Source organism: Bos indicus x Bos taurus, chromosome 13, assembly GCF_003369695.1.
Source record: "Bos indicus x Bos taurus breed Angus x Brahman F1 hybrid chromosome 13, Bos_hybrid_MaternalHap_v2.0, whole genome shotgun sequence".
NCBI lineage: Eukaryota > Metazoa > Chordata > Mammalia > Artiodactyla > Bovidae > Bos > Bos indicus x Bos taurus.
This window is the reverse complement of record NC_040088.1, coordinates 40,491,192-40,604,268: the sequence shown is the minus strand read 5'-3', so window position 1 is coordinate 40,604,268 and position 113,077 is coordinate 40,491,192. Positions and strand designations below refer to the sequence as shown.

Here is a 113,077-nt window from a genome sequence, read left to right as displayed (position 1 = left end):
AGCTGAGCAGACTATGCAAGTCATTCACTGTCTTTGTGATAATAAAGCAGGCTCTTGCTTTTTCAAAAATAGCCACACAATGCACATCCCAGCACGTCGTGGGTGATGCACACAGGTAAGAGGTTCCCACCCACGTGTCCTGCCCCACTGGTCCCACGCTCACCTTCCCGCGCTCACTCAGAATAGCCACCCCATCTGCATGACAAGACCCCACGGCATCCAGCTTGCACTCCTGCACACATGCGTGAACAAGCCTGACACTGCAGACCCAACGGCAGCACCATGCGAATGTGCTTCGTTTTAGGGTGCTTCTCAGAAGCGTATTTTAATAAGGAGTTTAAGAGATAAATTGCTGCTTAAATTGAATGGTGGTGGAGAGGCTTGGATTGACAGAAATTAGAAAAAAAAAATGAATCTTTCTCCCTAACATGAAATGTACCCTCTGAATACTCAGAATCATTCCACTTACTTCTCCTTCATCCTCACAGGGTTAAACATCGAGAAAATAGGAAATATGCCTTGAGCTCTGTGGTCTTAGGTGGCTCACTGAGGGGTTGCCCTCTAGGGTCGGGTTCTGAGAGGCTGTTGTGTGGAGTTGGGAATCTATCTTCTCCACCCTCCTGAAGAGCCGGGACAAGTCTTGAGAGAGAGAAATGGACTGTTTGAAGGGGCAGCCTTGCCAATCCAGAGAACTGCTTGAGTGACAAGCACCCGTGAAGATCAGGGCCCTGTTGGGAGCCAAGTCCTTTAAGAAGCTACACTCTCCAGAAGATAGTTCTGAGAACCCCTAGAAGAGCTCTGGGAAGGACTTCACTCAAAATGCTTCCTAGGGCTTGCCTACTGCTCTTTCCCCACCTCACGTAGGAATGGGTTCCCCAGCCAAGACAGTCTTGAGCTGTTCTTTTCCTAATTGAGGTTCAGTTGATGTATAACTGGATTAGCTTCCCTCTACAACATAATGTATATGTTGTGGGATGATCACAGTAAGTCTAGTTAACATACATAGCATACATAAGTCTAGTTAACATAACAGTCACCATACACAGTTACAGAATACTTTTTCTTGTGATACCTACCCTCTTCAGTTCAGTTCAGTCGCTCAGTCGTGTCTGACTCTGTGACCCCAGCCTCCCTGTCCATCACCAACTCCCGGAGTTCACCCAGACTCACGTCCATCGAGTCAATGATGCCATCCAGCCATCTCATCCTCTGTCGTCCCCTTCTCCTCCTGCCCCCAATCCCTCCCAGCATCAGGGTCTTTTCCAATGAGTCAACTCTTTGCATGAGGTGCCCAAAGTACTGGGGTTTCAGCCTCAGCATCAGTCCTTCCAATGAACACCCAGGACTGGTCTCCTTTAGGATGTACTGGTTGGATCAGGAGACGAAACTGCAAGGATGCAGTCCAAGGAGCTCTCAAGAGTCTTCTCCAACACCAAGTTTCAAAAGGATCAATTCTTCAGCACTCAGCTTTCTTCTTAGCTTTCAAACAAGCAATGTGGTATTGTTAACTATGGTCACCGTTCTGTATACTACATCCCCAGGGCTTTTATAACTGGAAATCTACCTTCTGATCTATTTCATGCTCCCCACTACTCCTGACCTCTGGAAACCAGCAGTCTGATGTCTGTTTTGATGACTTCTGTTTTTTAGATTCCACGTGTGTGATACCTCAGTTGTAAAGAATCTGCCTGTAATGCAGGAGACCCTGGTTCGATTCCTGGGTCAGGAAGATCCCCTGGAGAAGGGATAGGCTACCCACTCCAGTATTCTTGGGCTTCCTTTGGGGCTCAGCTGGTAAAGAATTGGCCTGTAATGTGGGAGACCTGGATTCGATCCCTGCGTTGGGAAGATCTCCTGGAGAAGGGAAAGGCTACCCACTCCAGTATTCTGGCCTGAAGAATTCCAGGGACTGTGTAGTCCATGGGGTCACACATGGAGTCAGACACAGCTGAGCGACCTTCATTTTGTGTGATTTTACAGTACTTGTCTTTCTCTGTCTGACTTATTTCACTTAGCATGATGTTCTTTAGGTTCATCCATGTTGAAAATGGCAAGATTTAATTCTTTCTTATGGCTGAGTCATATTCCATTACATAAACCACATCTTTATCCATTCATCTGTTGATGGACATCTAGGTTGCTTTCATATCTTGACTATTGTAAATAATGCTGCTATGAATGTCAGGGTGCATGTATCTTTTCTAATTAATGATTTCATTTCCTTTGGATATAGTCCCCAAAGTGGAATTTCTGCATCATATGGTAGTTCTATTTTCCTTAAAAGGAAACTTCATATTATTTTCCATGGTGAATGCACCAATTTATATTCCCACCAACAGGGCCCAAAAGTTCCCCTTCTCCACATCCTCGCCAGTACTTAACTCTTGGCTTTTGATGATAGCCTTTCTGACAAGTGTGAGATGATATCTCATTGTAGTTTTGATTTGCATTTTCCTGATGGTGAGTGATATTGAGCATCTTTTTCTGTGTCGGTTGGGTGTCTGTATCTCTTTGGCAAAATGTCTATTCAGATCCTCTGCCCATTTTTAATCAGATTGCTTGTTTTTTTGCTATTGAGCTGTATGAATTCTTTATAAAATTTGGATATTAGCCCCTTATCAGATATATGATTTTTAAATACTTCCTTCCCTTCAGTAGGCTGCCGTTTTGTTTTGTGGATGGTTTGCTTTCCTCTGCAGGGCAAGAACGTTTTAAATTGTGACTATTCTGCCAAATTTCCCTACAACTCCACTGGCAGTCAGGTGCCAGCTTCCTGAGCTCTCACCAACACAGCGCTGGCTAGGCTGTTTGCTCTGCCATTCTAACAGGTAAAAATGATAACTGATGATTTCACTAGGCACCGATCTCATTCATCTTGTATGTGCATGTCTAGGAGTATTTCCTTTTCTGTGAAACATCTGTTCATGTCCCTTGACAATTTGTCTATCAGATTATGGTCATTTTCTTGCTGATTTTTAGGAAACTTTTATATATCAAGGAAATTAGCTATTGTGACGGAATATGTGGCAAATTTCCCCCATTTTATCAATATTACTACATTTTTACTTTACAGTACTTTTTCAATACACAATTTTACTATTTTAATGTATTCAGATAAATCCAATTTCTCTCTCTCTCTTTTTGTGGCTATACTGCATGGCTTATGGGGTCTTAGTTCCTTGACCAGGGATTGAACCTGGCAGTGAAAGCACCAAGTCTTAACCACTGGACCGCCAGGGAATTCCCTAAATTTGTCTAATTTATGACAGTTTTTGTACAATTTATCTTGCTTGTTGAATTCTGGGTTTTGTGTCATCATTAGAAAGGGTCCCCCACTGAGAGAGTTTTAAAAGTTAACAAAACAGGTTTTTTTTAAGATATAGTTTTCATTTTTATATTACTTTCAGTATCCCTGCACATGCTTTTGAATACTCTCAAGGAAAACAAATCATTGTTTCGGGGTGGATTTGATTTTTAGAACAATTTCATAATCATTGGAAAGCAAATGGATAATATCATTTTGGGGATAAAATCAAGGGTGGCAATAAAGTCATGAGGTGATTCCCTAAAGGAATTTTCAGAAAGTGTCCAGAATCATCACAGGTCAGTAATATAAATACCACATCTCCCAAGGTAAGCACTGTGAGAAGCCACACTTGGGTGTGCAATTTCTGGTAAAGCTGTTTTTAAATGTCTTGTTTGGAGACCATGAACTGTGAAGAGGGTTCTTCCTCATAGAGGAAACTCTGTTTTCTACCCCTCCACTCCCCTCGATCTGCTGTCAGCGCCTCACGCTGAAACCAGACGGGTGGGCCTTTTCCCACCAGACAGTTCTCTGAGCCCAGCTGGGTGTCCTGCAATTCAACTCCATCTGACACCATCCACCCAGAGATGGAGACAGCGCCAGACCTCGCAGCTAAGGGTTCAGTCCTACACGATCGCCCGCCCTCCAGAGGCCCTTCTCAAGTCCAGGTACTTGGGATCGGACCTGTGCTTCCAATCGACCAGCTCTAAGTCAGAGGTCCCCGCAACGCCCCCCTCAGATTCTGTAGTTCACTAGAGAGGCTCACAGAATTCAGGAGAACAGTTTACTCCTTATTGCCAGTTCATCACACAGGATACAAACCAACAGGCAGATGGAAGGGACAGGAAGGGAGAGCATAGGGGAGGGTGTGGAGCACCCACACTCCCCGGGCATACCACCCTCCTGGCACCTTATCACCCTGGGAGCTCTCCGAACCCCGTACTCTGCAGATTTTTATGGAGGCCTCATTATATAGGTTTGGTTGACTAAGTCACTGATTTCCAGCCCCCATCGCCACCCCAGAGGTTGGGCCTAAAAGAGGCAGACTCCCTGAGCACTCTAATCACTTGGTTGGTTGCCCCAGCAACCAGCCACCACCCCAGTGGTTACCTGGAGGCTTGCCAAAAATCACCTCATTAACCCAAGTTCAAGTATGATTGAAGGGGCTAACAGGACTGAGGATAAGAGACCAAATACAACAAAAGATGCTCCCGCTGCTCTTATGTTTACAAACTCCCCAGAGTTTGGGCACCTATGAGCCAGGAACAGGACAAAGACCAGACATATATTTTGTTCTATAAATCATGACATCACAGTCCTGGAAAGAAGCTTTAGATGGGCAGGGGTCCAACAGCCCTGTCTTCAATACTGTAAGGGTTGGGACTCCATGCTTTCATTGCCCAGGGTGCAAGTTCAATCCCTGGGTAGGGAACTAGGAGCCGGCAAGCCAAATGGCACAGTCTAAAAAAAGTAAATAAAACAACTTGAAAGGTTTATCAGAGCCTGGCCCTGCCGGCGTGGCTCCAGAGGCCAGAATTCAGACTCACAGAGAAGCTGGTAATGGGGAAAGATGTCCTGAAAGAAGATGGCTCTTGATTCAAGGGCCAGCATTCAAGGGTACCCGAAAAGGCCTCCCTGCTGGGGGGTGAGAGGTCAGCATTGGTTGCCTTCCTGGCTGCTTCATACTTCCCACTTCCTTGGATTCACCTTGAAAATTATGTTGAGTGTGTGGCCAGATAAGCAAACCACATGCTGCGTCCCTCAGTTCTGAGCTATAATAACAACCATGGCCTGTGTTGATGGAGGGCTTACTGGGTGTCAGGCATGACGTCAGCAGTCCATCATGTAGCTCAGAGGCCGGGATGTCTGAGCTGAAGGTCAGTGACAGGAGATGAAGGGGGTCCCTTGCACCCAGGTCCACAGGCTTCCAAACCCCAAACTGGTGTGCCTCCCAAGTTAAGAGTGTCTCCAGATGAATTTTTCATCACATCAGGCCTTGAATGTAGCTATTTATCAAAAGTGGGTTTCCTTGCTGGAGAATCAGTCATTACAATACTCATGAGCATGGACTATTTAGAAAAATAATCAAAAGAAATTTTTAAAAATTAGCTCCAGGACTTCCTTCGTGGTCCAATGGTTAAGAATCCACTTGCCAATGCAGGGGACTCGGGTTCAATCCCTGGTCTGGGAAGATTCCACATGCAGTGGAGCAAATAAGCATGTGAGCCACAACTGCTGAGCCCTTGCTCTGCAACTACCGAGTCTGCACCACAACGAGAGGGGCCACGACAATAAGAGGCCCATACACCACAAGTGGAGATGGCCCCCATTCCACAGTTAGAGAAAGCCTGCACACAGCAGTGACGACCCAGCTCTGCCAAATAAAAAATATTTCTAAAGAATCACATTTTTAAAAAAAAGAAAAAAACCAGCTCCAGGCTTGACTGCCTCTGTCACTTTGATAGTCCAGATGTCTTGCTTTGCCGCATTATTGACTAGTGGATACAAGCTTCTCTTTAAGAGCCTGAGTGCAGCCTGTAAACCTCAGTGTCTGCCCCGGGTGGATGTGGCTAAGAAACAGACATCTCCAGTTCGGCACCCTCTCCGGAAGCCTCTTTGAAGGTCAGGAGGGCGCCAGAGTGGTGCGTTTGTGGCACAGAACACAGGCAGTGGGATGGCTCCAAACATACCTTCCAGGACATGAGGTGATCAGCATATGTAGCTGATGGTTCTCCAGACCCACTGGAAAGCAGCTCCAGATTGAATGGGTTTGCACAGGAAAATGCTGGAGTTCAGGGCCTGCAGATACTTGTTCTACAGCAACAAGGGGAGAGGGGAATGTAAACCAGGGTTTTCAGCTTTCTCTTCCCTTTAGAGAAGAGATTTCAAGTAATTATTTTAAGTGACTCTTCATGCATTTGGAATATTATTTGGCAGTAAAAATGGCATAATCTATAACATGGATGAAGCTTGAAAACATGAGGCCAAGTGAAAGAAGCTAGACACAAGAGATCACATATTGCATGATTCTGTTTACACAAAACGTCCAGAATAAGCAAATCCACAGAGATGGCAAGCAGACTGGGGGTTGCCTAGGGCTCTGGGTGGGGGTGGGGAGAACTGGGAGTAGCTCCTAACTGGGGGGTACAGGGTTTTTCGGGGTTGATGAGAAGGTTCTAAATTTAGATTATGGTGATGGTTGCATGACTCTAAAATATTAAACGCTGTTAAACACTACTGAATCAGGCTCTTTAAGGGGGTAACTTATGGAATATAATTATAAAATGGTATAATATACCATATATAAAATCTCAATAGTTCAGCGTGCTGAGTGCCCAGTTGCTCAGTCATGTACAACTCTTTGTGACCCCATGGACTATAGCCCACCAGGCTCCTCTGTCCATGGAATTTTCCAGGCAAGAATACTGGAGTGAGTTGCCATTTCCTTCTCCAGGGGACCTTCCCGACCCAGGGATAGAATTTTAGTCTCTCACGTCTCCTGCATTGGCAGGATGGTTCTTTACCACTGCGCCAAAATAAAGCAGTTTGAAAAATGAAGACTGGAACTCTGGGAAGGCAGCTACCTAGAACAGCACATTTCCCCTAGAAAGTTCCCTTTGTGCTTAACCACATCTTATCATTTTGTTCCAGTCTGAAAGCACAAGGTCCTTTCTTCCTTTTTCAGCTCCTGCTGCTGCTGCTGCTGCTAACTCGCTTCCGTCGTGTCCGACTCTGTGCGACCCCATAGACGGCAGCCCACCAGGCTCCCCCATCCCTGGGATTCTTCAAGCAAGAACACTGGAGAGGGTTGCCATTTCCTTCTCCAATGCGTGAAAGTGAAGTCGTGTCTGACTGTTAGCGACCCCATGGATTGCAGCCCACCAGGCTCCTCTATCCATGGAATTTTACTGGCAAGAGTACTGGAGTGGGGTGCCATTGCCTTCTCCATATATAGTCACTGCTGCTGCTGCTGCTGCTGCTGCTAAGTCGCTTCAGTCGTATCCGACTCTGTGCCACCCCAGAGACGGCAGTCCACCAGGCTCCCCCATCCCTGGGATTCTCCAGGCAAGAACACTGGAGTGGGTTGCCATTTCCTTCTCCTTTCAGCTCCTAGGCATTAAAAAAAAAAATTGATTTCTCTAAGTTTACTTACTTTTAATTTAATAGACATATAACACTGTATTAGTTCAGTGTGTACAACATGGGCTTCCCCAGTGGCTCAGATAGTAAAGAATCTGCCCACAATGCAGGAGACCTGGGTTTGATCCCTGAGTCAGGAAGACCCCCTGGAGAAGGAAATGGCAATCACTCCAGTATTCTTGCCTGGAGAATCCCATGGACAGAGGAATCTGACGGACTACAGATCACATAGAGTAGGACACGACTAAGAGACTAAACAGCTGTAGAATGGCAGTACAAGGAATGATTCAATACTTGAATATATTGCAAAATGATCAGCACATCTCTAGTTACCATCCACCACCTCACATAGTTACAAGATTTTACCCTGGGGTTTCCCTGGTGGTCCAGTGGTTAAGAATCTGCCTTGCAATTCAGGGGACACGGGTTCAGTCCCTGGTCCAGGAAGATCCCACATGCCCCAGAGCAACTAAGCTGGTGAGCTGCAGCTACTAAAGCCTGCAAGCTTAGCGCCTGTGTTCAGCAACAAGAGAAGCCACCACACGGAGAAGCCCCCACATGATGACAAAAGAGTAGGCGTGCTCTCTGCAGCTAGAGAAAGCCCTCCACAAAGACAAAGACCCACCACAACCAAAAGATAAATTAATAACTCTTTTTAAAAACTTATCCTTTTTTTCTTGTGATGACAACTTTAAGATCTACTCTCTTGCGTGGGTGCATGCTCAGTTACTCAGTCGTGTCCAACTCTTTGCAACCCTGTGGACAGTAGCCCACCAGGCTTCTCTGTCCGTGGGATTCTCCAGGCAAGAATACTGGAGTGGGTTGCCATGCCCTCCTCCAGGGGCTCTTTCTGACAGGGATGGAACCTGAATCTTTGTGTCTCCTGTACTGGCAGGCAGATTCTTTACCACTGAGCTACTTGGGGGAGAAGGGAATGGCAACCCACTCCAGTATTCTTGCCTGGAGAATCCTAAGGACAGAGGAACCTGGTGGGCCACAGTCCATGGGGTCACAGAGAGTTGGACACAACTATAGTGACTTTGCACACATGCATGAACCTGGGAAGAGCCAAGATCTACTCTCTTAGCCACTTTCAAATACGCAATGCAATATTAGTACCTATAGTCCTACTGTGTGTTACATTCTCAGGACTTTTTTTTTTCTTTATTTATGGCTGTATCAGGTCTTCATTGCAGCCTGCAGGCTTCTCTCTAGTTTAGACTCGTGGGTTTGGTTGCCTTGCAGCATGTGGGAGCTTGTGCAGCCCGCAGCATTGGAAGGTGGTCTCTTAACCACCGGGGAAGTCCAGAAGTTTGCACCTCTTCACCCATCTCACCCACCCTCAGTCCCCTACCTCTGGAAGCCACCACATCTGTATCTATGAGATTGGGGTTTTTTGTTAGTTTGCTTTGTTGTTTAGATTTCACGTTAGTGAATTCATGCAGTACTTATCGTTCTCTGAGTTATTTCACTTAGCATAACATCCTCTAGGTCCATCCGTGTGGTCGCAAGTGGCAAGAAGATATCTTCTTTTTTCTTGCTGAGTAGTATTCCATTGTATACATATAAACATCTTTATCCATTCATCCATCAGTGGACACTTAGGCTGTTTCCATATCTAGGCTATTGTGAATAATGCTGCAATAAACATAGAGGTGCATATATCTTTGAATTAGTGTTTTTGTTTTTCTAGATGAATACTCAGGAGTGGAATTGCTGGCTCAAACAGTAGCTCTATTTTTATTTTTTAAGGAAATTCCATACTGTTTCCTATAGTGGCTGCACATTCCCAGCAACAGTACTCAGGTTTTCCCTTTCTTCACATCCTCACCAACACTTTTCTTTTCACGCACTTGGCCATCTGCATGTCTTCCTTGGGAATCGTTTATTCAGATTCTCTGCCCATTTTTTAATCAAGTTGTTTGTTTCATTTTTGTTTCTGTTTTTGCTTTGCTATTGAGTTGTATGAGTTATTTATATATTTTTAATATTACCAGATATGCAAGTGATTTGCAAGTATTTTCTTCCATTCAGTAGGTTGCATTTTGTTGTTGATGGTTTCCTTTGCTGTGTGGAAGCTTTTCAAAATCTTGTACACTGGAAATTGTAAGACATTGATGAAAGAAATTGAAGAAGACACAAGTAAATGGAAAGGTATTTCATGTTTATGGATTGGAAGAATTAATATTGTTAAAATGTTCATACTACCCAAAGCAATCTAAAGATTCACTGCAATCCCTATCAAAATTCCAATGGTATTTTTCACAGAAATAGAAGAGTCCTAAACTTTGTATGGAGACACAAAAGACTCTGAATAGCCAAAGCTATCTTGAGAAAAAAGAACAAAGCTGGAGGTATCCTGAGCTATAATAACAATAACATAATGATCAAAATGTTATGGGATGGGCATAAAAACAGATACATAGATCAAGGGACCAGAATAACAAGTCCAAAAATAAACACATGCATATGTGGCCAATTAATTTTCAACTAAAGAGTCAAGAATATACAATGGAAAATGGACAGTCCTTTCAATAAATGGTGCTGGAAAAACTGGAGAGCCAAAAAAAAAAAAGAATAAAACTGAACCACAAACTTACACTACACACAAAAATTAACTCAAACTGGATTAAAGACTTGAACTTGAGACCTGAAACCGTAAAACTCCTAGAAGAAAACAGGTAGAAACTCACTGATGTCAGTCTTGGCAATGATTTTTTTTTTTATCTGACTCCAAAAGCAAAGGTCATAAAAGCAAAAATAAACACTAAACAGGAAAAAGCTTCTACGCAGCAAAGGGAACTAGCAATTATCTGAAAAGGCAACCCCTAGACTTTTTTCAGTCTCCTCATGGTCTCCCCTCAGGCTGAGAGGATCCCCTCCCACTTGAGGTGAGAGGTCAGGTCAGCTCCTTCCTGGTGAAGCCCTGGGTCATGCAGGGGCTAGACTCATGGGGAAGGGCACTCAGCTGCCCTCCTGAGTCATAAAAGATTGCCTAAAAGAAAGCAAGAGAATTGAAAATCCAGAGAAGAGAGACACTGACTTTACCTCCCCTCCTCCCAGATTTCCTTGTGGAACCAAGGATTCTCTTGTTTCCCAGTAAGACTGCCTGGTAGGACTCCACCCAAAGCAAACAGCAGGGCTAAAGGGTTAGCAAAGCAAATAAGGTTTCACCAAGAAACCTTCCTTCGCTTCCCTGTTGGGTGGACTCTTCTCACTCAGAAACTCAGCTGGAATTTCTCTTCACTGAATGGATCTCAGTAGAAACTCAGTATCGTTTCCTAGAGGCCTGGATTTTCAAAAGCTGCCTGTTTGACATAGCCTGTTTTTGGTACTTAAGCTTTCTAGCTTTTACTGCTGACCTAGGGAATTTTTTTTTTTTTTTTTTTTTGAAGAATATCTTTATTGAGGTATTCTCCTGTAGTAAAATGTACCGGTCTTAAGTATAGAGTTCAAACAATTTTGACAAATACAACCTGTAGCCTACCTTAGTCTGTCACCCCAGAAAGTCCCCAGACAATCCCCCTACACTTGGCCCCTGGGGGACTGTTCTGAATTACATCCCAACACATTCCTTTTGCCAATTCTGGAACTTTGTGTAAATGAAATGGTGCAGTTTGTGCTCTTTTATGTCTGGGCTTCTGTTTGGCATCATGTTTGTAAGACTCACTGGTGTCTATTCATTCCTTTTTATGGTTGAGTTAATATTCCACTATTTCAATATCCTACACATTGTCTCTTCACTTTCCTATTGATAGTCACATAGGCTATTTCCACTTTGGGGTAGTAGTGATAAGGCTCCTGTGAACCTCCTTGCATTTTTTATAGACATACATTTTTTATTTCTCTTGGATGAATACCTAAAAGTGGAATGGTCGGGTCACATGCTAAGTGTCTATCTGACGATTTTATAAGAACCTGCCGGCACCCCACTCCAGTACTCTTGCCTGGAAAATCCCATGGATGGAGGAGCCTGGTAGGCTGCAGTCCATGGGGTTGCGAAGAGTCAGACACGACTGAGCGACTTCACTTTCACTTTCACTTTCATGCATTGGAGAAGGAAATGGCAAACCACTCCAGTGTTCTTGCCTGGAGAATCCCAGGGGAGCCTCGTGAGCTGCCATCTATGGGGTCGCACAGAGTTGGACACGACTGAAGTGACTTAGCAGCAGCAGCCACGCCGTTTCCAGTGTGGCTCTAAAGGTTACTCTCCCTTGAGCCGCATGCTTCCATCTCTCCATGCTGTTGGTAATTTTCATGTTGAGCATTGTAACAGGTGAGTCCTGGGGCCTCCTGGGGTTTTTATGTGTGTCTCCCTGATGTGACCTAATCAATTTTAAAGAGGCTTCAAGAATCCTGCCCAGGCCAGCCACCTCTCCCACTCAGTGCACCCTTGCCTGCATGCGGCAGATAGAACCACAGGGATGTGCTCTATTTGGAGTATAATCATGGAGCCTAGCATGGGAGGCCATGCTGGGGACATGGGGCGCTCTCGGAGGAGCACATGTTCTAGGCCAGGGGCAGCACCCTCTATAAAGGGCAGATTCAGGGCCCACAGCTGACATCAGTCACGATGCTCAGCTCTGTCGTGGACATGTGAAAGCAGGCTAGACGAAATGCAGAGGAATTTGTAGACAGTGAAGTTTGGATTTCATCTAATTTTCATGTCATGAAAATTATCCTTCTTTTGATTCGTTTCAATCATTTACAAATGTAGAAAGTGTTCCTAACTTGAGGGCCAGGCCAAAACAGGTGGTGGGCCAGCCCGGGCCGAGGGCAAGCAGAGGCAGCGCCCTGAGATGCAGCTTGAAGCCAGGCCGGCAGCCTTCACAGCAAATCTGCCCCGCCAGAAAGAGGCTCCCCAAGGGCGAGGGCTGTGGAGGGCGAGAACCAGACCAGGGAGCCTGCGGATGTCGGCTGTGTGTCCTTCACCGCCTCTCACAGCCCCACAGGCAGCCCCCAAGCTTCACCATTCCAGCACTGCTTCTCTCTCTCCACCCCCAGCTCTCTCACTGACCCTGGCTCTGACCGCTTCCTCTTCGGCCTGGTCACCTTAGAATGCCTGCCCATTAGCTACAGGGGGGGCCTGCCCTCACCTGTCACCTCAACTCCCCCAGGTCAGCCTGGACCTGCTAGGGAGGGACTGAGACTGGTTTAGCAAGCTCACCTGGCCAGGGTCCTGGTTTGCAGAAGCTGTGCTGAGCTCAACCTTCTGTTGAGGGACTGGCCAGTCTGCCTTGTCGGGGGGATAGTTCTGGGGACTATCTGGGAGACAGGGGAGCCCATGAGGAAACTACCATGGGAATCCTGGCATGAGGACCCAAAGGAGTAGCTGAGGATGGATAGATCAGATCAGATCAGATCAGTCGCTCAGTCGTGTCCAACTCTTTGTGACCCCATGAATCGCAGCACGCCAGGCCTCCCTGTCCATCACCAACTCCCGGAGTTCACCCAGACTCACGTCCATTGAGTCAGTGATGCCATCCAGCCATCTCATCCTCTGTCGTCCCCTTCTCCTCCTGCCCCAAATCCCTCCCAGCATCAGAGTCTTTTCCAATGAGTCAACTCTTTGCATGAGGTGGCCAAAGTACTGGAATTTCAGCTTTAGCATCATTCCTTTCAAAGAAATCCCAGGGCTGATCTCCTTCAGAATGGACTGGTTGGATCTCCTTGCAGTCCCAGGGACTCTCAAGAGTCTTCTCCAACACCACAGTTCAAAAGCATCAATTCTTCGGCGCTCAGCCTTCTTCACAGTCCAACTCTCACATCCATACATGACCACAGGAAAAACCATAGCCTTGATTAGATGAACCTTTGTTGGCAAAGTAATGTCTCTGCTTTTCAATATGCTATCTAGGTTGGTCATAACTTTCCTTCCAAGGAGTAAGCGTCTTAATTTCATGGCTGCAGTCACCATCTGCAGTGATTTTGGAGCCCAAAAAAATAAAGTCTGACACTGTTTCCACTGTTTCCCCATCTATTTCCCATGAAGTGGTGGGACTGGATGCCATGATCTTCATTTTCTGAATGTTGAGCTTTTTAAGCCAACTTTTTCACTCTCCACTTTCACTTTCATCAAGAGGCTTTTTAGTTCCTTTTCACTTTCTGCCATAAGGGTGGTGTCATCTGCATATCTGAGGTTATTGATATTTCTCCTGGCAATCTTGATTCCAGCTTGTGTTTCTTCCAGTCCAGCGTTTCTCATGATGTACTCTGCATAGAAGTTAAATAAACAGGGTGACAATATACAGCCTTGACGAACTCCTTTTCCTATTTGGAACCAGTCTGTTGTTCCATGTCCAGTTCTAACTGTTGCTTCCTGACCTGCATACAAATTTCTCAAGAGGCAGATCAGGTGGTCTGGTATTCCCATCTCTTTCAGAATTTTCCACAGTTTATTGTGATCCACACAATCAAAGGCTTCGGCATAGTCAATAAAGCAGAAATTGATGTTTTTCTGGAACTCTCTTGCTTTTTCCATGATCCAGCGGATGTTGGCAATTTGATCTCTGGTTCCTCTGCCTTTTCTAAAACCAGCTTGAACATCAGGAAGTTCATGGTTTACGTATTGCTGAAGCCTGGCTTGGAGAATTTTGAGCATTACTTTACTAGCGTGTGAGATGAGTGCAATTGTGCGGTAGTTTGAGCATTCTTTGGCATTGCCTTTCTTTGGGATTGGAATGAAAACTGACTTTTCCAGTCCTGTGGCCACTGCTGAGTTTTCCAAATTTGCTGGCATATTGAGTGCAGCACTTTCACAGCATCATCTTTCAGGATTTGGAATAGCTAAACTGGAATCCCATCACCTCCACTAGCTTTGTTCATAGTGATGCTTTCTAAGGCCAACTTGGCTTCACATTCCAGGATGTCTGGCTCTAGGTCAGTGATCACACCATCGTGATTATCTGGGTCGTGAAGATCTTTTTTGTACAGTTCTTCTGTGTATTCTTGCCATCTCTTCTTAATATCTTCTGCTTCCGTTAGGTCTATACCATTTCTGTCCTTTATCGAGCCCATCTTTGCATGAAATGTTCCTTTGGTATCTTTGATTTTCTTGAAGAGATATCTAGTCTTTCCCATTCTGTTGTTTTCCTCTATTTCTTTGCATTGATCGCTGAAGAAGGCTTTCTTATCTCCTCTTGCTATTCTTTGGAACTCTGAATTCAGATGTTTATATCTTTCCTTTTCTCCTTTGCTTTTCACTTCTCTTCTTTTCACAGCTATTTGTAAGGCCTCCCCAGACAGCCATTTTGCTTTTTTGCATTTCTTTTCCACAGGGATGGTCTTGATCCCCGTTTCCTGTACAATGTCACGAACCTCATTCCATACTTCATCAGGCACTCTATCTATCAGATCTAGGCCCTTAAATCTATTTCTCACTTCCACTGTACAATCATAAGAGATTTGGTTTAGGTCATACCTGAATGGTCCAGTGGTTTTCCCTACTTTCTTCAATTTAAGTCTGAATTTGGCAATAAGGAGTTCATGGTCTGAGTCACAGTCAGCTCCTGCTCTTGTTTTTGCTGACTGTATAGAGCTTCTCCATCTTTGGCTGCAAAGAATATATAATCAATCTGATTTCGGTGTTGACCATCTGGTGATGTCCATGTATAGAGTCTTCTCTTGTGTTGTTGGAAGAGGGTGTTTGTTATGACCAGTGCATTTTCTTGGCAAAACTCTATCAGTCTTTGCCCTGCTTCACTCCGTATTCCAAGGCCAAATTTGCATGTTACTCCAGGTGTTTCTTGACTTCCTACTTTTGCATTCCAGTCCCCTATAATGAAAAGGACATCTTTTTTGGGTGTTAGTTCTAACAGGTCTTGTAGGTCTTCATAGAACCGTTCAACTTCAGCTTCTTCAGCGTTACTGGTTGGGGCATAGACTTGGATTACTGCGATATTGAATGGTTTGCCTTGGAAACGAACAGAGATCATTCTGTCGTTTTTGAGATTGCATCCAAGTACTGCATTTTGGACTCTTTTGTTGACCATGATGGCCACTCCATTTCTTCTGAGGGATTCCTGCCCACAGTAGTAGATATAATGGTCATCTGAGTTAAATTCACCCATTCCGGTCCGTTTCAGTTCGCTGATTCCTAGAATGTCGACATTCACTCTTGCCATCTCTTGTTTGACCACTTCCAATTTGCCTTGATTCATGGACCTGACATTCCAGGTTCCTATGCAATATTGTTCTTTACAGCATTGGACCTTGCTTCTATCACCAGTTACATCCACAGTTGGGTATTGTTTTTGCTTTGGCTCCATCCCTTCATTCTTTCTGGAATTATTTCTCCACTGATCTCCAGTAGCATATTGGGCACCTACTGACCTGGGGAGTTTCTCTTTCAGTATAAAGAGACTAGAAACACTGGGAACAAATGGCTAGAGGTACCAGACTTCCTTTTGGAGGACCAGCTCTAGAGAGAGAGAGTCCTCGAGAGCTCGGGAGAGAAGGTGCGTCCACCAGGCCTGATGTATCGGCACCTGATTTGGGAACAGGCAGGAAGGAAGGCACTGGCCTAGAGAAGGATCTGGAGCCCTGTTGGGTGTGCAGGGAGGGCGAGGAAACAGGATGAGGTGAAGAGAAAGATGGTGGAAGGCCCTGGGCTGCATACATGACCCCCGCCCTGGCCCTGCCCCAGGACTACACCACTACACCCACACCGGGTGACTCCTATGTGTGCCGTAACGAGATCGCACACCAGGTGCGATCAAGAGCTTTCCAGAGGCCATGGAGACACCCCTCACCCAGCTGTGTCCACCCCTAAGGCTCAGCACCAGCCTTAGATCTGCAGGCCTAGAGACTGGCCAGTCCTACACCCTCATGTGAGTGGAGTCCTGAAGTGCTGCCTTCTCTCACGCAGCATTGTTCCTCTATGCTGTTGGATGTGGGCCATCGTTTTCATGGCTCTGGGCTATGCAACCGTGGGAATATGCCACAGTTTATTTAGCAGCCCAGCACTGGTGGGCATTTGCGTAGTTTCCAGTTTGGGACTGTTTCGAATATTTTAATGTTACGGGCATTTCTGTACATGCCTTTTGGTCAGCTTAAGCATTCATTTCTGTTGGGTATTTTCTTTGGAGTAGTATTGCTGGGTCAGAGGTAGGTGTTTGTTTAGCTTTAGTGAATGCTACCAGTTTTTTCACGTTCCACCTACCTGTCAGGACCCCCGTTGATGCAGAAATCACAGAGGCTAAGATAGGATCGAGGAGGAGCTGCGGGAGCAAGACTGAAGCCAGGGACCGGAAGATGGCCCTGGGGCACAGCAGCAGAGAGTGAGTGAGGGGGTCCCAGCCCAGGACCTTCAAGTAGGAACTAGCTGAGAAGCTTTGGAGAGGGTAAGGAGCAGGAGGAGACGCCGTCTCGGGGGCGTGGACAGGAGAGAGATGCTGGGAGGAATGGGCCGCAAGCCCAGGACCTCACCCTCAGCTTTGCGCGTGGAAAAACTCAACAGTACTCCCTCACTCAGGCGTAGGTACTCCGCCCCTTCTGCGGCCCCGCCCTCCATCAGGACCCGCCCCTCCGGCGGCCCGGCCCCTCCAGCAGGCCCCGCCCTGCCCGCGGCCCTGGCGCGGCGCGCAGTCGCGCCCGCGGCACCTCCTCTCCTTGCCGCCGCGGCGCACTGCGCAGGCGCGGCCTGGCAGCTAGTGAAGCCGCAGCATCCCTAGCGCGGGTGTGTCCCAGCGGCTCGCCTCGTCCTCCTCCTGCTCGTCGTCCTCCTCGTCCTCGTCCTCCGGGCGGCCGGCGCGATGGCAAAGCCGCTGACCGACGGCGAGAGGCGGAAGCAGATCAGCGTGCGCGGGCTGGCGGGGCTGGGCGACGTGGCAGAGGTGCGGAAGAGCTTCAACCGGCACCTGCACTTCACGCTCGTCAAGGACCGCAATGTCGCCACGCGCCGCGACTACTACCTGGCGCTGGCGCACACCGTGCGGGACCACCTGGTGGGCCGCTGGATTCGCACGCAGCAGCGCTACTACGAGCGGGACCCCAAGGTGAGGCGCGCCGGGGAAGAGGGCGCCCGGGGGAAGACGGCTGCCCGGTGGCTCGGACAGGGAAGCGTCCGCCTGCAATGCGGGAGATGCGGGCTCGGTCACCGGGTGGGGAAGACCTTCTGGAGGAGGGCACGGCAGCCCAGTCCAGTGTTCCTGCCTGGAGAATCCCATGGACACACGAGCCTGGCGGGCTGGGGTACGCGGGGTCGCAGAGAGTCGGGCATGACTGAGCGAATCTCTGTCTTTATGTCTGTCCCGGGTGGAGAGAGACCTCGGTGGGGAGGGACCTCCGGGGTGGGGAGAGACCCCCAGGTGAGGAGGGAACCCCCCCTGAGATGGGGAGAAACCCCGCACCCCCAGGTGAGGAGAGACCCCTGGGTAAGGAGAGATCCCTGGGATGGTGAGAGACTCAGGGTGGAGAAGGACCTCTGGGGAGAAGAGACCGCTCCCACCCCGGGTGAGGAGAGACCCCAGTGAGGAGGGATGGACCACCCTTGAGATGGGGGGAGACCGCCCCCACCCCTTGCCCTGGGTAAGAGGGGACCCCTGGGTGAGGAGAGATCTCTGGTGAGAAGACCGGGGGGTGAAGACACACACACACACACACGCACAGGTGAGGCGGCCCTGCACACACACGCACACCCGGGTGAGGCGGCCCTGCACACACACGTACACCCGGGTGAGGCGGCCCTGCACACACACACACACCCAGGTGAGGCAGTCCTGCACACACACACACACACACACACACCCATGGGTGAGGTGGCCCTGCACACACACATACACGGGTGAGGTGGCCCTGCACACAGGCGCGCGCGTGCACACACACACACACACACACACACACACACCCATGGGTGAGGTGGCCCTGCACACACACATACACGGGTGAGGTGGCCCTGCACACAGGCGCGCGCGTGCGCACACACACACACACACACACACACACACACACACACCCGGGTGAGGCGGCCCTGCACACAGCTTCATCTACACCTGCACACCACACGCTGAGTGCCTGAAGCCGAGCGGGGGGCCTGCTGTCCGGTGGTGGAGCTGGGTCACCGGGAAGCCTCTGAGACTGAGGCCCTCAGGGATGGGCCCTGCCTTCTAGGAGCGCACACCTGCTCTGGAGAACTTCTCTTAGCTGAAGGTTGGCAGACAGTAAGGAACTGTTGATTCTTTTTACATTTTATACAAGCATAGGTTTATGGTAGATGAGTACAAGGTGCACAAGAGAGAACTTGTTCATCACGTCCATTACTAACTGTGTTAAGAATCCAGGTGTATGTCTTTCTGCATCCTCTCCTGTTCTTGAATATACATGCACACCTTTCAAAGCATGTTGAGTGTACAGTTTTGTGGCTCTTCTGTTTCATTCATCAACATTTGTAACACTTGTAGTTTTTCAACAACTTTCCGAGTAAATATGATTCTTCAGTATCATTGATAGTTTTCAGTCTGATGCATATGTCATAGGCTTGGCCAGGCCCCTGCTGCCAGTTTTGTTTGTTTTTTTGGTTTTGTTTCTTGCTTCTCAACCGTGGAGCATTGTCCCCTTTGTTTTATACTAATGTAGAGTGAAAACTCATGAGGGAAAGACACAGCTGTAGACCTGACACCAGTTTGCAAAGTTTGATTTGCAGTAGACACCTGGGCACTGGGCAGCTGCTTTGTTGATAGTGTTTTTGTAGGGTGTTAAGAAATGTTTATAATTGCTAAGTCTGAGATCGGTTGCTTTTCCAAGCTTTTTCTGGGGCACTCCTTTTTCTAAAAGAGTAGTGGTATAAAAGACAGATTTGTTAGAATACTAACCAGCCTCTTGGTGTTTAGTATGCAAGACAGTGAAGTCACACCAAATGGCTAAAACAGGTTATTTCAACAAGGGCTTGGGTCGACTTTGCCAAGGAAGCTGGCCAAGAGGCAGGGCTCCCCCAGAATTCCCTGCTGGTGGCAGAGCTCCACTTTGAAATATCATTGTTATTCATACAGCAGGTGACAAGCTACATTTCTGCCTGCACACTCAAGGGCATTTCCCTGCAGCTGAACCAGAATGTACCACAGCACCCAAGGGACCCCTTAGAGTCTTTATTCTATGTTTAGATCTGAAAAAGACTGATGATGGGCTCAGGGATTGCGGAAATAACCTTTCCTGAACAGGATTAAATTCCTCTAACAAAACAGGTTTGCTGATCCTCACTGATGGCTAGGGTGGCCATAGGCATAAACATTCCTCTTTTAAGGAAACCACACAGCCTGTAAATGGAAGGTTGTTTGCCTCTCCTGGATAGGAAGGTCCTTTGAAAGTGGAAACTTTGAATTTAACTGCTTCGGTCTGTCTGATCCATGTTGAAAATAGGCTCATCATTTCCTTTTCCTGCAAAAGTTACATGTTTGCTTGTAAAGCAGGGGTCACCAACCTTTTAGGGACCAGGGTCTGGTTTCTTGGAAGACAGTTTCTCCACGGCCCCTGGTGGGGTGGGAGGGGATGGTTTCTGGATGATTCAAGCACATTACATTTGTGCACTTTGTTTCTATTATTATTACATTAGCTCCACCTCAGACCCTCAGGCATTAGACCTCGGAGGTTAGGGAGCCCTGTTGGAGAGGACAAGAAACCCTGTTGGAAAGGACAAGAAACCCTGTTTTGTTAGAGGAATTTAATCGTGTTCAGGAAAGGTTATTTCTGCAATCCCTGAGCCCATCACCAGTCTTTTACGGATCTAAACATAGAATAAAGACTCTTAACGGGTCCCTACGGTGCTGTGGTACTTTCTGGTTCAGCTGCAGGGAAATGCCCTTGAGTGTGCAGGCAGAGATGTAGCTTGTCACTGCTACACCTCTGATGCTGGGAGGATCAGAGCATGAGGGAAGGTGTGAGGGCTCCCAGAAATAATCCTGCAGAGCCACACCCCCACCCTAAGCACGGCCTCAAGGATCTGTACCATTACTTCAGACTTTGGCAGCCTGACGATCTAAACAATAATCAGACTGCTTTTATTTAATATTTTTATTTACTTAAAAACAGTTATCCAGGTCCTTGTGGTTATTGGAGACAAAAATTTGAAAACACAGATAAGCCAAAAGGATACATTAACTGTAATCTCGCCACCTAGTGATAACAATGTAAATGCTACAGACGTCTTGTGTTCCGCATCTCTTTTTCTGGGCAGGTAGAGACACTTGTTTTTATTACACAAAATAGTGCAGTGCCATGCTGCACCTATTGTTTCATAACTCTTTCAAGCATTCTATTTTTGGTAATAGTAGAAACAATTGAAGCTCAGTGCTCAGAGGAAGAGTTTTCAAGTAAGCTGCCTGGCAAGGCAGCAAGTCAAAATATCTGGCTAAAATTAAGAGGTCTGCACTTGGCAGGACTCAGCGCTTAATTCTAAAGCGGCTCCAGGAGACTGAGGAGATGGGGAGGTCAGGACTCCACTCCAGACTCGAGAACGGAGAGGAGCTGGGTGGTAAGGGATGGATCACACAGATCCAAGCCCCTCAAGACCTGGCTTTACCACTCAGATTGTTCCACCTTGGGCTGGGGTAGATTTCTTTCTTAGTTTTTTTCATCTTTAAAATGAGGAAGGTCAAGCTAGGTAATCCATTTCTGAGTCCCTTTCCTTTCTAAAACATCATAGTTTTGTGTTTGCTGGTAAAATGTTTCCATTTTACATCGACATTCAGTCCAAAAAGAATTTGCGAATGCTTGAGGAAGACATGACATGGGCTTCCCTGGCAGTCCAGTGGTTAAGAATTTGCCTGCCAGTGCAAGGGACACAGATTTGATCCCTGGTCTAGGAAGATTTCACATGCCTCTGAGCAGCTAAGCCCATGTACCACAGCTGCTGAGCTCGTGTGCAGCAACTGCTGAAGCCCAAGGCCCCTAAAGCCTGTGCTCTACAAGAGAAGCAGTGAGAACCTCTGCAATGCGCAGAGCAATGTGCTCTGCAGTGAGAAGCCTGAGCACCACAACAAAAAAGACCCAGCACAGCCAAGAATAACAAGTAAATAATTTTTTTTTAAAAAGATACAATCAATACAAAAGGCTCAACTTCATAGAAAACCTCAAAGAGAAAGTTGGGGCAAAAGACAGTAAGGGTAGGAAAGTGGGTTAAGTTTAGGTGTAAAGTCAGGACACAAAATGCCAACCTAAGTTCTGGCAACAGAGCACATGGCAGGTCATGTGCAGTTATGGGAGTCCTCAGTCTCTACTAGAGATTCTAGAATGGCAGGTGAGAGATTGCTTCCGTGGATCTCTAGAGCAGACGTTGTACAAGGTGGACAGCTGGCCCGATGGCACCCCTGCAGTGGATGGACTGGTCAGTTTACCATGGCTCTTCTCCATGAGCTCTTGGCAGAACCATCATGGTAGACTAAGAAAAGAAGCTCTACCACTGGGCCCAAGCTCCTATCTTAAATATTTCTAGTAAGATAATCATAAATAATACAGTCAGTCTTATGGTTTTACTGGATTTGGTATTGAAGGAAGATAATTTGGAGCAGTGTTTTATACCCTTGGCTGCCCACAACCCCCACTTCTGAACTTCTGTTCTAATAAGGCAGGAGTGGGACCAGCACCGGGATCTTTTTGACCCAGGCAGCGGTTCTGACGTGTTTGCTGTGTTTGCACTCTGTGGTTCTGGTTGTGGCTGTGGTGTTCTGATGTGTTTGCACTCATCTGTGTGAACTTGATCTTGTATCCCGTGGACAAGCCTCCCTGATAGCAGAGAGCTCAGAATTACTTTCTGTGGCCAGAAGCTGGGGAGGGGCAGCTGGTTCGTGTTGCTGATTACCCTGACAGCTTGCCGAGTGGAAGGTTGGGTGAAGCCACTGTCTATGAGATGGGGAAACTCTGCGTGTGTGCCAGTTTCTCATAGAAGACAGCCTAACCTCTGCTCCTTTAGGCTGTGATGGTTCATTTTCTGTGTCAGCTTGGCTGGGCTATGGAGCCCAGATATTTGGTCCGATATTAATGTGGATGTTTGTTTGAAGGTGTTTTCTGACTAAACATGAGAGTAATGTTTAGTCAGTGGATTTTGAGGAAAGTAGTGTCTTCTGTAACGTAGGTGGGCCTCTATTCAGTTGAAGGCCTGAACAGAGCAAAGACGGACACCCCATTTGGAGTCCAGATGCCACTCCTCCATGCCTCACCTCTCCAGATTTTGGTCTTGAACCTCTGTGATTACGTGACCCAGCTCCTTAAATAAATCTGTGTGTATGTCCTGGAGATTCTCTTTCTCTGAGGAGCCCTGACTTATCCAAGCTGCTGTAGATGGCAGGCCCTTTGTATCTTTATGAAATTTTGTAACCCATCTCACTTCTGTATCCCAGCCCTTTGTAGATGATTTTTTAAATTTTATTTTTTGTCTGCATCACATGACATATGGGATGTTAGTCCCCCCCCACCAGGGATCAAACATTTGTGCCCTACATTGGGAAGGCAGAGTCTTCATCACTGGACAGCCAGAGAAATCCTTGATGATTTTTTAAATGTTTATTTTGCATGATTCCAGACTTTCAAAAGTTGCAAGAATGATGTAAGAATTCCCATATGTTCTTTATCCGAATTCCCCATTTTTAACTTGTTTGTTATATCCTTCTCTCTTTATAAATACAATTTTTTTTTCTGTGAACCAGTTGAAAGTAAGTTTTAGACTTGATAACCAACACTTTCCCTCTACAAACTCAAATATGTGATTGGAAAAAAACCAGGGAGACTCCCTTATACTAGCAGAGCACTTAGAAAAAACTTGGGGTGTTCACACCATCACAGTGTTGTCACCTGAAGATCTTACTTGGCTTTGTTGGTTGTCCCACTGATAAGAAATACAAGTAAGAAGACTGAGAGGACTTTATACATCTTTTCAGATGTACCTCCTTCCCCACCCTACCCCCACCCCCTCATTAAGCAGAGCAGGCTCTAGCCCATATGGAATCCCATACATTTTAAGACACGAAGCAGGTAAATAGCAGGCAATAGATGGTTAGCTTTTTCTACCTTGTAGAGAAGGGGGTTCTTAGAATATGGCGAAAGGGCAGGAGAAATGAATACAGAAATTTAGAAAGGTGATTGGATGACAGAAAGGTTTCGCTAGATCTTCTGGAATGGGAATTACATATAATTTCAGTTTTAGCTGAGTGTCTTTTCTCAGCCTTGAAACATCACTTCAAGGTGAAAGTAGCTCTGTTTACCGGGCTTCCCAGGTGTCGCTAGTGGTAAAGAACCTGCCTGCTAGTGCAGGAGACATAAGAGACATGGGTTTGATTCCTGGGTCAGGAAGATTCCCTGGAGGAGGGCATTTCAACCCACTCCAGTATTCATGCCTGGAGAATCCTATGGACAGAGGAGCCATAGGGTCGCAAAGAGTCGGACACGACTGAAGCGACTTAGCAGGCACGCACAGCTCTGTGCACAGCACTGAGTCATAACACTGAGTCACAGGTGGAGCTTGACATGGTCCAGATCACTTAATATAAATTGATCAGGCTCTGGCTATCAGTCAGTGACAAGGAGGCCTCCATGACTGTCTGGCTCTGGGATGGGTCAAGAGGACACTTCATAGGTAGGGCTTAGCAGCATGTGAGGTAGACGGCCCAGGACTATAAAATTGACGTCATGGAGCGCAAAGTGAATCTGTTCCCTGCAAAACTAAATGATCTCTAAGATCCCTGCAGGTTCTCAAATCCTGTAATTTTATCCTATTTTACATTTCGCAGATTTACTTTGAACAAACATACCTGCGTTCTAATCCTAGGTAATAGTACCTAAAGTAAAAAAAAAAAAAAGAAGTTTGTGCTCTTCATTGAGATACAGCCTGCCAATTAGGGGAAACCAAGATTCCTTGGGATTTGACTCCAAAGGAACATGCTGAGTGTGACTTTGTAGGTTAGGCCCTAAGACGTGTGGTAGATACCACCCTTCCTCTTCATGTGAGCAGAGTTGTGGTTTTATATAGAAAGCCATTTTCTCCAAAAAGCCCCTTGGACGCAGTGGCATGGACGTGGAGACGTGCTTAGGACAGGAGTGAGCCTCAGCTCTCTGGCCAGTGGGGGCCATCCCCCCTCCGTAGCAGCTCTCGTCTTGCAGTGGGATAACAGACACGAAGGGGCCTCCGTGGCTTTGGAGAGGCTGGGGGGGGCCCACCAGAGCTGACCTCTGTATTGGGTCAGTGATCAGTGTCCCTGTGTCATGTCAGGGCCAGTTCTGTCTGGCAGGAGCCTCTCTGTGCTGGGAGGGCAGCTGGTGAGTTAAGATGACAGGAGACTGTGCGGCTGCATGTTCCTGGCACAGATAGAATCTGGTTCTTGGTGGCGGGGAAGTGGATTGCCCCAGTCTGCACTCAGCTTCATTGCCCTGAGTGTTGAGAAAGTTCTTTGTTTCCTCTTCCTGCAGAGCGTTCAGACCTTGCTGTTAAACAAGGGCTCTAAACACACTTTTAGGAGAGGGAGAGTAAATGGAGATCTCAGAAAGCCCAGTTCTATTATTATTAATCTCAGTTCTATAGAGAGATTGACAAATGAGGCTGTATCTATTTATATTAAACTCCATGTTCATAGAGTTCATTAACTCCTGAGACTCTTTGTGAAGTCGCTCTGTCGTGTCTGACTCTTTGCAACCCCATGGACTGTAGCCTACCAGGCTACTCCATCCATGGGATTCTCCAGGCGAGAGTACTGGAGTGGATTGCCATTTCCTTCTCCAGGGGCTCTTCCCAACCCAGGGATCGAACCTAGGTTTCCCGCATTGCAGGCAGATACTTTACCATCTGAGCCACCAGGGAAGCCCTCTAAGACTCTTTAGGAGATTAATATGCTGTATAATATTTTCATTGATCATGTTTTCATCTGTTTTTGTCAAAGAGCTTTGTTGATGGTTTTCTGTGATGTTATCTGTTGGGGTGGGCTCTGCATGTAATAAATAAACTCAATTGAGAAAAAAAAATCAAGGCTGCCTCTAGGCCATATAACACTTGTTACAGCCATATTGCAAAGAAGGAACCCAGCCAAAAGGTTCAGTGACCTGGTTCAGCCCTGGAGATGGCCCCCTAGAGGTGTGTGGCAAGGTTAAGGGGGCCCTGCTGTTCTCAGGCTCCAGGAGATGAGTATCTGGTCCTCAGTCAGAACCCCTGAGCTGGGAGGCCCTGTCCAGAGTTACAAAGATGGTGCCGGGACACTGGGCTGGGCCTGGCGGGCTGTGGGCCCACAGCAGCAGAGTTTGGGGCCAGCAAGTATTGGCCCTTTGCAGGTGAGCCCCCAGGCTTTTTCTTGGACCATGCCTGTGCCCTCAGCTGTTTTTGTTTGTATTTTCCAGAATTACCACCCTGTTCTACAGGTTCCACACCCCTCCCCAAAAATCTGGCCTGGTGAGGGGCCCAGCATTGCTGAGTCCAGGGTGGACACGGTGCTCTCAGGGACATAAAGGGACCAGGTCACCCCATCTGCCGGGAAGGAGCCAGGATGGGACCCAGTCTGTATCATTCAAATGTCATCGGCCAGCTTCTCAAGAACTTTCAGTTTTGATGGCTTCACACCAAACTCTCTTAAGGAAACTGGGGAAAGCAAAATCAACATGTGTGGTGAAGTTATAAAAGTACTCCCCACACAGGCAAAAACAGCAGCAGAAAACAAGGCACAGACCCTGAGACCAGAGCTCTGGCCAGGCGGGGCCTACAGAGGTGCCTGGCACAGGGCTGACCCTGCTCCGTCCCTTCTGAGTGGGGACAGTGCTTGGGGGTCCCCAGTGCCATGGCTGTCCCTGCTGTCGTCTTGTGCAGGGAGCCATAGGAGACTCTCCCGGGCCTCTGTGCAGAACTAAGTACACTGCTGAACCCTGGACACCCGTGTTCAACTTGGGAGGAAAGTGAAAGAGAGTCAAAGATTTTAAGGCTGATTACAACATTTTATGCCTCAGCACCCATCTCTTAGGAAAAGAGAGAATCAAGCTATTTTCCTGGTGCTAGTTAAAAGTTGGAAAGATCAAACTACAACTTTTAAAATACATATTTGTATGAATAGTTGCAGGCAAAAAGAAAACATCTCAACCATATCCCTGACCTGCCAACTTATAAAACCTCTCGGGAGAACCCCAGAAGGAGGCCGGTGGGGGAAAATGCCCCTTGTGTGTGCCTGGGAGAAGGGAATGTTCACTCGCTCAGACAGCTAGGCACTGTCATCTCGGTGTGTTTGCCCGTTGGTTACCAAGCCCCATGGGAACCCCATAAACTAATAAATCAGCTCAAGTGTAGGGTAAATACCATCCAGGACGATGAAAGGTCAGGAAGAGGCAATGGGCCGTGAGCAGCAGTGACAGCCGTGGTGGGTGGAGAGAAGCTTGTAACACTGTGATGAGTCTGTGACTTAAACGACACTGAAACAGGGATGGGAATTTTGAAGCCAGGCATTCATATGATAAAAAAAATGTGGAAGAAAGGCTATCTGAGACTGAAATCTGTACTTTTTTTGGTATGCATACATGTTCTTTCGATTTGTAGATTTGATATGTATGGAAAGTTTTCTTAAATTATATTTTTAAAAAATACATTTCTTTATTTGGCTCCACTGGGTCTTAGTGGTGGCATTCAGGATCTTTAGTTGTGGCCTGTCAGGTCTGGTTCCCACCAGGGATCAAACCCAGGCCCCCTGCATTGGGAGCGTGGAGCCTTAACCACTGGACCACCAGGGAAGTCCCCCCAAGGCCTTACTCTGGATGGCTGGAAGCAGCATGGAGGTCCCGTGTAGGAGCAGGACTCTGTGGGCCGGATCTCGACTCTGCCGCTGCCTTCCATGGCCCATTGGGTGGTTGCAGGGGGCAGACAGCCCCAGGCGTGGGAAGCGTTGGAATTCTGCATGATCCCTAGCGAGTGTTGGTGGTCGTCTCTTCTTTTATACAGAAGTTTATCCCCAAAGCCAGCAAATAGGCAGCAGATGGAAATAGGCAGACGTGTCCATCCGTCTGTCCCATTGTGTTGACCATGCCGTTGGCACTGAGTGCCCAGTGCAGGTGTCAGGAGCTGTTTACCCTGCAGGGCTGGCTCACCCCTGCCAAGTGCCGACAGGGCTCCTTCTGGCCTGGGGGTCGATTCCCCACCACCGCCCTGCCCCACCTCCCTGCCCTCGGCGGGGGGGTTCCTTTTTGTCCCTTGGGGACTCCAGAAGGGCAGTGCACAGAGTCTGCTTTTGAAGGACCCTCCCTGGGGGGCAGCCCCTGGAAATGTGAGGTTGGCCAAGGCTGAAGGGAGGGAGCCCATTTTAGGGGTACGGGTAAGCGCAGTGTTGGCTGAGTGTAGCCTCTCAGAAGGTCCGCTCTGCACTGGGATCTGAACGTACATGGGGCGGAACCAGCTGTTTCAGATGCCTCCTTTTGCTCCCTCAGCGCATCTACTATCTGTCCCTGGAATTCTACATGGGCCGCACCCTACAGAACACGATGGTGAACCTGGGCCTCCAGAATGCCTGCGATGAAGCCATTTATCAGGTGTGGTCCTTGGGCCGGGCTGCTGGGGTGGTCTCCTGTGGGCACCGAGCCTTAATTCAGCCCTGCGGAGGCGAGTGCTGCCATCTGGGACTGACCGCTCGGGCGTGGGGGGGATGGGTGGTGGGTGACGCGCCTTCTCAAGGAGAGAAAGTGAGGACTGGATGGGAGCTAATGCCCGGATGGCAGGGATGGGGGCAGGTTGTGATGCCGAAACTCGAAGCTTCTCGACCATTGCGTGTCACATGCCCACCCCACGTGGCAGAAATCCTGATATAGTTCCATTTCTCTTTACTTTATTAAGCTGATGGCCCACCTCCAGCTCCCCTCTCCCACCCTAAAGACACTTGTCCTGCACCTGCTTGTAAAATTGCCCTTCTCTCCTACTCGGAATTGTTGTCATTCAGTCGCTGAGTTATTGACTCTTTGCGACTCCATGGGCGGCAGCACGCCAGGCTTCCGTGTCCATTACCAACTCCCGGAGCTCACTCAAACTCACGTTCATTGAGTCGGTGAAGGCATCCAATCATCTCATCCTCTGTCGTCCCCTTTTCCTCCTGCCCTCAATCTTTCCCAGCATCAGGGTCTTTTCCAATGAGTTGACTCTTTGCATCAGGTGGCCAAAGTATTAGAGCTTCTGTGGACAGAGGGGCCTGGTGGGCTATAGTCTATGGAGTTGCAAAGAATGGGACGTGACTGAACGACTAATACAAGCAATAGCAAATACAGAGAGGCATGTGTCTTTTTAAACATTGTACATTTTTTCCCCCTAAAATGCTATTTCACTTGCTGTTTAGCTTTTAGTTAAGCTTGTGTTGGGAAGGTTTCCATGATGACGGAACTTGAGAATCTCAGGCACATGTTAGCAGTGCCTGCCTTTCAGGCAGGACGTGGGTACCAGAGGCTGTGAGCTGGACTGTCGATGGTGCAGGGCTGGACGGCCTCCTCCCCAGGCTCCGCAGTTAAAGTGCAGTGTGAAAATAAAACATGCGAGACTTCCGTGGTGGTCCACAGGTTAACACTTGACCTTCCAAAACAGGAGGTACCGGGAGCTAAGAGCCCACATGCCTCACGGCCAAAAAACCATAACACAGAAGCAATATTGTAACATGTTCAATAAAGACTTTTAAAAAAATGTTTAAAAAAAGAAAAAAACATCCCACTGCTGCCTCACCCCAGGCTCCAGTTCCAGAGCGGGTTCCGCTAAAAACTAGAAATTCATAAGAAGCCACTCTCTCCTGAGTGTGCCATCAAGGACACACTTAAAATTACAGGGAAGTTAAAACATACATGGAAATTATCTGCTGTGATGAATGTCTTCACACACCATCATCACCTGGCCTCCTTAGTCTTCAAGCCCAAGTCATGGCTGGTCTTATTTCCTGTATAGCCCCACCACTCCCAAGTTATTTAAGAGCCAATATCAAATGTCTTAATAGTTCACGTGTAAATATTTCACTAGATATCTCTTTCCTTTTTCTTTGGCCAAGCTGCACAGCTTGCCAGACTCCTCTATCCTTCACTGTCTCCCAGAGTTTGCACAAACTCATGTCCATTGAGTTGGTGATGCCATCCAACCATCTCATCCTCTGTCGTCCCCTTTCTCCTCCTGCCTTCAGGCTTTCCCAGCATCAGGGTCTTTTCCAGTGAGTCAGCTCTTTGCATCAAGTGGCCAGAGTTCCTATTTTATAAATAAGTTTATTTGCACTGTTTTTTGGTTTCCACATACAAGTAATATCACATAGTAATTATCTTTGTCTGGCTTATTTTGTTTGCTATGATAATCTCTAGTTGCATCCGTGTTGCTGCAAATGGCACTATTTCGTTCTTTTTTATGGGTGAGTAATATTCCACACCTTTATCATTTATCTTTCCATGGACATTTAGGTTGTTGTTTCCACGTCTTGGCTGTTGTGAAGGTGCTGCAACAAACATCGGGGTGCACATGTCTTTTCCAGTTAGAGTTTTCTTCTGACTGATATATGCCTAGGAGTAGGATTGCAAGATCATATGGTAGTTCTCTTTTTAATTTTTTGAGAAACCTCCATACTACTCTCCCAGTGGCTGTACCAATTTATATTCCCACCAGCAGGATAGGAGCATTCCCTTCTCCCCACATCATAACACCAAATTTTAATGTTGGGTTCTCAAGTCTAAAAGAAAGCAGCCTCTAACCTCTGATTGCTACAAGCTCACAGGATTTAAATATCTTTCCACCAATTACTTGAGGGAAAATATGAAGTACTATTAAAATGTTACCTCTGTTTCTGTTCACAGTTGGGGCTGGACTTGGAAGAACTGGAGGAAATAGAAGAGGACGCTGGCCTGGGGAACGGAGGCTTGGGGAGGCTGGCAGGTAACCCCGGCCCCCGTCCAGGACAGGCCTTTCCTGACATGGCACTTGGTCAGTGTGCTCACTTGCACATGGAGAGGCCAAGGTCAGCTGTGCTCCCAGCGCTGGCCTGTCAGGGCAGATTTGTCTCTCAGAGTGGATGGGACAGTGTATCCTCCAGGTCGAAATCTTTGCCACCAGTAGGAAGAAAAAAATCAACTTATACTATTCTCTTTCATACAAGGGGCGCTTCATAATTATGGAGACCAGATTTGCCAGTCCTGGGACCTGGTGCAGAGAGAGGTTTCCGACATACCTACCACCTTCCTGATTGGGAGGAGAACAGGGATAGAATCACACACACATTTACGAACATAGCCCAACTTAAAGCACCTGCTCCTGCCTTACTGCAGTGAGCTGACTGCCCCGAAGAGGCAGAGCTCTTCCTCTCGGAGCTGTCGCTCCTTTCTCACCCAATTGGAGAGCAGCCTCAGTTTGGTGTTTTTTAGTTTGGGGTATTTTTTCCCCCGCCTGTTTTAATTATTTTTGCAGGCCTTTATGGGGCGAAGGAGCTGGGTTAAGAACTCAGAAGCGGAAGCAGCAGCCCCAGTGAAACTGGATCACGCTGTGTCCTGCTGGGCTCTTGGGCCCGGAGCTTCTGGAGCAGAGAGGATCGATTCTGTGCCTCCCTGGAGTGTGTGGGGCCTCAGAGTTTATAGTACCATGCGATGGCCCCGCCTGCCCCTTCTGAGAGGCGTCCTCCTGTGAAGGGAGCAAATGCCCTAACATTGCTGTGTGCGTGTGTGTGTGTTTATGCTTTCAGAATTCAAGTTAAATTAAATTAAATTAAATTAAATTCAAGTTAAATTCTGCAGACGTTATAAGTGCAGCATGTTTCTGGCAGATGAAACATCCCACAGATCTTCACCCTGGGCTGGGTCTGCCCCGCATCCGGGGAAAGGCCCTGTGCACCCCACTTGAGGGCGGGGACGGTGTGTGGAGATGGGCCGAGTTTGGCCGTGTCCTTTGTGTTCGTCCCCCTTCCCACGCCCCCAAGTAGTCCCCATTTGATGCTGTCTTGGCCATAGGCTCTTAGGCAAAAGAGCCTCAGCGGTGGCTCAGCAGCCTTAGCCTTTCCTTTTCATGAGACCTGAGGCCAACAGGTCCCCACGGAGCTACTGCCTGCCACCCTGGGGGCTTCCCCCCAACACGGGGTGTCTGCTTGCCTCGGTGTCCAGGCCTGGGCTCAGAGGCCTCGGATCTGCTGACTGTCCCTGTGTTTGGACTTCCAGCCTGCTTCCTTGACTCGATGGCCACCCTGGGCCTGGCGGCGTACGGCTATGGGATCCGCTATGAGTTTGGGATTTTCAACCAGAAGATTGTCAATGGCTGGCAGGTGGGTGTGGTTTTCTTCCTTTGCCTACTTGCGGCCCTCGGGCACACAAGAAAGTCACCAGACATTGTCAGGTCTGCTTCTGGACTTTCTGCTCCTCCAGGGAGGCTGCGTTCCAGCCCTTGGCAGAGCGGAGGGGACGGGGGTGGGCGGTGCTGAGGGCCCCGGGTGCTCCGTGATCTGCATGCCATCCCCTCAGCCAGCAGGGCCTGTCGCCCATGTGTTCTCATTGCACATGGCTTCTGTGTGGCGACAGGACGTCTGGCGGGCTCAGGCCAGAGCCCAGCTGGGCCTCTTGTATTTGGGAAGATGCTGCTTCTGCAGACAGCCCGTGGTCCTGCTCCGCAGAGGGGACCAGGCTCTGACGTTGGAATCTCACTGACATACAGGGAAGGAACACCTTCCTGCCACCAGGAAGTCAAAGGCAGGACCAGTTCTGTGATGAGTGTCTGCCTGCCCCAGGCAGAAGGGGCTCGTCTTCTGTAGAGTCCTGAGAGAGGGACTCAGGAAGCAGTAACCTCAGCCACACACTGTCCCCAAACCACAGCCCAAATGCTCCTTCTTGGGACTTGCCTCCTTTCTGTCTCTGTGACTTGGTTGTCCTGGACGTGTGGTGTAGCCAGAGCCGTCTTTCTTTCGTGCCCTGATTGTCCGGTCACGTCATGTAGATGGAGTGGTGTGTGGACTCCGAGTGACATCTCGAGGTTCATCAGTGCGCCTCAGGACTTCTCCCTTTTACTGCTGAATTCAAAGCATTCTTAATGTCTTTTTATTTTGATCTGTTTTTCCGCATTTTATATGAATTTTTTTAATAGTCCAAAAGTGAAAGTGAACATTGCTTAGTCATGTCCGACTCTTTGCAACCCCATGGACTATACAGTCCATAGAATTCTCCAGGCCGGAATAGTGGAGTGGGTAGCCTTTCTCTTCTCCAGGGGATCTTCCCAACCCAGGGATCAAACCCAGGTTCCCGCATTGCGGGCAGATTCTTTACCAGCTAAGCCACAAGGGAAGCCCAAAAATACTGGAGTGGGTAGCCTATCTCTTCTCCAATGGATCTTCCCGACCCAGGGATTGAACCAGGGTCTCCTGCATTGCAGGCTGATTCTTTACCAGCTGAGCTACCAGGGAAGCCCTAATAGTTCAAAGCGTTCACTTTTAAATCGAGAGCCTTGACCAGAATTGGGAATCTTTACCTTGTAAATCAACTGCAGTTGTGTTTCCATGCTGGGGCTCATCATCTGGTGGCGTGGTGGTGTGGGTGGGGGGCGGGGCCCATTGATGCCCAGGACCACCCCTCTCACCTGCCGCCCCCCCCACCGCCCCCACCCTCAACCTGCCGCCCCCCCACCCTCACCTGCCACCCCCCTGCCCTCACCTGCTGCCCCCCCCTCACCTGCCGCCCCCCCACCCTCACCTGCCATGCCCCCCCTCACCTGCTGTCCCCCTCACCTGCCATCCCCCCTCACCTTCCGCCCTCCCTTCACCTGCTGCCCCCCTCACTACCCCCACCCTCACCTGCCACCCCCCTGCCCTCACCTGCTGCCCCCCCACCCTCACCTGCCCTCACCTGCCATGTCCCCCCTCACCTGCTGCCCCCCTCACCTCTGCCCTCCCTTTACCTGCCGCCCCCCCACCTGCCACCCCCCTCACCTGCCCCCCTCACCTGCCATCCCCCTCACCTGCTGCCCCCCTCACCTGCTGCCTCCCACCCTCACTTGCCTCCCCCCTCACCTGCCGCCCCCCTCACCTGCCGCCCCCTCACCTGCCGCCCCCCCTCACCTGCCCCCCTCAGCTGCCGCCCCCCTCACCTACTGCCCCCCTCACCTGCTCCCCTCACCTGCTGCCCCCCCTCACCCCTCCTCACCTGCCGCCCCCTCATCTGCCGCCCCCCCTGCCGCCACCTCACCTGCCCCCCTCATCTGCCGCCCCCCCACCTGCCCCCCTCAGCTGCCGCCCCCCTCACCTGCCTCCCTCAGCTACCGCCCCCCCAGCTGCCGCCCCCCCTCACCTGCCCCCCTCAGCTGCCGCCCCCCACACCTGCCGCCCCCTCACCTGCCCCCCTCATCTGCTGCCCCCCTCACCTGCCCCCCTCACCTGCTGCCCCCTCACCTGCCCCCCTCATCTGCCGCCCCCCTCACCTGCCGCCCCCCTTCACATGCTGCGCCCCCCTCACCTGCCGCCCCTTCAGGTGGAGGAGGCCGACGACTGGCTGCGCTATGGGAACCCCTGGGAGAAGGCGCGGCCGGAGTACATGCTGCCCGTGCACTTCTATGGGCGCGTGGAGCACAGCCCCGAAGGCGTGCGCTGGCTGGACACGCAGGTACCACAGGCGCTTCCTGGGGAGGGGTGCTGAGCACAGGGACCCTCAACTTGCCTCATGTCAGGGGCTTCCGTTGGGGCTTCCCTGTGGGAGCTGACTCCCCACACACTTGGTCGGGACGGTTCAGACCCCAACCATGAAGCTACATCTGTAGTTAAACAGGAGCTGTGTCTCAGGGTGTTTTGGGGTGAGCAGGTTGGTGCCTGGAGGGACAGGGTACTGGGGGGGTGGGTGGTGAGAACAGCTCTGCATCCCAGGGTCCAGCGCTCACTCACTGTGTAGCCCTGGCTCTCAGTAGGGTCTCCCGGTGCGGCTCACTGATTATTTGGAGCCATCAGTACCCTGGGCAGGGAGCCCTGGGCAGATGTCGCAGAATGGAGCATCCCCACCCAGCTGAGCCCTGGTAGGGGGACCAGAGCAGGAACACCAGGTGCTGGAGGAGCACGGTGCTGGCCCCGACGGGCACACACGCAGAGTCCCCCCAGCTCAGAGATGGCGGGAGGGTCAGAGGAAGGCTTTGTAGGGGACGGCGGTGGGGGGATAGTTTGCAGTGAGTAAGAAAGAGTCTGCTGTCCAGTGATCTGGGCAGATGAGGAAAAATAGGGCAACCCGTGAGCCACAGCTGTTCTTGTGGGCTGTCCAGATTCAAGTCTGAACTGGGACTCAGGCCAGGCAGGCCGGCAGCCCAAGATGCCAGAATAAGTTGTATTTAATTTTAAAAAGTGGGGAAGGGGTCTGGTCTTCTAGGTGTGTGCGAGTGAACAAAGGCCTGGAGACCCCAGTGGGATGTGATGAGGGCCTTCCCATGGGGCCGGGCCGTGGAGAGGGCCGGAGCGGTTTGCAGATGCTTCGCAGGGCTGGTTGAGGCCAGGGTCAGGGACAGGGTTGTGGGGAGATGGAAGGGAAGGATGAGACTGGGGTATAGCCCCCCACCCAGTCCTTTGTGGCTCTGGGAGCTGCCTTCACACCCTGAAGCCACCCTCGGAAGTGGACCTGAGTGTGAGCAGCCCCACAGGAGGGCCCGAGGGCAGCGAGGACCCGAGGTGGGGGCGCCTCTGTTGGCTAGAGCACTCTGATGCTTCCCGGTACACGGGGATGGGGAGCAGGGAGCACACAGGCTGCTTTGGTTTGCTGAAGTTCGAGGTCAAGGCCATAGAAGGAGCCTCCACAGACATGGAGCATGGTCAGAAATAGCGGCTGTGTGCGGGGCGAGGCTAAGCGAGTCTCGAAATCAAAGTTGCCCACGCAGAGTTGAGGGACGAGAGGGCAGGTGTGGAGGGCGGAGGCCAAGGATGCGGGAGGAGGGGCTGCCCAGGGCCAGGTGACCATGGACACTGGTGTGGAAGGTAGGAGCTTAAGGAGGCCTGGAGAGCGGTTGGTGTTGTTCGAGGCGGGAGGAGAGAAGCCAGAGGAGGGTGGGTGGCAGCCACCAGCGGGAGGCTGCTTCTGTGAGGGAGCCACCCCAGCCTCGGGGGGCACGGCCCAGGTTGGGGACCACGCTTTCCCTTGGCAGGTGGTGCTGGCCATGCCGTACGACACCCCGGTGCCAGGCTACAAGAATGACACCGTCAACACCATGAGGCTGTGGTCCGCCAAGGCACCCAACGACTTCAAGCTCCACGACTGTGCGTCCCCTCCTGTCCCCACCTGGGGCCTGATCCCAGACTGACCCCAGCTGCACTCACAGCTCACAGGGCTCCCCAGCGCGGGAGGGCTGAGGGCAGGTTTCCCGTGAGCCTTAGGCTTCCCTGGGATCCCACGTCCTCCAGAAAGAGCCAGGGCCTGGGGCTGGGAGGGGCTGGGCAGCAGAGCAACCGTGGGGCGCCTTCTGCTCGGGAGTGCTTGTCCTCAGACCCATCAGGGCGCTTGCGAGCCTGACAGGCTTGAGGGTCCTGACCCTGCTCTCTGCCCTCAGTCAACGTGGGCGGCTACATTGAGGCGGTCCTGGACCGGAACCTGGCCGAGAACATCTCCAGGGTCCTGTATCCCAACGACAATGTGAGCAGCTGCTGCCGTACCAGGGGGAAAGGGGACTCTCATCTGTGCTGCCTCTCAGTGCAGGAAGCTGGGCTCCATCAGGGCCCCCCTGCACCTCACACTGGTCTCAGCTGACCTCCTGAGAGTGAGGACAGACACGGCATCCCCGACGGGGCCCAGGAGCCCCCGGCCTCACACCTCCAGTCCTCCCCGTAAAGATGGCCACAGAGCCCTCACCTCACCTGCCGCTGGAGTCTGCTCTTCGGCACCTGGTGTGGCTCCCTGAGAATCGGGGGGTGCACTTGTCGGGTGGGCCCGGCAGTGCCTATCCTGTAGTGACGCCTTGAGACCCACACGATTGTGGTTTGAAAAGCTTTGTAGGCATTTCCCTACATGTGAGATGGGGGTCTCAGCCACGTGCTCCACAGCCCCCAGATTCTTAGCAGACGAGCCCTCAGGGCCAGCTCGGTGGGTGTGGTTTCTATTTTACCAGCGAAATATGTGCACACCGCAGCACAAGACTCTGGGCTGAAGGGCTCACAGGAAAATGCCCCCCATTCCCCATCCTACCCCACAAGATTGCAAGCAGAGTCTCCCGCTTCAGGCGTGAGGCCTCCGGATGCCTGCACCCCAGAGGTTGTGTTCCTGGCCTTGGCCCGTCGTAGGGCGCTGTGACCCCCTCCTGGCTGCACTCCTTCCCTGTCTGAGGGTCACCTGACCTTGGCCCCAGATCTGGGCTGGACCCCAGCCTGGCCCCTCCCTGGGTTGGGGGCCCCTCCCTGGGTTGGGGGCCCCAGGGCCCAAGGCCAAGGCTGAGCCCAGACTTGTCCTCTGGGCGTGTCTGCAGTTCTTCGAGGGGAAGGAGCTGCGGCTGAAGCAGGAGTACTTCGTGGTGGCCGCCACCCTGCAGGACATCATACGGCGCTTCAAGTCGTCCAAGTTCGGCTGCCGCGACCCCGTCAGGACCTCCTTCGAGACGTTCCCAGACAAGGTGTGCTTGCAGAGGGGCTGAGCTGGGAGGCGAAGCCGGCCGTTTCCGGGCGGGGCCTCCTCCTTCCGGCCACAGCGGGCTGGGCCGGGCTTGGTGGGCAGCGGCTCCGCAGCCTGGGTCTCCATGTCCTCCGAGGACCGGGCCTGCGATGCTGTGAAGGGCCCTGTTGGGCAGAGCAGCCAGGTTGCAGGCTCAGTGGAGAGGCCAGCCACCCGCGTCTGCCAGGCGGGAGCAGCGTTCCGAGGTGACCTGCTCCCTGCTCCTCGGCCCGTGCTCCACACTGGGACCCAGAGCCCGTGCCGCGCCGTCCACTGCCCACGGCCGGCCCCGTGACCAGGCTCCGTGGGCAGGCAGCTGAGGACCCCAGTTCTGCACGACCGGTCGAGAGGACTGAAGGGGTCACCCTGTGTCAACGCAGGTGGCCATCCAGCTGAACGACACCCACCCAGCGCTCGCCATCCCCGAGCTCATGCGGATCCTGGTGGACGTGGAGAAGGTGGACTGGGACAAGGTGAGCTCTGTGCCCCGCCCTGCTGCAGGCCCGAGGACTGGGCTGGTCCTGGGACACGGAGCGGGGCCTTCCTGAGGGCCTCGGGAAGAGAGGGACGCTGTCCCTGGGAAGACAGGGCCGGGGGAAGGAGGATGTACAGGAGCAGCTCTGGGGTTTCTCCCAAGGGCAGAGTGCTGAGTACAGGCAGCAGGGCAAAGGCCAGAGAAGAGCGGTTTTCTGGACAAGAAAAGGATTCTGACACTTGTCGGAGCTTCTCATGTATGCTTTGTCGTCTTGGAACTGTGGCCAAAGACCCAGAGGTGTTCAGCTTACAGAAATACATCGCTTGTTTATAGGCTTGTTCTCCTCACCTCACTTATTTTTGTCCTAGACTCTTTAGAGGGGTTTTCTTGATATCACTAAATTAAATCAACATATAAAGCCATTTTACCCCCTTTTTTAGTGCCAGAGCCCCTTTCTGGTTTGGGGTGCACCTGTGGGTGGGGCTGAGCCGGTGCAGTTCACCTCTGGCCAGCAGAGGGCGGGGCCGCGCTCTTCACCAGCTGTCCGTGGACCACGGGTGTGAAGTCAGTTTGGTGGAAATAAAGCTGCTTGGAGCTCTGTCGGGTTTGCAGAGGAAACGGGGGCGATTCCCAGGTAGCAAAGAGGTGCTTGGTTCCGTGTATGTCCTGGGTCACGACAGGAGAGTGAATTGGTTTGGTGTATGTGCTGGGTCACATCAGGAGAGTAAGGGGCAAAGCACTCACCACGAGTCTGGGAAGCTCCAGGCCCCAGAGCAGAGACATGCAGCTGGCAGGGCCCTTCCTGGTGGCATCTGAGCACCTGCCTCTGACCCTACACGTGGCCCTCAGCTTGGCGTCTGGCAGCTGGTCTTCTCTATTCACTGTGGGGTTTCTGGAGTGTTGCGAGCTGGTCTTCTCTGAGCACTGTGGGGTGTCCTGGAACGTTGTGAGCTAGTCTTCTCTGAGCTTTGTGGGGTGTTCTGGAGTGTTGTGAGCTGGTCTCTGAACACTGTGGGGTTTCTGGAGTGTTGTGAGCTGGTCTTCTCTGTTCATTGTGGGGTGTTCTGGAGTGTTGGGAGCTGGTCTTCTCTGTTCATTGTGGGGTGTTCTGGAGTGTTGCTAGCTGGTCTCTGTTCATTGTGGGGTGTTCTGGAGTGTTGCGAGCTGGTCTCTGAACGCTGTGGGGTTTCTGGAGTGTTGTGAGCTGGTCTTCTCTGTTCATTGTGGGGTTTCTGGAGTGTTGTGAACTGGTCTTCTCTGTTCATTGTGGGCTGTCTGGAGTGTTGCGAGCTGGTCTTCCTCTGAACACTGTAGGGTTTCTGGAGTGTTGTGAGCTGGTCTTCTCTGTTCATTGTGGGGTGTTCTGGAGTGTTGCGAACCGGTCTTCTCTGAACACTGTGTGGTTTATGGATTTTCACAGGCCTGGGAAATCACAAAGAAGACTTGTGCATACACCAACCACACAGTGCTGCCTGAGGCCTTGGAGCGCTGGCCAGTGTCCATGTTTGAGAAATTGCTGCCGCGGCACCTGGACATCATCTACGCCATCAATCAGAGGCACCTGGACGTGAGCATGGCGGGGCAGCGGGGGTGCACCTGCAGGGCCCGCCCATCCTGTTGTGATGGGGGGAGGAGGGCCGCGCCTGCTCCCCTGAGCCCTCTTCTCCACTCCATATCGGACTGTCAGGCCTGAAACAGGTGCTTCTTGAACAGAATAGACTCTGCTCACAGAGGACTTGGGGCCTGGGGGCTGGCCCTTGGCAGAGATGGTGGCTGGTCCCCACATTGGGAGCCCTGCTTTCGGGGTTAGGGGGAGCCCTTTTTCCCATATCTGAGGAGGTTCAGCTGTAAGTGTCTGTTCCTGGCACGCCAGAGGCCTTTGTCCCGAGCCATCACTGCAGCGTTTGGGTGATGGGGAAAAGTCACCTGTGTCTTTTCTCTGTCACGCATAGAGAGGATGCTGGTACAGGAACGGGGGGACTTAGGGTTCAGGTGTGATGATTTTCCTCCTTTTGATCTTTTGGTGAAAGAGTGGCTGTTCTCACTGCTAGACTGTGGTTACATCCTGCCTGGGCCACCGGGCGCAGCATCTTCATCTCTTCCTGTGGGTCACACGGCACCTGCTCAGCTCCGCCAAGTCCACGGGCTGAGCCCACGGCTCCCTGGGCCCAGGCAGCCCTGTGCTCAGGGCTAGCCAGCCTGGGTTCTAGCCTGCCTGGGGGAGCAGCCCCCGCCCTCCCACTCACTGCTCTGTCCTTGTAGCATGTGGCCACCCTGTTCCCTGGGGACGTGGACCGCCTGAGGAGGATGTCAGTGATCGAGGAAGGGGACTGCAAGCGGATCAACATGGCGCACCTGTGTGTCATTGGGTCCCACGCCGTGAACGGCGTGGCAAGGATCCACTCGGAGATCGTGAGGCAGTCAGTGTGAGTGGGGGGCGCCCTTCAGCTCCCACCCCATCCCTGCCACCTGCAGCACAGTGGCTGAGGCTGGTAACCACCCAGAGCTCAGTGGTGGGAGGGTGAGCCTCTGGCTCGATGGACGATGCTGGGGGTGAGCCCTCTTGTCACTAGGAGCCCCTCCGGCTGTCAGTGTTCTCCGTCTCTCCAGGCGGAAGATCTGCTCCTGGAGCACCTGCCTGGGGATGAGGGGCCCCGGGCCAGATGTGGGGAGGTCAGGGCTGAGGTCAGGGCTGGGGCTCATCCCTGAGAGGAACGAGGGATTCCGAGGGCAGGATCCCTGCTCCAGCCCCTCTCCATGGGACGGGATCTCAGAATTCCGTCTTTCAGTCCTCATCCCAGTCCTCGAGTGGGACACCTGCCGTGAGCGCCCAGTGGCCTTCATCCTCAGGGCTGGCCTGAGGCTTTGTGTGATGTACCGTTTTATCCCCACTGTCTGTCCGCGGCCTGCTGTCAGGACCAGTGGGAGGAGGCCAGGCTCCAGCCACCTGCCAGGGTGGTTGGGCTCCTGGGGAGACAGACAGCAAGGCTGGGTCCGGGGCCCTCCAGAGGGCCCTGTGCCCTTTGCCCACCTTGTTCCAACCAGCGTTTGCCGAGTCGCCTGTGGTCTGTGTGTTTAGCTTTAAGGACTTTTACGAGCTGGAGCCGGAGAAGTTCCAGAATAAGACGAACGGCATCACGCCCCGCCGCTGGCTGCTCCTGTGTAACCCAGGGCTGGCAGAAACCATCGTGGAGGTGAGGCCAGTGCCCCTGGGCCCACCTGGGGCTGTGTGGGTGCGACCCACCCCCTTGTGTATGGAGAGTGGGGGCTCCTAGATCAGTGGAGGGTGGGCACTGCCGCCCACAGGTGTGACCAGCCTGGCGGTTGTTCGGCAGCCCTGGCAGTCCGTGCAGGAGTTCAGAGGGGGTCCTGGGCTTCAGGTCCAGCTTGTGAGTCCTGACGAGATGTGTGAGCTGGGAATGGGGTCATTGTTGAGCTGTTCCCGTGTTCTTGAGCGGCCCCGGTGTACAAGATCTCCTGGGAGGGGTGTGGTGGAGATGAGCGGCCAAAGGGGACACAGAGCGCAGAAGCTGTGTATCCCTCACGGTTCTGCAGAGAATCGGGGAGGGTTTCCTGACAGACCTGAGCCAACTGAAGAAGCTGCTGCCACTGGTCGGGGACGAGGCACTCATCAGGGACGTGGCCCAGGTCAAGCAGGTAGGCCTGGCATGGGGCCAGGAGCCCAGCCCCCACTCGGCCCTGTGGTGGGGCCCTGGGTCCTCTGGGAGAGCTTGTCTGCGGGGGAAGCACGTGGGAATAGACGCAGGCCCCGCATCTCCACTCGAGGTACTGTCTGCGCCCCCAGGCCCCCCACAGCCGCCTCACGGCCAGGCAGGCCGGCTCTCTGGGCGGCCTCTGAAGACCGAGACTGACCCTCTGCTACGCCACTGGCCTGGCCCTGGGGGCCCAGAAATAGTGTTCACTTCAGGGTCTCCGCCCATCTTCTCGTCTCCTCTTTCTGCTTTTCTCACCCTCGCTTCTCTCCCAGGGTTTGCTTGTTGGTCTGGTTTCTCGCTTAGCTCTGAGCTCTCGTGCGGATCCACTCTCAGGGTCATGCTTCCCCGCTTCTGCCCACGTGGACCGTGTCCTCCCTGGGGCGGCCCCTCCCTACCGTGTCTCTGACGGGCTCACAGGCTCAGCCCTGTGGACACCCCACTGTCCTTACCTCTGTTCTCCCAGGAAAATAAGGTCAAGTTCTCCGCCTTCCTGGAGAAGCAGTACGGGGTCAAGGTCAACCCCTCGTCCATGTTCGACGTGCACGTGAAGAGGATCCATGAGTACAAGCGGCAGCTGCTCAACTGCCTGCACGTGGTCACCTTGTACAACCGTGAGTGTCCTGCCCGCACCCCCCGCCATGGACCAGGCCTTTTTCTCACGCGCTTGATCTGACGTGACACGTTCGCTTTAAGCAGCGACTTCTGGTTTCCTGTGTTCACAGCAGAGCAGCTATAAGGAGTGAGATGTGAGCTCAGAGGTTGGGGAGCTTGAGGCCCAGGGGACGCCCTGCCTCTGGGGTGGGGCCTTGGGGTCCCTGGAGGCTGTGTCGTAGGTTCTCTGTGTAGCCTTTCTTTCACATTTAGTTATTATTAGACTTGTTTACAGTTACCTGGAGACACTTTACTCAGCAAGGGAGGCATTTAAAGTGCACTCTTGGAAGATGGAATAGTATGTTAAGTCTGTACGCCTTAAACTAGTAACGTTTAAGTGGCATTTAATTTTGAAGCAAATGTGAATCAAAGAGCTCCCTAACCACAAAGTCACTATGAACATTTTCTAGTTCTATAAATGAGGTAATAAAGCCTCAAGGAAACCCACAAGGTTTTTTAAATTTTGTAACATAGTAACATAGCAGCAGCAGTAGTAACATAGTAATATTAATAGTAAAATAGTAAAGTGAATCCTAATTTTGAAAACAAAGGAACAGCAAATACAGCTCTTCTAGAGAATGTCAGCTCCCCAGTTCCCACGAGGGAGACTTGGTCCCCAGGGCCCCACCCGGTCACTCATGAGACAGTTCAGATGCTGGTTTCGGTTCAGCGGCTCTGACCCAGTGCTCAGAAGAGGCCCAGGGGAGCGCCCTCCCGTGCGTGTGACCCAGGCGTCTCCTGGGTCGGAGACGGCAGTTCCCGGAGAGGAGACTGTGTTTTGTGCCGGGGTTTCCTTTCACAGTTGCGATTTCCTGCATTTCCTTTGTCGTTGCCCCAGCGGTGCCCCCGAGTCCTCTGCTCCTGAGCAGCGGGTCGGGTCTCCTGGAGGCCTGCCCTCCCTCCCCGCCCCCTCTGGTGGCCCGGGCCACCTACTGCCCCCCGCACTGCCCCTGCTCGGGGCCTTGGCAGCGTTCTGACGGGACTGACAGGGCGTGCGCCCCCCACCCACTCATCCACCGGTGTGTGTGTGCACGGGGGTGTGCTCGTGGTCTCCCCACGGGCAGCCCCCCTCACCGTGCCCTGACTTGGGTCCCAGTCTGCTGTGAGGGCCATCCAGTCACCCCTCTGCTTGGTTCCTGCGACCCGGGGTCTTCTGTGTCCGCGGCGTTGGTGGCCTTTCCCAGGAAGGGTGACTGGGCTGAGGTGATGTCCTCGGCCTCGCTCTTTCCTGGGGTAACGCGGTCAGGAGGGTGGTCCTCGGGGGCAGCTCTCTTGGCTGGTTCGTCCGGCTCAGCTGTCGCTGGCCATCCGGTCAGTTCTCTCCATGCTCGAGGCCCTCTGAGCGTGTTGGCTGGTGTCTTCTCTCCCGTCTAAGGAGTGCTTTGAAATACGTGGAAACCTGGATCCGGTTTTCTCCTCCTGGGGCTCTGGTGCGGTGTGGGGTTGGGGTTTTCTCCCACCGTCGTTCGGCCCGTGGCGGGCTCGCTCCCCTCTTTTCTGCCCCGTGCTGTCTGCTGCTCCTGTCTCCGTGCTGTTCTCTGCCTGTTTCTCCTCCCTGTGCTTTCTGTGATCGGGTCGCACCTCATGGGGCCGTTCTGCCTTGTGGCCTGTGTTTTCCCCCACCTTGGTGTTGCGTTTTGGGCTGTGGTCTCCCGTCTGCGTTGACCATCCTCATAGGCTGGAGACTTACGGGGGGTGGCTTCCACTTCCCTTGTCTGTGGCGAAGCTATGTGTTGGGGTCGGAGGAGCTGCATCAAGGCCCTGGCCGGAGCCTCGTGAGCTCAGGGCACTGTAGGCCTCCCAGCTCCAGATGCCTCTCTGAGGCCATGTCCCTCTCTGTGGCCATGAACCTCTCTGTGACTGTGTCCCCTCTCTGAGGCCATGTCCCCTCTCTGAGGCTGTGTCCCTCTCTGAGGTTGTAAACCTCTCCGAGGCTGTGTTCCCTCTCCGAGGCCGTGTCCTCTCTCCAAGGCCGTGTCCTCTCTCCGAGGCCGTGTCCTCTCTCTGTGGCAGTGTCCCTCTCTGAGGCTGTGTCCCCTCTCTGAGGCCGTGTCCCCTCTCCGAGGCCATGTCCCCTCTCCGTGGCCATGTCCCTCTCTGAGGTCGTGAACCTCTCTGAGGTCGTGTCCCTCTCCGAGGCCGTGTTCCCTCTCTGAGGCCGTGTCCCCTCTCTGTGACCGTGTCCCTCTCCGAGGTCATGTCCCCTCTCCGAGGCCATGTCCTCTGTCTGTGGCAGTGTCCCTCTCCAAGGCTGTGTCCCCTCTCCGAGGCCATGTCCCCTGTCTGAGGCCGTGTCCCCTCTTTGTGACCGTGTCCCTCTCCGAGGCAGTGTCCCCTCTCCGAGGCCATGTCCTCTGTCTGTGGCAGCGTCCCTCTCTGAGGCCGTGTCCCCTCTCCGAGGTCATGTCCCCTCTCCGAGGCCATGTCCTCTGTCTGTGGCAGTGTCCCTCTCCAAGGCTGTGTCCCCTCTCCGAGGCCATGTCCCCTGTCTGAGGCCGTGTCCCCTCTTTGTGACTGTGTCCCTCTCCGAGGCCGTGTCCCCTCTCCGAGGCCATGTCCTCTGTCTGTGGCAGCGTCCCTCTCTGAGGCCGTGTCCCCTCTCCGAGGCCATGTCCCCTCTCTGAGGCCGTGTCCCTCTCTGAGGCTGTGAACCTCTCTGAGGCCGTGTCCCCTCTCTGTGACTGTGTCCCCTCTCTGAGGCCGTGTCCCCTCTCTGTGACTGTGTCCCCTCTCTGAGGCCGTGTCCCCTCTCTGTGACTGTGTCCCCTCTCCGAGGCCATGTCCCCTCTCTGAGGCCGTGTCCCTCTCTGAGGCTGTGAACCTCTCTGAGGCCGTGTCCCCTCTCTGTGACTGTGTCCCCTCTCTGAGGCCGTGTCCCCTCTCTGTGACTGTGTCCCCTCTCTGAGGCTGTGTCCCCTCTCTGTGGCCGTGTCCCCCCCTCTGTGGCTCCAATTCCAGGCTGGCTCAGGAGGCATCATGGCCTGTGGGCCTCTGCCCACCAGGTTGTCCAGGTCCCTTTCCGAGGTTTCCCTGTGGGAAAGGGGCTGACATAGTCCACCCGCCCAGCCCTCAGGGGCTCTTTGCCTGCCTCGTCCCCTCCCTCCCCACGAGGCCGGGATTCCTGAGACCCTGCGCTCACAGCCCCATCTCCCACCCATCTCGTGACCCGGCAGGACTTGCTCAGTGATCTGGAGTTTGCGTATTTTTCTTCTTTACAATGTAGCTTGTGGATTTGGGGCTTTTTTTTTTTTTTCCTTGTTCTCTAGGTCACTTTGTCCACTATCTGGAAGCAGGAAGGTTCAAAACTCAGGGACTACAGGAACCTGAGGTCAGACGTTAAAGATCAGCCACGCCCCTTAGCAGTTCCTGTAAATCTCCTGGGCGATTCCCAACCCTGGTGAATACTGTTCAGGGCAGCCCCGCACCTCTGTAGACACCACCACCCCGATGAAATCTGAAAACCCAGTGGCCTGGCAAGGACACCTCATTCTGCTGGGGCTGGAGGCGAGCTGTCTGTTCCTGTGCAGGAAAGCTCTGGGGGGGGCTTCTCACCTTCTGTCCCAGTAGGGAGGGGGCTCGGGGGTCTCACTGACACCCTGTGCAGGTTAATCACCACTGTCCCAAGGTCAACCCATTTTCGAGTGCCCATCACACGCAAGGGCCTTCAGTCCTGGTCACCAGACCCAAAGGAGCTCCTGTCTAGGCTGTTCTGGACACAAAGGCGCAGCTTTTCCAGTGAACCTTCTGGAAGAATCTGCTTCTGGTTAGCCTTTGGCACCAACCTGGACACAGTGCAGAGTTCTGTAAACAGAAGCTCCTGCGGTGCACCGCTTGCATTGGGCTGGTCTCTGAGGATGCTCGTCTCTGTGGCAAGCACAAGGCTCAGGCGTATCTGGCTCCAGTTGTCTCACTTGGCTGTCTTCTGTTTGTCTTGCAGGAATAAAGAAGGACCCGACCCAGGCCTTTGTGCCCAGGACTGTCATGATCGGGGGCAAGGTGAGGTGACGGCCTCTATGCTCTTGCTTGGCGTTGGGTGGGAACATACAGACCACCATGCTTTTCTGCAGTGTCCCTGTATCTGGGCTGGATGCTGCGGGTGGCTGGGCGCCGACCTGCACACAAAGCCCGGAGGTCCCGGCCCCAGCTGTGCCTCTGGGCCAGGACGTTCAGGTGTCTCGTCAGCTTGACCACAGGAAGGGAGCTGGATGGGGCCCCTGCCTGCCCAGGGCAGTAGGGTCCCCAGGGCCAGCATCCAGTGGGGAAGCACCGTTCCTCGGTGTGACTGCCAGCGTTCCACACGTCCCCTGCATCTTTGTGCTGAGTGGACACCAGTCACTGACTGCTTCATCAGCGAGATGTGGGCCTGCTCTCAGCCTGGCCTCACGCGTTTTATTTACCGTGGCACGTGCTTTAGGACACGTGATCATGGAGTCCCAGTGTGTTGCCAGGGGGTGTCGGCGGGTCCCACCACAGGTCTCTGGACTCTAGGCCCCGTGTCCCCACCCTCTGCCACCTTTCCCAGGAGCCTGGGCACGGCTGCTTCATGGGGGCCGCAAGCGGGCACAGGCTTGTTCTCTCTTCCGACTTGAGCAGCTGCACAGGTGGAGGCACCCTGTGGGCTCCCCCAGCTCAGGCAGCAGCTCACACCCGCCGTGTTCTGTCTCAGCCACGCCCCCACCCCCGACTCCTGCTGTTCCTGAAACAGATTCTGCACAGCATCTGTTTCATTTGTCAGTATTTCCATATGCATTTCTCAGAGATGGGGACTGTCAAAAAGTTTTAAAATGTGTTTTAGAAACGAAAATCCAGAGGAAAAAAGAATCAAAGAACGTCCACAAACCTGTTGCCTGATTTCTGCTGAAGTTTCTCAAAGTAGATTACAAACAGTAACATTTCACCCCTAAGAGCTTCATTAGTTGTCTTCCCAGTGACGTTTTCCTGCAAAACCACACAACGCCACCATCACATCCACAACACTTGACAAGATTCCTCCACGTCATTAAATACCCAGCCAGGGCCACGTGCCTGGCTGTCTTATTAGAAATCTTGTTTGTTTGAATCAGGACCCGGTATGGCGCCAGGCAGCTGTGTCTCGTCCACAGGTTTCCGTCCACATCCCCTTTTTTCCCTGCAGTTTTTTACAGAAATCAGGTTGTGTGTCTCCCCCAGACCATGTCCCTCTGGTATCTCCCAGAACCTTCGTGGGTTCCCCGTGTTTCCTGGAGGTTGGTAGTCAGTCCTCAGGGATCCTTGTTCCCTCTCTCCATTTCTGAAAAACAAACTAGAATCAGGAACCCCAGTTTGAGGCTGACAGATCTGTGCGTGTGGGTAAGGGGCTGTCACGAGAGGTGCTTGGTCGGCACCAAGGGAGCGGCTGGGGTGCCGCGCCTCGTGGGCCTGTCGGGTTGAAGGACACACAGATGCCATGACCTCAGCCCCCGTGGGGCCCCCTCCCAGCAGCCAAGCCACTCAGCTGGGCGCGTCGAAACCAGGCCGCAGTGACCCTGCCCTGAGCACAGGGTGTGTGCTGTGTGCTCCTTTCCCCGTTGCAGGCAGCGCCCGGCTACCACATGGCTAAGAAGATCATCAAGCTGGTCACGTCCATTGGCAACATCGTCAACCATGACCCGATTGTGGGCGACAGGCTCAAAGTGATCTTCCTGGAAAACTACCGGGTGTCTTTGGCTGAGAAAGGTGAGCCTGCCCTGCCCGATGCCACAGGCGGCCCTTGCTGGTCAGGGTCTGTCTTGCCTCCAGGCAGATTAATGGCTCTGACACCACGTTCCCCAGCCAGAGGCGCCCCGTCTGGTAGCCAAGGCCCTGGTCTCTGTACTTCCTGCCCTCCCCTCCTCGCGCCTCTGCCCCTCAGCTTGGTCTTCCTGCCCCTGGGCTCGCTCTTGGTGGCCCGTGCCCCCTGCTCTCCCCGTGCCCCCCGCTCTCCCCCTGCCCCAAGGATGCTTATGTTTGTCCCCACCTGTTCATTCTGGCCTGCATCTGCTCTGGGGGTGTCTAGCTGGGGCCCCTCCACCGTAGGAGTCCTGGGTATGTGTTGCCACCCAGAGAAGGGCCTGTGGCCACATGTGCCTCAGAGCAGGGCTCTCCTGAGCTGGACTGGCCTTTCTAAGGCAGCCACTTCTGGAGACCTGGCAGGAAGTGCCAGGAAACCTGAGCCTGGAATCATGGCCCGAGTCGCAGCACCTCTGGTCCAGGGACTGTACGCTGCCCTCCAGGCGTCCAGTGGAGGGCAGGCTCTCACACTCCCTCCCTCTCCAGTGCGGCCAGGTCATCAGCACCATACCTGGGATCCCGCCACTGCCCTGCACCATCTGTGGCTCCGGGGTTGGGTTGTGGTTTGTGCTTCACTGAGCTTCTCACACGTCTCACACGTCTCACACTTTGCCGCCTGGAACTCCCAAGCTAGCTCTTGCACTTCCTAGAACTGACCTCGGGGACAGGCCCCATGCTCCCCAGCTCTTGGACTTGCTGTGGTCATGTGTCCACCATCCCGTCTGCTCATGTCCTTCTGCCCGAGGGGCCAGGGGTGCCTGTGTCTCCATCCTGGCACCTGGGCCTGACCGTGAAGACAAGGCCGGACTCTGGACTTGGTTGACTCTGAGTGCCCGTTGGTTGGGTTGGGGAAGCAGCATCCATCAGCCCTGAGGACCAGCTGAGGTTGCAGGAGTAGGGACGCCGAGGCAGGCAGGATGGAAGCCGCGCTCCTGCCGCCATGGCAAGACCCTCACAGGAACCCGAGTGTGGGAGAAGCCACCCAGCTGCTGGGGGGTTGTGACTCAGCTGCCACGCCCAGTCTGTACAGAGGGGCTCCTGGGCATGAGGCCACGGGAAGACTGTCCCCAGTCCTCTGCTTCTGTGAGAGTCAATTCCTTTCGAAGTCATTTAAGGAGCCTACAGGCTGATAGACTAAGACAGCAGTGATGTCAGGATACAAGGGAAAGAATACCCCACCTGGTTTTGGTACGGCCCTGGTTTGCAGGTTCTAGAACAGAGGGCCTCTGCCACTGCAGGGCTTCTCGGCATCTCCACGTGGACCCGCTGCCTCGGGCTGCAGGTCGGGAAGGGGAGCTGTGTGGGGTGGGGGCGCAGCGCACGGTGTCCCCTTGCCGTTGCTGTTGCTCGTGTGCCTCCTGACTGACGGGTCTTGCCCGTGCCCTGCTCCCCGCAGTCATTCCCGCCGCCGACCTGTCGCAGCAGATCTCCACCGCGGGCACCGAGGCCTCGGGCACGGGCAACATGAAGTTCATGCTCAACGGGGCCCTCACCATCGGCACCATGGACGGGGCCAATGTGGAGATGGCCGAGGAGGCCGGGGCCGAGAACCTCTTCATCTTTGGTCTGCGGGTGGAGGATGTGGAGGCCCTAGACCGGAAAGGGTGGGTCCCTCTCGAGGCCTCCATCTCCTCTAAGTGTCCCACACCCATGGATACCTTGAGGGGGTCCCAGCTTGGCCTTGTTGCCTGAAATCCCTCAGGGGACCCAGGGAGGCCACAGGCACCAGGGGCTGAACCCAAATGGTGGGAACCTTGTCAGCCCGCTTTGGGCCCTGTCCCGTGTCTGCTGCACGCCTCCCTCTCCCAAGATTCCCTGATGGTTCTCAAGTCCCACTTAACGTGTTATTTTCTTCTGCCAAGTCCTGGCACAGACTGGGGGTGGGGGCTCTGTGGGAACCTTTGAGCAGCTCCTCCTGGAGGACCATCTCAGCCACCACGTGTCTGTACCAGGAGGAGTTGGGGGTGATGTGCCCTCGGCGGCCAGCCCGACCTGGCTGGCCCCGGCCCCACCTGCTCACGAGTCCGCTGTCTCCTGCAGGTACAACGCCCATGAGTACTACGACCGCTTGCCCGAGCTGCGGCAGGCTGTGGACCAGATCAACGGCGGCTTCTTCTCCCCCCGAGAGCCCGACTGCTTTAAGGACGTTGTCAACATGCTGCTGAACCATGACAGGTGGGATAGGACCCACGTCCCTCCCCACCACTGGGTCAGACAGAGGGTGCCCAAGAGCACACATCATTTGGGGCAAAGCCTGGGCTTCGGTGAGGCTCACCTCCACCTCAGCCCATGGCCAGAGGCTCGGCCACATCCAGGCACTCAGGCTTGTGGGACCTCTGACCGTGCTTGGCAAGCCTTGGAGCCTGGTGATGGGATTGCACGACAAGCAGGAGGTGATGTCACCTCTGTGGGTGGATGGAGGTGATGTCACCTCTGTGGGTGGATGGAGGTGACGTGCCTGGGGTACAGGGAGCCTGGGTGTTAACTACTGCTGGGAGTCCAGGAGTGGTTCAGGTAGAATGAACTTGTGAGGCTATAAGTCTCTACGTGGTTGGTGTTTTATGACAAGCACTGACACGGGGTGATGCTTCTCTGGGCACAGCCTTGCTCACTTGTCACAGGTCGACAGTTCCATCTACCTTGACCAGAGGCCTCTGCTCCACCCTGGTAAAATGCGGGTCTGCTGAAGGCCGAGAATCGACCTTTATTCATTCCAGTTTCAGTTCCCGTGGGTTAGTCTTGTCATATTCCAATGAATATCATCTGCTGGCTTCTGTCAGACCCGATCATAACTCCGCGCATGCCTGGAGCTGGGCGCTCAGTCCTGCTGATTCTGGGATCCAGGAGGGACTTTACAGGGTTCTATGAATTGTGATCCCGATTCAGTTGTAAACAAAACACGTTTATGTGTCATAAATCCTGCATCACCAGTTGTCAACTCGTGAGACCTGAGAACAGGTGGTGGTGGAGCCTGCGTCCCCTGGGCCCCCCTGGAGGTGGAGGGGGACCTTAATCTGTGTTCCTGGAATCCACGGGCACAGTTTCTTTCAACAGCATGGGGCTATAATAAGGTTTTTCTAGAGTAGTGTCTGCAGGACAGCAGTGTTGCTCAGAGCGCAGCCACTGTGGCCACCCCTTCCTGTGGAGCACAAAGACGCAGCCAGCCAAACCTGGGGGCCCTTTTCCTGACCTCCCCTTCACCACCCGCCCAGCCCAGCTTCCTGTCTCCCATTTCAGGTTCAAGGTGTTTGCGGATTATGAAGCGTACGTGGCGTGCCAGGCCCGGGTGGACCAGCTGTACCGGGTGAGGTTCTTGGGCCCTGGCAGGGAAGTTGCAGGGTGGGACCATGTCCTGCTGTCTCGGGCCACTCTCGGGAGCTTGCAGCTGACCTAGTGGCCCAGAGCAGGTTGGGCTTCTTCCTCTCTTGCTCAGGGACTGCCTCAGCTGGGCATCTGCCTGGGCTACCTAGGACCCTTGGGCCCAGGCTGCTGTCCACACCAGCACGCATGCCCCTGCAGCCTGGGCGCTGCCACAGAGCCGGTGGACGGGGCAGAGGTGATGCCTCCCAGAGGTGCTGCCACGCCCTGGCCCACGGTCTGATCGCCTACGTGCAGTGAGGAAGGCAGGGATGACGCAGGGCATGAGGCCCAAGGCAGGAGACGGGGCTTGTGGGCAGTGAAGACCTTTGTGCTTAAAGGGAGGTGAATGGTTTCTAGGGCAGTGGACACGTTGCCAGTGAGCAGAGTGAGGGCCTGCAGCTCTAGAGCGGGCATGCTGGAGCTGGCTCTCCACTCCTGGCCCCAGGTCCCACCTCTGTGTGACCTGCAGAAAGCGGGCACAGCCAGGGGGGCCTCCCGGGAAGACTCAGCTCCTGAGCTCGGGGAGGTGATGGGGTGTCATAGTCCGTGCACCTGGCCAGGGATGGCCGCAGGAGGGGACACTGGCGATGGGGGTGTGGCTGGGTAGTCACTGCCCAGATCTGTTAAAGCAGGTTCTTGGACACGGCCCGAGGGGCTTGTATCTAACCATCACCCTCAACTCAGGAAACAGCTCCTGAAGTCTCCTCCTGAGACAGGACAGGAGGGAGCCTGGGAGGCCAGGTGACCCCGGGCTCAAGGAAGTACCCTGGCTTCCCTTCCAGGAGCACCCTCCTGGCGCTGGATGCAGTCTGGGGGTGAATCCCCTCCTGGCAGGGTGTCTGTGCATCGTGTGCACTGTGCCCTGGCAGGACCCCTCGGGCTCCAGACCCTGTCTGCTCACCTGGAAGCTTCCTGGTGGGTTGGCCCCCTTCCCAGTGAGCTCTGAGCTTTGAGGGCCTGCCTTCTGTCAGGCTGCCCAGGGCTAAGCACATCTGGGAACAGACCAAGGTCACTAAGCGTCTGCCTCCCTCTGCAGAACCCCAAGGAGTGGACCAAGAAGGTCATCAGGAACATCGCCTGCTCGGGCAAGTTCTCCAGTGACCGGACCATCACGGAGTACGCCCACGACATCTGGGGTGCGGAGCCCCCTGCCCTGCAGACCCCACCGCCCAGCCTCCCCAGGGACTAGGCCCCGGTCTCGGGACCAGCTTTCATCCCCTTGCTGACTCTGCCCGTTGTTTCCAAGCATTTTCCTAGTTCCCTGCTTCTTTCAGTGCCGCTTCCAGGAGGGCTGGGGGAATCGTGGTGGTGGCTTTGAGGGGCTGGGGTGTGGAGATGCCCCCTCATTGCCTGCCGGAGAGCAGGTCCCAAGCACTGACAGGGCTCGCCCCCCCACACCCCCCCGCCCCCCAAGATGCCCACTCAGCTTCCCCACGGCCTCGTACAAACCTGTGTGAGCTCGTATTCAGTTTTGACCCTCTGCATTCTGGGGTCCAATCAGGTAGCCGTGACAAAGCTTGGGCAAGTGTGTTTCTGCAGCATGCAGGCTGGCCATCCAGTCTCTCCCAGCCCAGCTCTGCCTCCTGGCCATGCTGGCAGGGTCCAGTGTGCCGAGCCGAGTCCTCATAACTGCCATGTGGGCACCCGACCTGGGGTTTCCAGATTGAGAAGATAGCAGGGCCCCAGGGGAACCGAGGGTGATACTGGGGAGGACGCCTGTGTCCAGCACCAAGGGCTTCGGTTAGGACAGGCTGGCTGGTGCAGAATTGGTTTGATTTTGCTTTTTTGAAGATTTTTCACAAGAAAATGAAACTAGCTGAGGTCTTTCCTTGTTTTAGCAACGGAAAGTAGTACTTCTGAAGTTTATGCCAGGGGAGGCAATGCTGGGGTTTCACTTGGGGTCCCCACCTAGCTGGGTGAGGCTGCATGCCCAGCCCTCTGCGAGGCCTGCACCCTCCCTGTGCCTGTCAGGCAAGAGGCAGCAGGAAAACCTGGTCTGGAAAAGGACTGGTGGGCCCAGAGGGGAGCCCACCCTCCATTCTACCCAGACGGCAGGCTGGCACCAGGGATGGTGGCTGAGTGGTGGGAAGGACGAAGCCAGGGAGCAGGTGGGAGCTCGGGGTGGAAGCTTCCGGAGGCTCTACAGCCTCACATGCCGGACCTGGGTGGCTCGGGGCTCTGCTCTCACCCCACCAGAGCTGGGGGGTCTGCGGTCACGCCCCAAGCACCCGTTGCTGCCCGCCTTTTAGGCCAAGCGTGACCGTCACCGTGCCCTTCGCTGTCACTGCCTCGTGTAAGAAAGCGATTAAATCTGCTTGTGCTCAGATGCTCTGGCCTCTGTGTGTCTCTGTACCCAGGGCGCTGCATGTCCCAGCCGGGATACACTATGGCCCACCACTCTGGGACTGGGGACAGGACGTTCTCTCACCCAGCTGCTGTGGGACTCAGAGCCCTGGGAGCCTGAGTCATCAAACCCAGCACTGGGAAAACACCAGCTGGGTGTTGGCGTTTTGGGTGTGAATTGTACTCTTCTTGTGTACCTGTCTTTTGCCACCCACTCCTGGTCCTGGGAAGTGGAACTCCTGGGCACCAAATCATTCCCCTCCCCAAACTGTATGGCTGCAAGTTAAATCAAAAACCCAGCGAGATGTGAACTCAGGGCTCAGTGTTACCCAGAGAACCCAAGTGTTGGGGGAGGGGCACCTGGTCTCAGGTCTGGGGCACCTCCCAGGACACTCGCTTCCATAGGCTGTGACCACAGATCAACGGTGGGCATCTCGAGCTGTTCCTGACCAGACTGACTCTGTGACTCAACAAAAGGTCAGTCCCACTCCACAGTTTCAGCTGAGCTTCTTGGACTGAGGTAATAAGCGGAGACACCCCTAAGCAGAGACATGTAGACCTAATTACCTGAAAGGTGTCAAGGGCAGGAGCTACTTGCTCAGCAACCTTGTTATGCTTTATCTTCAGGCTGTCAGACACCTGTAAAAAATACTAACAGCTTGTATTTTTACTTTATATCCTACTTTATCCTCCCCACCTACCCCCCACCATAAAATCTGAGGCAACTTACACAGACAAAAGATAAAGAAAAACAGGTCTGAAGACTTGAGCCCAGGCAGGGCAGGTGAAGTGTAGATGGTCTCAAATGGCCTCGCTGGTCAGGACGAGCAGGGGACGTGGCTCTGGGCTGCGGGGCTGCCAGGAGCCCCAGTGACAAAGCCCAAGAGGCCCCAGGGGGCTGGCCACACAGGCTTTGTGCTTTAGTTACATGAAGGCAGTTGTCAGGTCAGGATGGGCGTCCCAGAAAGCCAAGGGGATGTGAAGCTGAGGCCCAGGTGGCTGAGAATTGCAATGGGCAGCTCTAAGGTGTTTCGAAGAGGGTGTAATCTCCTGTTTCTGGGCCTCCAGCCAGTTCACAGCTGCTCACAGGCCAAGGGCAGTGAGTAAGAGAAGGCAAATAAGCTCCTCCCCACCCCGGGGAATTTCTGCACTGACTCCAAAGTGTCAGAGCCTAAGGATCTAGAGGAGGAAGTCCTGCCTTTAGGAGAGGGTGAAAGTTACTCAGTCGTGTCTGACTCTTTGCAACCCCATGGACTATACAGTCCATGGAATTCTTCAGGCCAGAATACTGGAGTGGGTAGCCTTTCCCTCCTCCAGGGGATCTTCCCAACCAGGATCGAACCCAGGTCTCCCGCATTGCAGGCGGATTCTCTACCAGCTAAGCCACAAGGGAAGCCCAAGAATACTGGAGTGGGTAGCCTATCCCTTCTCCAGTGGATCTTCCCAACTCAGGAATTGAACCAGGGTCTCCTGCATTTCAGACAGATTGTTTACCAACTGAGCTACCAGGGAAGCCCAAGGAGAGAGTTGGGTAAACCAAGTCCTCCGCCTGAGACCAGCCCTGTACTGTACGGCATGCAGCCCCCTTAGAAAGCCACACACCATCTCTCTCTGGGGGTGTGAGAGGGGGGCGGTGAGTGGGCACTGGCGTTGTGTGTGGGAGGTGGGCTTGGCCGAATGCCACGACCAGTGAGTGAACGAGCTGACACTCCCAGGGCAGAATGGGAGTCCCTGGACTCCAGCAGCCTGAGTCCTTCCACGAGTGACCAGGGGCTCGTCCCAGGTCTCTGAGTGAAACCCCACCACCCATCTATCAACACAGCAACATTCAATGAGCTTGTTAACCGTAAGGTTGAAAGGCTCACCCACAAAGACCTGGTTTTAGGAAAATGCCATCTGCCCCACCAGAGTAGACAACCTCCCCATGAACACGCCTCCTCCGACACAACACCCCTCCCCGCGGGACCTCGGTGTCTGTAGGAGCAGGAAGAAAGCCCACAATCCTTGGCCTTATAGAGCCACCTCCTCCTCACATACGGTCGGGTTCTGAGAGTGGCCTGGGGCTGTAGGCACAGCCTGGACACCACTGGAGGCAGCACTGAGAAAACAGACAGACCACCACCACGATTTTATTCTTAAATAAATGCTCAGTCTAAGGTCTGGTTAGGCAGACAAGTGGGTGGACATCAGAGGAAGGCAGATCGCTGGCCCCTCCCCGGTGGGGAGCAGCGGGGCAGCCCAGGGAGGCAGGGACACCGAGGAAGGCAAGCAGGGCGGGCAGGGCAGGAGGGGCTGGTGGAGCCATGAGCGTCCATCTGGGGGGAACAGAAAGAACCCATGTTCGCCCACATTCTCAAGGGTGGTGCCAGAAAGCTCAGCGTGGTCCCAAGACCCCTCACCTCCTGTCCCAGGCTCCCCGTGCCTGGCTCAGGAGGTATGGGATTGACTAGCCGATGGCCAGAAAGTTCTGTCACTGTCTTCCCAACAAGCCCTCGGGTTGAGGGGCAGCACGAGGTGGAGAGGGCCACATGCCGCCTCCGCGTGGTCCACAGAGACCCCCTGCTCCCCGCCACCCAGGGCGGTGCCTCAGGTCTGCCAGGGCCTCCCCTGGAATCTGTGTTCCCTCTCCGGGCGCATCTCCGGGGGGCCGGGCTGGCAGGAGGAAAGGGGGACGAGGGCAGAGGCCTTCATGCTCCCGGGTGGCGAGCAACTCAGTGCTGGCGTCCCGGTTCCGACTTCCCCAGGAACTCCCTGGAGCAGAGGAGGACACCTGTCAGCCAAACCCCTCCAGGCCAGATCGGAGACCCCACCTCCCACGGTCCTCCCACAGCCCACCCGGGAGGCTGTAATGGAGCCCCGAGGACCACACTCTGCCTCGAACACCCTGCGAGGCAAATGGGCAGGGCGCCAAGGGCAGCGCCAAGTCCCGACACGGAGTGAGGGCAGGCCACTGCACCCTGGCACTGGAGGGTTCTCAGATCACATGTTTTGTGATGTGTGCCTTTTACAAGGAAAACCACGGTCCCAGAGCAATGCCATGCTCCTACCATCCCCTCAGCAACACACATTCCATGCGCCAAGAAACGTCAAAAACACAGAGCTCTGCCTCTGGGACTTTGAGGGCCTCACATACCAAGTGGAGTTCCCCAGCACACATTTCTCCGAGGGCTGATTCCAGCAGCCGGGGCTCAGCAGAGGCCCTGCAGTTGGGACGTGGCGGAGGCCTGCACCTCCGAGTGGGAGGCAGGGAGTGTCTGGTCCATCCAAACCCTTCCCTCTGCCACCCGGGCACCCTCGTTCCCAGGCTTGTAACAGGTGGCCGGGCTGCAGCCCACGTGCCGGCCCAGGAGTCTGGCCAGCGCAGTGCAGCCAGGGGCACGGCCTCCCTCCCTGAGGCAGCTGGGGACCAACAGGCTTTGGGGGAGCTGGCCCAGACCTGCATCACCCCTACCATATACACCCCGTGCAGGGGCAGAGACCTGACGGGCCTGTGGGAGGGGACGGGGGCCTGAGGACAGTAGCCGTGGCGTCCTCACTGCTCGACCACACACGGGGCCACAGCCCGGCAGGCCACATGTGCTGACACCGGACCCCCCTGACCAGCCTGACACGGCTATCCCAGCTGCGGCCGCAGGGGCTCGCCCAGCTCCCGCATGCCATCCTGCATGGTGGGTGACGGTAGTGCCTCACCTCAGGATCCGCGGGAGCTCGGGGCTCTTGTAGATGTACTTGTGCCTGTAGCCAAGGTCTGAGTGGAAGGGGATGAACTGAACCTTAAAGTCCCGGAAGCTGCGTGACGGTGCGGCGATGTTGTAGAGCTGGGGGAGGGAGAGGAGGCTTGGTGCCCGGGCCCTGGGGTGACCTGCCTCAGCCACAGGACCCTCGGGCCACCCCTCGAGACCCTCTCTGTCCTCACCCTGTCTCGAGACCAGCCTTCCTCAGGGGCCCTCAGCACCCTCAGGCCACCTGCCCTGGGATGCCACATGGCCTGAGTGCCCAGGGCAGCCTGTTGGCTCTGTCCCAGGGCTGGGTGGGCCGTATGCCTAGGTCAAGGTCCATCTACAAGCTGGCTTGGGGTCTGTGGCACCGCAGCCCCCTCCTTCCAGCCCAGGATGGCCAGGTCCTAGGCCCAGACGTGTTCGGAGGTGGCCTGGGCCCCCTGCCCTTTAGCCTGCCCCTGCCCCTCACCACCGCCACAGTCAGAGGGTGCTCCCTCCCACCCTACTCCCACCTACAGATCTGAGAGCAAAGGCAGATGCGGCAAAAGCAGATGCAGAGGCCCCACAGTGAGAGGATGTGCTCAGACGTCAGCCCAGAGGCAAGAGAACGCGTGAGAGCTGTGAACCGCCAACCTCCACTGCCTTCTCCCTCACAAGGGGCCCGGCCCGCAGCGGGACCCTCTTCCACACCTGCCTGGCCTGAACACGAGTCTGCCCGACGCCCACCTTTCTGCCGAGCTGGAAGGGCACGACCGGGTCGTCCTCGGCGTGCAGGATGAGCAGGGAGCAGGAGATGTGCTTCACACTGCAGGAGGCGGAGGGAGAAAGGCACTGGATGGCCAGGACAGGCTGGGCCTCCCGGGCTCCCGGGCTGCCAGCAGCAGGGGCCAGTGAGGGAGCCCTGCACTGCAGCGTGGAGCGCCTCAAACTGCCAGGCGCTTTTAATACAAAGCCAGCAGCTGATTTCTTAGATGTTTCCATCAGTATCTGTTTTAGGTGACAAGTTTCAATCAAATCTAGAGCTCACTTCATTCACCAAATCGGGTCCCTGAATATTACCTGGAAATTTAAAAACAAAACAAAAAAACTTTGCCAGTACACTATTCTTAAAAAGTTACAAAACGATATTTACAAACTGAGTAATAGGTGGGCCAGGAAACTTACTGCAAATGAACATTACTGGACATCAGCTGGCAAAAGAGCCACCCTCTAATTTCTCTTCTGTGTATATGACATTTAATTCCTGAATGTTTCAAATAAATGAACATTCTCAAGATGGTCACTGAATCCAAACCCCTCAGCAAACCGCCAACGGAAGGACAGGCTGCAGGACTGATGGGCCCTGGACGCTCCTAGCTGCCCCTCACTGAGGCCGCACGGGGAGCTGGTGGACGCAGCACACGCCGGCTTCTGGCGACCTCATGCTGAACTGAGGCTTCGCGTAGGCAGCCCCAGGGCAAGCCTGGCACCTGGCAGGACTAGGCCTGGGTGTGCGCCCAGCCATCTGGCAGGCTGCACTGCTGCTAGTGGCACACAGATCACCCACTCACCACATTCTACTCCCAGGGTGAAGTGCTTGCTGGTGTACAGGACAGTTTGACATTCGACATCTTTTCATAACTTCCACCCACCAAGCTGGTCCTTCACTTCTCCAACTCTCGAGGCCTAGCTCACATGCTGGCACCTTGGCAAGTATTTGGGAACAGACCTTCCCACCATGCAGGGGCTCCTGACTTCCAGGGGGTGAGGGACGGCCAGTCCCCCAACACTCACACTGGCTCAGCTGGGGGGCAGCCACAGGGTGACTTTCTCACTATCGTCATTTTTAGAGAAAATCCAGTTTATTCAGGTAATTCTTCTTTTAAAAATGTAGATTTTTAAATGCTAACTGAATATTCAGATAAAAAAATTTTTTAGAATAAATTAAAGTCCATGAAATAAAGATATCACAAAGATAATGTTAATTGAACTTGAACGTTGTTCAAAGAAAGAGTCCTTAAATAGAATATGTAACTTCTGGTTCACCTAATATAAATATTTTTAGTATTAACCTTCAGAACATCTTTCCATAACCAAACACAAATCAAATGGCTAAGGCAAAGTCATTTTTTGAACAACAGTTACTATTGCTGCTTTAACACCTGTTCAAGAGTTCTGGTTTTGACAAATAATTTTCAAGTAAAACAGTTCTATGGACCAAAAGATATGGTGTTTCCCTATTTCTTTAACTCTACAGTCTTTCCACCTTCCTTCTTCCCTTCCTCTACCTTTATAGAGATATGTTGCTTAGAAAAGACCCTTACATGTCCAGAATCCCACCCTCCTTGGTTAACATGACTCAAGACGCTTATTCTGAGGGTTCTTTGGGTTCTTCTAAATTCTCTCCCACAGTACTCACTTTTCATCATTTGCAAACTGAATTCCACTGCTTGTGATGGGATCAAGGAAGAACCAGTCAAACCCAGGGAAATATCGATAGATCTGGAGGTTAACATGTAGACAACAAGGAGAGAATCAATCACTACACCCCCATGGGGGGGTCACCCCTGCTTCCAATCAGGTGGCCCCAGAGCCGGGGGGGGATGGGTAGTAATATACCCCCATAGGGGCCGGGGTCACCTCTGCTTCCAATCAGGCTGACTGGTGGCCCCAGAGCTGGGGGGATGGGCAGAACTATACCCCTGTGGGGCCAGGGTCAGGCCTGCTTCCAATCAGGCTGACTGGTGGCCCCAGAGCTGGGGAGGGATGGGCAGAACTATACCCCTGTGGGGCCAGGGTCAGGCCTGCTTCCAATCAGGCTGACTGGTGGCCCCAGAGCTGGGGAGGGATGGGCAGTAATATACCCCCATAGGGGCCAGGGTCAGCCCTGCTTCCAATCAGGCTGACTGGTGGGCCCAGAGCTGGTGGGCGGGGTGGGGCGGGCGGTGGGCAGCAGTCCTGCTATCCCTCCCACCACCCTCAGACTCCCTTTTCAAGAGGCCCCAGACTGGCTGCGGGGGATTGCCCACAAACAGGACTCCCACACCCAAGACTCAGAGACCAGGCTTCCCACACAGAACAGGCCACAACCCCCAAGAAAACAGAGGACCATGTGATTCGGGAGAAGAGCAATATCAAAGAACACCCAACAAAGGATTCTTCTGTCTGTACCAGGCAGCATGAGGTCAGGCAGGCCGACACAGCACCACTGGACACACAGAAGCAGTGGGAGGAGGAGGAGGAAGCAACAGGACACAGAGGGGCCCCCTCTGGGCCCAGCCTGTAAACGGAGGGTCTCAGGCCTTGAGGCCAGCCAGTGAGGACCCAACAGCACGGGGTTCCCACCAAGGGTTCCCTGGGGTGCCCACCAGCTCCACTCCCAGCCCGCACCGGGCGCCAGGGGCAGCAATGCCAGATGGGCAACCTGTGCCATGAGGCAAGGCCTCCTATGGGTCTAGCCGCCCTCAGACAACCTGACTGTAACCATACCCTTCTACCTGGCACGAAGCTATAAATATCCTGAGTGGCTCTGCAGTCAGGCCAGTGCCCAGAATTAAATGAGAATTAACTTTCATAACATCTGTATTTATTAGAATACTTAAATAATTTTTATGACATTTTAATTTACTTATATGCATATTACTCATAGTCATTTTCATATGTTATAGCTATTATTTCCATTATATACATAAGTCTGTCTTTAATAAGCTCTGTACTTGCCACTGAGAACGGATGGCTCTTGGCTTCTTCACGGATATTAGTGAATGGAGATTCCAAGATGAGGGCATCTGGAGGAGTCTCTAGATAAATAAGACCAACAGGGAGCTGGGAGGTGAGCAATAAGCCCCAGTGGGACACTCCTCACGCCACCACCCCCTTGACAGGACCATGGACCCCAGGTGCCCACCTGGCTGGCCCTGCCCCTCAGGTCCTCCCCTGGGGTCATGTGAGGGAAGTAGTCTCAAGGGGACCCTGAGAACCATGTCTGCCGAGGCTGCCTGTTTGGAGCCCAGCCCCTGTCAAGGCACCGCCAGTTGCCAGAGAATCTGGGGAACAGGGTTGGGCCCTCGGGGGTTTGCTCAGGCCCCCATTTCAACGCCCAGCTCTTGTCTCACCACCCCGCTCATCCACCACCACCCACTTCACAAGAAACTGGCAGGGCCTGGAGCACAGCCGGTGCCTGAAGAGCCCTCCTGCATGGGAGCCGGGCCATACCTGTGGCGTAGGACCCCACGCAAATGCCTACCTCGCTCACAGAGGCGCCGCACCAGGTTTGTGGCCACTCTGGAAAGAGGGAAAAGTTCAGTTGGATCATGACAAAAACTGTTGCAGACGAGACTGTTCCTGGGGAAGCTAGGACTATCGCGGTGACGGGTGGGGTTTTGGGTGGGGTTGCACAGGGGCCCAGCAGCCAGCCCCTCCAACAGGGACTCTGTGATGGGACCTCCACGATCCCAAGGCACATGCTGCGCCTCACCTGGAAGGGCCCTTGTGGGCTGCAGAGCAACGCCCCAGCTCACACCCGGTCCTACAGACACAGATGGGAGGGGCCCCTGAAGGGGGCAGCACCTGGACTCTGCCCGGCCTAGGCCTCCTGCCTTGCTAGGACCAAGCTGGGCAGGTCCAGGCAGACACCCAGGGTGGGAAGGCCTGCTCCCCTCTGGCCAGGGCTCACTCTCACCCAGGAGGGCCAGTCCCAGACACTGCCCAGCCTGCAGGCAATGTGTCCAAAGGAAAAGCAGCAGGAAAATGGAGGTGCTGAAGATCTGGGGCGCCTTTACACCGGCCACATGGAACATCAGAGCGCTTCCTCTTTCAGCAGATGGAACAAGGGAACCCCAACTGCTGCCTCCCCAAGTTTTTAAGTAATGACACCACGTGTGAGGCAAAAGGCCCGTGCTCCTGGATGCGCTGCATAGCACAGCCACGCTCAGCGAGGCCTGGGGAGCCCAAGTGCCCTGCACTGTGGGGCTCCATCCCCGGCCCCCACCAGGGCAGTAATGGAGGCTCTAGGACGCTGGGGGCCCCTCAGGCAGCCTGGGCTGCAGAGTCACCCGTGAAGACCTGCTCCCACAAACGCCATGCTGGGAACTCTCACCCGGTGCCAAGAGAATGGCCCCAAATATACACAGGGTTGTCTCCACTTCGCACTTTGATCCAGTCAAAAACATGGAGTGCATCATACGTCATGCCCCGCTCCGACGGCGTTCCTACTGAGTCACCCCAACCTGGGAAAGCAGCATCAAAGAGGACATCACGGGACTGCAAGGGGCAAGCCCCGCTCCGCCCCCGTCTCAGCAGAAGGCCCAGGCCATCTGGGGCCTCAAGTCTTGGCCAGGCCAGCTTGTATTCTCCCAACTCCTCAGCTGTCGCAATCTCTGAACCCAACCACCACCCTCACCTGAGTCTCAAAGAGCAGAAGCAGACAGGGTGGTCGGACCAGCAGACCCCTGGCACTGGCACCTGGGGCTTGGCCAGGCTCAGCTATTGATAGTCCAGCCCGCCCCAGCCTTGAGCCCAGCCCCGGCTCTGTGGCCCAGCTGTGAAGAGGCTTCAGGATGAGCAGATTCCAGGCTCAAGGCAACGCTGACCCACAAAGGAAGGGGCTCCTAGCATCCTGTTTGCATTACAGAGGAAAGCCAACTAAACTCTGACCTCCCACAGGTCCTTCCCTCCAGATTCTGGAAAAGTCAAATGTGACTGTCCTTTCCAGCAGCTCAGCAGTGAGTCATCATCAAATGATCTGAAAATACCACAAGGCTCATAGAGAGCAAGTCCTGCAACACAAGCAAAACCTAGAGGCAGGGGCACCACAGGCCACCTCCCCGGGGCGTCCCAGACCCAGATTAGCGGAAGAAGCCAGGGCCAGGAACAAGGCCAGAGGGCGGGCTCAGGGCACCAGCGAGGGCAGGGACAGAGACAGGGAGAAACACAAGAGAGACGGAGACGGGGAGACAAATGAGAGAACGAGACGGGGACAAGGAGCCACAGGCAGAACTTTGGTCTCTTGTACAGCTTAGAAAGGAAGAGACTCGACAGGAAGTGAAAAGAGGAAGTGTTAGATGGGATCTTATTTCTGTTAGAAGCACAGGAAGGTGAATAAGGGAGAGGGCTGCCCCCTGACTGCCCTGAGGTTCCAGCTGCAGGGGCAGGAGGGAAAGATGAGCCTCCTTTCGGAGTTTCTTCAACCCAGCACCTTCCTCCTAACAGAACACTCTTTCACAAAAGAACCAACCTGCACCCTAGGCTGGTGGAATAATGGCACTCAAAGACGTGCACGTCCACACCTGGAAACCCGTACCTCTGGAACCTCACACGGCAAGGGCAGTGAAGGGTGCAGAAGGAAAGAGGCTGCCAAGCAGGGGACCCCGAGACAGGACAGTGTCCTGGTCAGCATGAGCCTCAGGCAATCCCAGGTCTTTATGAGCAGAAGGGACAGAGTCAGGGCCAGAGTAATGCAGACGCGAGGGGCCACAGGCAAGGAACCAGCGTGGCCTGGAGAAGCTGCAAGAGGCTAGGAACCTGACTCTCCTGGAGCCTCCATCGTGTCCACACCTTGACTCATCCCAGTGACTAAAGACTTGGAACCTTGACCACCAGTGCTTCAAGATAGTTCATCCGTGCTGTTCTGAGACATTACATTTGTGGCCAGTGCTTCAAGACAGTTCATCCGTGCTGTTCTGAGACATTACATTTGTGGCCAGTGCTTCAAGATAGCTCATCCGTGCTGTTCTGAGACATTACATTTGTGGCAGCCATGGCAGCATCAAGAGGAGACTCTCCCAACGTGCACACCCAGGCGATGCCAACAGCTGCTGGTTCTGTGGGTGTGAAGCCCCGCCTCCCCCCAGCCAGGGTGAGCTGGACAAGAGGCCTCAGCCCTACGTCCTGTCCAGGCGAGGGCTGTCTGAGGCACACATCGCCGCCACTCTGCTCCCCGCTGACACAAAGCATCTTCCTCACGCAGCAAACTGCGGGAGGCAAGGAGAAACACAGAGGGACGAGAAGAGGAGTCCCTCTTTCCTGTCTCCGTAACTTCAACAAGACAAGCTCTGCTGAGCACGAAACAGGCCCAATACCCAGCTGTGGGGAAAGTCTGAGTCCCACAAAGAGGAGACAGCACCTTTGACATGTGAAAGCGGCCGGCAGAGGGTGTGTGCCGGGGTTCCAGGCGCCCATGCCTACTATCTAGGGGAGGATGCACGAAGGACTCACAGCCAAGAACCTGGACCCTCCACTACCTCCACACACTGACAATCTCACAAGGACCACAGGTCACGGCAGAGCCACCAGCATTTCAGAGTCACACATGGCCACCCCACACCAACCTCAAACAGGCGGGGTGAGCAAGGAACCCTCACCTCTGTAGTCAAAGGTGACCACGTGGTAGCCGAGGGAACTCAGCACCTGGAAGTGAAAAGCAAAAACTGAACAATGCGGCTCTGACTAACCCACCCGCCTCGCTCGAGGGAACTCAGTGAAGGCCATCACCTCACTGCCCCATCCTGCCACTGTGGGACACTCAGGAAGGCGGAGGCCAGCCTGAGCAGCACCTGTGCCCTCTGAGGTGCTTGCAGGCTGATGGCTGTCCAGGGGTTGCCAGGGGTTCTGACCACCCAGAGACCCAGGAGGAAGGACCCTGCAGTGTGGACTCCACACCTGGTGACCTTTAATGCAACCCAGCACTGTTCAGATTTAAGCTTCCATTGAATTTTTCTCACTTAGAAGAAAAAAGTCTCTCAGGATTAGGTGACTGCTTGCATGAAGTCACTATTCACTGTCCCACCCAAGCCCTGGCTGGGTGTGCTCAGAGCCACGAGGAAGCTGCCACAGACACCAGTGTCACCAACCTGAGGTGCGCTCCCGTCCCCGAGAAGAGAGCTTGGCCAGGGACTCCCAGCCCCCACAGGACCTGCACCCTCTGGAGCCATAGCTGTTCAGTCACCCACCCCACCCCCGCCTGGATCCAAGTCGCTCCAGGGAACCAGCCCTCCAACAGCCCAGAGCTGTCCACAGGGTGCTGGACAGACAGCAGTGCCCACATGTCTGACTTGTTCCTCCGGCCCTGTTCCCAAACACAGATCCACCCGAGAGGAGGGCGACAGGTGTGGTGGCCCCAGACGCTGCATCAGCAGCACGTGTCAGCTCGAAGACCCACACACCCTCTGATGACAGCCACATGGCGGAGAGGGTTTGCATCTCCCCTGGGATCCCGCACCCAGACACCTGCTTCCACCACATTGGCTGGGAACCTGCATCAATGGTGCCCTGCGCTTGGTGGACACGAGAAACCCCAGTGCTGGCAGAACTCCTGAGCCACAGCCCAGAGGACAGTGTAGCTCTCGGGCCCCTCAGTGTTCTCCCGTCATTCCCTATGTGAGTAAGTAACTTTACAAACAATTGCAAATCACTTTACGTTAACTTGTTAATTTCTGGCATAGGAGCCACAAAGTCCATTCATCCTGATCTTGGAAACTATCCCCAGAGGCAGCAAAATGGGAAACACTCCATGAGGAGATGTCCGTAAAAGGCAAGATGAAAAAGACCGACAACGATTAAGTCAGATTATTAGGGGGAACTCCGTTCTGTTCATGACTCCTGGAAAGAACAGCCAGAGGCAGTAGGCGAGCAACGCTCTCTGTCCACACAGTGAGGGTGGGCACTGCCCCGTCCATCTGTCCACTGCATGGCCTCTGCTGTGTGCCATAGCTAAGGGCACTGCTCTCCATCAGACGCCGTGAGCCGACCTCACCTACCTTGTAAAGCTCCACCCGGTGGTCGCCGCCTCTAGATCGTCAGGGAAAGGAAACAAGAACAGCTGTTAGTGCATCTTCTCAGAGAGGAGGCCCAGGATGAACACTACAGCATCCGGGCACTTAGAGCCTGGTCCCCAAATCCATGTGGGAGGGTGACGGACAGGTCACCTCCTCCTCTGGGCACCTATGTGGCTCCCCGCTGGTCTCCACAGTGTGGTGCCAGGCAAGGGACCATCTGAGCACCGTGGGGATGTTTCTTAATTATTACCTCATCTCTGGTTTGACTAAGGTGGCAGAACCTAGGAAACACAAAGGCCCCTCGACTCCCCAGTGTCCAGGACCACAGGTGAACAGAAGGGACGCCCATCCTCGCTGGCACATACACCACGGGGACAGGCCACAGGCACCTCCTGCCTCAACCTCCTCAGCCACAGAGCCACCGCCAACCTTCAGGGTGCTCCTCCGTGGCTGTTCACACCCCCACCACCTGGTCATCTGGCTCTTCCCCACATGCTCCGGACAGTCTGCTGCTGTGCCTCCTACCATGCCATCCTTCCACACACATGTGCCCGTGGGAAGACGCTGGGTCAGAGCCGCCATCGTGATCCAACAGCTGCAGAGAACCTCCCAGGCCCTCACCGGCCGCCTCATGCCCACCCCTCTCCGGGCGAGGCCTGTCTGCCTCTGCCTCCCACTTCCTGCCCAGATGCTGTCCGGCTGTTCCCTGCAGACACCCTGAGGGGGACAGGGCTGCCTGATGAGTGGGAAGCGCATCAGTGGGCAGGCTCTCCCTCGACAGACTTCTCCGCTCTCTCCCTTCCTCATAATGAGCATTTGGGCCATTTTGGGTGTGTGTGTCCAGAGAGAAAGTGTCCTCAGGGGAGGAGAGAAAAGATGGAGGAAGAAAGCCAAAATAACCCAGAAATAAATATCAAAGGGCTGAGTTTCAAGACTGGAGAGAAATAATGCAAGATGTCTTCAGTTATCTTTGCAAGACTTTGTCATGGTTCTTTTATAAGATCTCCAGTACCCTACCCTGAGCAGGAAGAGGGGTTCAGAGCATAACGGGGTCTTGGGACATCCTTGGGGTCCAGGCCTCAGGGAGACACGGCTCCTGCCGTCCTGCCTAGACGGGGTGGCCATCAAGAACTGCACACTGTGCTGTCCTTGGGGACATGGGGGCAGGGGGCAGCAAACCTTCAGAGTCACAAGACGCCTTCCATCCTGAATCTACAGGCAGACTTTGTCTTCTTTACCACGTGACTGGCACTGCTCACAAAGAATGCCCAACTTCCCTCATTTATAGAAAGAGGCTACAGGAGCTGTTTGTAGTCATTTGCTCTTTGTAAAGCAGAAGAGAAACCCGCCGCAGCTTGTCCCAGACAACGGGGAAGCGGGCTGCCAAGGGCGTGCTGAGTCAGCAGCTCAGCACTCCGCTCTCTGGACTCAGGGTGTCCTGGGGGCCACGTCCCGGACATCCTGCTGACCCTCTGTGCAGCCCATCTGCCCAGACCCCGCCTGTGGCCTGCTCTGTCCCCTTGCCAGCTCTGCCTTTGAACGGACAGGCCCCAGCCTGGCCCCACGGAGCCTGATGGCTCTCGTGCAGATTCCTCTCCTCTCAACAAGGCCGCCGTGAAGGCTGGAAGGAGCCCTCTTTCAACAATGGGATCCAAACCTGCAAGTCTGAAAGACGTCCACTGAACCTGCCCTTGAAAAGCTCCCGGGATGACTGTGGGTAAGGATGGCTACATGGGGACACGCTTCCTCAATGGCCCAGTGGGATGTGCTGGCACTGCCGGCTCAGGGCTGGAGGTACCTGGCCTGACAGCGTGGCAGGGCAGCCCCCCGGACAAACTCGTTCCTGACTGCTTGGCTGGGGTCTCTTCGTGTGCCCCCAGGAAATGTGCCTCCTGTTCCAGAGGGCATGCCTGACGGTGAAAAAGTGTCCTCACCCCAGGATGGCAGATAAGATGATAGACGCGCAGGGGCAACTTCCAGGGCACACCGTGGCCTTGGAGGGTCTCAAAGCCTCCGCCAAGGGGCCGTGCTTCCTGTCCACTGAGGAGCCTGGGTCCCTAACCCAGGAAGAGCAACACCCCCTGGTTGAGGCTCTTGGTTGCTCAGGCAGACACAGCTACCTCCATTCTCACCCCAGGCACGAGCTTCTGACCAGGGCTTTCTGGACATAGCTGCCAACTTCCACTCAGCTGGCGGTTCCCAAACAAACAGGCCCGGCCCACCTGGCACGCAGCCCTGTCCTGCTCTGGGCCTGTGGGAACAAGGGTTTACAACCACTTCTCCCAAAGCCCAGAGGAGCCCTGGCTTTCCCCGAGCTCTTGGGTCGCCCGTGCCCAGGTGCGCCCTCTCTCCCTGCAGCGGGCCCCTGCTCACCTGGTGCCCGCGTTCCCATGCAGGTACAGGATGATCGGGTGGCTGGAAGACAGGGCATCCTCGTACCACATCTGGTCCTTCCCCTGGGCATTCTTCCACCAGACAGTGGGGACCGTGTGCCTGGAAGCAGCAGCAGAGGGGAGCATCAGGTGACACGCCCGCAGGCAGGATGCCCGTGGCTCGGGACAACTGAGCAGAGAGCAGGAGGCTGAGGGGGCAGACCCCACGCTGTGAGGGCAGCACCTGGCAGCTGAGAACATTTTCTGACTCGCAGAAGGGCCCCTCTTGGCCCCAGTAGCTTGCCCCGGCAGCAGTGACTCCATCCATAGAAAGGGGAAGCTGTGTGAGGTAAGACCCCTTCTAGCTGGGTCAGAGCATGGAATGGGCACTGAGGCTGTCCCACATCCCCTCACACTCGCCCATGTTTATAAGCTACATGAAACTGCACCCATGAGTACACAGGACAGTACTGTCTGTCAAACGTGCTAATTCAGTTAACACTGGTCTATACAGGCTGACTGGAAGCCTGGCTGTCCTTAAAGCACCATTTCTAACACAGAGCCTGGCCACAAGCCATCATGGCATTAGACTCACCTCTGCAGGAAGCATCACAGGCCCCTGTAGGCAGCCCGGATTCTTGCACACCTGGCCAGGCATGCAGACACTTGGTCTATGTAGCCAAACCCTCCTTCCGAGAGGTGCTCTGGTCACCCTTAACTCAGGACACATCAAAGTCACTGCTCATGACTTTGAACAGTGACTTAAAAACACTGCACGGCTGATTTCTTCTTCTCCAGGTCTAAGTGCCAGCATCTCATTTCTGATGTGTGTCTCTGACCATTTCACAGGATTGCATTTTGGGTAGTTCTGACCACTGCAATTACCACTCTCTCATAGTTACAAACCTGTGAGACAGAAAGGTGCACTTGGCAGATGCTGGGAGCTGATATGCCTCCAGGAGCCAGCCTACCCGAAACTCGGAGCTCTGAAAAAGGCCCTGGCAGCTCTCCGTCCCTGGGCTCCGCCCCTGCCAGGCAGAGAAGGAGCTGTTTCCCCCGCTCCTTGGCCGTGGGAAGACCTGGCGAGGCACCAGGGAGGGCAGTTGGTGAGCGGAGTGGCTGCCGTCCCAGGGCCCACGCTGCCGCCGGCATAGCACTGGGTGTAGACGTGGGCAGGCAGAGGTGCTCACCTGCACACAGAGGTGGTTGTTCCCGGAGACCCACATGGTCATCACCAACACGACCTTCACGGGTAACTGCCCAGATACCCATCCCATCACATGACTGCTCTGCTTGAGAAAGAAGCCTGGCTGAACCCACGTCTTCAAAGCACAGATCCTAGTAACTGTCAGGAGAGCTGCCAAGTCCCCCAGACAGCTCTGCACAGGACGCGCAAGCTTGACTGAAGATGGACACACAGAGCAGCCCACATGCACACACTGGCCCTGAATGCTCCACTGAATCACACCAGAAACGACCACAGACAATCCCTGCTTCAGCCACTCAGAATCAGAGCCTCCTTCTCATTTTTGAGTCTTCACCCAGGACGTCCTAGCCTCACACAGGGGAGCAGTTCAGAGCATTTCCCTCAGAAGCTCCTCCCGGGCACAACAGTTCTCCTGAGTCCAAGGAGCGACTTGAAGCCACTCCTGAGACAAAGAGACGCCGTGATAGGAAAGTCAGAGTCTGTTCTGGTTCCATTGATCGGAAACACCCACTTGTCCATGGGTGTACTAAATTGTACTATGAAGAAAGGCCAACAAGTCACAGAGCTTAGATCCAAACCTAAATTTATGGCTAAAAAAAGCAAACACAAAGAAAAGAGCAAACACCACCACCACTGTCAGGGCCTGAAAGAGCTGTGTATGAAAGAGATGCAACCATTTTCAACCCCTGGATGGGCCCTTCAGAAAGGTTGTTGCTGAACCATGAAAAGAAGCCGGGATTCTTGGCCTCCGGAGGAGAAGAATTCAATCCGGGGCCAGAGACAAGGCTTGATCGCTCAGAGCTTTTGTGCAATAGAGTTTTATTAAAGTATAAAAAGGATAGAGAAAGCTTCTGACATAGACATCAGAAGGGGGCAGAAAGAGTACCCCCTTGCTAGTGTTAACAATGGAGTTATATACTCTCCAATTAGTTATTACAAAGAATCAAAAGAATGTCTAGAGGTTGTAAAGACCTCACTAGACCTACTCCTATAATTTACATTTTAAGATAACAGGATTAGCCAGAAGGCTTTTTCCAGAGACTGTCCTCAAGCAGGATACATTATTGTTATATAATCCTAAGGAACGTAGAGGAAAAAAAGTTTGTCCTTTCTTCCTCCTTGAGAATTCCAGACCCCTCTCTCCTTGGGGAACCCTGGACTTCTTATCAACCTGCTTAGGAAATGACTCTCTCACTTCTCTGAAAGACAGGTGTGGCTCAAGCCTGTGCTCATGATTCCATGATACACAGTCTCTTTTCTGGCTTTCTTTCCCCCTGGAAATATGGCTTTCTGCAAAAACTGCTAGGGGAAGCATGCTGACTGAAACCGCCCACCCTGGCCAGGCACCATAGTAACCATTTGCGTGAGTTATTCTACAACAGGAGGTCCTGGTAACACAGAACTAATAAGCCACCACTAACCAGAAGAGTTTGGGAAAGGTCTAAACCACATGTCCAACCACCGCCCAGAACCCTTCAAGCTGGCATCCATCTTGGCTAAGCAATGAGTGGGCCCCCAGGAAGGACTCTCAGTCAGAATGATTGGTCTGAGACAACCCAGAAACTAACCCCATCACCATAAAACCCAGACTGTGAGCCACGTGGCAAAGCAGTCCTCCCGGGTTCCCTTTCAATCAAGTCTCTTGCTTTGTCAGCTCATGAGTCTCCACAGACAATTCATTTCTGAGAGTTAGACAAGAGCCCACTCTAGGGCCCTGGAAGGGGTCACCCTTCCTGCAACAAAAGCAATCTGGTTTACAAACCCTTTGCTGTTTGAAAACGGGAGAACAGAGTTGGTGCTAGTGCTCCATTATCATGGAATCTAGAGGAGATTTTTCCTTTGGAAACAGATAAAGATAAAAGTGGACAAGCAACAACAGTTTCAGAGCCTACTGTCAGGACAATACTGGCCACGCCTCACAGGCCCTGCTGCCTCGAGGCCACACTGCCAACACCTGGCCCTGTAGTCCTGGGGCCAACACTCACCAGACTCCAATGGTTACGTCTTCCTCTGGCTGGAGGTAGTAATTACAGGTGTGATTCAAACCTTGATCCTGTGGTCTTTTCAAATCAATGAAATAGGGAACCCGCACTGTAGGGGACAAAGAGATGGAAACAGGATTAGGGGGGCTGTTACTTTGCCAACAAAGGTCTGTATAGTCAAAGCTATGCTTTTCCAGTAGTCATGTATGAATGTGAGAGTTGGACTATAAAGAAAGTTGAGCGCAGAAGAATTGATGCTTTTGAACTGTGGTGTTGGAGAAGACTCTTGAGAGTCCCTTGGACTGCAAGGAGATCCAACCAGTCCATCCTAAAGGAAATCAGTCCTGAATATTCATTGGAAGGACCGATGCTGAAGTTGAAATTCCAATACTTTGGCCACCTGATGTGAAGAACTGACTCACTGGAAAATACCCTCATGTGGGAAAAGATTGAAGGCAGGAGGAGAAGGGGATGACAGAGGATGAGATGGTTGGATGGCATCACTGACTCAGTGGACATGAGTTTGCGTAAACTCCGGGAGTTGGTGATGGACAGGGAGGTCTGGTATGCTGCAGTCCATAGGGTCACAAAGAGTCTGACATGACTGAGCAACTGAACTGAACAGACCACCCTGTACACAGCAGAGCTGAAGCTCTCAAATACTTTCTCAAACCCTAATGCCTGGGGCACTGGGCCCTGCAGCCTCAGGAGCAGGTGTGGGCAGGTATATCTACAGATCCTTTGGCAAGGGTGAGGTCCAAGCAGAGACCCACTGAAGGTAGTTCAAGGTGTGAGAGGATACAAAGGATGGAAGGAAAGATCCTTGGGAGCCCTGAGGATTGGCCTGGCCATGAGAGAGGCTGGAGAAAAGAAGGCTGAGAACTGAAGGCTGGGGCCAGAGTGCTGGGGGAGGGACTATGGGAAAGGTGACAGAGGGATGTGTTTTTTGGACCTGCAGCCATGGGCTTGATGACCACCAGAATGTGGGTGGGGACACTGAGGTTTCTAGTGCTGCCACTGACTGAATGAGGCCCAAGATGAAGCGTGGGTGCAGGACATGGAGGAATCCACAGGACCCAGAGCCCAGAGAGAGTGGAGGGAAGTTATGGGGACAAGTCGGCAGCTGCTCATTGAGCCCTGAATTTACAGGGGACCTGCCAATAGGGCAATGGCTGACGGACTGCGGTGTACCCACCGATGGGAAGCCCCGGGCCTTCACACAGGAGCAACCGATACCCACAGTTCTGGAGGAACCTCTGTGAGTTACAAGTAGGTGAGAAGAGCAGGGAAGGAGGGTAAGATCACTGTGATGCTGCTACGTGATCCCAGGTCATCAGTGAACAAACAGGCCACACCAGCGTCAACACCGAGTGCGGCCTGGAAAACACAGAGACACAAGCCAGGCTGCAAGTGGGAGTTTAAAGGTGTGCGTGGGGTGCATATCCTTCTTGTATAAAAAAGTGAAAGTGAAAGTCACTCAGTCCTGCCCGACTCTTTGTGATCCCATGGACTATACAGTCCATGGAACTCTCCAGGCCAGTATATCGGAGTGGGTAGCCTTTCCCTTCTCCAGGGGATGTTCCCAACCCGGGGATTGAACCCAGGTCTCCCGCACTGCGGGCAGAATCTTTACCAGCTGGGCCACCAGGGAAGCCCGAGAATCCCTTGTATACCACTGCACTTGTAGTCCTTGAGGTGGACACCGTCTTTCAAGTTCTATTTAGTTGAAAAACAAAAACAAAACAACTCAAAGCTTGAGATGGGATTTACTCACATTATAAAATGGCAATTCTCAGAAGGGGTAGGGACAATGGACAGTGTGGCCATGACTTCCAGCCAGTCTCACCTTCAATAAGGAAGTCACGCAACTCTGGTTTTCTCTGGTGAAGGCAGTAGTGTCCTTGTGTAACCCACATGGCCACGTGGCACGGGAGCCCAGCATGCCCGCCTGCCACACTGTCGCCTCCTGAGCCCAACTCCCGCCCCAGGGCCTCTGCATTGGCTGCCCTGAATGCTCTGTCCCCACATACCTGCATTCCAACTCTCAATTCCTCACATGTCCCCATGGCTCAGAAAACGTTCACTGAAGAAATGAAACAGCCAACTGGTGAGGCCATGGGAACACCTACTCACTCCTTCCCCTGGGGCTGCTTTTGAACCTCCAGCTTCTTTACCCATCTCTTTCCTAAGAAGCAGGCTACATTTTAAAAACTTAAAAAGAAAACTGACACTCAAAGGAGGTGGCATCTTACTTGCTGGCGCATGTTCCCTGTACTCTGAACGCCGTCCCCAAAACAGGAGGGTACAACCATGACCACAGCACTTGCTCAATGACTCACATGGGGTGACTCTGGGATCCGCACCCAGGCGACCAGACTCCACACTCTTGACTACTTGATAGGAAGTGCGGACAGTAAACCAGTTCTGATCCTGGTGGACCCTGAATGCTCTCCAATTGGGTCCCCTCAAAGGACAGTAAAGTCCTAACCCCAGCACATCAGAAGGGGACCTCAGCTGGAAATAGGGTCTTCACAGAGATAAATAAACTTAAGTAAGGTCATTTGGTGGACTCGATCTAACACGACTGGTGTCCTTATCAAAATGGGGAATCTGGACACAGGGACAGAGGGAAGACAACATGAAGTCCCGGGGAGAAAGCAGTCCTGCAATGGAGGCAGGGGCGGCAGTGATGCAGCTACAAGCCAAGGAACACCAGCCACCACCAGAGGCTGGCAAGAGGGAGCCCGGAATTTCGAAGCTTCAGAACTGGGAGAGAATACATTTCTGTGGTTTTAAGCGCCCCCCATCTGTGGTGTTCGTTATGCTGTGAAGGGACCAGTAGGTCTGGAACGGTCTCCCTGGACGCATCTCTTCCAGATGCAGGCGCCCGCTCCTGCCACACCCTGACTGCTCCGCTCGGCAAGCCAAGGCTGCAGCATCGTGTACGACTCAGGGGAAATGACTGATCAATAAAACTCTGAATATGCCCAATGAGCCCAGATTCAATCAACTCTACCCCCGAGGCTGGAGATTCCATGCCACAGAGGAGACGGTGCTGCTGAGGGCACCGCTGTCGGATCTGGCGAGTTCTGTCCCAGAAAAGGTGGCCACGTGGTTTAGTGCCACCCCAAAGCTCCAAGGGCTCCCCACCAGTGAAGAGTGTCTTCCCGGGATCGGCAGTTAATCCTGAAAGCTTCCACGGCTGAGAAATCTAGAACCAAGATACTCGATTCTGCTCTAGGACAGGCTCATTCCACAAGGCTCATCCTCCAGTTCACTTCCATTTCTATTTTAGAAATAACTATGGAGAGGCTTCCCTGGGAGCTCAGTGATGAAGACTCTGCCTGACAATGGAGGAGAGGCAGGTTCCAGCCCTGATCTGGGAAGATCCCACATGCCATGGAGCAACTAAGCCCGTGCACCACAACTATTGAGCCTGTGCTCTTTAGACCGTGCGCCACAACTACTGAAGCCATGTACCTGGAGCCTGTGCTCTGCAACAAGAGAAGCCAGCACAGTGAGAAGCCCGCGCACCACAACCAGAGAGCAGACTCCGCTCGCCACAGCTGGAGAAAAAGCCTGAGTGGCAACAAAGACCCAGCACAGCCAAAAATAAATAAATAAAGTTAAAAAAAAGAAACAGGGAAAAGGGTGCAGATTAGTGCAGAGGTGCCCCTGTATGCCTCCCAGCTGGCTAACAAGAGGTATCTGGTCAGTGCTGGGGTGAGACAGCCCAGACAGTGGTGGCCAGGCCAGAGGAACCACCTGGCCACTACTGGTAAAAGCCAGTACGACTGCTGCAAGGGAAGGAAATGGGGTCAAGGGGTGCAGGGCCCCAGGCTGGCCTGAGGAGGGTCTGGGATCTACCTGGGCTGGAACTTGGCTCGATCCTGCGAGCTTCCATGTGGCCTGAGCCCTCAGCTTGTGACTCTAGGATGCCGGCTGGATCCCACGCTCCCAGCCTCTGTGTCCACAAAGGACAGAGCATTGAGCACGCCAGCAGCCCGAGGTGGCAGGGCAGGGGCTGGCAGGGTGACCCAGCTCCACATCGCTGTCAGTTACAAGTGCTGCTGCACAGGGAGGTCGGTGCACAGCCAGTGACCCGGCACATAGGCCCAGGCAGCTTCCAGAGCGAGGCCCTCTGCGGTCCCCTGCTTTCCCAGCTGTCTTATCCACTGAGCATGCTGTCATTTATCAGCAACCACAAATGTCACGGGGGTGATTAAGGAAGGCCTCTGCATAGCCATGCTCGGTAAACAGTGAGAAAATACATGAACGAACAGAAAACAACTGAGTAGGCCATCCTTTAGATGCTGGTAGGGTGGGAGGCCAGAACTCCTGGGCTGCAGGGGACATATCCAACCACCTGAGAACTATAAACACCGTGGCTACGCCCTGTCCCAGGCACTGAGTAAAGAGCAAGAGAGAAGAGGTGGGGCGCCAACAAGGGAAGGGCCCTCCCAGCTGGGTTTTATCAAACTCCAGCAGCCTCCATGGACTCTGGGCTCCCAAAGAAGGAAGAGATAAGGAAAGGGATCAGGGGTCACCAGAATGGCTAAGAGGAAGGAAAGAGAGGAGGATGAAGGATGGCCATTCCTTGAAAGCTGTAGTGGACAGGCTGTTGCATTAACAAAGTAATTCAGATATTAACTCTAATCTCCAAAAAAAGGCCCAGAGCAGTGTGCAGAGAAGAGCATTTCTACACCAGCCTCTGAATTGAAACACTCCTTCCCGCCAGGAGACAGTTCTGGATTCCAGGGCAAAGACTGCGAGAACCGGCGGTATCACCCTGACACTGCTGGGGGCGGGGGAGCTGACTTTTGAGTGTGGGATTGAAAAGCATGTACACTTACGTTTATGTGTACAGACACACACACCAAAGGCCAACAGGAAACAGGCAACAACGTGACAGCAATTTTCTCTCAGCAAGTTTCCTTTTCTTCTTCATGCCATTCAGAGCTTTTCAGTTAATCTTTTGTTTTTAAGAAAGTTATCTATTTTTTTGTTTATGAAAAATATATTTAAAGGAGAATAATGCCTTAAATCATAGATGCTATGCTTTGTCTAATGCTTATTTATCTAATTTATAGATTTAGTTTCAGATAGATTTGTTACGAACTTAATACTTTGATCATGTTTCAGAGCTCAAAAGATGGTTCCACTTCCTTCAACGTCCAAACAGAAACCTACAGCTCACGATTCACACCCTGAGAAGGAAGGTGCTCCAGAACACACAGGCCTTCCAGCAGCGTGAAGTGAAACTACCACGTTACTGCCCATGCGACCCCACCTCCACAGGGGAGGGCAGGGGCCCTGACGGCTACGCCCCCACACAGCAGGCAGAGGGAAACAAGCAGTTGGGGACAGGTGCCTCTCTGCGGGGGTGCAGGGCAGCCCTGCCAACCCCTTCTCTTCTGTGCCCCGAGCCCGAACAGGAGAATCCAGGAACATCCTGCCATTTCATTAGGAAATCAACAGTGCAAAATGCATGAGCTGCATCTAAAGGGACCCCAGTGACGGAGCTGAAGAAAATCAACTCAACTCAGAGAGCTGCTGGGACCCACAGTGGAGCAGCCCAGAGGGTAGCGGGCCACTGGCTGCCAAGATGCCTGCCCAAGGTGCCTGGAGGTGCCCGGAGGCCTGCCCCGTGAGAGAGCTGGGCAGGGCTGATTCTAAGATCTGCTATCAGGAAACCTGCAGCCTATGGCCTCATGTTTGCATGTAACCCAGACTCTCTTCCACGCAAGGCTGACTGGATACCTAAGGGACATTACAGTCAGAAAAACAGAACTTTTTTGATTTTAGTTGTGAGCTCCTTCCAAGTTCGGGCTTCTCACAAGTGATGAAAACTCAGAGATGTTTCTGTTAGAAAAACGAAATCTTTCTTAGTGCACTGACATGTGTTTTACACTTACTTTCAGACACCCAAATAAAAACCTCTTTTATATTCATTGCATTTTATTATCCACCTTACTATCTCTGTTCCACTTCCTCCTCTGGCTCCTCTTGATTTCTTGGCTGCCCCAGGCAGCGCGTGGGATCTTAGTTCCTGGACCAGGGATGGAACCCAGGCCCCTACATTGGAAGTGCAGAGTCCTAACCACCAGGCAACCAGGGAAGTCCCATCCTGCTCCTCTCTAGAGCACAAATTCCTTTTCAGCAGTGACATCCGCTTTTCTGTGATCAACTCTACTGCAGACTTAACACCCTAAACTCATATGTCCCAGTGCCCTGCAGAGCCTGCAACACTGGTGTTACTTAAGGGGAGGAACTGCCCCCCCCACCCCCGCCGCCCCAGGCCAGTCATCACACAGGACACCTCAATGCCTCCAGTCTGTCCTCTCCTCTCCCTCCCCTTCACCAGCTCCCGTGCCGCCTCAGAGCACCAGCATGGTTTCCCAAGCCTCTGGTTCCCACACACACAAGTCCAAACCCACTCTTCGCAAACTGGCACAGCTCCAAGAACACAGAGACCACTTCACCTGCCCCAAATACTCCCTACACCCAAAAGCAAGGCCATCACTCATGGGGCACTACTGTTTGCCAAGCACCAGGTTCTATCCACCGACCCCCAACTCTGCAGGTGCGGTCTCTTCTCTCCTGGCCTCATCTTGTGGGTGCAAAAAGATGTTCCTTATAATGATTATTCCCGGCAACTATACACTTTCCACTTCATAAACCAGATACTTCCACCCTTTTTCCTCCCACTTGTCCAAAAGTAAACCTATAGCATAAAAAACAAAAACAAAAAAAAACAACTTTGGAACACACCAGGTCCAAGTTAACTGAAGGGGATTGTAATCTAACCTCTAAACCTCACCTTGAAAGCCAGCATACAATTCCATAGAAACCAAAGCAGCATGCTAGGGTCTTTTAAGGGGAGAAAAAAAGGTGTAGGGGTGTGTGTGTGTGTTTTAAAGAAAAAAGACCAGATTTGTGTCTGTGTGTTTTAAAGAAAAAAGACCAGATTATTTTTTCAGTCACTACAATTTCAGTGATCACCTTTTCCAAGGACAGCTAACCTCCTAGACTGCACTACAGACAGATTACCCCCAATATGACAGCTTCAGAAGACTCTACATGTCATCAACACTTCTACCCACATTGGTGAAGGAAGACCCCAGCCATGCAGCCGTCATCTATGCACACAAATGCCAGTCCTGAGAGAAATGCCCCCGTTACAAACACCCCTTAACTGGGACGGGGCACAGGGAACCTTCTGGACAGTAGAAAGGCTCTGCTTCCTGAAAGTGAATGTTGCTCAGTCGTGTCCAACTCTTTGTGACCCCATGGACTATACAGTCCATGGAATTCCCCAGGCCAGAATACTGGAGTGGGTAACCTTTCTCTTCTCCAGGGGATCTTCCCAATCCAGGGATCGAACCCAAGTCTCTCACATTGCGGGCAGATTCTTTACCACCTGAGCCACCAAGGAAGCCCAAGAATACTGGAGTGAGTAGCCTATCCCTTCTCCAGTGGATCTTCCTGACTCAGGAATTGAACTGGGGTCTCCTGCATTGCAGGTGGATTCTTTACCAAGTGAGCCACCAGGGAAGCCCTACTTCCTGAGCTGAGTGGTAAAGATATAAATACATAAATCACTATGAACATGAATTCTTACTAAAATTAAAATGAAAATGGACACACAGCACTTACCGAAATTCAAGAAAATCAGTTTGGCCTGTATCCCAGGACATAGTTTGATGAGAAATGGAATGGCCACATACAATCCCAGGACAAAGAAGAGTATCTTCCTCAGTCGGAAGCACAGGCCCTTTCGCCTGAAAGAGAAAAGCAGCGCACAGGAATGAGTCCACTACAGTTTAGTAACAGTATCGTCAAAAATCACTCACCAAGACCCAAACTTGCTGTGCCCAACAAGAATATCACCGAGGATGAGAGCAGCCTCCCACCTGTGTGTGCCTTGTCATTTGCTCAGAACTCTACCAGCAGGGTAAAATTTGTTTCCTGAAAGCCAAAGAAACAGTCCTGCTGATTTCCTATGGGAGCCCTGGGATCCTTCAGATCTTCAGAAAGTGCCCAACCTCATGTCAGACTATGGCTGCAATTTCCCCTCAGGCGAGAGGCTGCCTCTGGAACTCTGATTCCCCTCCTGCAAAAGGGCATGGGCTCCCCAGCAGAGGAAGCACCTACGCACAGAACCTGTCAAACCAGATCCCAGGAGGGGGCAGGGGGCCGAGGACAGGACAGTGGCCACGACTCCATGTTCTCATATTTCTGCCTGCATACCTTCCGGAGGCCCCTGCTCTGGAAGCCTCAGGCCAGGTCTCAAAACCCTCTCTAGCCCAGAGATCCTCAAACTTGGACCATGGGCCTCTCGACAACTGAAAAACTGAGGGCCCAAAAGACCTTCATATGATTTGTGTTTACCACTATTTGTTTTATGAGACATTAAAGAAAAAATTTAAATATCTATTATACTAAGTTATTCAATAATAATAAACAACCCATGACAAGTTAATATAATTAACATCTCTTATTTAAAAAGATTAAATTTTCCAAAAGGAAAAATTTTACTGAGGAGATTTTTACAAATTTCTTCAAGACAAACAGCTTAGCATAAGACAGATGGGTTCCAGTATGTGCTTCTGCGTTCACTCTGCTGCAGTATGACACATCACGTAGCACCTGAAAAGCTCCCGGAACTCCATGAGAGATCGAAAGGGAAAAAGGCAAACAGTGCTACCACGAAATCTCTCTGACATCAAGGTTCAACCTCAGTGGGGCTACTTATATCTGCGCTATTTCAAAAAAGTATTCAAGGTGGTTCTAGGTATGTGAACTCATCACATGCAACAATACAGAAGGCTATAAAAGCATCCGGCTAAATTAAATAAAAGGGACACAAAAGACTACACACTCTATAACCCCATTTGTCAAAATTCCAGAAAAGGCAAAATTACAGAAGACAGGGAAGCCTGGCATACTGACGCTTAAATGGTCACAGAAAGTTGGACGTGACTAAGTGACTCAACAACAACAACAGGCAAAACAGCAGAATAGTAATCTCCAGGGCTGGGATAGAGGGAAGAAGAGATTACAAGGGGTATGAGGCAACTCTTGCAGTAAATCAACACTCAGCAAAGCAGACTGATATAAGTAATACTTCAGTACAGCTGATGACAAATACACGTATTTGACAATGTAATCCTTTCACTCAATCACCTGGCTCATCCTCCAGTTGTTACTGAGCACCAGGTGCTCCTTGGGCAATGGACAATAAGGGCAGAAAAGGATGCACCTGCCTCTGTGCTGTGCTCTCAGCTCAGCAGGGCAGATGAAAGCCTGTGCCAGCACACCTGCACAGGGTGACCTGACCTAGTCCAGGCTGCCAGGGCAGGGCCACTGGTGGGAACACTAAGTCAGGAATATAGGAGTTAGCCAGATGATGCAGGAGAAGTTTAAAAGGGCATCTTGGGACTTCCCCAGTGGTCCAGTGGTTAAGAATCCGCCTTGCAAGAGGGGCCATGGGTTCCATCCCTGGTTGGGGAACTAAAATGTTGTGGAGCAACTAAACCCACGCATGCCAAAACTAGAGTGCCCACATGTTGGCTGCAGCAACTGAGCCCGTGAGCTCTGGAGCACCCACACCACAGCTACTGAGCCTGCGCGCCACAAGAAAAGATCCTGCATGATGCAACTAAGACCTGACACAGCCCAAGAAATAAATACATATTAAAAGGACACTTAGAAGTCCATGCACAATCTACACTTTCACGGACAAAAGGCATACGATGTGGTGGTTAAACGGAAGGCTGTGGAGTTAAGGTGATCTGGGCCAATATCCAGTCTGCCACTCACTAGCTGTCATCCCCCTCTTGAACAAGAAATACGTATATAAATAGAAATTTCAAAAAACTATGTATCTGCAGCAGTAAGGCTCTTCTACATTGAAGTCATTTTCTTCTGGATTGAGTTATGATTATTACCATACACATGAATCAAAATGACAAACGTTTCATTTTTGGTAAATCATTATTAAGCATGGAAAGTAAACTTTTACTGAAAACACATCTCTAAATGAAATGGATTCCACTACTTTCCCAAATGCATCATGTCTCTCTATATATTACTTATTGATGTAGAAAAAGGAAGGGTTAACATTAATTAAGGCAAGAGGAAAAGGGGATGACAGAGGATGAGATGGTTGGATAATATCACTGACTCAGTGGGCATGAGTCTGAGTAAACTCTGGGAGTTGGTGATGGACAGGAAGGCCTGGTGTGCTGCAGTCCATGGGGTCTCAAAGGGAGTTGGACATGACTAAGCAACTGAACTGAACTGAATATTAATTCTAGTTGTTTTTTTGGTTTTTGAAAAATATAAATATTGAGAACTTATTCACATCAGTAAAAGGGAATGGAAGTTTACTAGTATTACCAATTTTTCAGGGTTAAATGCCAAAAATCCCACAGTGAAAAATACTCAAGCCCTTTTTCATTTCTGTTGACAGCTAAGAACTCGACACCACCGGACTTGTACCATTTTATGCAGTCATTAGATATTCACTTAGTTTCCCAGCTTTTACCAAGAACTGAGCCCTCTCTTCCTCTGTGCCTTGACTCTGACCTGCTTTAGTAAGAATTCTGTTAAGTCATCCCCCATCTTGGTATCTCATCCACTGACCTGCCTTTGCAAGAGCCCTTCTATCCTTGATATCTCAACTGTTTCCATCTACTGACCCGCTAACTCTACCTTCTGTCTGGAAATCCCAAGCTGTCTCCTCAGAAGGCACTCCAGACAGGACTGCACACGAGACTGACCTTTCTACTGACTTCTCTGCCCATCCTGCCAGGCCTTTCCCCACCTTCCTACAGGCACTAGGGTTTTAGGCCTCTGCCTCCCTTGGGGGGGCTGTTAAGGGACTCAGGGACTTCACACAGCCTCTGTCTGAGGATGAAAAGGAAAAAATGACACATGGGAAACAAGCTGGGTATTTTACCCCCTCAGCTGAGCTATGGAAACACCCAGACTGCTGCTTGGTATTTTAAGAAGTCCCTCACGGGAAATTTAGTCCATTGCCCCCACAGATTACACATTATGGGAAATGAAAATCTTAAAAGTTAAACATTGTACAAAAGCACTAGCCCTCATCTTGGGCAGGTAATCTTAAATTGTTCCATTTGGCCCAAACTAAATTCAGATAAAAAGACAATTAAAGCAGGGCAAAGACGAGAACCAACTCTTATGTTACCTAAGCTGGTGAGCTTGGTTTGACTACGGTTATGCTGACTGGTGGCTCAGCTGTTAGGACAAGTGCAGTAACGTGTGTGTGTGTGTGTGTGTGCGCGCAGTAACGTGTGTGTGTGTGTGTGTGTGTGTGTGTGTGTGTAACCTACAGTTGACCCTTGAAAAGTGAAGAGCATGGGGTGCCAACCCTCCATGCAATTCAAAATGTGAGTGTAACTCAGAGCTGGTCCTCCATTTTTGCTATTCCACATCTACAGATTCAACTAACTGTGGATCACATGGTACTGTGGCACATCTTTGGTGAAAAAAACCAGTCCATGTATGAGGGGACCCACACTATTCAGACCCATGTTGTTCAAGGGGCCACAGTATTTGTGATGTTTTCCTAGCCCTGGGTGGTATTACCAAATTAATTTACAAAATCCCTTAAAGGAGCTCTGCTCCAAATGACGTAAAGAGAAATAAGTGCTAAATTAAATATTCCTAAAACTCCCAGACATATAAGAACCCAAATATTTTTCAAGTTCATGTACAAATAAAATCAGTTTAGTAGTGTCACTTTAATAAAAGCAGTTGTCCTCTTGAAATGGAGGGAAGGGGGCAGGGCACAACCTTTAAAAGAATGACAAGGCCATAGGACATGACAAAACTGGTTAGAACCAAGTAGATCCAAGATAGCAGGAGATTCAACTTTCAGTAGACCTTGAGCCTCAATTTAGGCCCATTGTTATGCATTAGCTAAATGACACACCAACCAGCACCATGACACTTCTGTGGCTGACCAAAAAGGCCAAAAGTGGGTGGTGGCCCAATTCACGGAAATCCGCACCCCTTCCCTGAAATAACTGGAATAATCCTCCCCTTCATTGTTGTTGTTCAGTTGCTCTGCGTCAGTCCTGTGACTCTGCAACCCCATGGACTGCAGCACGCCAGGCCTCCCTGTCCTACACCATCTCCCAGAGTTTGCTCAAAATCGTGTCCACTGAGCCAGTAACGCCATCCAACCATCTCATCTTCTGTCACTCCCTTCTCTTCCTGCCCTCAATCTTTCCCAATATCAGGGTCTTTTCCAATGAGTCAGCTCTTTGCAACAGGTGGCCAAAGTACTGGAGCTTCAGTTTCGTTAGTTTACCCCCATTAGCCTATGAGTTTACCTGGCCCACAAAAACTGAATTATATTTTGGGGCCTCTTGATGGCCCACACTCTGAGGAGTGTGTTTCTCTCTAAGTTAATTCACTTCTTACCTATCACTTTGTCTCTCACTGAATTCTTTCTGCAAAGAGACATAAAGAACCAGGGCTTCATTAAGTCCTGACACCAAGTGTGTGATCTCAGGGAAAAGAGAGTGGTTCTTGACTGAGTCTGACTCCCTCACTGGAGTTCAAGTCCCATCTGCAGTGCACATCTTCACCCTGAGTTTTTAGCATTAAGTATAACATGAGCACCCATTATTTGACAAATAAACCCAGGCAGAATGACAACCTAATATAATCTACTATTAACAGATTTTTAAAATTATAAATTCAACCTAAAAGTACAAGTATATCTGCAGTGAAATTGCTTGAAATCCATTATTTCATGTCTATCAAGCAAAGCAATAAAACAATTAAAAAATGAATTTAACTTTCTAAGGTTTTTTACTTTCTAATTTTTTTGATATCTGCCTAACACAAGTGTTATAAAAATAATAAATAGGGAAATAACCTGACAATGATTCAGTTCAGTTCAATCGCTCAGTTGTGTCTGACTCTTTGCGACCCCATGAATCGCAGCATGCCAGGCCTCCCTGTCCATCACCAACTCCCGGAATTCACTCAAACTCAACGTCCATCGAGTCAGTGATGCCATCCAGCCATCTCATCCTCTGTCGTCCCCTTCTCCTCCTGCCTGCCCCCAACCCCTCCCAGCGTCAGAGTCTTTTCCAGTGAGTCAACTCTTCACATAAAGTGGCCAAAGTTCTGGAGTTTCAGCTTTAGCATCATTCCTTCCAAAGAAATCCCAGGGCTGATCTCCTTCAGAATGGACTGGTTGGATCTCCTTGCAGTCTAAGGGACTCTCAAGAGTCTTCCCGAACACCACAGTTCAAAAGCATCAATTCTTCAGCGCTCAGCTTTCTTCACAGTCCAACTCTCACATCCATACATGACCACTGGAAAAACCATAGCCTTGACTAGACGGACTTCTGTTGGCAAAGTAATGTCTCTGCTTTTCAATATGCTATCTAGGTTGGTCATAACTTTTCTTCCAAGGAGTAAGCATCTTTTAATTTCATGGCTGCAGTCACCATTTGCAGTGATTTTGGAGCCCAAAAAAATAAAAGTCTGACACTGTTTCCACTGTTTCCCCATCTATTTGCCATGAAGTGATGGGACCAGATGCCATGATCTTTGTTTTCTGAATGTTGAGTTTTGACAATGGTTAGCTTATGGCAATTTCATGAACAATCCAAGTATAACTGTTACGAACCAATGTGTTAGGTTGATATAAGTGAAATAGAAATTGTAGGAATGGATTTTTCAACAACAGTTGAAACTCACAGGACCTTAGAGGGCCCTCCAGGACACAAAAGCCTTTCTGCATCTTCCGTTCCTAGGAAAAAGGCTTCACTCAGCCTCTTTGCTGCTGCTAAGTTGCTTCAGTCGTGTCCGACTCTGTGCGACCCCATAGACGGCAACCCACCAGGCTCCCCCGTCCCTGGGATTCTCCAGGCAAGAATACTGGAGTGGGTTGCCATTTCCTTCTCCAATGCATGAAAGTGAAAAGTGAAAGTGAAGTCGCTCAGTCCTGTCCAACTCTTAGCGACCCCATGGACTGCAGCCCACCCGGCTCCTCAGTCCATGGGATTTTCCAGGCAAGAGTACTGAAATGGGTTACCATTGCCTTCTCCGTGGCTTTCTCTGATTTCCAAAGGGCAGATTCAGACAGTTCCTAATCAGGGAATGGAGCCAAAGCAGAAACAAAGGAGGGGCAGTTAAGAATAGTGCAGCCTTGGGGCAGCGTCCTGGTTCCGCCTCAAGGGATATCTTTTAGTTCAGAATCTGTATGTACTATGACTTCCCTGGTGGCTCAGATGGTAAAGCATTTGCCCACAATGCAGGAGACCCAGGTTCAATCCCTGGTTAGGGAAGATACTATGGAGAAGGAAATGGCAACCCACTCCAGTACTCTTGCCTGGAAAATCCCATGGACGGCGAAGCCTGGTAGGCTACAGTCAATGGGGTCACAGAGTCAGACACAACTGAGCGACTTCACTTTCACTTTTCTGTATGTACTGCAGAGACAAAGTTCTGTATGGTCAAAACTATGGCTTTTCCAGTAGCCCTGTATGGATGTGAGATCTGGACCATAAAGAAGGCCGAGCATTGAAGAATTGATGCTTCTGAACTTCAGTGTTGAAGAAGACTCTTGAGAGTCCTTCAGACTGCAAGGAGATCAAACCAGTTGCTTCTAAAGGAAATCAATGCTGAATATTCATTGGAAGGACTGATGCTGAAGCTGAAGCTCCAATACTTTGGCCACCTGATGTGGAGAACTGACTCACTGGAAAAGACCTGATGCTGGGAAAGATTGAAGGCAGGAGGAGAAGGGGATGACAGAGGATGAGATGTTTGGATGGCATCACCGACTCGATGGACATGAGTCTGAGCAAGCTCTGGGAGTTGGTGATGGACAGGGAAGCCTGGCATGCTGCAGTCCATGGGGTCGCAGAGTTGGACATGACTGAGTGACTGAACTGATACTGATCTTTGCTTGGCTTTCTAGCTTCAAAAGACTTAAAAGTCTAATCTGAGATTCCTTATGAAATGTTCTAGCAAAGGAAACTTTTAAGAGGCTTATGTGGTCAGCTGGTATTCTTGATGCACCTGTGTAAATGATTAGGCCAACTTAAAAAAAATCTGAATCTGAGTACCTTTGATCAAAGAAGACATGACTGTACAAAGAAATTTAATGTTTCAACAGAAAACTAACACCCTAGTGGGTTATTCGGATTCTAGTCCTGTTCACTATCTTTGACCTTTTATGATCTGTCTGTAAACTGGCCTAGATCCTGCCCTCTTGCACATTTTATCAGTTTTTACCAAACTCTCAATTCTTTGGTTTTCCTTCAAAGTCTGGTTACAAACGTCCTAACTAACATTTCTAATTTTCTACCTGATGCAGGAAAGAGCCAATTCTGACTCCATGATGGATCTTTTTCTTTGACTTTAATCTTTGCTTTCTGCTGTTTTTGGTATTATAACCATATATATATATATATATATATATATATATATATATATATATATATATAAAATGGCTTGCCTCAGGGGACTCTGCCTCTCTGCCTTACAATTAAACAAAAAATGCCTTTGTTTAGCTTACAGAGAGATTATCTGACCCTGCCCACCTGTGAATGGCTGTAAGAATGAAGAGATTAACACATCCCCACCCCCTGCTGCTCCTAGAGGTGGTCCTAGAAGTTAAGAACACAACCTTCCCTTTGACATCCTGGGATTGACCAATCTTTGAAAGTGAAAGTGTTAGCTTCTCAGTCCTGTCTGACTCTTCGCGAACCCACGGACTGTAGACTACCAGCCTTCTCTGTCTATGGAATTCTCCAGGCAAGAATACTGGGGTGGGTAGCCATTCCCTTCTCCAGGGGATCTTCCAGACCCAGGGATCAAAGCCTGGCCTCCTGCATTGGCAGCCAGGTTCTTCGCTGTCTGAGCCACCAGGGAAGCCCAGGGAACACCTGACCAATTTTTCAGTTCAGTTCAGTCACTCAGTCATATCCGACTCTTTGCCACCCCATGGACTGCAGCATGCCAGGCTTCCCTGTCCATCACCAACTCCCGGAGTTTACGCAAACTCATGTCCATCGAGTTGGTGATGCCATCCAACCATCTCATCCTCTTTCATCCCATTCTCCACCTGCCCTCAATCTTTCCCAGCATCAGGGTCTTTTCAAATAAGTCAGCTCTTTGCATCAGGTGGTCAAAGTATTGGAGTTTCAGTTTCAACATCAGTCCTTCCAATGAACACTTAGGACTGATCTCCTTTAGGATGGACTGGTTGGACCTCCTTGCAGTCCAAGGGACTCTCAAGAGTCTTCTCCAACACCACAGTTCAAAAGCATCAATTCTTTGGTGCTCAGCTCTCTTTATAGTCCAACTATATCTTCCCCAGGCAGATGCTCCAACCACCTGCCCGATCCCTCTGGGTGAAGACTCAGAGCAAGGCCCCCTCCAGTAAAACACCCCCTCAGGCCGCAGGAGACCCCGGAAGTCTAAGTTGCCACGCTCCCAAACCTGGGCTCTGAGTGGAAGTGAGACAGAGCTGGCCTGTCCCTCCTCACATTCTAGACGCCAGGGCCAATCCACCCTCTGAGTCTCGGTCTCTTCAACTCTAACAGAATCTACCTGAGAGGCCTGCTGTGCAGAGCAGACCCACAAGCTTGGCACGGTTATGGTCTCTGTCTTGAATTTGGGGAACACTGAGCTGAACCAAAAGGGTCTCTGTCACCACATTAGTGCTTAAGAGCAATAGTTTGACACTTCAGAAATGACCCTGAACTCTTGTGTGCAGCGTCAGAAGGGAAGCAAAGCAGAACTCAGGCACCGGGCAGTGGCGGGGCGGCCAGCCTGCCCAGGGTGGACCCCACCCGGGCCTGGCAGCTCAGAGTCGGACCCACCTCACCCTAAGGCGCTCGGGCCCCAGCCCATGCGCACTCTCCTAGCAGAGTCACAGGACCTACCTGTTCAGCTTAAGTGTTCCGCTCTGGGCCCCCACGGACACATCCCACGTAAGGGAGGCGGGTCACGGTGCTCTGAGCTCAGTGTTACCCAGGCCTGGTGCTCCTCGACTGTCACCTGCTCAGAAAGGCCTGTCAGCTCATGCCCAGAACTATGAGGCAGTCATCAGACGTGAGCACCGTTATCTCCGACTCTGGGCCTTCCTAGGCCACGACTTACCCCTGTAGTTAGGGGCGGCCGAGTGACTTGCTTCGGCTCAGGAAACATGAGTGGAGAGACTACGTCCTTTCTGGGTGGATGCTTCAGGAGCAGCAACAGCCCACAAGGCAGAGCAAGAGTGCGGAGCTGAAGGCCTGGCCAGCCTGGCTCCTCGGCAACCCCGGTGAGCAGAGTCCACGCCGGACCCCCAGTGGGTAAGAACCACCAGTGAGCTGAGGGTTCTGCTCCATGAGCTGGTCTGTCCTGACAGCACTCAGGTCAGATCAACAACATGCAAGTCTGAAAGGACTGAGCTCCCAATCTGTGTGTCTTGTGTGTCTCCAGGTGGAGTTTCCCAGGCAAACCAAACTAACATGTCCAGAGCTAAATGAACACTTGGGCTTCTGCCCTCTCCTCCGGCTCTGCTTCCCCTCCAGTTTTCCATCTTAGCAGATACCTGTGCCCATGGCAAACCCTTAGTAGTCATTCCTGACCCCTCTTCTTGCCCTACCTCCACTTCCAATGCCACCAAGTCTCCAAAACATTTCAAATTTGTCCACCTCCAGTTCCCTTGCCTGCTGCCTCTCTGCTCCAGGCCAGCCATGTATCTTGCCTAGACCAGCAGCCCTAAACTTTTTTGATTACACATTCAATCAGTAACATTTCTGAAGCATGCCCTCAATATATACATATTAAATGATGCACACATGTAACTGGGTGGTTAATATATGAATATGAACATAATAAGAAGTCCCAATATTTCCTTCCCATATCTTAATGACTGTCTCATCCACCTCCTGGGTGAACCTACCCCATTCTGGAGATCAATACCTTGGCCTTTGGAAGAGACTTCTTAAACAGAACCACCCCCAACCTCTACCTGCCTGCTATATAGCCAGAGAGAGCCTTTGAGTCTCCTCAAAAGGAGACTTGGTCATAGCACTGCCCCCCTTAGATAATCAGATCCAAGAGCATCTGAAACTGTCCCAGGAACACTGTGCACCTCTGACCTTCCAGCCCTCAGTCTCCAGCACAGGCCTAGTGTTTCCCCACTTCCTCTGACCTTCCAGCTCTGTCTTGGGCATGGGTTTAGTTGCTTCCCCACTTCTGAGACCTGTCCACATCCCCAGCCCTGTGTTCCCTCCAGATTTCAGCTTCAAGGCTGTTTGCTCCAAGGTCTCCTTGGCTGTTTATTCTAATTCCTCTTACAATCATTCTATATTAAGGCTATTACCCCTCTGTCTGACATTATATATATTAAAATATTTTCCTCTACCATTTGTCTTTTTAACTGGGAATATTTATAAGAGAACTTCTAATGTTTTTTTTTTTTGTCCTTATTGAAATACATGCAACTTTAGAAAAGGATGCTGAAAATCTCGGCCTTCTTCTCAGCTCCCTGAGAGGTGGTGAGCTCAAGGGCAGCCTCCCCACTCTGACTACCCTCTGCTTACCACCTAGTCCCTGGTCCCTGGTCCCTGGCTTGCTGTTTGCAACTGTGGATGATCTGTGTCCCTAGGACCTACTCATGACCATGCACTCTGCCTTCCCTAAAGGGAAACTGAGGCAGACTGATCCCAAACAGAACTGCATTAAGTCTATTTGGGGAAAAAACACCATCTTTGGACTTCCCCAGTGGTCCAGTGGTCAAGAATCTGCCTGGCAATGCCGGGGACATGGGTTGGATCCCTGGTCCAGGAAGATTCCACATGCTGCAAAGCAACCAAGCTCCTGCACCACAACTACAGAGCCCGTGCACCTAGAGCCCATGCTCTGCAACAAGAGAAGCCATGGCAGTGAGAAGCTGTGGACTGCAACAGAGTAGCCCTTGCTCGCCACTAGAGAAAGCCAGATCTGGGGTAGAGGTGGCTAACACATCACCAGAAGTTTGTACTTGCCCTTTCTTAGGGCAGAGCTATTTTCCTCTTACAGATTTTGTATATATCTTTCTTAGAGGTATTTTTTGTTACTGGCATTTTTGGTCTTCTCTTCCACTACATCTCACAACCAACTCTTGTTGCTTTTATCAATGAAAGCTATGGTCCCAGCACCTTGACCTTCCGCCTCCCACACAGGGGACCATGCACCCACACACCAGGGTGGCATGCAATGACGGGGGTAGAGACTGTTCATGTCAGGGGAGACGGGGGTAGAGAATTTACCACTTATGCTTCAGTATTTTAAAATTTTTTAAAATATATTTCTTGTATATAATAAAAGATTTCAAAACTGGAGGGACTGTATTAGCATGAACAGGCTACATCTCATGGCAGTAATGACCACCCCCAAATCCAGCAGCATGAACAACAGCTCACACTTCTTGCTCTGGCTGCATGTGCAGTACAGGTCAGCAGGGGCTTCTGGTAGTCTTCGTTGCTCAGGAAGCACCATCGCTTCATGACGCACCATCGCTTCATGACATCATCAACTCCACAGATGGTGTTAGGAAACATGGCACGGAGAACCAAGAACTGGCTGTGAAACACTTCTACCTAGAATCACATGTCACTTTCTACAGACCACAGGACCACATCTCTGCTTCAAATGGGCAAGGCCTGGAACTGGAAATTCAGGGAGCGGCAGGGATGCGCCCACAGGGTGGAAAAGCTATGACAGCACAGCACTCACACACAGATAAAGTGAGCTACTTCACAATTTCACATTGGAAAAACTCGCTTGTTAAAGGAGCTCTAAGTAAATATTTTAACAAAGGGCTATTTTTAGATGCAAGTGAACCTGTCTTCTCATTTTTGTTTTCCTATCTGAGAAGCCTTGCGCTCTGGGCTCTTTACTCTATTAGAAGAGTGCACACAGGCATCACAAAAACCCCTACTTAACCTCATTACAGCTGCCTGGGACATGTTCCACCTCCAACAGCCAAGGTGCCCAGTACTGATGATGTGGGAGTCCCAGATAACACTGGCTCATCAGAAAGCCACAGGAGCCAATGAGGCTGGCTCCGGGGACATCGCCCTCAGGCTCCTGGCTTCCCCTGGTACCGCCACGGATGTGCAGGCCTCGCCAGCCACTCCAAAGCTTCCACAAGGAGGGGGTGCCAGACCAACCAGGAGGTCCCAGAGGGTGACACCCACCGGAGAGATGGCTCTGCACCAGGCCTGTGAGCTTAGAAGCCCACTCCTTAGCACCTCACTGTGTCAATAATGTGGTCAGAAAAGGAAAGCAACATACTGGCTAACTCATTAGCTTCCCTCAACTGAAATCTGCCCAATATTTTCAACCCATGCCATTTCCTTGTTCTAACAGTCAGGCTGTGTTGCAGCCCTAATAGAGGCAGGAGCACACCGGCTCTGCCTCCAGTGGCTGTGTCACTCTGGACAAGCTATAATGCGTAACTATCTGTGACTTGATTTCCTCATCTGTGAAACGGAGATTACAGTACCTTTCGAGATAGCTGTAAGCACTTAAGTCAATACAAGGGATTCCCTGGCAGTCCAGTGGTTATGGCTGAGTTTAATCCCTAGTTGGGGAACTAAGATTCTGCAAACCACATGGTACAATAAAAAAATAAATAAATAAATTATTATAACCCCCTTTTTATTCAAGAAGCAGTATTTGTCCAACACTAGAACTGTCAATAAGAGACAGTACAAGTCTCTAAACAAGGCAGTACCCACCCTACCAACTATTAATAGAAACTACCTGCTCTCCAGTGCCAGTTTCATAGCATAAAAGTATCTGAGAAAGTTCTGAAACCTGTAGCAACAGAAAGCAAAAAAACAAGGACTTAACAATACAGGTGGGACTTTCCTGATGGTCCTGTGGTTAAGAATCTGCCTTCTAACACCGCGGGACTCAGGTTCAATCACTGGTCAGGGAATTAAGATCCCATATGCCACAGGGCAACTAACCCCTTGCACCACAATGACATGGCCCGCGTGCTGCAATGAAGACCCAGAGCAACCAAAAATAAATAAAAACACAACCAACAATACAGGTAATTCAATTATCTCCCCCCAAAAGCATAAAAACTAGGGAAACAGATTAACATGTAAAGTAGGTGTCTCTTGTGAACTTCTTTTAAACACAAAAAGTAGATGGAGTGAGTGGACAGGAAAAAGCACTACACCCCTCTCTCTATAATGATATATTATGCTGCTATAACCTTGCTGAAATCTTAGTACAACTCCATGAAGCAGGTAGAATAGGTAACACTCCTCTTTTAGAGATACAGAAACCAGGCTCACAGTGTGGATTCATTTACTCAAGATAAGGCCTCATCATGACTTCATGTCCTGGGACTCTCAGTTTGCGCCCCCTCTTTCCATTCCACCAAATTTTCATTCAGAATGAATTAAATTGCATTTTCAGAAATCCAAAAAAAATTGAGAATGAAACTTGATCCTCAGCTTCCCTGGGTTTCTCCCTGACACGTTCCTCTGTCCATGGGATTCTCTAGGCAAGAATACTGGAGTGGGTTGCCATGCCTTCCTGCCAAAGACAGGACAAAGACCAAGACAAATTACAATTAAAATAGCAAAATTAAAGATAAAGAATCTTAAAAGTAGCAAGAAAAAAGGCAATTAGTTATGTGCAAGAAAACTCCCTAAGCTGACTTTCCAGCAGAAATTTCACAGATCAGAATGAAGTGACATGATATACTCAGTGATGAAAGGGAAAAGAAATCTATACCTGTAACCAAAAATATTTTACTTTACATATAAGCAATAGCTAAAAGAATTTCACACCATGACACTGGCATTGCAAGAAATGTTCAAGGGCCTTCTCTAAGTAGGATTTTAAAAAAATGGAAAAAAAAAAAACCTCACAACTAGAAATATGAAAATTATGAAAGGAAAAACCTCATTGGTAAATGTAAACACACAGTAAAAGTAGTGCATCAACCACTTATAAAGCTAGTAGGAACAGTATAAGACAAAAGCAGCAAAATCATCTATATGCACAATAAGTAGTTAAGGCAGATACAAAACAAGTCATAAAATATGCTATCAAAAACACTAAATAATGTGGGGGAATAACGCACGGTTGTTAAGAGTACATTTCAACTTAAAAGATCATCAACTTAAAATAACATGTTATTACTAATATATATTATATATATTTATGTGTGTGTGTGTAATTGTTATATATGAACATCATGAAAAGTGAAAGTTGCTCAGTCATATCTGATTCTTTGCAACCCCATGGACTATACAGTCTATGGAATTCTCCAGGCCAGAATACTGAAGTGGGTAGCCCTTCCCTTCTCCAGGGGATCTTCCCAAACCAGGGATCGAACCCAGGTCTCCTGCACTGCAGGTGGATTCTTTACCAGCTGAGCCACAAGGGAAGCCCAAGAATAATACTGGAATGGGGAGCCTATCCCTTCTCCGGCAGATCTTCCAGACCCAGGAATCGAACCAGGTCTCCTGCATTGCAGGCAGATTCTTTACTAACTGAGCTATCAGGGAAGCCCATGAATATCATGGTTATGAATATCATGGTAACCACAAATCAGAAGAAAACCCTACAACACACACACACAGACACACACACACACTCACCCAAAGAGAAAGCAATCCAAATATATCATCAAATCAGATGGGGGGAAAGAACAAAAGAAAGAACAAATAAGAACTATAAAAACAATCAGACAAGAATTAACAAAATGGCAATAAGTATATACCTATCAGTAATTACTTTAAAAATAAATTGATTAAATACTGTATTCAAAAGACAGAGAACAGCTGAACAGATAAATAAAAAACACAACCTATCTATACGCTGACTACAAGAGACTCATTTCAGATCTGAAAACACAGAAACTGAGGTAATGGAAAATGGTATTCCATGCAAATGGAGACAAAAAGAGAGCTAGGGCAGCAATATGTATACCAGACAAAACAGATTTTCAAACAGACTATAACAAGAGACAAAGAAGGATATTATATAATGACCAAGGAATCAATCCAATAAGATACAACAATTGTAAACAAATACACATCCAACATAGGAGCAACTAAATACATAAAGCAAATATTATCACATTTCTGACTGGAGGATTTTTGCAGAAACTATTGCCAGTAGCCGGCGATTTGTTATGTAAGTGAATACTGAAATGTCTCTGGTCAATAATGTTCATGTAACAAAAGATATATTAATACATTTCTGGTCAATAATGTGTTAACAAACATAAAGGGAAAAACTAACAACAACACAATAATAAGAAAGGACTTTAACACCCCACTTGTATCAATGGACACATCATTTAGTGAAAAAAATCAATAAAGAAACATTAGCCTTAAATGACCCACTAGACCAGACGAACTTAACAGATATATCAAGTCTCAACAAAGTTAAGATGGAAAGCATACCAAGGATCTTTTCAAACCAAAAACCAAAAGTAGGGAAAACCACTAGAGCATTCAGGTATGACTTAAATCAAATCCCTTACGATTTTCCCAGGATCACATGCTAATAAGTGAAGGGTCACATGGAGTTGCTAAGAGTTGTACACAACTTAGTGACTGAACAACAACAATCCAGTAGCTCACAATATGATTGTATTTGGAAACGGAGCCTTTAAAGAGGTGAAAATTTCATCTGGTGTCCTTATAAGAAACGTGGACAGAAATGCAGAGGAAGGACCATGTAAGACACAGGGAGAAGACGGCCTAGGAGAGAGGCCCGAGAAGAAACTATCGCTGCCAACACACTGATCTCAGACTTCCAGGGTCCATGTATAAAGTACACAAATAAAATTTACTGTTTTAGTGACTCAGTCTGTAATACTTTGTTATGGCTGCCCAAGCAAACAATTACATATGGTAATCCTTGATTTGGAGTATTACTTTGCTAGCGTGTGAGATGAGTGCAATTTGCGGTAGTTTGAGCATTCTTTGGCATTGCCTTTCTTTGGGATTGGAATGAAAACTGCCCTTTTCCAGTCCTGTGGCCACTGCTGAGTTTTCCAAATTTGCTGGCATATTGAGTGCAGCACTTTCACAGCATCACCTTTCAGGATTTGAAATAGCTCACCTGGAATTCCATCACCTCCACTAGCTTTGTTCGTAGTGATGCTTTCTAAGGCCCACTTGACTTCACATTCCAGGATGTCTGGCTCTAGGTCAGTGATCACACCATCGTTGATTATCTGGGTCGTGAAGATCTTTTTTGTACAGTTCTTCTGTGTATTCTTGCCATCTCTTCTTAATATCTTCTGCTTCTGTTAGGTCCATACCATTTATGTCCTTTATCGAGCCCATCTTTGCATGAAATGTTCCTTTGGTATCTCTAATTTTCTTGAAGAGATGTCTAGTCTTTCCCATTCTGTTGTTTTCCTCTATTTCTTTGCACTGATCACTGAAGAAGGCTTTCTTATATCTTCTTGCTATTCTTTGGAACTCTGCATTCAGATGCTTATATCTTTCCTTTTCTCCTTTGCTTTTTGCTTCTCTTCTTTTCACAGCTATTTGTAAGGCCTCCCCAGACAGCCATTTTGCTTTTTTGTATTTCTTTTCCATGGGGATGGTCTTGATCCCTGTCTCCTGTACAATGTCACGAAACTCATTCCATAGTTCATCAGGCACTCTATCAGATCTAGGCCCTTAAATCTATTTCTCACTTCCACTGTATAATCATAAAGGATTTGATTTAGGTCATACCTGAATGGTCTAGTGGTTTTCCCCACTTTCTTCAATTTAAGTCTGAATGAATTTGGCAATAAGGACTTCATGATCTGAGCCACAGTCAGCTCCCGGTCTTGTTTTTGCTGATTGTATAGAGCTTCTCCATCTTTGGCTGCAAACAATATAATCAATCTGATTTTAGCGTTTGCCATCTGGTGATGTCCACATGTATTCTCTTGTGTTGTTGGAAGAGGGTGTTTGCTATGACCAGTGCGTTCTCTTGGCAAAACTCTCTTAGCCTTTGCCCTGCTTCGTTCTGAACTCCAATGTCAAATTTGCCTGTTACTCCAGGTGTTTCTTGACTTCTTACTTTTGCATTCCAGTCCCCTACAATGAAAAGGACATCTTTTTTGGGTGTTAGTTCTGAAAGGTCTTGTAGGTCTTCATAGATCCGTTCAATTTCAGCTTCTTCAGAGTTACTGGTCGGGGCATAGACTTGGACTACTGTGATACTGAATGGTTTGCCTTGGAAATGAACAGAGACCATTCTGTCGTTTTTCAGATTGCATCCAAGTACTGGATTTCGGACTCTTTTGTTGACTATGATGGCTACTCCATTTCTTCTAAGGGATTCCTGCCCACAGTAGCAGATGTAATGGTCATGAGTTAAATTCACCCATTCCAGTCCATTTTAGTTCGCTGATACCTAGAATATCAACATTCACTCTTGCCATCTCCTGTTTGACCACTTTCAATTTGCCTTGATTCATGGACCTAACATTCCAGGTTCCTATGCAATATTGCTCTTTAGAGCATCGGACCTTGCTTCTATCACCAGTCACATCCACAGGTGGGTGTTGATTTTGCTTTGGCTCTGTCCCTTCATTCTTTCTGGAGTTATTTCTCCACTGATCTCCAGTTGCACATTGGGCACCTACCAACCTGGAGATGAGCACCCAATTGCACTCATCTCACATGCTAGTAAAGTAATGCTCATAATTCTCCAAGCCAGGCTTCAGCAATGCGTGAACTATGAACTTCCAGAAGTTCAAGCGTTTTAGAAAAGGCAGAGCAACCAGAGATCAATTTGCCAACATCTGTTGCATCATCGAAAAAGCAAGAAAGTTCCAGAAAAACATCTATTTCTACTTTATTGACTATGCCAAAGCCTTTGACTGTGTGGATCACAATAAACTGTGGAGAATTCTGAAAGAGATGGGAATACCAGACACCTGACCTGCCTCTTGAGAAATCTGTATGCAGGTCAGGAACCAACAGTTAGAACTCGACGTGGAACAACAGACTGGTTCCAAATTGGGGAAGGAGTACATCAAGGCTGTATATTGTCACCCTGCTTATTTAACTTCTATGCAGAACACATCATGAGAAACGCTGGGCTAAATGTAGCACAAGCTGGAATCAAGATTGCTGGAGAAATATCAATAACCTCAGATATGCAGATGACACCACCCTTATGGCCGAAAGTGAAAAACTAAAGAGCCTCTTGATGAAAGTGAAAGAAGAGAGTGAAAAAGTTGGCTTAAAGCTCAACATTCAGAAAACGAAGATCATGGCATCTGGTCCCATCACTTCATGGGAAATAGATGGGGAAACAGTGTCACACTTTATTTTTGGGGGCGTGAAAATCACTGCAGATGGTGACTGCAGCCATGAAATTAAGACGCTTGCTCCTTGGAAGAAAAGTTATGACCAACCTAGACAGCATATTAAAAAGCAGAGACATTATTTTGCCAACAAAGGTCCTTCTAGTCAACACTATGGTTTTTCCAGTAGTCAGGTATGGATGTGAGTGGACTATAAAGAAAGCTGAGCCCTGAAGAACTGATGCTTTTGAACTATGGTGTTGGAGAAGACTCTTGAGAGTCCCTTGGACTGCAAGGAGGTCAAACCAGTCCATCCTAAAGGAGATCATTCCTGAGTGTTCATTGGAAGGAGTGATATTGAAGCTGAAACTCCAATACTTTGGTCACCTGATGTGAAAAGCTGACTCATTTGAAAAGACCCTAATGCTGGGAAAGATTGAGGACAGGTGGAGAAGGGGATGACAGAAGATGAGATGGTTGAATGGCATCACCAACTCGACGGACATGATTTGGGGTAAATTTCAGGAGTTGGTGATGGACAGGGAGACCTGGCGTGCTGTGCTTCATGGGGTCACAAAGAGTCAGACAGGACTGAGTGACTGAACTGAACTGAATCCTTGATTAGATATATCAGACATTGTGAATTTCACTTTGTTGTGTACTGGCTATTTTTATATTCCTTATAAATATTACTGAACATTGTTTCAGGATGTAGTGAAGTTACTTGGACACAGTTTGATTCTTCCAGGGTTCATTTTTATGATTCGTGCTGAGTGCACACATGGGCAGAGCAGCACTCTGCTGAACACAGAATACAACTCTGGATGGCTCTCCAGAGTTCTCTCTGTGCCACTGTCTCCCCCTGGTCCTCTGTCCTGTAAACTGTAGGCATGCCGGTGTGCCTAGGCTCTCAGCACCTCACCCACGGCTCAGGGAGTCAACCAGGCTCTCCACATCGCTTTCCCCTTCCCTGAGCTGCAGTGGAGAAACTCACATACGCAGTGGGAAGCTGAGCTGTTGCAGGACTCCTTTGTTTGTCACCCCTCACACACCACTGTCTCTCACTGCCAGTGGCCAGTGTTTTGAAAGCTCATTTCATGCATTTTGTCTGGGCTTATTTGTTGTTGTAGTTATTTCAGGGTAAATTTAGCCCCTGTTACTCTATCTTGGCCAGATATGAAAGAATCAAATTTCTATTAAAAAGTGTCTATGCTTAGTTTTCATCAATTCCTCCATGACTGCAACAATCAAAATTATTAAGAAAGAATTTTTGGCCTTATTCCACTATATTAATAGGTATATCCCCAAACACATTTTCTATTATAATAAATATTCCATCATATATGAGTTTATACATATATATTCCATTATATTTTCTCACATTCTCTCAGAAGGAACAAAAAAGTAAATCCAAAATTCACATCTGAAGACTAATAGTTGGACTAAATTCTACCTAGTTTATAGGTGGAAACCTGAAGAACAATCTTCAAACTCTTACTCAAACACAGTATTGGGAGTAATTTCACTGAACACATCTGAAAGCTTCAAGACCTTAATACACAAGAGCAATCCATAAATGTTCCCAGAGAAGAAAACAAAAAGTCATGAGGAAATTGGCAGAGCTTAACAGCTGGTTGTCCCACTGTGAAAAGGCCTTATTCTCCTGACAGTAACAAGCATGTTTTATCACTATAACATAGCTTGTTTTCAAGCGCTTTATACATAATTGTATTACTTACTGTTGAAAAACAAAATTCACCTGAGCAAATCCTAAAAGATCTTATTGGCTTTATTTAACAATTCATCAATTGGGCAGCATCTCACATAGTAAATAACAAAGCAACTCCAAAGAGCTACACAAAATGAAAGACTTTCCTAGGCAGAAGGGAGCAGGAACACGGAAGTTTTACGAGACAAAAAAACTGGGTTGTTTATTCCAAGGTCACTTTCCTTTAGGAGATGACAGGTTCCGATAGGCAGATGACCTCATCAGTGCTGACTAGGTGATTTCCAATTGACTGGTTTAAGAATTTGAGCCGAGACTGTAATAAAATTTCTGTTTGGTGATGTGGGGCTTATTTAGCATAAGCAATTCCATTCTGGGTATGTTGTCTGCTTTTTAAAACTACCTTGCTCTATTTTTCTTCATAGCACTTTACCACCTCCTTGAAATTTACTATATATTTACATCTACCTTTTTTTGCTATCTTTCTCCCTCAAGAGGAGAATGAGTTCCACAAGGACTGGGAACTGTCTGACTGTAACATTCTATTCACAGCCTCCAGCACACAGTAAGTCTTCAACAAATACTCACTGGATGAATAAAAGAAAAATCATACTAGCAGTCTTCTCTACAGCTGCCACACTGCTAACAGTAATTATCCACAGGACAATTTTACTTTCTCGATTATATTCTATTTTAAATCTATATTAGGAAATCCTTTTCATTTCTGCAATCAGAAGAAAAAAAAAAAATGAGAGAAGAGCAGAGGGAAACAGACAGGATCCCTCTGGGGCTGCCTTTCATCACGACGACTGCCATCTCTCACAGCGGCCTCACACCAGGATCCCTCCTCAGTCCCTGCAGAACCTCCCTGGTGCTTCCTCAGGAAGCCCGGGGCTGTACCAGCAGGTTCCCAGCTGGCCGACACCATCCCTTCCTTCTGGAGCCCAAAGCTGGCATCCAATGTCCTAGGATGGCAGTCTTATTTTCCTTCCTGTAGGTTCTGCCATGACGTGCCTTGTCAAACTGTGCTCTGTCCCTAAACTATGAATATTTATTTTATCTATAGATAGCTTGATATGCCAGGGATGCATTGAAAAATGAGTTACATCCTGTCAGAGAAGTGGGAGCCTAAAAGATGAGATATTCTGACGATAAATCAGTACAAAACAATGTCAAGAGTAACAAAGGACAAATGTGAGATCAGACTAACCGTCTCCAGCCATCCTTGCATTGTCTCTACCACAGACATCATGAAAATGTCACACATAAAAACTGACAGACAACAAATTCCCTGAGGATACGCACTGCCTTCTTTCATTTTTCCCAGTGCCTAGCATGATTTCAAACAAACAAGTTAAGAAGCAAGTTAACTGTTGGTTGAATAAAATAAACCTATGAGCATGGAACAACAGACTGGTTCCAAATAGGAAAAGGAATAGGTCAAGGCTGTATTTTGTCACCCTGCTTATTTAACTTATATGCTGAGTACATCATGAGAAACTGATGGGTGTACATCATGAGAAACAGCTGGGCTGGAAGAAACACAAGCTGGAATCAAGATTGCCAGGAGAAATATCAATAACCTCAGATATGCAGATGACACCACCCTTATGACAGAAAGTGAAGAGGAACTCAAAAGCCTCTTGATGAAAGTGAAAGTGGAAAATGAAAAAGTTGGCTTAAAGCTCAACATTCAGAAAATGAAGATCATGGCATCCGGTCCACCACTTCATGGGAAATAGATGGGGAAACAGTGGAAACAGTGTCAGACTTTATTTTGGGGGGCTCCAAAATCACTGCAGATGGTGACTGCAGCCATGAAATTAAAAGACGCTTACTCCTTAGAAGAAAAGTTATGACCAACCTAGATAGCATATTGGAAAGCAGAGACGTTACTTTGCCAACTAAGGTCCATCTAGTCAAGGCTATGGTTTTTCCAGTGGTCATGTATGGGTGTGAGAGTTGGACTGTGAAGAAGGCTGAGCGCTGAAGAATTGATGCTTTTGAACTGTGGTGTTGGAGAAGACTCTTGGGAGTCCCTGGGACTGCAAGGAGATCCAACCAGTCCATTCTGAAGGAGATCAGTTCTGGGTGTTCTTTGGAAGGAATGATGCTAAAGCTGAAACTCCAGTACTTTGGCCACCTCATGTGAAGAGTTGACTCATTGGAAAAGACTCTGATGCTGGAAGGGATTGGGGGCAGGAGGAAAGGGGATGACAGAGGATGAGATGGCTGGATGGCATCACTGACTCGATGGACGTGAGTTTGAGTGAACTCCGGGAGTTGGGGATGGACAGGGAGGCCTGGCGTGCTGCAATTCATGGGGTCACAAAGAGTTGGACACGACTGAGTGACTGATTTGAATTGAACTGATGAGCATGCAACACTGACAACGCCACTTTCAGGTAGGAACAAAATGATGTTCCAGGCCCAGGAATGGCACAAGTCAAGCATGAAACAGTAAAGAGTCTATGCTGTACACATTATTAGGAGAAAGAACCAGCTGAAAGTTAAAAGCCATACATGTATTTTAAGACCCTGAACTATAGCATCCAAATGAACTGCTTCCACTCTGAACATTTTCCCCTTCCCATTACAAATAATTCAGTCAATTCATCTAAATCTTGCATGGAGATCCAAGTTTGCTAAGACCTGAAAAGAGTTTCAACTTTCTTTTCTTTACCCTAAACCTCAAACCAGTCAATCCTAAAGGAAATCAACCCTGAATATTCATTGGAAGGATGGATGCTGAAGCTCCAATACTTTGGCCATCTGATGCGAAGAGCTGAGTCACTGGAAAAGACCCTGATGCTGGGAAAGACTGAAGGTGTGAGGAGAAGGGGATGGCAGAGGATGAGATGGTTGGATGGCAAAATCAACTCAATGAACATGAGTCTGAGCAAGCTCCAGGAGATGGTGAAGGACAGGGAAGCCTGGCATGCTGCAGTCCATCAGGTAGCAAAGAGTCAGACACCACTGAGCGACTGAACAACAACAAAGCTCAGGACAACTTTCAAGTTTCAAGAACAAACCCCAAATTCCAGCATTCCTGAGTTGTGCTTGTATTTCTTCATTGACACTCCTTCTCTGTCTTCATTTTTGCAAAATGACACTCCTCACACAGACATTCATCTACCCCCTCCTCTTTTTACCTTCTCAAGGCATTTCCTGGTAAACCAGGGCATACTTGGAAAACAGAACACACATAATTAAAACAAAGCCTACAAGCACCATCTCAAGACAAATTCTGCTAGAAACCTCTATTTGTGTATTAGCAAAACCTGAGGGGCAAGAATTCTGCTTATGAACCATATGATCACTGATGTTGCCCTCTGTTCATGTTGATCTTTTCTCCACCTCAAACCCAGCCTAACACCCTCCTCACTGGCCTGTGTGTGGAGTCCTCAGGTTGGGGGTGCAAGGGGAGCTGCCCTCAGACCTCCCAGGACCAGGTCACACTCAGCGGTACAGAACACACACAGCAAGTCACAGCTGCAACGACTGCCCGTGAAAACCATTTCTGTCATCCAGTGTTGCAACACCACATGTTAGAAAAGTGAGTCTCTGCCAAGGAGATTGTCTGTCTTGTTAATGAGACATTAGCAACATGGTAGGAAACATCCGATTAGGCCAAAGATAGAGAGCTAAGACTGGGTCCAGGTGGAGAGCTGAAAGAGAAACACTTGTGGTAGCTCCTCTCCCCTGGGCAGAGGGCTTTGTTCTTATTTCAGAGAAAACAGAAGCACCCAGAGAACTTCCAATGCTGTCCCACACAGCAACTTCACAGCACCCTTGGGGATCCCTAACCTATTTCTGGATCCCAGAGACATCATGCCACCAGCAGCTCTTTCATACTGGAGCCTCACCCTGCTTCTATAAGGGAGATTTTTATCCCCACATCACGAGGAAGAAATAAGCTCAGAAAGTTAAGCAATTCTCCCCAAGACACGAACCTGAGAACACTCATTTGAGACTACGCAAACTTTCCTCCAAAATATCAAATGATACTAAGATGGGCACCAAGCCTAAATAACAGGTCTTTCTACTCAACGGACATCTCGGGCAGATTTCTGGGCATCACAGTTCCTTGTGTCAGCAGCCTGACACTCCAGACACTGGCCCTCAGTTCAGGAAGAAACAAATCACCTGTCCACTCCCCATGTGGACACTCAAGTTCTCTGGCATCATGTCAAGCATTTGACTTAATCTGTCAGTTTTCAAGATTGTATTACAGTTAAATTTTCCCTATAAACTGCATTTTGGAAGGAAAAGTGCTCTAGTGGGAGGAGCAGGAGGAAGACCTTGAGTCTGGAAAGGTGTCCCATCTCCACTGCTGTCAGCAGAACCCTGAGGCGATGATCCATCTAAGCCTCTCTCCAAGACTACCTCTATGCTAAGTGTCTTCTGGAGCTCTTAATCTACCTAAAAAGTAACTCCTGCGTTTAAGCAGTCCATGCCCAACACTACTGTAGAAGACAGGCACTCCCTTGAGAAGGGAGAGTACATACTGGCTGAAAAGAACTGGGAAGTAAGCAGAGATACAAGACTCAAGTTCCAGGGTCCTGAGTTCCAGGGCTGGAATGTGTCCCTGCTAAGATAAACCACAACTGGGAAGAGAGGGACTCAGTTGGGAGCCCCACTTGAAGCACCATAATGTAGCCTCCCTGGCTGCTTGTCTTGGTCCAGGAACAGACTCTACTCTGGGGAGGGAGAAGAGAAGAGGGTGGAGAAAAGTAGACTTTAAGTACAAAAGCTAGCTCTGAGAGCAATCTCTTATCTCCATATGTAAAGAAAGAGATACCAGGCAGAGAAGCTTGTCTGGTGAGCTCCCTATTCATCCTCAGGAAGATGAACCACCCGGCTTTCTGGGTTTCGGTAAAGCCTTCTGCAACTCTGCATGAAGTTCCTTCTTTTGGGTCAAGGAGGAACCAAGGGTGATGCCTGCATTCTTCTGTATTTACACACAAAGGTCATCAGATATGAAACCTCCCAGGCAGCCCACTGATCTTGATTATCTGGCAGATTTGGCCTCTGAGTTGGCAGTGGGAAGACAGTCTAGTTCACTTAAACACAGACATATACATCTTACCGGGCTTCCCAGATGGCACTAGTGGTAAAGAACCCACCTGCCAATCCAGGAGACATAAAAGCTACAGGTTTGATCCCTGGGTTGGGAAGATTCCCCCGGAGGAGAAAATGGCAACCCACTCCAGTACTCTTACCTGGAGAATCCCATGGACAAAAGAGCTTGGCGGGCTACAGACCATGGAATCACAAACAGTCAGACACAACTGAGCACTCCCTTTACTGAATACTGCCAAGAACTCCAGGATTACAGAAGAGAAGATCAAAGGCACACAGAATCCCTCATTTGCCTCCTCATACCAGACATATGCAAAGCCAAAGCAGTATCCAGTACCTCCTTTCATAGAGTGCAGGGCTAACCTGTAAGCCAGATGCCTTCCAAAATGACCCTTTAGTCCAACTTAGTCCAAAACAAACCCAAAGGGAGCTACACTCAGTATTTTGTTAACAACCTAGAAGGGAAAAGAGGGAAAAGAATCTGAAAAAGAATATATATATATATATATATATATATATATATATATATATATATATATAACTAGCACATTGCAAACCAACTATACATCAATTAAAAAAAAAAAAAAACACCTGGTTTTACCTCTGAGGTGGTTGTCTTTATCTAAATTAGTCTAAAAAGTTAAGGGGTCACGGACACACACCCAGCTACTCTTTAGGAAAGACTGGAAGATCTGGATGCCCTGGAGCCACATTCCTGCTGGGCAGTCAAAGGAAAGAAAGCAGCTCTTGCTGCCCTCTTCAGAGAGAGAACGTTCTCTCCACTTCTCCACAGCCTCAGCACCATCCTGGGCTCCAAGAAACATACACACAAAATATTTTTTTATTCAGGAGAAAATCCAAAATTTTTCTGTGTGTGCACACATGTGTTAGAGCAAGAAAAAAGAGGAGAGGGCGTGTAAATACCTAAAATAGCAAACAAGACTGGGGAAGAGCCCCAAGTCTAGAGGAAAAGCCAGATGTAACAGATGATTTTCTATAGACATATAAATCACCAAAACTGAGCCCAGAACGAGACTGCAAATCTAAGAAACTATGACAGTTATAAAAATGCTGTATTCTAAAAAAGCACCATGCTCAGGAAGTTTTACAGGTGAATTCTACCAAAATTTAAAGAAAGAGATCATTTCAAAAGTACAATATTTAAACTGGCTAATGAAGAGAAAGAGATAACTTTTAATAAAGCTATAAAAAACACTAAAACCACTTGGTAAAGATGGCATTAAAAAAAGAAAATTACAAACTAGTCATACAAATAACGGTACAAAACTCCCTAGTAAAATATTAATAAATAGAATCTGTCTACACAATAAGAATTATTATTGATGATTCAATAATATAAAATGATGACTCAATAATATAAAATCTATTACTACAACTCAGTATATTAACGGGTCAAGAGACAAAATTCATATGATCATTTCACAGATGCTAAAACAGCATTTAATATAATTCAACAACCATTTTTGATCTTGAAAAAAAAGACAAAACAGCAGCAACACACCCCGTAGTAAAATAACTAACGTGGCGTAAACACTAAAAGAATTCTCCTTAAAGTCAGGAATAAGATAAGGATACTCAGTATCACCCCTATTATTCAACCTTGTTCTGGAAATACACTGTAATCAAAAAAGAGAAACAAAAGACATAAAAAGTAGAAAACAAAATGATTATTAATATTTGCAGCCGATATGATAGCATACCTGGAAAATTCAGGAACTGCAAAAACTACTTGAAACTAAGATTATGTAAGTTGCTAGATACAGAATTAATAACTACAACTAGTAATGTATAATATAAGAAAATAACAACAAGAGATTAACTAGGAATACACTTAAGAAATGTGCAGGATTTTAAAACTGACTTAAAAAAACATTTCTAAGACAAGGAAATGTATATGTAGACTCATGCTCAGTTGCTCAGTCGTGTCTGACTCTTTGCAACCCCATGGACTGTAGCTTGCCAGGCTCCTTTTGTCCATGGAATTTTCTAGGCAGGAATACTGGAGCGGGTTGCCATTTCCTACTCCAGGGGATCCTCCCCACCCACATCTCTTTGTTTGCTTCATTGGCAGGCAGATTCTTTACCACTGCACCACCTGGGAAGCCCAGATAGGATACTAAATAATATTAAATTAATTACAAATAATAAATTGCTAGTTTTGATACAATTCAATAATAGTATTGGGGTTGTATATATTTCAAAATCCTTATTTGTTCAAGATATGCTGTGAAAATATTTATGGACGAAATCAGTTGTTTTAGAACAGTCTAGTCTCCCCACCATATCAAAAATGGAGGAGAGGAGGAACAGATGATTCAAGACTGGCAAAACATGGAAAACCACTGAAATGAAGGGACGGGCTCATGGAGGTTCATTATGCTGACTCCTCTACTTCTGTCTATTGAAAATGTGCACAACAGAAAGTTAAAAGAAATGTGCAAGGGGACTCAAACAAAGATGGTTCAAGACGGAAATAATTCCAAAGATGTATAATAGGCTTACAAAAACATACAAAAACTGCCACCTAACCACTAAGAAAGGCAAATTAAAGTTACAAATCAGATGTCAATTTTCAGCAACCAAGTAGAAAAAGATCAAAATATCTGGTAATATTCAATATTTGGGTGAGGAGACTGACATTAGTGGAAGGTGTACCAGTCGTACAAGTTCTTGGGAGGGCACTTTCAGTCATCAGCATACACCCCTTGGCTTAGCAGTTCCACTTCTAGGAATCTATTCTGGATATTCATTCAACAAAATATTTTCTCCCACCTAAGATGTGCCTCTGAAGACAGAGGCCCCAAGAACAATGTCCCTGCTCTCACAGGGCTTCCATTCTGTGGGAGACTATGCCCAAAGCCAGTCAAGTGAGCAGGCAATTAAGGGGGATGAAGAAACAAGTAAGCAGAAAGGGGCCAGTGGGGGCCAATGGCTATTTTGGATGTGCTAGTTTGAGAAAGCCTCTCTGAAGAGGTGACAGCTGAGCAGAGACCAGGCTGAAGGAGAAAACTCAGGAGGAGAAGATCCAGGAGAACATTTCAGGCAACAGGGAAGGAACCATGGGGTAACTCACAAATTTGCCCTTCCTGCCCTCTGCTTTTCTTTTTATTCCCGTAACAGCCTTTTGTTTATTCAAAGGAAGTGGCACCACTAGAATGTCTCTCTTTGTCCTCAAATCAAAAATAAAAATAATCAGACTCTTTTAATACAGTAGATCTTTCAAGGGCGATTGCTTCCCCAAACATTACTGTGCATCACAATTTGTCTTCTTCAAAGGAAGAGCTTACAACCTAAGTGTTATGTCAAATCTGTTAATAAAAGTGCATCAAAGCCAACTGTGCGTTTTTAATGCAGATAAACCTTTCCACAAAACAGATTATCTTCACAAGAGATGCTGGTCAGTTGCTAGATAATTTTACACAAAAACAAAAATTCTGTCGATCCTTGGACTTCCAGCAGGAAAGGGAACCACTGACTGAGGTGAGATGTGTATATAGTTTAACTTTTGCGATCTAAGTTAACATTTTTTAGGGGCTCTTTGGATAAATATTTTACTGCAGAGGCCTGTGTCAATTAAGGGCATTCTAGGGGATCCCAAAAGCAGTGACTCTTGCTACAACATCTGAGAACATTACATACTAACTTTTTCAGTCACCAAGAAACATCAAGACTTCAAAACTGTCATGAGTGATAAGTTTCACCAACAGCCAGATAATAGACACCAGCCTAGAGGAGGGTCCAGCCGGAGTGAAAAACACTCTTCTCTCAACTGCGAGATGAATTCAACGTCAACGAGTTCATCTCCCCAAAGGGAAGCCGAAGACATGTTCCAGACCGGACAGCGCTTCCCAAGGGGTCGACTCGGGTGGACGCGTTCCACACATCAGAGGCCAATGGCTCGCGATCGCCGGGTATCCACTGCCCTCTGGATTCGAGGGCACAGCGCCCCACGACCCCGCACCCCGCCGAGCCCTCAACCTCCCCGAGAAGGCGGCGCACCCCCGCGACTGCACACTGCGGACCCTCCACCGTCCCCAGGGGCCCCGCGGGCGCCGGTGAACTGCCCACCCCGCGGGCGCCGGTGAGCTGCCCACCCCGCGGGAGGGATGCTGGGTACACGCCGCGCGCGCGCTCCCCGGCCCCCCCCCCCTCCACCACCGGGCATCCAGGGGCTCCCCCATCCTCGTAGGGAGGCGCTCTCCAGCCGGGCGCCGGGGGGTGGCCCGCAGGCCCGCTCGGGGAGGCACCCAGGGATGGGCCGGCTCAAAGAGGCCGGCGGGGCGCGGGGCGGTCAGCTCCGAAGGGGCGCGGGCCCCAGCCGCCCCCACCGCCCCTCACCTGCCCAGCGCCCGCTTCATGCCCGCGTCCGCGGCGCAGCGCGGCTCGGCCGGCCCAGGGCCCGCTAGGCACAGGTTCTGCTTCAGGCGGCAGTCGGCGTCCAGCGCCGCGGCGGCCGGGCCGGCGGAGGGCGAGCCCGAGGCGGTACGGCGTTCATGCTCCAGGGCGACGGGCTCGGTCCGCTTCCTCATTCCGTGGCCAGCACGGCCAGTCTCGCCCGCGCCGCCCGCCGCCGCCGAGGGGAGCCGCCGCCGCAGCCGCCGCCGCGAGCCCGCCGCCCTGACGTCCCTGCCGGCCGGCGGGCCCGCCCAGAGCCGGTCAGAGTTGGCCAATGAGCGTCGGGAGGCGGCCAACCCGCCGCGCCCTCCCAGGCCCGCCCCTTCCCGGGGCCCGCAGCCATCTTAGAGACGGGCAGACGACGCCGTGGCGGGCGTCACCGTCCGGGCGTGACGTCGCGGCGGGGCGGCGGAGCTGCGCTGCGTAGGGGTCGAGCTAGGTCCGAGCCGGGGTCCCAGGCTTCCCGCCCAGTTTAGCTGCCCGAAACTGCCCCTCCGCTCCCGTCCCAGGCTCTCTGACTTCCCTCGAGTGGAACCCCCGAAAGGGTCTTTTAAGGGTTTACACAACGAAAAGAGAAGGGTGACATCACAAGTCTGTCCTAATAATGATTTACAACTATTAAATTTTCCCACAAGGCCTTTAAAAAATATGCGATCAGGTAGGTTTGTTTTTAATTTGAAATACACATGTAAATATATTTTTCTTTTGGGCCAAATATGAAAACTGACCTGCTAAAAAATCAGTTTTAGATTTTTTATAAAGCAATTAGAACTAGTTGATGAGGGAAGAATCCATTCACAAATTCCCAGTTGTGAAACACAAAGTAACAATTCAACGGATCCTAAAAACACAAAAGAAAGTTTTATCTATTAGTTTTATAACTTTGGTTCTCTTTAATATGGCATTATTTTTGTACAAATGAGCTACAACCAAGAGATTTGCCTATTTGTTACAGAGTAACTTGTAATTTCAAAATTTGTGCTAGTGAAAACTACTAGCAACTGATGATTTAAAATTAATTAGAAATGTCTTTATAAATTCAATAGCTCCTTATATTGGCTTCCTAATGACACTTAGAAACTGCAAAAGAATTTCACTGACCATAATACTAAATATCACAACCAGCATTCATATTTGTCCAAACATACTTTTGGTGAATTCTTTAAAATAATGTAGAAGCATATACTGATAGATTGGGAATCCAGAAACTAAAGTGTAAAACAATTTTTACTCCATCACTCACTAAATTATTTTCAATCAGATCAGATCAGATCAGATCAGTCAATCAGTCGTGTCCGACTCTTTGTGACCCCATGAATCACAGCACGCCAGGCCTCCCTGTCCATCACCAACTCCCGGAGTTCACTGAGACTCAGGTCCATCGAGTCAGCGATGCCATCCAGCCATCTCTGTCATCCCCTTCTCCTCTTGCCCCCAATCCCTCCCAGCATCAGAGTCTTTTCCAATGAGTCAACTCTTTGCATGAGGTGGCCAAAGTACTGGAGTTTCAGCTTCAGCATCATTCCTTCCAAAGAAATCCCAGGGCTGATCTCCTTCAGAACAGACTGACAAAAAAGCTAGGAAGGGAGGACTAGAAAAATAATAAAATCAAATAGAAGAATGAAGGAAAAAAGAAAGAAAAATAGAGTAAGGGTTACTGAGTCTTTCTTGATGGTATCAGGCAAAGCCCATCTAGTCCTCAACTCTTGGTTCACACTCCAAGTAATCTTTTCCAGGCTCTGATCTTATCCAGTGTCACCCCACAATAGTGACACCTACACTAGTATTTCTAGTCCACACCTCTTCCTTGAACCCCATGCTCCTTGTCTCACTCATTCACTCTGATATCCTATAGGCACTTAAAATTATGTTCAAAGCTGAGCTCTCAGCTCTTCTCCCACCCCAACTCCGTCCATAACCTTTCTCACCTCCAGGATGCTAAGTCCCTGATGCTTGCAGTTTCTCAGGCCAAAACCTTGGGATTCTACTTGATTCCTCCCTGCTCATGACATAGTAGGTCTATCACCAAGCCTGTTCAGCTCTCCTTTCAAAATCTATCCAGGGTAGACCATTTCTCACTACTTCTACCATGGGCCAAATTGCCATCATACCTCACTTGGATTATTTTTTCATTTTTTGCTGGGCTACATGGCATGCAGCATCCTAGTTCTCTGACCAGGGATCAAACCTATGTCCCCTGCAGTGGAAACATGGAATCTTAACCACTGAACCGCTAGGAAATTCCCTACTTTTGGAGGGGGGTGGATTATTTTAATAGCCTAAGTGGGTCTCTTGCCTCACTTCTGTCTACTTAATTCAGTGGCCACAAAGCTCTTTTAAAAACTCTAGATTCAGTTCTGTCAAAATACTTCAATGGCTCCCTACCTCAATGAAAATAAAACTGAAAAGCATGAAATGGGTCAAGGGCCCTACCTGACTTGGCCTCAGCCACCCACTCACCCAGATCCAGCATCACTGCCTCCATGCTGCTACAGGAGCCCCCCAGGATATGGGTGACATGTACATGAGTTGTCAAATCCACATGGAGAACTCCCATTTACTTAAGGTCTGTGCCTTCTCTCAGTGCTAACTTGAAACCTTCAGGCCCTCTCACCATCACTTTTCAACTTTCCTGACTTACACTCTTCTTAGCACTTTTCACAAATGTATTTGTCATCAGTATATCTGTATTTGCTGTTACCCACACTACATCTTAGGCTCTGACAGCAAGGACTCTGCTGCTTTATCTTCAGTGTCTAGAACAGTGCTGAATAGGCACTTCATAAATACTTGCTGAAGGAATAATGAACCATCACAACCCCTCAGAGGCGGGTACTATTACCCCTTCCCCTCCCCAAACACAAAGATAAAGAAGTCAGTCTCAGGCCTGGGGTCTGAAATTGAAAAGGTTTATGGCAAAGCTCCAATACTTCAGCCACCTGATGAGAACAGTCAACTCATTGGAAAAGACCCTGATTCTGGGAAAGACTGAAGGTAAAAGGAAAAGAGGGCAACAGAGGATGAGATGGTTGGACGGCATCACCAACTGAATGGCCATGAAGTTGGGCAAACTCTGGGAAATGGTGAGGGACAGAGACCTGGCATGCTGCAGTCCATGGGATCGCAAAGAGTCGGACACGACTGAGTGAAGGAACAACAATAGGGCAAAGAAAAGATGTAGATACTGGTGTTCTTTAGATTACAGTCCTGGGGCACCCAGAGTCAGTGCTTTCAGGTTTGAAGCGGTGACTGTTCTCAGCTGTTGCTTTGGGTCTGGGCTCCAGGTGCCAGTATGAACCGGACTGCAGAGACAGGTATGGCTTCACGTCCTTCATGGACGCTGTTCAGTGTGGCCACATGGACGTGGCCAGACTGCTCCTCGAAAAGCACAAGATAGAGAAAAAGTTTGGTTCTGTCCCTTCGGTTATTCCTATAAGTTTTAGCCCAGGGGATAAACAGAAAGCATGGTGATTCAGATGGTGGGTTCAGATCTCAACTCTGCCACCTTCCCCGCTATAAGCCTGCTTTACCTCTTTAAGCATCAGTGTTTCCATGTGTAAAACAGACAAGTTTCACTTTTTCACAGGGTTACTGTAAGGATAAAACAATGTAATGTACAGAAAGCAGTTAGCAAAATGTCTTCAGCACCCACAGGCAACCAGCCCCTCACTCCAGGGCTGCAGAGGGAAGCCAATGAGTTCAGGGACACAGACTTTCCCCTCATGGCAAGGGGGTGAGACCCAGGATCTTCTGGCTCCCAGGAAGCATACTGGAAACCCTCAGTGTCAGTTTCCAACCAGAATGGAAGCTGTGTCAGCAGTTTTTCTTTCATTAATCTTTCTGATGCATCATGATATTTTCTACTTACACAGAGAATTCACAAAATTTTGAAAATGTCTTCTGTATCATTTAAAGTCTGTTTCTCATTTACTAACTTCTGTGTTTTAGACAAGTCTCTCAAATCCTGCCCAATTGATTCTATTTTTAAAACCATTTTTGACCAAATCAGGTTAAAGAAAAATGTTCAGACCCAGAATAGACAAAGTCATAGGAATGAATACAAGACTATGAAATCTGTGCAGCTGAAGGAACCAGAGTTTCTATCAGGGGCACCCGGCTCCCCTGTCTGTACTGCTGTGGGTGATGCCCTGAGCTGGGTCGTTCCCCACCCAGCCCTGCACCTGGCCTG

The 113,077-nt window shown here is 50.6% G+C and overlaps 2 protein-coding genes and 1 non-coding gene across 3 annotated transcripts; 2 read left to right on the top strand and 1 right to left on the bottom strand.

Moving 5' to 3' along the window:
• Nucleotides 1-17,063: 17,063 nt before the first annotated feature.
• On the top strand, nt 17,064-53,282 carry PYGB (glycogen phosphorylase B). Its single transcript, XM_027559544.1, has 20 exons — nt 17,064-17,439; nt 27,815-27,916; nt 30,191-30,269; nt 31,538-31,641; nt 33,830-33,961; nt 35,475-35,586; nt 35,877-35,959; nt 36,786-36,929; nt 37,348-37,440; nt 38,863-39,009; nt 39,705-39,868; nt 40,522-40,636; nt 40,998-41,099; nt 41,622-41,769; nt 45,747-45,805; nt 47,362-47,503; nt 48,993-49,200; nt 49,637-49,771; nt 50,834-50,900; nt 51,993-53,282. Exons 1-20 carry the CDS (start codon nt 17,197-17,199, stop codon nt 52,143-52,145), a joined length of 2,532 nt encoding a protein of 843 aa, XP_027415345.1. The 5' UTR covers nt 17,064-17,196; the 3' UTR covers nt 52,146-53,282.
• A 2,122-nt stretch (nt 53,283-55,404) lies between these two features.
• Nucleotides 55,405-109,114, bottom strand: ABHD12 (abhydrolase domain containing 12). The gene is made up of 13 exons (XM_027559542.1): nt 108,832-109,114; nt 78,989-79,113; nt 71,336-71,441; nt 68,145-68,264; nt 65,754-65,784; nt 64,359-64,404; nt 62,096-62,225; nt 61,244-61,281; nt 60,718-60,797; nt 59,417-59,499; nt 57,745-57,823; nt 56,990-57,117; nt 55,405-56,050 (listed from the first exon to the last, which is right to left on the bottom strand). Exons 1-13 carry the CDS (start codon nt 109,020-109,022, stop codon nt 56,011-56,013), a joined length of 1,197 nt encoding a protein of 398 aa, XP_027415343.1. The 5' UTR covers nt 109,023-109,114; the 3' UTR covers nt 55,405-56,010.
• On the top strand, nt 85,600-85,671 carry TRNAC-ACA. Its single transcript has one exon. It is a non-coding gene; the product is annotated as a tRNA-Cys (tRNA).
• Nucleotides 109,115-113,077: the final 3,963 nt, after the last annotated feature.

Excerpts from the sequence above, each read along its gene's own strand:
- PYGB (XM_027559544.1), top strand. The coding sequence starts at position 17,197 with ATGGCAAAGCCGCTGACCGACGGCGAGAGGCGGAAGCAGATCAGCGTG. Across the intron at positions 30,270-31,537 it reads AGGCTTGGGGAGGCTGGCAG|CCTGCTTCCTTGACTCGATG; the intron begins GTAACCCCGGCC and ends TTGGACTTCCAG. Across the intron at positions 49,772-50,833 it reads ATGCTGCTGAACCATGACAG|GTTCAAGGTGTTTGCGGATT; the intron begins GTGGGATAGGAC and ends CTCCCATTTCAG.
- ABHD12 (XM_027559542.1), bottom strand. The coding sequence starts at position 109,022 with ATGAGGAAGCGGACCGAGCCCGTCGCCCTGGAGCATGAACGCCGTACC. Across the intron at positions 60,798-61,243 it reads GCGGCGCCTCTGTGAGCGAG|AGACTCCTCCAGATGCCCTC; the intron begins GTAGGCATTTGC and ends TTATTTATCTAG. Across the intron at positions 59,500-60,717 it reads AGAGCCATCCGTTCTCAGTG|ATCTATCGATATTTCCCTGG; the intron begins GCAAGTACAGAG and ends GTTAACCTCCAG.